Genomic DNA, 144,179 nt, shown 5'->3' with positions numbered 1-144,179 from the left:
TTTATATGGCCATAAAATGATGGGATGCCGCATCATGTGTTTGAAATAAAAAACATTCAAAAATATGAGGTTACATTCTATATAATTGTTATATAAATATATTACATTGAAACTTTTAATGTTGTTTGGTATATTATCACATTTTGAATGGAGGATGCTATCGATTTATATAACATTATAATATTTATCTTGTTTAATTACCTGATAAAAAAATCAGATATGCATGTACTGCATGAATACAGATTTTGCAATAAAGTACCACAATTTAAAGGACAAAAGTTATAGAAGTGTATATTTATTGATCACTAATTTAGGACAGACTTCTTATTGCTGTTTGCCACAAACCCTACCAACCAGTCTCAGGGTGTGGGAAATTTTCATTATTATTAATTTTATATATATATATATATATATATATATATATTAAGGGAAAAAGGGGTCCAATGGTTTTATCTTGTAATCAACTTTTAAATGAGACTATTTCAAGTTTTGTGTAATTTAAATTTGTCAGTAGCAGTTAAACGGATATGTACATGTAATATTAGCAAATCTAGTACAAACTAAGTAATTATTTACAGCTTGTCTTGCAGTCTGCTCCACCGTTCAAAATCTTTAGTATTTAGGTGTCGAAAACAGCTTTAATTTATATATATACTAGTCTAGAATGTATTGTAATCTTCATCCTGGGAGATTCTAGAAGTTGCCCAATTTATGAGTATAGTACGCTGTATGTTTAGGTGCCGTTTGTTATTTTAGGCTGGTGCATTATGAGGAACTTTTCATTTGCATAAATCATTGGCCCTACTGGTTGCTTGGCAACAGTTGATTCCAAATTATGGTTGTTATTTATTATGAAATTATAGTACAGGTTGAATTTCAGTAACAGTTAGCATGAATGCTGGGACTATTTGAAATGTTATGCTTTTAATTATGAGGGTATCTAGATGTTGTTAAGCACTTGTTTGTGTTTTGTTTTTTGTGTAAACAGGTCATCCTTTATAACTTTTGGATGTCCTAACAGGTAACTTTAACCAGGTTTACTTTGATTAATCTAGGCCTTCTTGTGATATATCAAATCACCTTGTCCTTTAATGAAAATAAGGTTTCATTTGGGCAACCTGGTTCAAACCCAAGATGAGAGAGAGAGTGGTTGCTGCTGTTATACTAAATGTTTGTTTCTGCTTACATGGATTTAGACTCTAGTATAGGGTTCTCATAGTCATTCTTTTAATTTGTGTTTGCCTGAGTTTATCCAGTTATTCTTGCTTTGTATTTATGGGCGTTTACATTATAAGAATTTCACTCCTACATAGGAATCTTACACATTCAGGTATTGACCATACAATCTTTTATGGTAATACACTTTACAACGGACAAATGTCAGCTTTTACCTCAAAAACTAACAAACATAAAAGCAAACTTATATAAAGTAGAAATACTGTTGCCTGCATATATACGGCTTATTTTGGCTTCAATATTGATTCACTTGCACATCTATGCATCAGACTAAAACTCCTTTATTTTTAAACCAGTTGCAGGTATGATAAGAGTTATGTTTCTCTAATATATTTTATGGTGATATGATATTAAACCCTAATGACGGGATGGTGCTAGATTTTCGTATATTCAAGACATAGTTTTTCGAACAGTTTGATTGAGGTCTGGAGCTGGCATGTCGGTAACTGTTCGTAGTCCGTTGTCAATTTTTGTTTTGTTTAATTTGTTACTTATTCTGATATTGTACTCTTTATTACTTTAAACTGTGTGATTTTTACTGTACGTTTGCTTCTTCTTCATTTAGTTGAGATTTTGAAAAACTTGTTTAACCCCTCGGCATTTAAGTATCTGATCCAAGTCTGGGGCCTCTGGCCTATGTTAGCTTGAGATGAACTTTTATTTTAGATTAGAGTTTAGTATGTCATTCATTATCCTAATCTGGTAGAAAAAAGAAAAAAAATCATTATGGATGAAGCCAATTCTGGTTTTTAGAGGGATTGGTTCAGATGCTTGGGGTGGCCCCAACTGCAGACGTTTATCCTGCTATTACCCCAAGGGAATTTTTACAGTTATTTCAGACCTTTAGTAACCGTTTATTTGTAAGTTCCACACCACCCGTATATACCATGTATCAAAGAGGACAGTCTTTTTTTTTTTTTAACATGAGTTCGGTCCTCTAGTTGATTTATTGAATACATTTCCTATCTCTTTATGAATTGTTAAGGTATTGCTTACTTGTACATTTTGTATCTCTCTCAACAAAAATTGTGACATTACTAATTTACTAAGATTGGATATTTTTTTTTAATAATTTAATGTGTGTCAAAATTGAGGTTTGAGTTTTTAAGAAGGTATTAAACACTCAAGGCCAGAGTCATGCTGCGTCTAGCAATATTTTCTTATCTTGTGTTGGTATGATTTCAGTGTATTTGTGCTGTCCTTTCATTGATTTTGGAGGATTATTAAATGGGTTGGAGATCCAATACTGATACTTAATACAGGGTTTTACAGAAGAATTATTATTTTTCTTGATTTATTCTGCTTTAAATTGTATTCGTATTACTATGAAGCATATACTTCCATGTAGCTTTTTGCCATACAAAATTGTAGGAGATTTTTAATGTTTGATGTTTGAATAGTAGAATCCTCAATAGTAAGTATGTTTTTGTAGCAGACTGACATCCTCCAGATGGGGTTGACTTAGGTCTAGGCACGGAAATGAATTTTTGTGGTGGCATATTTGTCGCATGTTAAAAGTTAACTCAGAATATATAATGAAACTATAAGGATCCAATATATTTTTAATAAACTTGTAGTGGTAATGACACAGGTAGTTCTAGAGTGGGTCTTTGCCAATGAGATGAAGAACATGATCAGATGGAGTGTGAGATTCATCATTCTTAAGTAAGGATGGTCTCAAATTAGACCAATGCAAACATAGACTGCTGCTGCTATAGAATTTACAACTATTTATTGCCTTTATAATAAGCTGTCGGGTTACTACATAAACTATTATGATTTTCGATCAGACCAGAACTTTTTCAACTGGATGTTTTTCACTTGTCACCCTTAACCTGCTTATGAAATGAATTCTTAAACATCTTTATATTATTTGTTGATATACTATAATATACTATATTTTATGACATACAAATACAATCAACTATCTTATGGTTTGCTGTAGTTTTGGTAAGTATTTTTATCTGTGTAGGTAAATATGTTTTGAACAGTTGTTCACAAAACTTCATCTAGATTATTTAACATATATTATGTACCAAGTTGTACTTTAGATAAAAATATCTATTTATCTATCTAGACATTTATCATATATATGGACCAAGTTGTACGTTAAATAAAATATCTATCTATCTACCTAGTTTATTTAATATATATATATACCAAGTTGTACGTTAAATAATATCTATCTATCTTATCTAGATTATTTAATATATATATATATATGTACCAAGTTGTACGTTAAATAAAAATATCTATCTATCTACCTATCTGTAGTTATCTCATATCTGGTTCACAGCTTTGCAGCGAACCGCCCTTTTTATGGCGGTTGACAGAGTCTCTGTTTTCCTCCGTCAATGTGGCAGAATTCGCTGCATAGAATCTTAATGTTAACTATGAAATTTTAGGTTTTTGGATAATACAGACTACACTTGTGTATCCCACGGTGTTTTCTAAATTTAAAGCACCAGTGTATCCCACGGTGCATCTTTACATTTTCATATATATCTATCTTCATATATATTTATCTATCTATCTACCTGGTTGCCATATTATCTTCGGGTAACCGACCATAGATCTATCTACATATACATGGTCTATGGTCTATCTATCTATATATATATATATTATATATTATATGAATCTATCATATTATGAATAAAAGCTGTGGCCAGATATCGCCAAACCATATATGTATTTTGTTTTAATGGCACCATCTGAGATAATGGAATTTAAGTTAATAGACTTAAATTCAGTTATCGCCGGGGCCACTCACGGATTGTGTTTCATGTTTTAGATTTACCCAACATGAGTGACGTTATATTCTGTGACGTCATTTAGTCCTTTTTAGAATTTCATCGCAGCAAGCAAGCTGTTTAAATTTTGTAAGCGGTAAACTTGAAAACCCGCCCTCCCACTCCTTTTTATTGAACAAGATACTGCTCTTTTGTATTTATTTTTCAGGTTTGTGTCGGTGATAGTGGTGATACAGATTTGACTGATGATGTTAACTCGTTTGCTGTTGAGAAAAGTGACTTGTACTTGAACTTTGAGCATCATAAATATAGTCCCGTAAATGGCAGAATTCGCTGCATAGAATCTTAGTGTTAACTATGAAATTTTAGGTTTTTGGATAATACAGACTACACTTGTGTATCCCACGGTGTTTTCTAAATTTAAAGCACCAGTGTATCCCACGGTGAATCTTTACATTTTCATATATATCTATCTTCATATATATTTATCTATCTATCTACCTGGTTGCCATATTATCTTCGGGTAACCGACCATAGATCTATCTACATATACATGGTCTATGGTCTATCTATCTATATATATATATATATATATATATATATATATATATATATATATATATATATATATATATATATATATATATATTATATATTATATGAATCTATCATATTATGAATAAAAGCTGTGGCCAGATATCGCCAAACCATATATGTATTTTGTTTTAATGGCACCATCTGAGATAATAACCTTTTCTGGTTTTGGTAATATTGTCATGTTTACCCTTTTTTAAAAAAGACAATTTATATAACTTTATTGTATCTTTTGTATATTGTAAATGAAAGGTTTGTTTTGTGTCCATAATTTCGTACGATAGCTTATGATGCATACAAAATACATATAAAGGAAAAAAAACACATAAAAAGATTCACAATTCATGGAATCCCAAAAGTGCATTAATTGTTTTCCATTTAATGTTAGATAAATCTACTGTTGGTTTTGAATGTTTGCTAAGCCATATAAAACTTTTCCTATCTGTTTATCACTAAATGGAATACACTTAATAAAGGTATTGCTTCCTTGTCAATTTATTTTTGAAATATATCTTCTTTGTTAAAAAAAAATCAATTGTCCCAATTACAGACATGATAACAGAATTTTGTTTTTGCAAAAAGGTCATTTCAAGTAAAAGAATAGATAAATCCAAAAATACTTGTTAAACATATTTATACATTAGACTTTTCATCATTTGTGGGTTGATTGTATGGAAGATAATAGGAAACTGTAGGATTAAGTAATGGAAATATTGAATACGTTTTAAAAACAGAATAGACTTCATGTGATGAAAATAATTCTATCGCCAATCTTTTTACACAGATTGCGTAAATTCAACGTCATGATGAGCACTCTAACGGTTATAATCTCCCTTGAGGAAACGAACGTGTTTAAATTCTTAAAAACTAAAATTATTAGATTGTGATTTTATCAAATGTAAAAATATCCTTACTTTATATAATAGTTATTACCGTTGACTATTGAGCATTCAAGACTTGTGAATTATATCAGGAACTGGTTAACAATCAAATGACATAATTTTTCATGCTTGAATATGAAATCATTTTTCCATCAGTTCAGAGTATATTAATATATAATTCAATATGTTATCTCGCAGGAAGGGTGTTTCCAAATTTAAGATCAGAAAGCCTATTTTGTGTAATACTTGGTTCTTATTAGATCTGGGACACATAAAAAATAAACATTATTTTATATTAAGTTAAATATTGCTGTTCAGTATGAACCTAGTCTATGTGATTGACTACACTCTCTTTTCCTTTGACTCATTTAAGCAGTGTGAACGTTTCAATGTATCTATTGTTTGATATTAGCGTCCCGCTATCGTTCAAATGTTCGCAGTCGTGCCTATCCTGTTTATTGATTTTAACTTTCCCAATATACCCTCATATAACAGTGGCAATCAAAATGTCAAGCCCATCATCCAGGTGACCTAGTTATTGTAATTGGTTCTTAATTTCATTTTGTTCTGCATATGCATGAAATATTTACCGCTGAATTTTTAAGTATAAAAAACAACCACTCCTAGTCCTTTACAACCTCACTTTCAGTTATAAAAAAAGTTTTATATGCACGAAAACGATTAATGAATTCATAATATAAAAAAATATATATATATTTACATGTTTGCTTCACGTAACACATTATGTATCTATCGAACACAGTTTACAGGTTATTGTTTTATCTATAAAGTTAATTGTATTTAATCATGTATTTAATTTTGTTGTGGTGTTGGTTTGTTAGTTTGGTCTGTCAAAAATATTTCGTGATTCCTCATAAAACTTAATGCACCATTAGGCTTTACTTCTTCTATTGTAGACCTATACATTATCTAGATTGACCTTTTTATTGCCCTGTGAGCATGGTGAAGAATGTTCTAGTTATATCTTTATATTAACAGATTTTCTAAATCTATTTTCTAATATTAGTTTTCGGTTAATGGTGTGGGCTTGCAATCAATATTATGTAATCGTTAAACGACATATAAGTAATAAAATTATGTTAGAAATTCATATTTATTTGAAAAGTCTAATAATAAGATTTAAGGTACGTCAATAGTTTTATGATGTATTAAGATTGGTATTTCTTTTTTCCCTATTAATTAACCATGTAATGATTTATAAAAAAAAAGGTTATGAAAGGACAAGCAAATATCGTAGTAGTTGGCATGTTGAACCATTTCAATGTGCAATCAAAAAGTGAAAGGAAGCAATATGTTATCTACTCTTTACTGTTTAATTCACTATAAAGTTTTTGACAATTTATATAAAATGTGTTCCTATAACCGGATTTAATTTTGAAAAGCACAAGACAACATGCATAATGTGCGTTATGGGGTTCGAGTTTTAATATAGTATCACAAAATACTTGAGAAATGTATGGAAATTCAGTTGAAATAGGTGGGGATTTATGATATATATAACATTACTGAAATGATAATTAAATAATACTGTTCATTATATGTCCGAATACGTGGCTAGATATAGTTATTCATTTCTTTAACTCTAATCTACAACAACAATTTTTATTTTTCCTGTTCCTTACGTCGTTTCTTAACCTCGATATTTGTTTGAATGCCCCAGTTCTATATTTTCTCGTTAAATATCAACACTACGCCGCTACTTGCATCATCGAGGTATTACAAAGAGACAGAAATCGCATAACAATAACCTGACTGTAGTGTTTATTTGCAAAAAGGGACTTTTCGATGAATCAGTCATAACAATGCATTACCTTTATTGTTCATGTTTGAAATTGAGGGAGCCCTTCAAAGCCTACAAAAGGATACTAAAAGAAACACTATTATGTTATGCTCATTCATGAAAAGACAGCACCGAAAGCGCGTAAATGTGTTGTTTTTCATTGAAACAGCATGAAAGCTGAAAATTTCGGTTACCTATATGTTTGGTTTTTTTTTTAATTCAGGTCTTAATGACAAACAATGTCATGCATGTACTTTAAAAATGAAATCATTGGAAAATTAAGTCAGTAGGTAGTTTTGGCAAAATGTCGATTTGGATTAAGGACAGAAAAATACTTCCACTGGAAAAAAAAGAAGAAAATTTGCTTCATGGAATAGATTTTACATTGCAATAGAAAGTCGTTTTACGCGTAAAGTGAGTGGCATTTTATCTACACGAAACATTTGAATTAACGTCCCTATGCTGAAGGACGTATTTGCAGATTTTAACATCCCCTAACTATAACCCAGTATTGAGAATAATGTTTGCATGTTTTTATGATTGTTTTTTTGTAGAACATTTCGAATTATTTGCAATTACACGATTATCTATGGTTCATTTGGTAATTTTTCAACTCAAGATTACCATTCAATACTACTTTGTAAATTGTACGTAGTTAAATGGTTGTCCTCTCATGTCTGATGGTAAATCTCAAACAATGAATCAACTTCCACTTCAAAATGTTAGTTGAAACATATGATAATGTATAATTCAAACTTGTATATAGCTTACACGAAACTTCTTTTTATCAGCAACCAAATCCGTGCTCCAAAGTTATTGTGAAACTGCCTATTCTAGAGGTGGCATGAATCAAATGTGGATACCAAAACATTCCAAAGATCTTTAAGAGTAAATACAATTTAAGACACTCCCATTGTGCAATAGTATTAAAACATTTGACTTTTCTACACCTTACACAAGTATTCCCTTTTCCAGACTATAAGACAAAGTGAAAGAGTTGGTATTACTTTGTTTCATCAAAAAGAATGGCGAACGTAGAAACAAGTATCTTGTCTTGTGGAGGGATAAATCTTACTTTGTAAAGAATCACTCTGATTCAAACAAACAACTCTCTGAAACTGACATTAACAAGATGCTTGATTTCTTGATTGACAACATAATGGTTACGTTTGGAGGACGTGCTGTTCAACAGACTGTCGGAATTCCAATGAGAACCAATTGTGCCCCTCTTCTTGGCGACTTGTTTATTTATTATTATGAGGCTTCTTCATACAGGAACTTCTTAGGAAGAAAGATAAAAAGTTAGCAATATCCTATTCACGAACGTGACCTACCGGATTTGTAATAACATAGGCAACACGACGGGTGCTACATGTGAAGCAGGATCCGCTTTCCGTTCCGGAGCACCTTAGATCACCCCAATTTTTGTTGTGTCTTCTGTACTATTATTTGTCTTTTTGTCTTTTTATTTTAATCCATGGCGTTGTCAGTTTATTTTCAATCTAAGAGTTTGACTGTCCTTCTGATATCTTTCGTCCCTCTTTCATACGTCTTAAAAAGATTAAAACGTATACATATCACACTATTCCAGTCAGGAATATGAAAGTTATTATACATTCGTTTGATGTGTTTGAGCTTTTGATTTTGCCATTTGAGAGTAATGTTTGATTAAATTATTTTTAAAATTGATATTTTCTTTGTTGTTGATAGTCTCCCGTTTGCCTAATTCTATTTTTAGGTGAAAGGTACATTTAATGGATGGTTAAAGTAAAAACTCAATTGTGTTCCTATTAAGGAATAAAAATTCGGTGAAGATAACGAACAATTAAAACAATAATGTCTGCTTTTACTTTTGCAAAATGAGTAGCGATAACAAAGAAAAAATATACCTGGAAATAACTCTAACTTGAAATCAATCTGCGGTTATACAAGATAAAATGCAAAAGCGCGTTCACTGTTCGATGTCATGTGCAAAAGATATTTTCGATATCTTACGAAACAAAAATCAAAATCAATAGAAGGTTGCGGCAGATACCAAAAAGGTATTCCCAGAGGAAAGTATGAAGCTAATTAACGGTAAGTTGTGGTTAATTAAGAGTCAAGTCAAAATGTAGGCATGACCATAATGCCAATAATATACAATGCAGAACGGGTTGTACTTAAAGAAATACTTTGAGTTCCTCGATACATACTTTAATATCGGACTAATATATGACAATAGAACCTCACCTGTAATACCAAACAAGAAATGTATTTGCAGTACTTCTCAGAGACTAATAATTAGAAACTAATCAAACTAGCTCTACAAACTAAGACCACAGTTACTTCAGATAGACATATAAAATGGAACATCCAAATATGACGGAGTAGAAATAAATTGACAATAGAACTTGTTGGTTGTCATTCAAAACATATGTGTATTATATTCGATATGACAAAATACAAAAGACAGAAATAAAATATTTTTCGCATGACTCCTCCTGTGAGATGTGACAGATCAGTAGTCTTGATAATGACAGAGAAATTAACAATTGTTTGAAGTAGAAACTTGTTCTTCTTATATTATCCTTGACGTATCATTAATTCATTCTTTTCGATTTTGACAAATGCAACAATATTTTAATGTAATATGAAGGAGCCGTTTTTATATCTGTCGAACACATTTAACGCTAGAAATGTAGACTTAAGATACATGTACACATATAATACATTTTTGTTCTTAGATATAAATTGTTTAACACAGGCTTCTGAAACAACAAAAACGATTTCATAAAATTTTGTAAAAATTTATTTTGATTTCGATCGTTTGAATTGTTGCATTTTCTCTACTCTGACAAATGTTTGATGGTCTGTAAATGAATTGCTTTAAGTGTATTTTGACTTATATATATATACGCTTTTAACGACAATTTGAAGGAATTGATTGTAGTTGCAAAAATGCAAATTAAAGATTTTTAACTTTCATATTTGGTAGACCTTTCAACAAATAGAATCAGATGCGTAAAATGTATATATTAAGGAAAATACTAAAGTAATTCACTATGATTTTATCCAGCACTTGGTTTATAGTTATCCATTAAATGTTTTATAAAGTTAACTGTTGGTTTATCAATGTTTACCAAACAATATAAAACTGGAAATCGAGCCGTAACAATTTATTCCCCTAATGGAATGAACTTTATATGTATAGTGTTTGCTTGTCAATGCTATTTCCATAATATTTCATTTTTGTTAAAAGACTATGTGTTGTCCCAGTTCCAGACATAATCAGAGAATTTAAGGTTAAAAAAAAAGGATAATAAAAAAACAAAAAAGATAAATCCATCAGAATTTTATACACATATAACCCATCATATTCATATATTGGAAATAGTTATATGAAACAATTTGTGAGTTAGCATAATATAGAAGCTGTAGAATTAGATGATGGATAGATTGAATAAAATTAACGCTAATGATACTGCTCATAGTCTAGTAGATCGTCTTCAGTTGCTATCCATTCGTTTGATGTGTTTGAGCGTTTCAATTTGTCATATGAATTGAGACTTTCCTTTTTGAATTTTCCTCGGAGTTCAGTTTTTTTGCGTTTTACTTTTTTCAATATACACTTTATTAGTAACATGCACTGGACATAACACAGTGATCCCTCTATCCACAGTCTATTGGACAAAACTATGTGATGATGTAATTATCCCTTTATATAGGTTCATATATTTATTTTCCTGTCTAATGTAGTTTCCTACACCTCGATAGTTGTTTTAATGTCCCAGTGCTATATGTTCTCATTAAAGGGATAAAATACACCACTGGCATTCTCATCATCATGGTTGTACAAGAAGGCAGAAGAAATTAATTATTGTTTTGGAAGAGATTGTGCTTGTATGATGAGCACGTTCGAGTGCGAGATTTTCCGGTGGCCTTCGTTTGTTGTATTTAATTGGGGAGGGGGTCGGGGGTATTTGCTCTTTGATCGGGTTGTTGTCTTTGGTATATTCCCCATTTCCATTCTCAATTTTATTCTATTTACGAAAAGTTAATTTGTAACGGTTCATAAAAATATTTTAATATTTTTCTTTTGGAGTGTTAAGGGCTAACTAGCTATAGTTTAAACACAATGTACGCCACCAATTCTCAGACGTATCAATATTCACTGTTAAAGTTCTGATTATTTTGTTGAAATAAATTATATTATACTATGTGCAGGTTGGAATAGTTAACCAACATTTCACTAATCTTCATTAGGTGGGCAATACTCTAGTATAAAATGTTTTTTGTCACTTCACTATATTCAGAAAAAGTCATTGTCATCAAATCCTATATCACAGCATTTTTTGTCAGACAATCATTTTTGTTGTTAATCAGTACATTTGTATAAATAATTAATTCAAAAGTATTTAGCTAACTACTTTTAGCAGTTTGTATCGACTGAGATCGGGAACACTTTCGAATAATTTTAAAAGAAAAGTATTCACTGATTTTTTTTTTTTGCAGGGAATTGTTTTTAAAAAAATGTATATGGTAGCTCGAGACAAAAATGCACTAACTTAAAACTACCTGGACTCTAAACCAGAAGTAATATATTAAAACCCAAAACAACTCCAAAAAGATTCAGATAAATATTATACGAAAGGCATGCGCATATTCAAATAACGGTCATCAAAAAGACGTGAACGTTGTCAGACGACAAAAAAACTGTTTAATCTCACGGAATTGACGTTACACTTCAAATTATTTGAACTCATTTACTAAGTGATTTCGGTTTAACGTCTATTGATAAACTATTGCATGCATATTGTTAGAACGATAATACATTAACAATTAGCCAATCGTAACGTACTGCGGTGGTCGAATCACGATGAAGGTCAGGAAATTACTGCTATTGGAAAAAGAAAAGAATGCTTTTCAAGGAGATGATATTTGCAATGCAACAGCGAATCTTTAATGCTTTTGGAGTCCTTTGTTGTTTCAATGATTGGATAACATTAAGAATTAACTTATCATAGATACCCGGATTAAATTTTGTTTTTACTCCATTTAGTGCGTTTTTGCACTTTATCTACAGGAATATTAGAATTAACTTTTTTTCAAATAGATATAGTAAGATGTGGTGTGAGTGCCAATGAGGCAACTCTCCATCCAAATAACAATTTTAAAAAAGTAAACCATTAGAGGTCAATGTACGCCCTTCAACACGGAGCTTTGGCTCACACCGAACAACAAGCTATAAAGGGCCCAAAAATTACTAGTGTAAAACCAACAGGTGAAACAGGTATAAATTACATAAACAAACGACAGCTACTGTACATCAGATTAGAATATTTGTTTAAATTTAAACATCCTGCACATATAATCTAGCACAGAGAATAAATAAAGTTTATGCATTCTCTTCATGATAGATTCCTTATACAATATTTCGAATTATTAGCAATTCAATGATTTTCTATGGTTCAGTAGCAAATCCGTTAATGCAATTTTTTTTTCAATACGAAATCAGTCCCAATGTACGAAGTTAAACAGTTTTCCTTTCATGTCTGATGTTAAAATTTAAAATGAGTCTACTTCTTCTTCTGCATGTTAGCTGAATTATAGTATTATTGAAATCAATCTGGTACATATATGGCTTACAATTCCTTAATGAATCAAATCTTATTCGTATTACATAAATGTCAGTTTACACTAAAACAATTACTATTCTACATGTTTCCATGATTATTGTGTAAAAATAATAAAAGAGTATCAAAATATCAGAAAGGGAATGAAGAATCGAGATAACTCAATGCACTTATATTTGAACCCGAATAATATTAGATGATATTTTCTGTTTTATTGAATTTTGAATACGAGATTTATCCTGCATTGGAAATATAATTTATATTAAAAAAAAACGATTGAACAAGAGTACTATAGATTTATTCCTCCATGAATCAGGCAATCTGAAATGAAATACCGCTGATAACTAATTGTGAACGACATTTCATGTTTTGAGTCAAAACTGAGACATATCTGAAATTCCAAATATGTTGATCGTTTATATTTAAAAAGTCATCAGATACACTTGGAGAGCAACAAAAATGTTATCTTAAAAACAGCATAAGAACATAAGAAACCAGATGTGTCTAAATGGTCAAAACCTGCTAAAATCCCCGTAGTCCATTTCAAAAGTATTGCCAAGATACTTAAATCATTCGGTTGTAGTATTTATAAATATGAAACAGGAAGCGCTTTGATAATATTTTCATAACATGACACAGAAAGTACAAGTTTGATCATAGTTGTGATTTGTTTTGCTCAAAATATCTGTTAATTTTTATATCATAGTTTTTTTGTACTTTAATTCGACATACTACAGCACTTTTAAAATCTCAATTATATTTACAGTTTTTGGTCAAACTTAAAACTTTTTATGTTGGAAACATGATTACAAAAACCAAAATATCTTTGAAACACTTGTTTCCTTATATTACATTAGTCTGATGTTTTTAATTTCTTTCAATGCTATAGACGGGAACTACGAAAAAGAAATATATTTTCGTCTTCTATTTTATTTTAAAACAATACAAAGTTAGCGTCTTATCTATCAAACATGGAAAAAGAGTAGTTGCACTTCGCTTTGTTGCAATTTGGACAGATTTATACATGTATTTATGTGAAACAGGTTGAATATATAATATTTGTCATTTAAGAAAACTATGCATGCTACATAAACACAATGAACACCACAAAAAATAAAATATGTGTGAGCTTACAAAATGATTTAAACAAAACAAAATGTTATTTGTCAAAGACTTAACATTGCAATAAAGATCTTTTTCAATCACTTACGTCTGCAAAATAATAGAATTAAAATTTACATTAGTTTAGTAGTTCATCGTAAGGGAAAGATCTATCTTTTTCTGCAATTCAATGAAGATTTGAATTAAATGTCATAATCTTTGTGGTTTAACATTATCTTTTCTTAATAATAAAGTCACGGGGATATATTTGTTGAAACATACGTCTCAGAAGAGACATAAATAATCAAAATTTCACGAGATGCACTCTCTGTGCAAATCATTTCTATTGCAATAATTTCAATAATTTGAAAAGTACATTACCTATCATTCATATCTCTGCATATGCCATTAAACATTGTTTTACTGTCTGGTTCTGTTCAGCACGTAAAAGGAAATAGTACGAAGACGTGACTATTATCATCTTTATTTCATTCAAATTTATGTCCATTAGAACAGATAAGAAATACAACTGATTGCTTTGTGCTTTACAATGGTGATTGCATAAAAAGTTATCAAAGGTATAAGGATTATTATTTAGTACGCCATACGCGCGTTTCGTCTACATAAGACTCATCATTGACGTTCATATCAAAATATTTATAAAGCCAAACAAGTACAAAGTTGGAGAGCATTGAGGATCCAAAATTCCAAAAAGTTGTGCAAATTCGGCTAAAGTAATCTTTGCCTCGGATAAGAAAAAAATGAATTGGATTGGGCAATATGCATAGCCTATGTAAGCCCTCTCCTACGGCTAAGGTAATCTATGCCTGGGATAAGAAAATCCTTAGTGCATAAAGATACACGTCTGTTTAAATGTTTCCATCTAGACAAAAAATAGATGTGAAATATGAAGACATTTATCTTACAATCCACCAGAGTCCAAAGGACTTATTAAAGCAGCTATCAATCACCGAACGGCCATTGAAAATGATCGAAATCCGTAACGTAAAGTTATGTTCATTACAAAGATGTTTAGTTGTCTCTGTTATTAGTTTACTTTGGACTATCTACTTCCTCATTAGATACATACAATTTCATTTTGTTCGAGTTCACTTTAAAGTTCAATGTTTACACCTTTTACCAAAATTGAAAAAAAAATATAGTTAATTATTCTATAGTTTTATGGTTGATGGAATGTAAGTGAGAATACAATATCAATTCCTAGACAATCAAGTTAATTGTGTATTTGATAACCCTTGCTAAAAGCAGACTGTCTATCATATAATTTTTATACCAGAGATTTTTCTTCTTGCTTTGTATTTTTTCAGCATTTTTTTATATATATATATATATAATTGCATCTATACTACTACTTGGTGGAATCTACCAGATAAAATTTACTACTGCCTTTGATAGCTGACTATGCGGTATGGGCTTTGCTCATTGTTGAATCATAACACATCGTCTTTTTTTTTATATATATATTAAAAAGTAAAATCACAAAAGCACAAAAACGAACTCCGATGAAATTTTAAAACGGAAAGTCCCTAATCAAAAGGCAAATTCAAAACCGCAGACACATCAAACTAATAAACTGTTAGTACTCTACCCAATATTGACACCCAAAATAGTTTAATTATGTAGTACATGTATAAGTATAGATTATCCAATTTTCTACACATTAATGTTGTAAAGTATCACATGCGAACCACCAATTACCTTAAAGACGAATAAGCGCAGCGAACGAGTAAAAAAGTTTCACATTGGAGTTAAGTGGTTCATATTTTACGATATCTGTACTCATCGAGATGTCGCTTATAACGTCTCCCCAGTCATTCTGACGTCGCTGATCATGCTTGATCTCGTCTCGATGCCGTGATACGAGAGTTACAGATTTACTGACCAGGGTGATATAGGTGTAGGGAAGTACGATAAAATATATTATTAATTTTTATTTAAGTTTGTTTATCGTCATTTTCCGATGTTTGTTTCTTTGCAGCAATACTCATTGTTATAACAATAACATATTTGTATTTGTCATTAAAATTTTGAAGACATTATTTAAATAGTGTGATTATGTCACAGCAAAATATTAAACATCCTTTAAAGACACGCAGAGAAGCGAATGTTTATGTATAAATGCGAGATGCGACATTAAAACAGATTGTTTGGTCTTGGTGTGCCAGAACATGTTCTGTTGGTTATTTTGAAAAGCTGCAGAACAAATAAAAACGTTATAACTGCGAAATGATATGTTTCTACAATAATTTAAATGACAAATGCTGACGACTAGCACTAACTTCAATTAAAAAAAAATAAAACAGTTGCATGTTAATCAGAGTTATGCATTATGGGTGAATAACACACTGTCATATAGTTGATAAACCTATTACGGTATTCTGTTTGTTTTGTTCACACATCAATGTTTATATTATGTAATTGAGATATTTAGCTAGCTATAAAACCGAATTAAATCCACCAATTTCTTTCTTCATTGTTTTGATTTGGGCGTCGACGGTTGGTCTTGCGTGGTCGAAGCGCCTGAATTGTGTATTAGATTGTAGGACTGGTGCATTTAGTAAAAACTAGGATTTCAAAAATGTTCTATTGTAAAGTTTATTCGTGTATTTCTCTGTTCGTAATGTTCTTGCATTTATTTGAACTGTAGTCCTGTCATGTAATGTTACCATTTTAGTGTTTTATTTATCAATGACATAAAAGTGGGAGGTTGGCTAGCCGCAAAACCAGGTTCAACCTACCATTTTTTTTTTTTTTATTAAAATGTCTTGCTCAAAGTCAGGAAAATGGCAGTTGTTATCTCATAGTTTGTTTCTGTGTGTGTTGCATTGTCTTTTTGTTTTTTGTTGCACTTCAGTGTTTCTGTTGTTTCGTTGTTTTCCTCTTATAGTTGATGTGATTACCTTAGTTTTAGTTTGCAACCCGGATTTGTTTTCTCTCGATCAATTTATGACTTTTGAACAGCGGTATTCTACTGTTGCTCTTATTTTTCATCCATCAACTCTTATACAGGTAAGGAACAGGCGATCTTAAGCAAATGCACACTTTACAGACTTTCAGTGCAGAAAATCACCAGAACATTTGTCAGCCATGGGTAATCTTGGTAATTTATTCTTCCCCAGAAGTAGATATACTGATTAAGGAGAGTTTACTTGTATGATATTTGTTAATTCCTTTTGAATACTAATAGTTTAGAACAAGAATAATCGCTTGTTGTTTATGTCAAAGTAATGTTATTGATGTCTTCAAAGCGTGTGTTTGCAATAAAGTTCATATTTAAAGAAGTATTCCTTTTCGTTGAGGAGTGTCATCCTTGAAATAAAGGCGATTTATCTGCGTCGGTTTTCATGAACTTAAAGGCGAGTTGTTTTATTTGAGAAAACAAATGTAGTTTATGTAACTCAAACGAAAAATTTTTGCAACGACAATTGCTGCAACATAGGCTCCTGAGTCGGACAGACACATATTATAAGTTATATGGTTCGCTACTGAACCCCTACGGATCCATAAGGGGTAAGTAAAATCCATATGGATTTTATTCTCCCTCTATGGTCCGTTCGGGTCAGCAGTTAATCGTATAATTTTTTCTGCTGCGTTTTGTTGAAAAATAAACACAACAAAATTAATAGATGACGTCACCATTACGCGTCATGAACCCCTATGAAATTTGCTAACCCCTACGGTCTCATAAGGGGTCACCACGTGACGGCGGTGAACCAATCACAACGTGATAATTTACCCGCGCTACGATAAAGAATGTCGTAGGTTTAAATTCATAGTATTTAATTTACGTTTTTTGATTGAGTTAAGCCTTCCAATTGATATTTTATCGCGTGTTTTTCTATGTTGTTATGTTATGGTGATGTTGTTGTTTCAGAAAAAGGGAGAAGGTTTGGATCCATTAAAACGTTTAATCCCGCTGCAAATGTTTGCACCTGTCCTAAGTCAGGAATCTGATGTACAGCAGTTGTCGTTTGTTTATGTTGTTTATACGTGTTTCTCGTTTCTTGTTTTTTAAATAGATTAGACCGTTGGTTTTCCCGTTTGTATGGTTTTACACTAATAATTTTGTGACCCTTTATATCTTTTTGTTCGGTGTGAGCCAATGCTCCGTGTTGAAGGCCGTACATTGACCTATAATAGTTTACTTTTATAAATTGTTTTTGGATGGAGAGTTGCCTCATTGGCACTCACACCACATCTTCCTAAATCTATTGTACATTTATATTCTATTGCGAGTTCCCAATCCTTAACCTTATCTTAGACAGTGATCTAACAACACAAAATCAAAAATAATAATATGTTGGAATGACTTGACCTAGTTTAGTTTCTGAAAGTTAATTAAAACCCAATAATAACAAATAGATAAAACATGTTTTCGTAGGTCACTAGTATAAAATCCCATTCTCTACCAGGGCATGCCAATTTGTTTTACTAACACATTATCCTGTAAACTCACATTCCATCTTCATTATAATGTACAGGGGCATCAGAATAAAGTGTTATACAGTGATTACAATTTCACTTCATTAATTTCTGACAAGACAATCAGTAATGTATTAAATGCCACAATTTCTACTGTCACGTTACGACTCTTTTAGACAGTAATAAGGATAAAAGCAGGGGCTTTATCTTAACAATAAATGTTGTTTTTTATCGACTTCAAAATTGCAACCACTGTTATAGTCAGGGTCGAAGAAAATAAACCTTCTTGGAAGTGTTATAATAGTTGGTGCTTTCTAACAAATCAAGTTATGTACAGAGTTGTTTCCCCTTATTCTTCAATTTTCATATGAGCGTCACTGACGAGTCGTATGTAGACAGAACGCGCTTCTGGCGTACTAAATTATACTCCTGGTACCTTTGATAACTATTTCTATATGCTTAGATACACGTTACGCGTATCTCTGTATTTATTTTTCGAAAACAGTTAGGAGCTAAAAGTTTGGCATGCTATATACATTTTAAACAGTGAAGTCATAGTTCCTTTGTTACAAATCCAATATATTCTAAACTCCTTAAAACTTCCATATTGCAGTTATTTTGATTAAAATGAACAACATTTAGCTATTATTTTGAATATAATGCAGGTAAACGAGCTAGGATAGAAATAATTCATCCGCGTATTATAATTTAAGATAAATTAATGATGCATTTAAACTCAATATTCCTCAGCAGGGAAAATCCTTTGCTTTTTAAAGCCAGTTTCATTTACGGCTGTAACACAGAACCTGGTGTATTGTTGTTACATGTAGAATGAACACCCTATCGATCAGCTGTTTTTATGTCTGTCGTAAAAGGTTGACATAATATCCCCCTTAGATTCAATATATCAACTTCACCTGAGTATTGAATATACATTTCACAACTCGTTTAGTATTTAAGAGCCTGTAGCTTAGCACAAAGTTGATGAAACAAGGTGTTATATTGTTTTGCAATTCACACCGATCAAAGTTCTAGACCTGATATACATGACAAGTATGAATATCCAGTCACTGTTGTAGCCAGATTCATATAAATAGACCTACTCGATTAAAAAGCATAAATGAGCTAAGTACCAATTCAAATAGTTGGACTTGGACATCCAGCTGTTTACGTTTGTTTTCCCTATATATTCTTTTCAACCAGTGTAGGATTTTACATACATTTTTTTTAAAGCGATTGAGGTTGTTAAATGCGTAACAAGGTGATGGTTTGTATAGTATTAGTCCACAAGTTGCATATTTTTAAATGGAATGTATTTTAATAGTTATCAAAGGTACCAGGCTTAAAATTGAATACGCTGACGCGCAGTAACAGTTTGTTTGCTTTTTTTTAAACATAAACTATCTGCCTTGAAATATGAATAATTATAAGACATACTAACTATAATAACTATTGATGACAAAACTGAACAATTATTATAAAATGTCATTATAAAAAATTGAAAACAACACGTTTAATAATTACATGCGTCTGCACGCATTTCGTCTACATAAGATTCATCAATAACGCTCAGATCAAAAACGTTATAAAGCCAAACAAGTACAAAGTTAGATGAGATCGAAGAAACTGTTTAAACCAACGAATATCTTGTTTATGAAAATTTTAAAATTAATTTCCTAATACTTTTAGAGTAAGACTTGTTTTCATATGCGTTTGCATCACTCAAACAGAGTATTTAAAGTTGTCTGCATTAAATATTCAATCTATATTGTTTGAACAGACTCATCTTTCAAAGAGTGAGGTATTTTAAATTTTACAAGTTAAGGGTGAATTCTGTGTTTTAAATTGATGGAATATAAACCTGCTTCCAATGCCGTGCAGTTGACCGAAAGGTTGTGATGTGGGATACCCCAGATGAAAGCAGTAAGTTTGGATTGTTATAATTGAAATTCGATCAGCAGTTTCAATATCTACTTTTTAGAAATAGTTAATTTTCGAAATGGGTAATTACATATCTTAAACTATCTAGAAGTTAAACAAAAAGCACGAGTCGAGGAAAAACTAATAAAAGAAACGACAAAATAAAAAGGACAAGAAAATAATCGATAGTCCACAACATACTACATAGACAACAAGATATTTGGCACCATGGACCATAACATAACATGCGATAAACACAGTTGCTTTTAAAATGTATGCAGTTCTTGTTCTGAAAGAAAGTAGACTACTTTAAAGACTTCTTACTTTGAAGTAAGAGCCAAAACAAAGAGTGTGCTGTGATGATAATAGGCAAGTTTTTGATATTAAAATGCATTAGTTTTTATATAAGAGTTATATCTAACTACGTTTATCGCATTTTAATCGCATCAATATAAAAAAGAAGAAGTGGTATGCTTGCCAATGAGACGACTGTCCATAAGAGACCAAAATGACACAGACATTAACAACTATAGGTCACCGTAAGAATGAGCTGAGCCCATACCGCATAGTCAGCTATAAAAGGCTTCGATATGACAATGTAAAACAATTCAAACGAGAAAACGAACGGCCTTATTTGAATAAAAAAATGAACGAAAAACAAATATGTAACACCAAAACAAACGACAACCACGGAATTACAGGCTCCTGACTTGGGACAGGCACATACATAAATAATGTGGCGGGCAAAACATGTTAGCGGGATAGTTTGTTAACCTGTCAAAAGATACGAAAAGTTTCTTATTCATGAAAAGTTCATGAACAGATGTTATGGTTTATAGCTGATTTTAACCTACATAGATATGGGAAGATGTGTATAGATTAAAATGGGTACACGCTGAAGAACGAAAAAAGGGCAATTGTCATTTTAAGGTAAATGTAACATTATCAACAAAAAGGATACCTAAACAATTTTTAGTATTCATTTCAGTCGAGCCTGAAAGGGGTTTTCCGAATATATTTTATATAAAATAAAAGCAACCTGTAAGTTATTGCATAAAGTACCCACTGAACTGCTTAGCCTGGATCTCAAGACTATAATACATGTGGTCTTAAACAACGCTACTCCATTTTGGATCTAATTTGGTTGCTATAAGATAACAACTGTTTTACCATGTAAATGTTCTAAGACACATCAAATAAGAATTGATACAAGTGGCAATATAATCTTTCACTAGTAAATGAATTTTAACTGAACAGTCATTTTGATTTAATCTTATTATTGATCAGATTACATTGTTTCAACCCTGTATATTCTTTCAGGGCAATTCATGTTTGTTTCATGTTTGCAAGTGGCAGCATGGGCATTTCCGTATTAATTAAAATGGAGGAACAACTTCAATGTCATATGATGAACATAAGTACTCTTTGTATTAACGCAACATGCGTTTAACAGAGACATGTTAAGAACGAATGAAATCAAAACTATATATGTTTGATTACAAGTGAAGTATATTCTGCTTACCCAACCGGAGCATTTTATATAGTCCTCCACTTTTATTGGGATTGTTTTGATCAGTTCCGACTTTTATACGTTGAATTATAATAGTGTTGTTTGTATTTTTGTCGTTTTTCTTTATTTGCCTACTGATGCGCTCGAGTTTGCTCTGACTTTTGACTCTCTTTTACGGTCACCGTCTCAAGTTGGGGTACCAATTTAATGTGTCCTATTCCTGATTGTTACATTTCGACTGAGCGTAAATTCACCTGGTGTGTGATGTATTAATAGCATGGTGCCTTCACCATGGAGATGCAACCATGTTTCAATTCTTAATAAGTTCATGTTATTCCCTCAATTGTATGCTTCCTTGTTACCTTCATTTGTATTTCATTAATCTATCGTCGCCTGAACTTTTGGATATGCCAAAGTTGTTAATCATAATTTTTCATGGCAATTTGTGTTAATAATTAGTTAAAAGCTTTTGTTCGCATAAAACATACTGATCTAACCAAAACTAAATAGCTGGAATAATTTGTTGCTCAATATTGTTTTAAATACTAACGATAACCCTATAGTCTGTGTATAATAAACTGCCATAGAGCAGTTTTATGATAGGCGACGGTATTGATTTGATATCACTATGCTGCTTGATATGTTATCTTAATGTTTAAAAACCAGACAATACCATTATTGAAATATTCCAATGGCCGTTTAGATATTGTTTTGTTTTTAAAGTAAAGGTTTCCGTCAATACTTGTCCCTTACTTCCTATGTAAAATGTTAAGAAATACCCAACAAATTAATGAATATTTATATCATATCTTCTTTTTTGGGATTTCACAAGATTAAAACAGTCGACAAAAGCTATCTGTTAGAAGCTCACACGAATTCTTCCGTATGTGAAGTATTGTTATTAGAAAGATCAAATCTACAATTCAGTCACCTGTCGGGGCAGACATCGAGCGGTTAAGTTAAGTAACAAACTGGATTTACAAAATTAAATCCAAATTAAAAACAAATTTGTATGGAGCTATCTGCAATCTCATTTTGACACTTTTTATATAAAAGTATAACTAATAACTCATGAATCAGAAGCGATAGAATTATAACTCTTCAAATGATAAAGTTAAAAACAAACAATGATTTGTTTACAAATACCAATTTAAAATAATGTTTTAGCGGTATTCTGCTGACTTCCTTATTTTGGAAAAGATAAACTGTACAGGAAACATGTATTGTTAAGAAGGTATAAAAAACAGTTTTATAAAACCAAATTGTCATTTGACCCTTCAAGAAGTAATGGATCTTTATAGGCAATGTTTTCACAATTTGTTTATTTAGTTTGCTTCCTTTAAAAACAATTCTTCTTTCAAACGGCTGAATGAAATTCAGAGTAACTAGTATATATTGTGTATTTTATTTCCTTGTACTGCCAGAAATTTAGCCACCATGGCTTACATGGATTATAGTGGTAAAATGCATCTATTTTGCTTTTGAAGAAAAGATGCAAAGACCATTTGAATGTATTTTAAGCCAATCATTAACAGAGATTGAAAAGCACATGTAATAATTGATGAATTTAAGCAAAAACATACAGGTGAGCAATTCAGGCTCTTGAGAGTCTCTTGTTTAATTATCAGACTACCATCGACATTTGGGGACGCTGTTATGCAATTTTATGTATGTGTTACAATGTACTGTTTAAACAAAAGATTATTACAACTTCGCTTTAAGATATCTAATTTTAATCAAACAATATTCCCCTGTCATTTAAAACTGAACTATAATTAAATTTTATGATCCTGATTCACCACAATATAAATAATTTGCTTTAGGACGATGTTTACGTTTGTTTAGTATAACTATAATTATCATTCAGAACATTCATATTTATAAATAAAAGTACATCGAAAACTCTTCAAGAAAGTTGAAAGAGTAATCATGATTTCAAGTGATGATGTGAGATAAAAAAAAAAAAGATTCATTCAAAATAACCCAATTAAAACATATCTGTATTGTCAAGAACACGCCTAAAAGATTAATTAAAATTGTTTTATTATCATTTTTCCTGTTTGTATATTAGTAGGACGCTACTGAAGCAATAACTAATGATGATCTGATCCGGAACAAATAGCAGAAATTATTTGTTGCTGAATATTGTTGTAATGACAGAAATGATATTGATTAACTTTTTGTCCGTCTATACTTAACCTTCATGCAACATGTTTAGAATTGGCAATGTTATTAATCGAGTAAAAATGTGCAGCTAGATATTGTATCTTAGCTTCAAACTCTCAGCCAAAACCATTATTGCAATTTACAGAAATATTTAACTATACTTCATAACTTCTGCAACAAGTGCAAAACGTTGCTCCCTTCGTCCGCCTGACACCAAAAATAAAACTTGACCACAGTAATATTCAGTTCCAATGACACCTTTATCTGGATGTTCTCCCAATTCAAAACAAAACAATTAGCATTCTTTGGTTGTTGGAACATCACAGGACATATTTTATCTATTGCATTACTTAGGTGTTTATTTGCTTTTTATGAAGATCTAAATCTCCATCCAAACCCTATTGAAAACCTATTTTTTCACTCTGTTTTATATGATATCCAGTTCCTCATTTAGTTTCAAAATAAATTATTTTATAAACTAGTATGCCAAAATCCTGTTGCATACTTATTCGTTTATACGTGACGTTAAAGTTTAGCTTAATAGTATCTTTGAAAAAGATTATTTGTTTTTTATGTAGTTTTATGTTAAGAATGGATTTTTCAAATGAATTTAAAACTAAGTAACAATTCAAGCTTTTTTGTTTTCAACACATTAGCTAAATCACCTATTTAATAGTGTTCCCTGCGGTTGCTGTTTGTGAAAGGTAATGAGGGATCAGAAAAATAACGATTTGATAACACATATCTCAGCAATCGCCACAGATATTAAAGAGCTAACGATGCTGGCTACCTTTAACGTTTCTAATTTGTTATCGTTTTCCAGGTATATCAAAGACTTTTAAAAGTTACGTACTTTCACAAGAAAAGATCTTGAGGTCGAGTTAAAAATAACTTGCACTCTACTTTTGAAATATCGGACTTATTATCAGTCAAACATATCATGCGTTTGTAATCAGTAATGGAGTATGCTTCACATTTGAGTCACCTACCATTTAATAGAAATATCAGCAAAACCATCAATCAGATGTAAAATCTGCTCTAAAGACCATTCTAAAGTAAATTCGATATTTGAGAAAGTAAAAGTTGAGTCCCTTCTTTGAAAGCCTCTACTTCTATATAACGTACATCTCATTGGTATGACAAGCTTTGCATTGGTGGTAATTTGCATATTTTTTTTCGATACTTAATCATTATCCTTTTTAGTTTTAATTGAAAAGCTGAATAAAACAAAACCCAGGGCAGATTTTTCCATGAAAGCAACTGCCATTACCTAGTTAAAGCATATCAATAAGACAGCAAGTCCTTTGTCAGTTTGTAAAACAAACTTATGAATTCCATCGTGGTCGTCCTAATGGAACTGTTCCTTAAAATTGTTAGTTCTTTTAATCTCATCAAAATTAATTTTTCCGTCATACCATGTAAATAAGAAATAATAAGATGTAGATTTTACTGCCTTTCTGCCCGATACACAACTGAATTAGGAAACACGACATTGCAACGTTGCGCACCAATGATACATACTTTTGAATTTGACATAAATCCCACTATCATATAACTCATGGTCAATCAGTTTAAATTGTATTATGATCCTTCTGTGGGTGTTATTTCAAACTGCAAACATTTAAGATGCTCGTCATTATTATTTAATATCATATGGTAAAATGAGCTTACACTCTTATCTTGTGTATTGTATGTTAATTATATCTTGTTGTCAAGTTTGAGTATTTATAGACCGACTAATTTGAACATGATTTCTTGTGGGATGGGATTAATAAAATTCTTCAAATAAGTACGTATTACTCGGTCAGGGGTTCACTGTTAAAGAGACAGAGTGATAGAGAAATCGATAAAACAAAAACGTCAAAAAGAGACAGGATATAAAAATCATTAACTGTTTGGTTTCATTCTTTTCGCCTTTTGTTTTTTATAATACCGTCAACTATTACGAAAATCTGTATTGCTGTCAAATAAAGCTTCACATTGTGTTTTCCTTCTACCCTTGTTAATTGTTAATCATTACATGTACATTGCACCAGGTATAAACAAAAACTATTTGAAATGATCAAATATAAATACATGTGCATTTTTATTGCTAAACAATTTTTGTATCTAGTAAAAGAAAAACCTGTACTTTAACTCTTTTATAGTGACGGCGATAACTTGTTATAGACCAGTTGTTGGCATGATACGGGAAATGTTCTTCTCGTATATTTATAATGGTATGATACCAAACCTTTAACTGAAGAGATTGTGCTCGATCAGTTTAATTGAGGTATGGAGCTGGTATATCAGTAACTGTTATGAGTCCTTTGTTTATTTATGTTGATCATTCTCATTTTGCTCAGTTACCTATTTTTACATTGTGCTCAGACTTCTATTCACTGTACGTACAGCTGTGTTTTTGTTAATCCACATTGGCTTGAGGATAGAGCGAGGGTTTAGATCTCACAAAACATGTTTTACCCTCCCGCAAGAATGCGCCTCTCCCAATTCAGGAACATCTAACTTTTAATTTTAGTATTGTGTGATTTAAAATTTTGGTTCATTTACATGTTTCGGTGATAAGTGTGGCGTCAAATTCGATGGACTATTATATACAATAATGGTTATATGCCAGCGGAATCCCGACTCCTGTTGCTGAATTTTCTCGCTGCCAAAAAGGGACGTTTGATCTACTCGCTGCAGTGAAAATGTCTTTTTTAACTGCATGGTTAGGAAACAAAAATTCATTTATAAAAAAATCCACAAACCATTTAAAAGGAGTTCCTTAGCAATGTATTGATAATTTAGTACATCACCATTAATCCTCGTTAACAAAACACCTTTAGTAAGATCACAGGTATCACAATTTATTATCATTTTTTTTTACAATGGGTGTCCATTATAATGTAGTCTTTTTGTTTTTAAGTTGTTTTCGTAGGCGAAGTCATATAAAACTGTGAGAGTAAATAAATCAATCTGGCGGATCAGACATGGTATAAAATTACATAAATATACCCCTTGTAGAGCTTAACTATAACAATCAATGTCAAATTTAATAACATGTAATGTCTTTATTTCATATTGGGTCATTCAAAGATTTTTATACAGATTATTGAGTATAAATGCAAAAAACAGAAACCGGACAGATATGCTCGACGCATTTCCATAATGATTTTCATCAGGAAAGCTCAACTACATGAGATTGGGATGACAAATATATGGAAAAAAGAAAATTAACAATGGAAATCAAAACAAAAAGAGTCCCTTGACTTAGCGGTCGCTAGCTTGATTTGTCGCTAGAATTGGTCACAAGTTTGAGTCTGGTGACGAAGTCATTGATAAGATTTCAAACATTTTAGAATTGGGTTATTTTTCTTTTCTGATTAAAAGAAGACCATACAAAAGAGGTATGGTCATTTTTTTCCTATTCCATGCGCTGCAATTTTGATAAAATGAAGCATGCTTACATGTAACGTGTGTTACATTGAAAGATTACCAATAATCATTAAATGTGTACTAACACGATATACAAAATACAATTCAGGACAGGAAAAGTGCGTACCTCATAAATAACGGTGGAATATATATTTAAACAAAAGTACCAAAAAGGGAAATAAATTACACAATTTTACAAAATATTCGCTGTAAGTGAAAGCAAGGTCAAAATATGGATTAACATGGAATAATCCCTACCTACATTTCAATACCATTGACTGTACCTGACAGTATATTTTCTACAACAAGGCAAAAACAGTACACACAAACAAGCTTATACAAGGATATGAAGGATATTTCTAACTTTTCTAGGCAAAAATATATAAACATTGTGTTGTTCGTCAAAATCCCAAAGTGAAGATAAGTCACATTGGGTGAAAGTAAAATTGAGGAAAGTAACGACAAATGGAAGATACCGGTATTGATGTTGGGTTTTTTTAACGACCAATGAAGTCATGTTTAACTATAAACATATGGTAGTGGTGACTTGAGTCTTACTCTTATTACTATATGCTCGATATTTTTCTTATAAAACCTATTTTGTAGACCGGTCACATCTTTTTCGAGGAAAAAGAAAGTTTTAGCACTACTTCAAGATCCCACAGATATGGAAATCTCAAGACTATTTTTGAGTTGAAAAGTGTTTATTGTATCAACGATTTCTAATCAATCAATATCATCCATAGGTGTAAGTATGTTGGTTTAGTGACAAAAAAGGCGCACAGTTCTTAGGTACAGTGGATTCATTTCTTTTCGAGGGTACCAATTTTTGTGGATTACGAAAAAAAATTCAATGAAATTTTATTTCGTGGTTTCACACAGGTCTGCATACATTTCTATATAAAAAATTATATAACAAAAATATCAAACTGTCAAATGTCAAAATCAAAAGCCCAAAGATCCTCAAACGAATGGATAACAACTGTCATTTTCATGACTTGGTACAGGCGTTATCGTATGTAGAAAATGGTGGATTAAACCAGGTTAAAATGTGTACTTTGCTTAATTTCTTTATTTGTACTTCACCTGTACCCAAGAAATTATCAAAAGTTGATATCCCACATCTAGTGATAAGTCTACAGTATATGTTCTTAGACAAATGTGCTCATCTCAAGTCTGTTTCAATGTATAATGTGTGTCTTTCGGGTGCAATATTTACTTTTCGTTTATAGTTTTGTACATAAATTTATCCGCCGTTTTTCTCGTATAAATCTTATTACGTCATGTCTGGGCTTTTTATAGCTAATTACATAGTATGGAATTTGCTCATAGTGGAATGATGACATATACATTCCCTAAATATACGCCATAAAGTCTCTAGTGGATAGTGTTCATCGCAATTAATAAGATACGTTTATTACTCAACATATGAACTATGCAAATCCTTGTTTATAAATATGTGTCCACAATACATGCATGTGTAGATTATCAGCGATTACACAAGTGTGAAATGATATCAGTAGCTCATTCGTTTATAATAATTAAACTTGCATTGCTAATTATCAGAGGTTTTTTAATTTGATTATCTTGACCTAATTTTGTTCTATAACATTCATTTTAAACCAATAAAAAAGTGAAAATGTAGCTCATATATGTAATTGTCTGAAGTAGACCAATGTTTTGCAGTATGTAATGATGGTTATTAAAACAAAATAAGCATCAAATGTTCAGGTTATGTCAAATTTAAATGGGAAAAATGAAGAAATGTGTTAATTAAAACATGATCGCGTTGATGACAATAGCTATAGAACCCCTTTACTTTTCACCATAACTCTTGTTTGTCATTGCTAATGGAACATTGCTGATGTAATAAGTACTTATATCACCACTAGACATTGATTCGTTTTTTTGTAACTCCTGTTAACATGTTTAACAGCATAACACAATTTCAGATCCAAAATACACTTCATATTAGAAGCATGATTCAGTTAACATATTATTTCTTTTCAAGATAAGAAAGAAGGGGAGAAAATAAAGGCAACAGTAGTATACCGCTTATAAAACAATTTTAAAAATACTATCCAGAATTAACCAGTAACAGAAAAATCTCAAAATAACAAAACAAAAATACAAGGGTATACCTAACAGACAACCATTGTTGTCAGTCGGACAAGAAATCAAAGTTAAAAGTGGAAACGTTTTTCGTAAAATTGTAAGAATGTATAATTTTATGGGCAACAACATTTGTATCAATATGGTGGAATTGTTTTACAATTGTTATTTCGGGGCCATTTATAGCTGACTATGCTGTATGGGATTTGCTCATCATTGAAGGCCGTTAGATGACCTAAAATTATCAATTTCTGTTTCTTGAAGGGAGTTTGTTCGTGCAACATATAACATCTTCTTTTGAATAAATATGAAAAATATGGAATATTTAAATATAAAATTATTCACAGTTTACAGGAAGTTATAAACATTTCTAAAATTATCTTTGGAATCGTTTTACAATAAAATTCTTCCTACGTGCAATGTGGTAGGGTTTTACAAATGGAAATCTGAATAATTGACATAAAGTGTGGGTATGTATGGTCATTAAACATGGCTTAACACAGAACTTTCATTTAAAAAGATTTATATTATGACATTCCTAAGTCGCTCTGGACGCATCAAGTCTATAAACTGCTATTTTTCTTTTTTATTTACTTTAATGGACTCCGGAAGTAAAAGTAATAGTATTTTGTATTAATGTAATTCCCTAAACATCGATATGCGATTCCTTTTATTACTTGTGAGGTAGAACCCGATATTGGAACACAATTTACACCAAGAGTCGAAGTTGATGACAGTATCTGTAAGATAAGATAAATAACATGATAATTATCTTAAAATCCAATTACTTGACTAGAAGAAGAAAAGTACTGTTGAATTCTGACAATGGGCAAGAACTTAGTATCCAGCTAAGTAAGTAATATATTCTTGGCATTACACATTGTGCATGTCATGTTGACCGAGAAATTGCAACAATTGAAGCACGAGCATTGTGCCAAAAAGTCTCCGCTTTATTTCCCTTTGCGATTTCTACCTAAAATATTAATTATAAAAACGTTAGAAAGAAATCTTATCCTTTACGTATCATTAAGTCATTCTTTTCTCTTTTGACACTTGCAACAATATTATAATGTAATAGGAGTATGCGTTATCTCTGTGGAACACATTTAACACTAGAAATGAAGATACATTTACATCATATTATACTTACATAAAAATTGTATAACACATTCTTCTTAAACAACGAAAACGATTTCATAAAATTTATTTGGCAAAATTTTATTTTGACTTCTATTGTTTTGAATTGATGCTTTTTCTCTACTATTGAAATGTGTGATGGTCTGTAAATTAGTTTAAGTGGTTTTTGATTTATATAATTATACGCTTTTAAAGACGATTTGAAGGATTTGATTGTTATTGCAAAATTGCAAATCAAAGCTTTTTAATTTTCATATTTTTTAGATCTTTCAACAAATAGAATCAGACGCGTAAAATATATATATAAAGGAAACAATACATGAAATAATTCCCTTTGATGTTTTTCAGCACTTGGTTATTGTCCATTAAATGTTTTATAAACTTGACTGTTGTTTTTATTAAAGTTTGCTAAGTCATATAAAACTGGAAATCGAGCAATAACAATTTATTCCCCTAATGGAATAAACTTTACATGAATAGTGTTTGCTTGTAAATGCTATTTCCATAATATTTCATTTTTGTTAAAAGAATTGCTATTGTCCAAGTTACAGACATGTTGACAGAATTTAAGATTAATATTAGGTTAATTCAAAAATAAGAAAGATAAATCTATCAACATTTTATACACATATAACCAATAATATTCATCTATTGCAAACAGTTATCTGAAATAATTTGCTGGTTGGTTATATAACAAGGTAAAGATTCTGGAGGATTTAGTAATAGACACATTGAATAGAATTAAAACTAATAATACTTGACATGGTATATTAAATCATCCTGAGTATGCACTTGATTTGCAGCTGGACATAGCAAAGTTATGTTATGATGTAATGATGCCTGTATGTAAGTTTATTTATTTAAGGAATGACTGTAATATTTTTTCTGTCTATGAAAAAATAACATAAAAAATGTGGTGCACATTGAATAACGCGTGTGCACCACATTTTTTATGTTATTTCGAATAGACAGAAAAAATATTACAGTCATTTCTTATAATTTAATTCTAAATTCCATTTTAAACCGTAGAAAACCATGAAAAAACGTTGATGACGTCACGGTCACATGACTTAATTATGTCTATGGGCTCATAACAAAATAACGTCAGCCAATCAGAAGACGCGTTACATCCAAAATTAAATTATATACCTATATGGAGTTATTTTCTTTCAGAACCATTTAGAATCAATCCGGACGATACCATGTTTCAATGAAATATGCTCGGAGGCATAAATAATTACCTGTGTGAGGTAATTATTTTCCTTGATAAAAATGCAATCTATAATTTACTTCAAAATTTTATTCGTCTGATAGTTTTTTGTTGCCGATTTGGGAATTTACGTCTTTGCCCGCATTTTAATTTTAGAAACAAATATAAAGTGAAGTTTTGTTAATGTATTGCTACAATACAGAAACATTATCATATATGTGAGATGAATTCTAATACAGACTTTCATAAAAATAAAGCCAATTTAACATATTCGCGTGTAAGTTTTTGAAAATGTTATTCAGTCACACTGAGTAGGTTGATTGATTGTTGTTTTTTTGCTTAACGTCCAGTGGCAAATATTACATACATGTTCAGGACGATACATACTGAATAGGAAATCATATTGTGACCTACATGTATTTATATTTGTCTTCGTGTCAGTTCTTCGCTTTTTAAATTTATGTATACCTTTTACTCTATCAAATGATCAACTAATAAGATATTCTTATATTCTATTGAATTACATTCACGTAACTCACAATAGGGTTGGTTGGGGAGGGGATATAATTATATCTTGATTATCTGTTTAAAAATGTATTGCTAGTCAAAAGACCATCATTCTGAATGTTTCATCCGATTCAATTAAAATGTAAATGTCATTACAAATAGAAAAATAGCACACCCCCTATTCCACAAACTAAGTCGGTATAATAAATTACTTACAATGTGTCTTGTATTTGTCATACTCCGTTCTCGGATGGTAGCAATTCATTTGTTTCTTTCTTCATGCAGTTACTGTAGTATTTTTTTTTTTTTGTATGGATAATAATTTTGAAAAGGTTTATATCTAGATTAATTAGTTAGTTTTATTTCACATTCTTAATGAGCCGTAAGGCGTTTTAAAACCTTAACGCATTAGAAAGGAATATCCCACTTTGTTATGGTCGGTAAAATAGGATACTAAATTTTGCAAATCTATATAAAAAAAAAAAATTTTTACGTCAGAGGCAGAGGCACCTCGGGGCGTTCTACGACAAGAAAAACCTTCAAATATGCATTATCTATAACACAAGTGCTATATGTTCTCGTTAAATGTAAAGAGTACGCCACTGGCATCATCTTGGTATTACATTTGACAGAAGCTGCATTCAAAGTAACTAATTATTGTTTTTATTTACGAAAAGTTCATTTTCAAAGGATCAAATGAAAAATTGTAATACATTGTGTCTTGGATTTGGAATGTTAAGGACTCGATAGTTAAAATTTACACATTATGTAACGCCAAACATTCTCAAAATTATGGGTCTTCATTATATACTCGTATGTCACTTCACTATATACAGAAAAACTCATTGTTATCAATTTCAATATTCTAGCAGTTTTTGTCAGACAATTTTATTTGTTGGTAATAAGTAAACAGTATAGATTAGGAGTTCAATAGTATTTTGCTTACCAGTATCAACAGCTTGTACCGGCCGAAATCGAATTAATTAAAAAAAAAAAAGAGGGATCAGTCAATTTATTTTGCAGTGAATTGTTTAAAAAAATGTATCCGGTAGCTCGAGACCAAACTTTCTACAATCATTACCTTAAAACAAGCTAGATTCTTAAATATAAGTAGTACCTTAAAACTTATTACAACTCCAAAAAGATACAGATACATATTTATTACCAAAGGTCTGCGCATATCTAAATAACAGTCATTAAACACTGTTTCCTCTCAAGGAATTGACGTTACGCTTCAAATTATTTAAATTCATTTGCTAAGTGATTTTGGTTTCACGTCTGCTGCAAAACTATTGCATGCATTTTGTTTTTACAAAGTTTAGACCGATAACACCTTAACAATTAGCCAACTTGAACGTATTGCGGTGGTCGAACCATGATGAAGGTCAGGAAAGTACTGCTATTGGAAAAAGAAAAGAATGCATTTAAAGGTGATGATTTTCGCCACGAAACAGCGAATCTTTCATGTGTTCGAAGTCCTAAAATGCTTGTTTCAATGATTGGATAACATTAGGAGTTCGTTGTTGCACTTTATCTACACGACATATTGGAATTAACTTTTTTTCAAAGGACGTTTCAGCAAATAGAAACATCCTGCACATATAATCTAGCACGGAGAATAAATAAAGCCTATGCATTCTCTTCATGATAGATCCATTGCCAAATGATTCGAATTACTAGCAATCCAATGAATTTCTATGGTTCAGAAGCAAATCAGTAAATTCATTTTTTTTTTTTTTCAATACGAAATCAGTCCCATTGTACGGAGTTAAACAGTTTACCTTTCAAGTCTGAAGGAAAATATCAAAATGAGTCAACTTCGTCTTCTGCATGTTAGCTGCATAATATAATACAGAAATCAATCTGGTATAAAGCTTTCATTTCCTGAATGGATTAAATCTTGTACATATTATATAAATGTCAGTTTACACTACAATAATAACTATTCTACATTGAATACCATGTTATGTCGTTTTCTATACAAAACCTTAATGGAATGTTTCCATGATTATTTTGTAAAAACAATAAGAGTATCTAAATATCAGAAGGGGAAGGATGAATCGAGATAACTCTATGCACTTATATTTGAACCCATACAATATCAAATGATATGTTCTATACAAAACATTAATGGAATGTTTCCATGATTATTGTGTAAAAAATAATAAGAGTATCTAAATATCAGAAAGGAAAGGAAGAATCGAGATAACTCTATGCACTTATAATTGAACACAAACATTATCAAATAATATGTTTTGTTTTATTGAATATGAGATTTATCCTGAATTGGAAATGTAATGTATATTAAAAAAAAGATTGAACAAGAGAAACAGACATTAATGCCTAAATTAATCAGGTATTTTGAAATGGAAAACTGCGGATAATAAATTTTGAAAGAAATTTCATGTTTTGATTTTAAACTGAGACATATCTGAAATTTCAAATGTAATGATCGTTTATATTTTAATTGTCATCAGATACGCGATGGACAGCAACATAAATTAACACTTAAAAATAGCCTAAATACATAAGAAACCAGATGTGATTTAATAGCCAAAAACTTGCTAAGATCCTCATAGACAATATCATAAGTAATTCCCTGTTACTTAAATCATTTGATAGCAGCCGTTGCTATTGTTATTATACAAACTTTTAAGTATAAAACAGGAAGTGCTTTAATAACATTTTGATAACATAACCAAAAAAGTACAAGTTTGATCAAAGCTGAGATTTGTTTTCCTCGAAATATCTATCAATTTTATACAATAATTTTTGTGCTGTACTTTGACATATTACAGCACTTTTGAACTCTACATAATATTTACAGTGTTTTGTCAAACTTTTTATGTCGGGGAAATGATTACAAAAGCCAAAGTATCTTTGACACACTAGAACTCGTTTCTTTGTATAATATTGGTCTGATGTTTTTAACTTCTTCCAATGCTATTGATGGTAACTACAAAAAAAGAAATATATTTTCTTCTTTTATTTTATTTTAGAACAATATAAATTTAGCGTCTTCTCTATCATACATGCAAAAAGAGTAGTTGCACTTCGCTGTGTTTCACCCTCCTAAATATATACATTTATCTATGTGTAACAGGTTGAAGATATAATATTTGCCATCTAATAAAACTATGCATCGTACATAAAAACAATGAGCACTTCAACAAATAAACGTTGTGTGAGCTTACAAAACAAATTTAACAAAACAAAATGTAATTTTTCAAAGATTGAACATTGCAATAAAGTTTTTTTTTAATCACTTACATATGTAAAAAGTAAAATTTACAATAGTTTAGTAATTCACCGTAAGGGAAAAATCCATTTATCTTTTTCTGCAATTCAATAAAGACTTTTGATTAAATGTCATAAGCTTTGTGGTTATATTATATCATTTCTTTAATAATAAAGTCACGGGGAAACATTCGTTGAAGCAAACGTCTCAGCAGAGACATTAATAATGGAGAGTTGTCTCATTAGCACTCACACCACATCTTCCTATATCTATCATTCATATATTAGTATATGCCATTAAACAAAGTTCAACCGTCTACTTTTGTTCAGTATATAAATGGAAATTTATGTCCATAAGCACATATAAGAAATACATCTGATTGCTTGATATTTTAAATGTTGATTGCATAACTATACACGTTTGTTTGTGAATGTTTTCATCAACGGAAATAAAATAGATGTGAACATGAGAATATGAAGACATTTGAATTACAATCCACAATTTGAGAACCCAATAAAAGCAGACTGTTAATCGAATAATGTTTATTCCAGTGATTTGTCTTCTTATTAGGTAGTTTTCTTAATATTTCTTATATATCTAAATGCATCTATACTAATTAAAGTTATCTCTAAGCCGTGATACAACAATTACAGAGCGGCTGATCAAGGTATTTTAGGCGTAGGAAAGGAAGATATAACACATTATTTATTTTTATTCAAGTTTGTTTATCGTCATTTTCCGATGTTTTGTTCTTTGCAGTAATACTCATTGTTATGACAACAATTTTTTTTTTCATTAAACTTTTAACGGCACTCTTTTAAGACTGTGATTATGTCATATCAAAGAATTAAACATCATGTAGACATGGAGAGAAGCGAATGTTTATGTATTATTACCAGATGTGACATAAAAACAGATTGTTTGGTCTTTGTGTGCCAGAACTTGTTTTGTTGGTAATTTTGAAAAGCTGCAGAATAATAAAAACGAAATACCTGCGAAATGATTTGTTTCTATATTAATTCAAATGACATAAATGCTGACGATTAGCACTTCTTTCAATTAAACAAAAATAAAACAGTTACATGATAATCAGAGTTATGGGTGTATAACGCAATGCCATAGACAAGAAAATCACAAAAAATGTTATGTTTACTTCCAACATTAGTTTCTCGATTTGTAGTCTGACGTTTTTCTAATGTTATGTTTTACACTAAATACTGGTTTTGTACAATATTTCAGGCTTTAAATCATCCCAAGTTCAAAAGAATTTTTAATAAATTGACCAGAATTTGGAAACGAAATACTAAGATATGATATAAGACAATTACTCATATAGTTGATAAACCTATTATTGTGTTTGTTTTGTTCACACATCGTTGGTAATATAATGGAATTTTATGAGAATGTTATACAAGTGAGATATTAAGTCGCTATAAAACCAGATTTAATCCACCATTTTGTACATAAGCAAATGCATGTCCAAGACAGGAATATGACAGTTGTTATCCAATCGTTTAGTGTGTTCCAGCTTTTGATTTTTCTATTTGATCAGGGACTTTGTGTTTAGAGTTTTTCTTGGAGTTCGGTATTATTGTTATTTTACTTTTTAAATTTAATTTCATACATCAACGTCTTTAACAGCTACGGATGAAGAGATCTTAAGCAAAAGCATGAATCACACTTTACAGACTTTCAGTGCAAAAAATCAACAGAAACGTTTGTTTGTCTTGCTTCAGCCATTGGTAATCTTGGTAATTTAGTCTTCACCAGAAATAGATATACTGATTAAGTAGAGTTAATTTGTATAATCTTTTTTAAAGCCTTTTGAATACAGTTTAGAGTGATAATAATTCTTTGATGTTTATGTCAAACTAATTTATTGATGACTTCAAAGCGTGTGTTTGCAACAAAGTTCATATTTAAAGAGGTATTCCTTTTTATTGAGAGTTTCATCCTTGAAATTAAGGCGATTTGTCTGCGTCGGTAAAATGTAATATTGCATGAACTTTAAAGCAAGTTGTTTATTATCTACATTTCTATTATTTCTTTGACTTTTTGAAAAAGTTCTCTTTTTTTCACAAATTTCTACGTTTCACGTTTAAATGATTCTAGCCCTAGCTTTAAAACCAGTTTTAATGATTATAGCTCCCAAGCTTCAAAACAAGGTTCAATCCAACATTTTCTACATAATGAAAATGCCTGTACCAAGTCAGGAATATGACAGTTATTATCCATTCGTTTGATGTGTTTGAGCTTTTCGTATTGGCATCTGATGAGGGACTTTCTTTTTTGAACTTTCCTCAGAGTGAAGTATTTTTGTGATTTTACTGTTTACGACCAGTATGTTATGCTCTTGATTTTGTCTGATTAACATAATTTTATTTGTCTTTATATTTTCAATAATGTCGTCTTTATGCATCTTCGATATTTCCTCGTGTTTAACGTATGTCTTTTCTGATAATTCATATACATCCCTCTAGTCTGCAGCAGATAAACATCCCTAAACAGATAAACATCCGTTACCAAATATATCACTCGATCAAGGGCATTTAACTGAGCCAAACTTATTATCTTTTCTCTCCAATTAACAAACCAATAAAAAAACTGACAATATTTAATATGTTTACTAAGCTAATACATTTTGTGTAATATTATACTGACAGTCCTGTCCATAAAACACCCGAAATGATATATTTTCTACAACTGGTGAAGTTGAAATCATCTCTTCGTAAATTTTACGGACGCTATCATGAGTTGGTTGACTGTTATGAAATATCCGTTCCCTTTTCACGAATTTTACCTTCCGAATTAGACAGGATCTGCTTACCCTTCCAGAGCATATGAGATGGTACCCTGTTTTTGAGGGGGTACGTGTTACTTATACTTAAGTTTTCGATGTTATGGCTTGTGAACAATCATTTCTCTGTTTGTCTTTATCTTTTTTTTTAACCATGGCTTTTTCAGTTTATTTTCTCTGTATGAGTTTGAATGTCCCTCTAATACCTGTTACCTCTCTTTTATTGTCGCGGGAATATTCTATATAATATATATTGTCTTCCGGGTAATATAATCATTTGATAGTGATGTCTTCCATGGTTATTACAAAATTAAGGAAAATTCCTTAACAAAAATTATTATCAGATCAAAGATGGCACTTTTCTGCAACCAGTGACTTTCGAGTTTCGTTTGAAAAAAAAATGGAATATTTGATGGACTCACATTAAAAGGTTTTATAGGAATCAGCTGCATTGAATAGTGACCGAAGTTGAAAATCGTAGTTCTAGCTTGTTTGTTCTTAATGTCTGCCATACCAGAACGTTTTCTCGTCAACTTACAATGAATACTATCTTCGCGGCTAACATGTCATTTATTGAATAGTTTTTTCTTATCATTGTTTGCAGGGGCAGTGATTTTTTTTACACATTTTTAAAAAGACGAGTGTGCCATCAGGGATCTTGTATTTTGAATATACGAAATTTTTCTTTTCTCGTGGTTAGATGTTTATCAATCGAAGCATACGCGTTTTTGTCCTCATAAAGTTTTGCAAACCATTATCGATGGCCATAGTGTATAGAGATTGTTCATTGTATAGAAGATAGTTACTATGATCCAGCAAAATTTACGTCATTTTACCATTCATTTCTGTTTCCATTAGACAAAACAAACACAGTAGATGGGTATAATTTACTTCAGTAAACCAAAACTCAGTTAATGAGATATTTCTTAACATGCGAAAATATCTTAATACAACTAAATCAATTTTCTTATTTTGATTGAACCATGTAATTTATCGATAAAATACAAATATAAGAAAATATTTCATTCCCATGATATCATATGGTAGGATTGCCAATGAGACAACTGATGACCATAGTCCAGGTTACTAAAGTACTTTTACCAATGAGCAAATTCTTACGTTAAAGTCATTTAGAAGAAGAAAAAGCGTAAGCAAGGACAAACGACCTAATCTATAATGGTTTACTTTTTTAAAATTATTTGGATGGAGAGTTGTCTCATTGACACTCACACCACATCTTCCTATATCTATTAACATTAAATTAATAAATCAAACGACCTAATCTAGATTTAACATTAAGTTAATAAAACAAACGTCCTAATCCAGATTTAACATTAAATTACTAAAACAAACGATCTAATCTACATTTAACATTAAATTGATAAAACAAACGACCTGATCTATATAACTTAAACGAAATATGACACAACAACCAACGATAACCACTACGACATAGGCTCTTGACTGGGACAGACACATATTAAATTTCGTAGGTTTAAACTTGTTTATACATTTCTATTTTATTGTGAGTGCCCAATCATCAACCTTATCATGGTAAGCGTGACTATATAAATAGGTTGCAATCATTTATCCACCATTCTGTCTCTGATGAAGGTCCGTTTTGGACCGAAACCGGTCAGGCTATGAAATATCACCAGGCGCTAGTAATTATCTGTTTTAGCATATCTACTATATTTTTATGCTTTTACATTTTTTCCTCGCTGATACACATAATTTAAATGGCTTCTTCTAACGAAAGCTCTATTTGGAGCTACGTTTTTAATGAGTTTAGAGACCTCTTATGTCAGTACACCTTTCATATATTGCTTATCTTGGAGAGTGATCTAACACCACAATATAAAAAGTAATGAAAATAAAATTGAGAATGGAAATGGGGAATGTGCCAAAGAGACAACAACCCGACCATTGAAAAAAACAACAGCAGAAGGTCACCAACAGGTCTTCAATGTAGCGAGAAATTCCCGTACCCGGAGGCGTCCTTCAGCTGGCCCCTAAACAAATATATACTAGTTCAGCGATAATGAACGCCATACTAATTTCCAAATTGTACACAAGAAACTAAAATTAAAATAATACAAGACTAACAAAGGCCAGAGGCTCCTGACTTGGGACAGGCGCAAAAATGCGGCGGGGTTAAACATGTTTGTGAGATCTCAACCCTCCTCCTATACCTCTAGCCAATGTAGAAAAGTAAACGCATAACAAAACGCACATTAAAATTCAGTTCAAGAGAAGTCCGAGTCTGATGTCAGAAGATGTAACCAAAGAAAATAAACAAAATGACAATAATACATAAATAACAACAGACTACTAGCAGTTAACTGACATGCCAGCTTCAGACTTCAATTAAACTGACTGAAAGATTATGATTTCATCATATGAACATCAGGCACAATCCTTCCCGTTAGGGGTTTAGTATCATACCATCATAAGATATATGAGAAGAACATAACCCGTGTCATGCCAACAACTGGTTTTTGAATAAATGTGTTTAGTTCCGATGCAAGACCCTATAAGTGAATCAATATTAACGCCAAAATATGCAATCGTTAATGACCTGACAACAGTATCGTAACTATATCCCTTCTTAATAAGTTTATTCAAAGGTTTTGTTAGTTTTTGAGGTGAATACTGACACCTTTGTGCTTTATAAGGAATATTTCCATAAAAGATTGGATGTGAAATACCTGAAGTCTGCATGTTGAGCTATATTTACGAATGATTTCCTTATACCGATGATAAAATTTAGTAAATGTTTTAACTAGTGTGTGATATCGAAAACCCTGGTGTAATAATTTTTCAGTAATACACAAATTTCTCTCGTTAATATCTAAAACATTGTTACATACACGAGCGAATCGTACAAGTTGAGATATATAAACACCGTAAGATGGTGACAAGGGAACGTCACCATCTAAAAATGGATAATTAACGATAGGAAATGAAAAATCATCTCTTTTATCATAAATTTTAGTATTCAGCTTTCCGTTAGTGATATAGATATCAAGATCGAGGAAAGGACAGTGGTCATTGTTAGTATTCGCTTTATTTAAAATAAGTTCAGCAGGATAAATTTCTTTAATATACATACTGAAGTCGTCATTATTGAGAGCCAAAATATCATCCAAATATCTAAAAGTATTATTAAATTTGTTTATCAGATGTTTGTTTCGATGGGTCTTTGCTTATTTTTGTCATAAATTGTAACTCATAGCAATACAAAAACAGGTCCGCAATAAGTGGTGCACAGTTAGTCCCCATTGGAATTCCGATAATCTGACGATATACGGAATTCCCAAAGCGAACAAAAATGTTATCCAGTAAATATTCAAGGGCATATATAGTATCAAAGCATGTCCAATTGACATAGTTTTTTTGTTTATTGCTACTAAAAAATGACCCAAAAAAGTTTGAACATATATATTCACATTCTGACTTTTTAAATGCCCATTTAATTAGGTGTGTGAATTTTTTCTTAATGAGAATGTGAGGCAATGTGGTATACAGGGTAGAGAAATCAAAACTTTGAACAGATTCAAAATCACCAATATAAGCATGCAATTTATCAAGTACTTCCAACGAGTTCTTGACACTCCAAAAGTAATTAATTACACTATTATAAATATGTCGAAACGGCTTGACCTATCAGATAAACACGATGCATAAAAGACTTATCAGATATCAGACGCATAAATATAAGAACCATAAAGACTCAAGACGCAAAGTGCAGATCTACGAATCGTCTTAGTTTCTGAAAGTTAATAACTCAATAACAACGAATAGATAAAACATGATATCGTAGGGTACTAGTATACAACCCTAGTCTGACCAAGGGCTTGTCAATTTTTTTAACAAATACATTATCATGTAAACTCACAATCCATCTTCATTATATCGTACTGGAGCATCAGAGTAAAGTGTTATACAGTGATAACAATTCCACTTCATTAATTTCTGAAAAGACAATCGGTAATGTATTAAATGCCACCAATTTCTACTTATTTTAACAGTAATAAGGATAAATGCAGGCAATTAATCTTTATAATAAATGCTATTTTTTATCGACTTTGATTTTGTCGTAGTAAGGGTCAAAGAAAAACCCGTATTCGATTGGAAAACACTTGCTGTGATACAATTAAGTGTTTTCTAACAAATCAAGTTAAGAACATTGTTCTTTCACACATATTCTCCAATTTAAGATAAGCATGTTCATACAATGTATCAAAAAAATGTAAAATCACAAAAATACTAAATTCCGAGGAAAATTCAAAGCGGAAAGTCCTTTACCAAATGGTAAAATCAAAAGCTCAAACACATCAAACGAATGGATAACAACTGTCTAATACCTGCTTGGTACATGCATTTTCTTGTGTAGAAAATGGAGAATTGAACCTGGTCAAATTAAAGTATCAAATTTAAGTACTTTCTTCACTATCTGTTTTTTTTAAGTATTACAAAAAATATGCTAAGATACAAGTAACATGTATCTCTGTATGTATTTTCCGAAAATAGTTAGAAGCCAAAAGTTTGGCATGTTGTATACATTTTAAACATTGTTTCTTTCTTATAAATCCAATATAATCTAAAATCTTCTATATTGTTCTTATTTCTATTAAAATAAACAGCATTTAGCATTAATTTGAACATTATGCATGTTAACGAGCATGGATAGAAATAGTTCATCCGCTAATATTATTTCAAGATGTATCAATGATACATTTCAATTCAATGATAACACACAAAAAGGATCGAAAGATACCGGAAGGACATCCAAACACGATTCCAAAATTAACTGACAACGCATATGCTAAAAAAGAAAAAAGACAAACAGATATTGGCTGGAGGTATAGAGGGAGGTTTGAGATCTGACAAAACAAGTTTAACCCCTACGCATTTTTTAGCCTGTCAAAAGCCAAGATCCTCTGATCTTTCTTAGTCTTGCATGTTTTATTTTTGTTGATTTACATGTTGTGGAGTCTAGTGTGACGTCAATTTTCACTGAACTAGTACACAATTTTATTTAGGGGCCAGCATAGGATCACATCCTCCTAGTGCGGGATTTTCTCGCTTCGTTGAAGACCCATTGTTGGTCTTCGGCTGTTGTCTGCTCTTTGGTCGGGTTGTTGTCTCTTCGACATGTTCCTCATTACCATTCTCAATTTTAAACAATAAAACACAAAACACAACATCGAAAAATAAATACTAAGCAACACGAACCCTACCAAAACTGTGAGAGAATCTCAGGTTCCCCGGAAGGGTACGCAGATACTGCGAAACATGTGGCAACCGTCGTGTTGCTCATATTCATGCAAACCCGGTAATACGTCTATTTGGTAGATCAAATTCGGAAAAAGGTAAAATGAATACTAAATAACCGCTGTAGTCAGATTCAAAGAAATAAACCTACTCGATAGGAAATCACATAAAAACCAACTACCTAATATAGAGGACTTGGACTTCCAATTCTTGACGCTATTTACGTTTGCTGTTGAGATTTGTACGTATATACGCGCATTTAATGTACTAAACTAAGCAATCTTTCTCTTACTCTTGTATAATGTTTTACATATTACAAACAAGTTACGTGTATATCTGTATTTATTTTTCGAAAACAGTTAGGAGTCTTAAAGATTGGCATGCTACGTATATTTTAAACATTGGAATCATAGGTTCTTTTATATAAAATCCGATATAATCTATATACATGACCATTTTTTATTGTAGATATTTTGATTACAAAGAACAGCAGTTAATCATAACTTTAAATGACATGCATGTAAATGAGCAAGGATAACAATAATTCATTATTTTATTTTATTTTAAGATAAATTAATCAGACATTTATACTGAATGATCCTCATTCTAATGAGTACTAACACCAAACTTCAAATTTACACTTCTTGACACCGTTACGTGTAGTCATTTGTATTGGCATAAAAATGCGGATTTAGTTTGTGTTATTAAAATTTGCTGTTACAAAATGTTAGAAATAATTATAAATTAAGGAATGTATCTCCATTATGCAAAGGTCTGATTCCTTTCACAGATTTGGCCCTACTTTTTGGTCCTTTTGGATTATAGCTTTTTATCTTTTATATAAGCTTTGGATTTCAAATATTTTGGCCACGAGCATCACTGAAGAAATATGTATTGTCGAAATTCGCATCTGGTGCAGGAAAATTGATACCATTAATGTCATTGCAGCATATCTATATATTTTTTTCACAATTCACACTGACCAACAATCTAATATCTGATATTGATGACAAATTTAAAAACAAATTATAACATATTTGTTTAACACACCATTCACATTTTCAGATTGATGTAACACATACAATTTCATTAGAAAACTGCAAGCGGAAATAATTTTCACAAATAATCTCCAAAAAAGTCATTAATAAGTAAAATTGAGAAAGGAAATGGGGAATGTGTCAAAGCGACAACACCCCGACCATTGAGCAGACAAAGGCCACCAATGGGTCTTCAATGTAGCGAGAAACTCCCGCACCCGTAGGCGTCCTTCAGCTGGCCCCTTAAAAAATATGTATACTAGTACAGTGATAATGGACGTCATACTAAACTCCGAATTATACACAAGAAACTAAAATTAAAAATCATACAAGACTAACAAAGGCCAAAGGCTCCTGACTTGGGACAGGCGCAAAATTGAAGCGGGATTAAACATGTTTATGAGATCTCAACCCTCCCCCTATACCTCTAGCCAATTTTGAAAAGTAAAAGCATAACAATACGCACATTCAAATTCAGTTCTAGAGAAGTCCGAGTCATTGTTCGTTTTCTTATATTTCTCTATCACTGTTTACAAAACTTTTGAATTTTATGAAATACTAAGGCTTTTCGCGCGTCTGGCGTACTAAATTATAATCCTGGTACCTTTAATAACTATTTTCTACCTCAGAAATAGATTATCTTAGCTGTATTTGGCAAAACTTTTAGAAATTGGTCTTCAATGTTCTTCAACTTCGTACTTTATTCTGCCTTTTTAACTTTTTTGAATTCGAGCGTCACTGATGAGTCTTTTGTAGACGAAATGCGGGTCTGGCGTAGATACAAAATATAATCCCGGTATCTCTAATGAGTGTATTCGGTATGTATTACAAAAGCAAAGTATTTAAAAGCAATTTTTAAATAAGCCGTTTGACTTTATTTATTATCAGATATGTAGTTTATCCATATCTTCTGGTTTTTTTTTTAAAGGGATCGAGGTTAAAAAACGCGTTAAGAGGTGACGTTTTGTATAATATTAGCCTACAAGTTGTATATATCATATATGGAATTTATTTCAAATGAGATCGAAGAAACTGTTCAAACCAACGAATATGTTGGTTGTGAAAATTTTGGAATTAATTTCCTAATGCGTTTAGAGTAATACTTTTTGGCATAAACGTTTGCATCAACAGTGTAATTAAATTTGTGTTGTATTAAATATTGTTTGAACAGACTCATCTTTCAGAGAGTGTGGTGTTTTTTTTTCAATTTGACTGATTTAGGGTGAATGCTGTGTTTTAAATTGATGAAATATGAACCTGTTTTCAATGTCGTGCGGTGGATGTGATGTGGGATAGCAGAGATGGAAGCAGCAAGTTTGAATTGTTATAATGGAATTTTGATCAGTAGTTTCAATATCTACCTTTTAGAAATAGTAAATTTTCGAAATGGGTAATAACAAGAGTCGAGGAAAAACCAATAAAAGAATCGACAAACTAAAAAGGACAAGAAGATAATCGATAGTCCACAAGATACTACATAGACAACAAAATATGTAGCACCATGGTCCCTAACAAAAACTGCGATGAACCAAGTTGCTTTTGAAGAATATGCAGTTCTTGTTCTGAAAAAAAGTAAACTACTTTCTGCACGTTAAAGACTATTACAGGGGAAAAAATAATTTGAAAAACCCAAGCAAAGCAAATTTCTATTTTTTTCTTTTCTAGTGACAGCAATTTAGGTTCTTTATCATAACCGTGTCTTTACGTAACTTTATTCTTTGATGTGTTGAACTTTATATCATCCTTAGTAATGGTATACAGGACGTATTTGCGACTGAAAATGAAATTATACCTTAATATGAAATGAGTTATAAAAAAAAACTGCTTTGATGATATTTATTAAATGTTCCTTTCCAACTGTTTGAGAGAAAAAAATTAAAAAATATATATATATATTTTTTTTTTTTTTGTAATTGATCTGAAAGACAAATATGGAAGGCTATTAAAGGGCATCACGAGAACTCAAAACAAAGCTGAACATGCGTCTAAAGTCACTTGTCAATAATTGTTTTCCCTTGCACTGAATTGCCACACATGTATTGATATGTAAAGACTCAATGTCATCATAGCAATGATCAAAGTATAGACATATGACAAACATTTTCAACAAGCACGCATACTAAAACTATATTCAACATCAATGAATTCATAATGTATAAGTAATTGAGATTCTGTTTTCGAACTTGTGAAGTCCTTATTGTTACACATTCCAATATAAGCTATTGTCAAGGTTAACGTTATTTTTTCTTCACCTGAAGAGCAACAGACGATTCTCAAACAAAAACGGTAAATGCAAAGCAAGCATTTGTATTTGAAATAAGTGCCAAAACAAAGAGTATGCTGTGATGATAATAAGCAAATTGTTGATATGAAAATATATTAGTTTTTATATTACAGTTATACTCAAATACGCTTATAAAATTTAATCGCACAGAGAAAGTGCGACCACTTTACTGTGGGGGTGCGTTTGTTAGAGTTCCAGCAAGTCAAATTAATGACTTAATGTGAATTTCCAGCTCCGCATTTAGTATGCAGCATTTAGGAACAGGCAAAACGAGAATGTCGGTACAGAGACATTGTACTTTGTTTGGAGATCTGATATATTTTCCCTGGAGAAGTGGATTGACGTGTTATTATAAAATATTTTTCGTCCAAGATTTTCATCAAAAAGATTTCTCTAAATTCAAAAGTTTAAGTTCAGTTTCATATCAGAATCTTTGGATATAAACGACAATGCAATTGGTGTTTTTTTTTCATAAATAAGTAAATAAAAAGTGATTATCAAGTAGCCAAAGATAAGAAATATTCAGGCTTTTTTTGTGTTATTTTCGTTAAACTAGTCTTATTGGGTTTTTTTATTGCACTCATAACGCCATCTTTTTCCGTTGGTATAATATAATAATTGTTAATAATTGTTATACCGTGCAAATGTCCCAAGACAAATCAGATTAGAATAGATACAAGTGGAAAAAGACTATTTCACTAGTAAATGAATTTAAACTGAACAATAATTTTAATTCAATCTCATCATTAATGAGATGACATTATTCTAATCCTGTATATTATATCAGCGCAATTCATGTTTTTTACATTTAAGCAAGGGGTAGCATAGGCAATTCAGTTTTAAATAAACACAAAAGAACAACTTTAATGTCATATTGCATTGATACGATGGACACAAGTACTCTTTGTTTTAAAGCAACGTCTGTTTAACAAATAAATGATATGATAAAGAATGAATGAAACCAAAACTATATAAGTTTGGTAACAAGTGAAGTATGATCTGCTTACCCATGAGGAGCAACTTATATAGCCCTCGACGTTTGATGGGATTATTTTTATCAGTCTAGACTTTTCTATGTTGAGTTATAATACTGTTGTTTGTATTTTGGTCGTTTTTGTTTACTTGCCGACTAATGAGCTAGAGTTTGCCTAGACTTTTGACTCTCTTTTACGGTCAGCGTCTCAATTTTGGGGACCTATTTATCGTGTCCTATTCCTGATTGTGACATTTCGACTGAGTGGAAATTCAACTGTTGTGTGATGAAATAAAAGCAAAAAGTAAAATTCCAAAAATACTGAACTCCGAGGAAAATTCAAAACGAAAAGTCCCTAATAAAATGGCAAAATCAAATGATAAAACACATCAAACGAATGGACAACAACTGTCATACTCTTGACTTGGTACAGACATTTTCAAATGTAGAAAACGGTGGATTGAACCTTGTTTTATAGCGCTAATCCTCTCACTTGTATGACAGTCGCATCAAATTCCATTATATTTACAACGATACGTGAACAAAACAGACATAAAAGTTAACATTGTCATAGTATGTGTAAAGCAGTCATCACTGTGTCACAATCTCAAAACAAAAAAATATTTAACAAAGAAGCACAAAAAGCATCTATCAAATTTAACAACACATGCATTGCTTACTTAAATATCCCATCACCGTGTAGACGCACCGGTTTCATTTCTTGATGAGTTTATGTTATTCCCTCAGTTTTATGCTTCCGTGTATTTTATTAATCTGTTTACGAGATTTTATTATCGGTAAACTATTGTCGCCCGAACTTTTGAATTACCAAAATTGCTAATTATAATTTTTCATTGCAGTTTGTATTTATAATTAGTTAAAAGCTTTTGGTAATCATAAAACACACTGATCTAACCCAAACTAAATAGATGGAATGATGTGTTGCTCAATATTGTTTTAATGACAGCAAAACTAACGATAACCCTATAGACTGTGTATAATTAACTGCCATAGAACAGTTTTATGATAGGCGAAGTTATTGATTTGATATCACTATGCTTCTTGATATGTTATCTTAATGTTTACAAACCAGACAATACCATTATTGAAATTCGCCTACTGCAGTTAGATATGTTTTTTGTAAAATGAAAGGTTTCCTTCATAACTTGTCCCTTTCTTCCTATGTAAAATGTAAACAAAAACACCCCAAATTAATTAGTATTTATATCACATCTTCTTTTTTGTGCATTTTTTAAGATTAAAACAGTCGACAAATTATAGCTGTTAGAACCTCTCACGCATTCTTCCATATGTGAAGTATTTTTGTCAGAAAGATCAAATCCACAATTCAGTCACCTGTTGGGGCAGACATCGAGCGGTTATGTTAAGCAACAAACTGGATTTACAACATTAAATCCAAATTAAAAACAAAGCACAAGATATGATAAGAGGCGTTTTGGCCCCCTTCCCAAATAAGTATATATATACATCATTGATAGCCTTAGTATAGAAACTATTCAAAACTATGATTTTTTTATGTTCCGGTGAAAGGAAGGTTGCCTAGCAACGGTTTAAATAAATAACCAAACTATCACATATGCATTGCTTTCTCATTACACATTAGCATAATTCAAAATAATATTGTTGATTTAACACTAACTTGAGTTTGCAAATGAAAAGTCACTTCAATTTCAGTTTTAAAAAATGCCTAGAAACAACCTAACAACAAAAAGTTTGCCTAGCAACGGTTCAAAAATTTGTAATTTCGGCATATGAGGTATAAACATAGCAATATTTAAAGATTTAGCTACTGTAAATGATTTTTCTTTCATATATATGATGTCTGAGTCATCTCTATTTTTTTTTCAAGAAAATGAAATTGACCATAGCAACCTAAACGTTGCTTAGCAACAGCCGAAAAAGATAGAAATTTAATTGAACTACAAAAAAAAACTTTTGATTTTTAATTGTTCAAATTAGAGTAAAATCAGGTTAGATTGGTTAATACATGCAAGAATAACTAGCAGTAAGAAATGAAAGCCAGTCAATTGTATATCATGCTAATAAAAAGATTAGCAACCAAAATAGTGCTTAGCAACGGTTAAATAATATTGTTGTTTTTTTTTGTAAACCGAAGAAAGTTTTTGGCATTATTATTATATCTTGATGATGTAAATATTAAATCATATGCTGTTACCAAAAACAGGGTTGAGATCTAAAAAAAAATGTTTAGCCCCGCCGCATTTTTGCGCATGTCCCAAGTCAGGAGCCTCTGACCTTTGTTAGTGTTATATGATTTTTAATTTAAGTTTCTTGTGTATTATTCGGAGTTAAGTATGACGGCAACAACTAGTATACATATTTGTTTGGGGGCCAGCTGAAAGATGCCTCAGGATGCGGAAGTTTCTCGCAGCATTGAAGGCCCATTGGTGGCCTACGGTTGTTGTCTGCTCTATGGTCGGGTTTTTGTCTCTTTGACACATTCCCCATTTCATTCTCAATTTTAGTATTAAATAAAAGATAGCTATCAAGGAAATGGTCGGTTTATTAAAAAAAAGGATAAATACAAATTTTATTGTCACATAATAATTAGTAAGTATAAACATTAACAAGTTAAAAGGTAAAATAAACAAGAATGTGTCCCCAGTATAGTATACCGTGAAAATGGGGCAAAAACATCTCTAATTTGGCATTAAAATTAGAAATATCATATCATAGGGAACATGTGTACTAAATTTCAACTTCATCAAAAACTACCTCGACCAAAAACTTTAACATGAAGCGGGACAGATGGACGAACAGACGGACGGGCGGACGGATTAACGAACAGACGGACGCACAGACCAGAAAACATAATGCCCATAACTGGGGCATCAACAAATTTAAGTTATATAAGAAGTGGCACACTTATAATTCATAAACAATAGTTAAAGTTATGAATATAGAATTTCACATTTACATGATGATTACCGGTACATTAAAAAACGCAAATGAATTAAAACTACTATTGAAGATTCAGTATCAGATTTATGCACTATGCATAGCAAATATGCATAACCTGTACAATGTCATTCTTTGTCACTTAAAGCATCGTACACTGTGAACTTTTTAACACTTAACACAATATTTTAAAGACTGAAATGTTGCTAACAAAGTTCAAAGTTTTCGATGAGGTCAGGGTTTAAGACGTTAAGAACTCATTAAGATATGTAGACGAAAGAGGCATGAACATCTTCAAGCTTCTCTAAAAATTCATCATTTCTACGATATATATCCTGAAATTACCACATTGATCGCCGGTGTATAGTATCATATGCAATCATACCACATCTCCTTATCTTATCCAAAATGTTATGCTTTTTTTTTTATGAAACCCCAAAACATTCGAATTTGATTAGAAACGTAGACATACTTCATTAAAGGGTCTCGGTGGCCGAGTGTATAAGAAGTTACTTCTGTAATCACTAGCCAGTCAACACTGATGTTGTGAGTTCGATCCCCGCTCGTGCGGGTGCACTCGTTTTCAACCTTAATTTCTCCATTAAATATTGATCTATTTATTATTTTCATTCTGAATGTCTTCACTTGCAGGACTGAATGTCCAGCCAAAAGGTTTCAACTTTCAAGATTTACAGCCGATTTCATTGAGTGTGAAGCCAAAGGTAAAATATTTGGTAAGCTTGCTTGTTAGCTGAACCGTGAAGTCATTATTATGTAAGGTTTACTACCCTCCTTTCGAAGTAGCATAGTCCATCAGACAGATAGATTGGTAATCTGCTGGACTAGTATGTTCTTAAAGGAAGGTAGTTAACCTGACCTTACAATGACTTTATGGTTCATCTAACAAGCAAGCTAACTAAAAATATTACCTTTGACTTCACACTCATGCAATGAAATCGGCTGTAGTATTCACCAAGTTCAACATTTCCGGTATTGTATAAATATTTGAAGTTACTAAAAAAATCTTATTTATTGCATTAGAGACATTAAACTGTAGTACTAGTAGTGCAAGTTGTGCCTTCAAGCAAGTGAGAGGGAAACATGTTCAACTATCGTTTTTGGTGAATATTCAACAACTACCCGAATTGTTTTTTAAGTAGCAAGAAATATTAACTAAGTCCAAAGTGACATTTTTAGAATATTTGAAGAATAATAAAAATCCGATGGAAATACATGCTTCAATTATGTGTACAATAAAACCTATTAGGTATTAAAGCTGTATCTCAAAAACTGTAGGAGGATAACCGACTCTTTATATATATAGCTTGTACCAAAAATAACGGACATTTAAAGAAAATTTTATAAAAAAATCAAAACCCTGTAGACATACACACCTCTATTATAAATCAAAAGCTTTTTAGGTCAAAAACTGAAGGAGACAGCTAAACGTATATGTCCGGACAGAAACAGACGAACGGACGGATGGATGGACGGACAGACCTAAAATAACGAACGTGCTCGACATTTTGTCCCGTGAGGGGAGGGGGGAATGTGAAATAGTATTAAGAGGACATAGTTTACATGTACATTAAACAGCTAGGTAAGAAGTACCAATGCACTCCAGGAATCGGTATAGGTTTGGCATGAAATTTTGTCACTTACATAGAACTCCAGACAAAACAAAATACACATTTGAAATGGCAAACAAAAGTTTTTTTCGCGCATACTTCATAAGTTTGTTTGCCATGGGTCTTATCCAATTTGTATTTATGCAAGTAAAATATGCTAAAAATAATTTCGCTATAGCATGTTTTATTTGATAATCCATATAGGATCTGAGTCAATTGAATGCTACATGTGTACTTTTATTTTATGATTACGTCTTGTCAAAAGAGTGCTCTGAAACATATATAAGAAAAATCATTAGTGTGCCGATATATGAATAGGCTGGAAATACATAATTTACAGTATAGTATAAGTGTAGTTTAAAACTTAATTTCAGTATCAACTGCTCTTTACCTGGAATTATGTTTATAATTACATTTCATACTTTGGATTTAATACTGACTGCACATGCATAACGTATTGATTTCGTACTGTACGCAGATTTTGGTCTATCAACAAGTGATTTTAATATTCATAATTCCCTATCATCTAACTACTAAATTCAGGATAATGCACATATAAAGTCCTAAATTTTATTGTCACAAACAACAAATGGAAGTGTTTAACGACCTTGACTGGCTATACAGTCCTCCCACAACCTGTGCACGAAATGGATATAAAACATTAATCTATTTTTCTCTAGTTGGTTAAATAGAAACTTCAAAGTGCAAATTATATACGTTTTGATGTAATGATTTTCTTCAGAACTACAAAAAGATTTTGAATATATTGAGAATTTATTGTAAAATTCATTTTTAAGATTTCGTTGAATATTTGAAAATCATTATGAATAAAAATTAATTCACCATATTTCAAGGGACACAAGTCTGTATTTGGCTGGCACAGTGTTAGACTATTTTGATCATTATGGGTCTAATTTCACGTACACCATATTTCTTTAAGAGAGTGACATGTCTTGATGACTGAATACGACATAAAACACTCCGTATGTGATATTCTGATCAATTATGGATCCCGGAATAATTTCGTATCCGTGCCGTTCACTTTGACGTATTAGAATGACTTGTCAAAATATGTAAACAATCGGATTATTTTTTCAAATTTTTAGACATGAGCGCCATCGTAGACCACCATGATATTTTATTATGTGAAAGATATATAAGAGTTCAGTTGATGGTTGAAAATTTCAAGATGGTCTACGTTGGCGCTGATGTCAAATTTTGTCTCCGAACATGACGAAATTGTAGATTTTTTACACTTTTCGTCGTTTAGGGCTTTTCAAGGTCTCAGTTTGAACATATTTGAGTACACAACACCTAAAAATATGGTTCTACATGGACGATCAGATAATGCAGTTCATTACACAGACGTGATGGGTTTCAACTTTAAAGTTTAAAAATTCTGGAAAAAGGGGGGCCAGAAACGGCCCTTATCATACCTTGTCCTTTGTATGGTACAATCTGCAATCTCATTTTGGCCCCCTTTATAAAAAGTATTGCCAGTAACTCATGATTCGGAAGCGATAGAAATATAAATCTTCATATGATAAATTTAAAATCAAACAATGTAACAAATATCAATTTAAAGTAACGTTCAAGAGGTATTCAGCTGTCTTCCTTATTGTAGAAAAGATAAACAGCAAACAATTTCTGTAAAGTGAGATATACAAATCAGTTTTATAAGACCAAATTGTCAATTGACCCTTTTTAAAAGAAGTAATAGACCTTTATAGGCATTGTTTTCACAATTTGTTTATTTAGTTTGCTTCCTTGAAAAACAATTCTTCTTTCAAAAAGCTGAATGAAGTTCAGAGAAAAACCCAGTATAAATTGTGTATTTTATTTCCTTGTACGGCCAGAAACTTAGCCACCATGGTTTAAATGAATTATAGGGGCAAAATGCATTTTCCTTTTGAAGAAAAGATGCAAAGAACATTTAAATGGCATTTTACGCCACTGATTGATAGAGATTGTAATAATTGATGAAAGTTTTAAGCAAAAAATTACAGGTGAGCAACTCAGGCTCTTGAGAGCCTCTTGTTATAATTATCAGACTACCCTCGACATTTAGGGACGATGTTATGCAATTTTATGTATATTTTACTGTTTATAACAAAAGATTAATAACAACTTCTCTTCAAGATATCAAATTTTAATCAAATAATATGCCCCTGTCATTTTAGACTGACTATAATTAAAATATTTTGATCTTGATTCACCATAATATTAATGTATTGCTTTAAGACGATGTCTACGTTTGTTTAGTATAACCAAAACGATCAGTCAAAACATTCAAATTTATAACTAAAAGTACTTCTTAAACTATCCAACTAAATTGAGTAATTATTATTTCAATTGATGATAGGAGATGAAAAAGATTCGTTCTAAATAATTTTTAAAAACTCTATTTTAACATGTCTGCAGTTATTGAATCCCAATGCGTTAGCTAAATCATCTGCTTTTTTTTGTCTCTACGGATTTTATTTGAAAGGTAATACGAATTCAAATGAATACATCTAGAAAACACGATCTAAACTAAAATCGTGAATGATTGCTGCTGATATGGAAGCACAAGAGATTACAGTTACAAATAGCATTATTTGTTTAATATCCTCTGTCAGTACATCATAGTGTAATAAGTGTATTGTCTTAGTATTGGTAGAACAATTGGAAATCACGGAGCGTGTACTGCTTTCCACATGCCTTCAAAGACGCAACAAAAGTAAACAAAAGCAATGATCTGCGAATGAGGCTTATTACTAGGAATGCGTATTATGCATTTGTGATTGCCAATACAATATGTCATATCATTGAGCTAACCCTAGATCTCAGCTAAAATTACGTCAAATGAAAACCATGTTCCAATGTCAAATATAAAATACACTATAAGTACATGTATGTTCTATTTACATTAGAATATGCCTGTACCAATTCAGGACTATGTCTGTTGTTATCCATTCGTTTGATGTGTTTGAGTTTTTGATTGTGCCATTTGATTAGAGATTTCCGTTTTGAATTTTCTTCGGAGTTCAATATTTTTATGATTTTACTTTCTATTATCAATTAAAACATGCCCACCTTCGAATGTTATTCCTAGCGTGATATCGAATGGCTTGAATGCTGAAAATTAATTCACGAGTCTTAAAAATTTCTACTGTTGTCTTTTGCATAAATGTTTTTCCATATAGTAATATAAATTTACATTTAATCAACGCCGTTTATACATTGTATATGGTTAATCATTATTTTGATTCGATTTTTGTCGTATATAGCTATCGTTCTTTAGCAATATGTATTTCAAGATCAAGAAATGATTGATCAAACACTATATTTTTCATGTTTCGAAGTATAATGTGACGTCCATTTCCCCTGTACTAGTGTACATTATTGTTAAAGGGGCGACTGAAGCCCGCCAAAGGCTGTGGGATTTTCTACTTTTGTTGAAGACCCATTAATGGCCTTGAGCTGTTTTCTGCTGTTTTGTCGTTTTTTGTCTCTTCCCACATTTCATTTTTTGATTTTATTCTCAAGATGAATATTTCATACTTTAAAAACCACGTATGGCATATTTTTCATACTGACTCTCCCAATAGTTTATCAATTAGAAATTTTGCATGTTTTCAGATTCTTCCTTTGTTTAATATCTATAGTTCTTATATACCAGCTCGGACATTGTTGATTCATTTCGAACGTAAATTTTCTACCTAGCACAACGAAACCTAAAGTGTTTACTTACTTTTATATTCCAATAGCAAGAAACATGCTTCAAATTATGACGCTGTAGTTCAACTGCTCCGTGAAATTTGTAAGGCAAATCCAAAACGATATAACAATACGTGGCCTCAGTAATGTTTCGATATTTTGATACATATCACTAGTAGATCTCTTAAAACGACTGTTTTGACCAGAGACAGCATTCATACTTTTCTATGCTTTTATTATTATTGTCCATTATCATGTCGTTCAATTAAGATAAAAGTTACTTATAAAACTTAAGAAAATAAGCAAGAATCGATCTATTTCATTGCATTTTGGGCCATAACTACATATATTTTATTGATAAAGTTCTGTTAATCTAATCAAGATTCATTGTTCCGTCATACCATGTTGATATAAAACCGTCATAATGAGTATGCAGGTTTTACTTCCTTTCTGCCACAGACTCAACTGAATTAGGAAAACACGACGTTGTGAAATTGAACACCAATGATACATACTTTAATTTGACAAGAAACACCCTATCGTATTACTCAAAATTGATCATTATCAATTGTATTGTGATCGTTATGTTGGAGTACTTTCACGTGCTCATCAACTTTGTTTTAATATCAAATAGCAAAATATGCTAACACTCTTAGCTTTTATATTGAGGAGGATAATATTTGGCTGTCAGATTTAAGTATATATAGATCGACTAATTTGAACACGATTTCTTGTGAGAGGTGATTTACAAAATCCTTCATATAAGTAGGTATTGCTCGGTCAGAGGTTCACTGATAAAGATAGAGACAGAGAAATGGATTCAAATGTCAAAAAGAGACAGGATATAAAAATCGTTTATTATTTTGCCTTATTATTTTTTTTTCTATCTCTATTTTGGTCTTATACCGCCAATAACTATGAAAATCTATGTATTGCTAACAAATAAAGCTTAACATTGTGCTGTTCCTTCTGTTTATTGTCAGTTATTACTTTGCACCAGGTACATGTACAAAAACGATTTGAAATGATTAAATTCTAATATATGTGCATTCTTATTCCAAAGTAAATATTGCATCTAGTAAAACAAAAAAACATATAGTACAACTTTATATATAGTGGCGGCGATAACTTGTATTAGCCGTCAAATACAATTTAACGTTGTTGGCATGATACAGGTAATGTTCGTGTCGTATAATTTATGATGGCATGATACTTAACCCTTTGCTTGAGGGATAGTGCTTGATTTTCATATGATGACAAAACAAATTTCGATTAATTAAATTAAGGCTGAAGCAGGTATGTCAGTAACTGGAAGAGTCCTTTGTTAATTTATGTTGATCATTGTCATTTTGCTTACTAATGGGTTTTTTTTACCTATTCTAACATCCGACTCATACGTCTATCAACCTGAGTTTTACTGTGCACATTGCTGTGTTTTTGCTTATTTCACATTTGCTAGAGGATAGAGCGAGGGTTGAGAACTCACAAAACATGTTTTACCCTGCGGATTAATGCGCATGTCCCTAGTAAGGACATTAGCTCATTTATATGTTTTGGAGCTAGTGTGGCGTCAACGTCGCTGGATAGTTTTGTTTACATTGTTCATGTGCCAGCTGAAGCCCGACTCCTGGTACGAAATTTTTCTCACTGCGAAAAAGGGACGTTTGATCTATTGGCGGCAGTGAACATGATCCTTTTTTAATTGCATGTATAGGAAATAAATAAATCCACAACTGCTCAAAACACTTAAGGATGTTCTAAGCAATGTATTGATATTTTAGTACATCACTATCAATCCTCGTAAAAAAAAAACACCTTTTGTATGATCAAAGGTATCAAATTTATTGGGTTTTTTTTTTATTATTATTATTCACTATGGTTATCCATTTTCATGTAGACGGTTTTGTTTTGAAGTATATATTATATATTAAAAAGGTAAATCATACCAAGGAAGTCATAAAAATGTGTCAAAGAATCAAAAACAACATCATGAAAAATGAAAAGATAAACCCTTCACAGGAAACTTTTAGCACTGAAAATCGAAGACTCTGCCCAGGGATTCCCAATTACGGGTCAAAAATATAGTTACACCTGTTGAGTTCCCTTGTTAAATGCCCCTGGCTTTCTTGTCTCTAGAATTGGCCACTAGCTTGAATTTTCGCTAGAATTGACCACTAGTTTGAGACTGGTGTCAGAGTCAGTGATAAGATTTCTAACCTTTGAGAATGTTGATATAAAAAAGAAGATGTGGTATGATTATCAATGAGACAACTCTCCACAAGAGATACTTTATTGCAAAAGAAGACAATAACAAAGAGGTATGTCTAGTCTCCCATATTCAATGCTCCAATTTTGATATGATATTTCATGATTTACGTGTTTTATAAATGTTACATCCTGTCATGCAGTCATCCTGTCATACAGTCCTGTCATGTAATGTTCTCATTTCAATGTTATATTTAACATTGCCATTAAAGCGGGAGGTTTTGCATGCCACAAAACCTGGTTCAACCCACCATTTTTTATCTTAAAATGCCCTGTACCAAGTCGGGGAAATGGCCATTGTTATATTTTAGTTCGTTTCTGTGTGTGTTATATTTTAATGTTGTGTTTCTGTTGTGTCGTAGTTCTCTTATATTTGATGCGTTTCCCTCGGTTTTAGTTTGTGACTCGGATTTTTTTTTTTTTTTTTCTATCGATTTATGAATTCCGAACAGCGGTATACTACTGTTGCCTTTCTTTATGCATCGTAAGACTGCCATATACACAAATATCATTTAATGTGTATTTACACTGTAGACAATATAAAATTCAGGACTAGAAAAGCAGGTACCTCTATTACTAGAATAGATAATTAAAAAACAAAAGTACATAAAAATGAAATAAATCACACAGTTTTACAAATTGTTCCCTCTTAATGTAAGCAAGTTCAAGATATTGATTGACATGAAACCATCCAGTCCTAAATGCCAATATAATTGGCAGTACTTGACAGTGATTATAAACAACAAAGTCATAAATAGTACAGAAAAAAAACGTGCTTATACAATTGGAATGGCAATTTCTTATCATTTTTAACCAAAGGTACACACACATTGTGTTGTTCATCGAAATATGAAGGTATGCATATTCGGTGATAGTAATAACAACGAAAATTCATGGTTAACAATAATTGTACATAAGCCTTACTCTTATTACTCTATGTTCGATAACTTTCTTGTAAAAACATATTTAACATACCATTTATACCCTTAACGTTATACCACTACTTCCAAATCCACAGATATCTACATCTCATGACTATTCATGAGTTCAACAGTGTTTATTTTATCGATGATTTCTAGGTGTAAAACTTTTAGCGTATAATTTAGTGAACAAAAAAAAACATGCATACAGGTCTTATGTACTGTAGATTCATTTATTTTCGAGGGAACCAATTTTTGGGGATGATATTTGATTTCGCGGACAGAAGTCTGCATAAAAGTCTATATAAATGGTAAAATAACAAAAGTACCGAACTCCGAGGAAAGTACCCAATTAAATGACAAAATCAGAAGCTCATACACATCAAACGAATGGATAATAACAAGCATATTCTGACTTGGTACTTTTCTTATGTAGAAAAAGGTGGATTAAACCTGGTTTAACTGTAGACTTCAGTAAATATTTAAATTCGTATGTCCCACATCTAGTAATGCATTTACAGTATATGTCTTGAGACAGCAAATAAAACATAATATAACGACAAATACGCCCATCTCAAGTCAGGAGCCTGTGATATATCAATGGTTAATGGTTGTCCTTTGTGTGTAATATTTGCTTTCGTTTATAGTTTTGTGCATTAATCTATCCGCTGTTTTCCTTGTTTGAATCTTTTTACGTTAAGTCTAGTCTTGGAATTTTATAGCTAATAACATAGTATGGATTTTGCTCCTAGTGGATAGTTGTATGATGACATATTCCTTGCATCTACGCCAAAATAAAGAGTGATTTCACTGATGATATTTAAACTACTTTGCTAATTATCAGTTTTTTTAATTTAATTATTTCGACCTAATTTTGTTCTATAACAATCATTCTAAACCACTCAACAAGTTGAAATGTAGCTTATTTATATTATTACGTAATTTTCTGAAGTAGACCAATGTGTTTAGTATGTAATAATGGTTATTAAAACAAAATGTGCATCAAATGTTCAGGTTATGCCAAGAAAACAAATTTAAATGGGGGAAATGAAGAAAAATGTTAATTAAAAACATGATCGCGTTGATGACATAAGCTATATAACCTCTTTACTTTTCACCATAACTCTTTTTGTCATTGCTAATATAACATTACTGGTGTAATTAGTACTTATGTCACCACTAGACATTGATTCCTGTGTTACTCCTGTTAACATGTTTAACTCTATAGCACAATTTTAGAACCAGAATGCAATTCATATTGGAGGCATAATTCAGTATACATATTCAATCTTCACATGATCAACATTTATAAAGATTGTTTTAAATGTGAAGCTTTGAATCGTTCTGAGTCTAAAATGAAATAAGTGATTGTTAATAGCGTGTTCAACATCAATAAAGAAAATAAAGAAAAACAAAGAAGTAAACAATTTAAAAAAAAAACGCTTTTAAAGTTTACAAGTTACAGATAATTCTCAAAATAACAAAGCAACTATAAGGACATTACAAAAAGACAACCTTGTCGTCCTTCTGACAAGAAAAAATATTGAAAGCTTTTTTCGTACAAAATGTTGTATTATTTGTGGGTTACAACAATTTTACCAATATGTTTGAATTGTTTTACAATTGTCATTTATGGGACTTTTATAGATGACTATGCGGTATGCGTTTTGCTAATTGCTGAAGGGCGAACGGTGACCTAAAGTTGTTAATTATTGTGTCCTTTGGTCTTTTGTGGGTAGTTGTCTCACTGGCAATCATACCTTTTATATATATATATAACAATATGGATCATTGACAGTTTACAGGAAGTCATAAACATTTGTCAAACATATTTGAAATCCTTATACAATATAATTCTTTCTATGAGCATTGTGATAAGTTTTTACAAATGGAAATCTAAATAACTGACATGAAGTGTGGGTACGTATGGTCATTAAACTTGGCTTTACACAGAACTTTCATTTAAAAATATTAATATTATGACATTCGTAAGTCGCCTAAGACGCATTAAATCTATAAACTGCTATTTTTTTTATTTTGATTTGTTCTAATGGACTCCGGAAGTAAAAGTAATAGTATTTTATATTTATGTAATTCCCAAAACACCGATCTTTGATTTCTTTTATCATTTATGAGCTAGAACCCGATATTGGAACACAATTTTTGAATTACGCCAAGAGTCGAAGTTGATGACAGTGTCTTCTATTAGGTAAGATCAATAACATGATAATTATCATAAAATCTGATAATAACTTGACTAGATGAGAAGTACTATCAAATTCTGACAAGGGGCAAGAACTTAGTATCCAGCTAATAAAGTAATATATTATTGGTATTATACATGTCATGTTGACCGAGAGAGGGAAACAATTGAAGTGCGAGCAATGTGCCAATTCGTCTCCGTTTAATCCCCCTTGACAATTTCTAACAGAAAATATTAATTATACAAACGTAAGAAATAGACCTATATGAGGATGTCTCCATCGAAAATTTTAATCAGAAATGTTGGATAATAAATGAAATAACTCTTTATTTTGTAAAATAGCAATATGCGTGTATAGATAATAATGATGTAACAAGCTTATGTCCTTAATCACACTTTCTATTGAATCTTCACAACATTAACTGTCATCTTATTTTTCTTCATGTCTCTTATATATTTCCTGACATCCATCATAAAAATTTTCACGAGATCTAAAAACCTACTATGATTACCTTTACGCACTATCATTTTTCTCTTCTAAAATAATAGTGACAAATATCACTGTGACTGCAATTGAATATATGAATTATTGTTTATAGTACATTCGATTAATATCATAATCGAAAAATAATCAAAACATAAAATTTATTTGGGGATTTTTACGAAACAGGAGACGGGTTATCGAGCCTTACTTTTCTTCCTGTTTTTTAAATTCGTATATATACATAATTTGTGTTTCTACATTGTACATGGAAAAGTGTATGTGGACATACAATAGGTCAAGCTCTAAATTTTATTCTGACGAGACTATTTACATGGATCTAACATCCTAACTATATTCGTTAAAGACAAAATATTCATACAGAAAACTAATTTTGAAGACAATGACGTTAGACAAGCACATTATTATTTAGAAGAATTAATTAATATATGCTTTTTTACTTTTAATTTTCGATAAATGGATTACATTCTCGATTGAATTCTTATCAAGCTCAAAATTCTTAGTCTTTACTTGATACAGAGAGAATTCCTATGTCCAGTCTTTTTCTTTTGTATTTCAGATAATATTTCATATAACAATATCAACAACAGTACCTCCAGAAAGCAACTTAAGCCATGCAATACCTATTGTTTTACAAAATATAAATACATTAAGACTAACTACCTAAAATTGAAAATCAGCGTATTCATATTGATAATAAAAAGATATTATAGAAAAGTATTTCCGAAGAACAGTGAAATTGTAATATTATAAGGACTTTTCAGTAAAACAAAAGGATTTTTTTTAACATTATCACGGATTACAGGTGAAGAGAGAGATGTTACAAAGCCTAATTTCCTGTAGGAATTCATTGTTGTATAGATATAAACAGAGAAAAAATGCATATTATCCGCATATATAAAAGATGAATTTATGAATGACATTCTTCGATTAAAATGCATTCATCTTTTATCAAATTTCCTAATCTGCTTGTATTCCCGATGAAGATATAAGAAAGACAAATTTGAAATCCCCAAATACATAATTTGTCAAGAAATCAAAATCACCGCCTTAAATTTAGAAAAATGACGTTTAGTAGAAATTTAATGATGAAATGTATTATCAAACATCGAATTTTTCAAAAAAAATTAAGGATTTTCTTATCCCAGGAATAGATTACCTTAGCCGTGTTTGGAAAATTTTTTGGAATCTTGGGTTCTCAGTGCTCTTCAACCATGTACTCGTTTGGCTTAATAACTGTTTTGATTTGAGCGTAACTGATGATTATTATGTAGACGAAACGTGCGTATGGCGTATTTAATTATAATCCTGGTACCTTTGATAACTATTTACACCACTGGGTCGATGCCACTGCTGGTGCACGTTTCGTCCCCGAGGGTATCACCATCCCAGTAGTCAACACTTCGGTGTTGACATGAATATCAATTGTATGGTCATTTTATAAATAACCTGTTTCAAAACATCGAATTTTCGAAAAAAAACTAAGGAATTTCTTATCCAAGGAATAGATTACCTTAGCCGTATTCGGCGCAACTTTTTGGAATTTTGGGTCCTCAATGCTCTTCAACTTTGTACTTGTTTGGCTTCATAACTAGTTTGATCTGAACGTCACTGATGATTATCATGTAGACAAAACGTGCGTATGGCGTATTAAATTATAATCCTGGTACCTTTGATAACTATTTACACGAATGTGTCCATGCCACTGCTGGTGGACGTTTCGTCCCCGAGGGTATCACCAGCCCAGTAGTCAACACTTCGGTGTTGACATGAATATCAATTGTATGGTCATTTTATAAATAACCTGTTTCAAAACATTAAAATTTTAAATTATAATCCTAGTACCTTTGATAACTATTATCTCAAAACATGCAAGCAACGTAAAGCTGTTGATTGCCATTAACACAACAGTTTTGGGTAGAAGGTCATTATTGAATCTCTTTTTTACTCAACATTGATATTTCTTGGATATTTTTTATCAACTTAGAATTTCGTATCTAAATGAGAGGAAGAAGATAACAAACAGACATATCGACTCAAATACAAACTGAGCCAAGGCAAATCATGGAAAGTAACGACAAAACGTATACAAAACAACATAGAAAAACAAGACTTAGCAACACACACACACATTTCCTATTTTGTGTCTGTTTGTCTTTTGCTTTTTTAGCCATGGCGTTGTCAGTTTATTTTCGATCTAGGAGTTTGACTGTCATTCTGGTATCTTTCGTCTCTCTTTTGCCATTTCAGATGGGATCAGGGGTCAAAGAATGGTAAGAGGATTCTATTTAAAATTAACATACAAAAAAGATAAATGGTTATAGGATTTAACAATCAGGTCGGTGCTTGAAATCAAACTCGCGTTCGAAAATTATTTTGCTAGAAAATCGAATTTCGGACTATTTTGGAAATACCTTGTACGTCACCTGACAATTATTTCGATAGGACTCAGACTTCTTTCAACGGATTTTGCCGTGTGTTTTGTTCTGTGTTTGTTTAATCCAAATTGACTATAGGTAGAGGGGAGGTTTAAGATCTAACAAACATGTTTCGCCCGCTCCATGTATGCGTAAGCTATGATATTTGGCAATGTTAAAGTTTATTATTTAATTTTTTTCATTTTTCTTTTATCTTTGTATTGTACCCAGTTTCATACTCATTTAAAATTAGTAAAAGACATACAAATAAGGTTTAAAAGCATAATCAATCTAAATTAAAAGGGTAAAGGGTTATGTTCTTGGTAATCCATTTATCTTTTCATTATATTCTGACAAGATAATCGGTAATTGATCTTAGTGCCCATTTTAGCATTACTCGTGCACGACAGTATTAAGAATAAATGCAAGGACATTAACTTCCACATATATAAAGATATTTTAAGATTAAAGTACGAGTGTTGTTGATTGAATAATCGCTGATCGTTAAACCTGCAAATGCAAATATTTCCTATGGAACATATGACGAGAATAAGTTAACAATTAATGCACCTGACAGTTTTTGTCATTAGATTGACAGGGGCCAGATATTTGGAATTTCGGCACTGAAATCAGGAAATGCTTTATAGGAATTGCATGGTACTGTCCCAACTCGAGGCATCGGATTTTTTCGTCGGAACTTTTTGATCTCTGTGTGTGAGCATACACTAGAAGAGTGATCTTTATTATAGCGTAAAAACAGGACTTTGGCATCAGTAAAATTAAGTAATTGTTTTTTCTGTACCCCGGTTTTTGTCTCATATGATAATCTTAGTGTTTAACATGTTTTGAAATTAAAAACGGAAGAGTCTTAAACCTCAACTGAACCATGTGAAAAGTAAAATCACAAAAATGCTGAACTCTGAAGAAAAATCAAAACGGAAAGTCCCTTATCAAATGGCAAAATCAAATGATAAAACACATCAAATGAAATGGTTTTTTTTTTTTTGTAGAAGATGAAATTGAGAATGGAAAAGGAGCAGACAACAGCCGAATACCACGAATGGGTCTTCAATGTAGCGAGAAAGGTGCATGTCAGCACTTCGTTCCAGGATAACTTGTTTTCTGGTGTTGATTGAAATGTTCATTACTTGACAAGACTTAAGTTTTTAAAGCTACACACAACGGTATGTTATACAACGGTATATTGAATAGTAGGTTATTAATGTTCTGTAGTTGATTTCTAATTAACTTATGCTGTGCATCTCCTTTTATACAACCGATGTTCTCTGAATATGCAAGTTATACATGCCTCTGATTGTTGAGCAGACATCAATCATTTTTTTAAGTTTTATTATATCAAATGCATTGATTAGGCATCCTTGACATCTAAATGTGTTTTTCCAGCACATAATGACACATTGTGGTTCGACATCTTATAATACATGTATGTAATTGCGTCCGTTACTTATGAATCCAATTAAACATCCTTTAATAAAAGTTTTATAAACTTTGCATTGTATAGCTAGAACTTCTTTACTTCCAGTCCCCTCTTCATCAGACACAAAATTGATTGGTTCTGCGATCAGATATATTTATTTAGTTTTAGATCAACAAACAAGATAAATACTACAGAACATTTTTCTCCACATTGCTTCCGTTCAAATACCATTAACTATGAAAACTAGCACAGATATGTCGTGATAAATATACTAATGCTTCTTCATGGTGAAATGAAAGCTACATGTTTTAAACAATAACAAACACATCTAAATAAATGTTGCTTACTCAATACACTTCCAGATCAGACATGATGATTTGGCACTCTTAAATTGTTGTATATTGAGGAAATTACGATTACATTCAAATTAAAACGTCGATTGGAAATAACGCACGATTCGATTTGAGACGAAGATTCGAATTGACATTCGAATTTCAACTGCAGTAGTCACACGGTTCGTATTTAGTCGAAAGCACATAAGCAGATAAAAATCTAATGAAAATCAAAAGAAAATAGTACAGTTTGACTACACAAATTTTGCAAAACACTTGTCCTACCTTCATGAAAAATATGTTGCTGTCCCCACAGATAAAGCCCCAAATAAATATCATTACATGCTTGATAAATGAATAAGGTATTGGTAATTCACTTGAAAACTCAATATATACCCTCACAACACTTACCAAAGAGGAAATCCTGGATACTCATCGGTCTGTTCTATGTTCCTTTGGAATTTTAACCAAAGATAAAGAACTGGATCTTCCCTCACTGTATTTAATACCTAAACTACATAAGTGTCTTTATAAACAACGGTATATTGCCAAGTGCTCCACGAAACCTCTGTTTTAAACTATTAACATCTATTTATCAGCAATCCAAAGTTATAGTGAAACTGCCTTTTCTAGAGGTGGCGTGAATCAGATGTGGATACTAAAAAATTCCAAAGATCTTTTAAAGGATATACAATCTAAGACTCTCTCATCTTGCGATAGTATTAAAACATTTGACCTTTTCTACACTGTACATAAATATTCCCCATTCCAAACTAAAAGACAAATTAAAAGAGTTGGTATTACTTTGTTCCATTAAAAAGAATGTCGAACGTAGATACAAGTATCTTGTCTTTTGGAGGGATACATCCTACTTTGTAAAGAATCACTCTGATTCAAACAAAAACTTCTCTGAAACTGACATTATCAAGATGCTTGATTTCTTGATTGACAACATATTTGTTACGTTGAGAACGTGTTTTTCAACAGACTGTCGGAATTCCAATGAGAACCAATTGTACTCCTCTTCTTGCCACTTGTTTCTTTATGATTATGACTTCATGCAAGAACTTTTTATGAAGAAAGATAAGAAGTTAGCAATATCCTTTAACTTTACGATCCGTCATATAAATGATCTATCCCATCGAACTGGAGACAAAGGATACTACAGATACAGCTAAGTATGCCTCATATCTTCACCTACATCTAGATATTGACAGTGAGGGTTGGTTGAAAACAAAACTTTACAACAAAAGAGAGGATTTCAGCTTCCCAATTGTGAACTTTCCATTTCTATGTAGCAACATTCCAGCAGCGCCTGCATACGGGGTATATATTTCCCAATTGATACGATATTCCCGGGCTTGTATTTCCTATCAAGATTTCCTTGATAGGTGTTGCTACTCACAAGGAAGCTATTAAAGCAAATACCAAATGGTGAAGTTGAAATCCTCCCTTCGTAGATTATATGGACGCCATCACGAGTTGGTTGACTGTTATGGAATAACCGTTTCACAGATGATATCGTATATGTTCCTTATGTCGTAACTACACTACCCTTTCCCTTTTCACGAATGTGACCTACCAAATTAAACTATTTAACATATAATAACATAAGCAACACGACGGGTGCCACATGTTGAGCAGGATCCCTTCTGGAGCACCTAAGATCACCCCAAGTTTTTGGTGGGGTTCCATCGCTTTGTCTTTAGTTTTCTATGATGTTTCTTCTGTACTATTATTTTTTTGTTTGTATTTTCATTTTTAGCCATGGCGTTGTTAGTTTATTTTCTATTAATGAGTTTGACTTTCCCTCTTGTATCTTTCGTCCATCATTTTTGAACGTACCTCCAAAGCGGGTAATACAAGAATTACGAAGCGACAGAACAAGTAGATATAGAACTAGATTTGTAATTGCTAGCAATAACGGATTGCACTCTCGTCCCCCCCATTGCCAGGCGAGCGGCAGCCATTTTGGAAATTCCAAAGTCAAAGAGTGCATCTACACCTGCAAGTTATTATTTGCAAAATTTCATTAAGTTTGGGGCATTTTAAAATTTTGGACAATTTTGCTGTTTCCATGGTTACGGCGGCCATTTTGGAAATTCCAACTTCAAAATGCAACTCCGCACATGTCAGTCACTATTCCTGTAAAGTTTCATCCAGTTTGCAGCACTTATTTTTTTTTTTTGGAAATTTTGAACATTTGTGCTGCAACCATGGTTACAGTAGATAATTCCAAAATTCTAAAAGCGTACATCTCATTGCCACATGTCATGTTATATATCAATACAGTTTCATTGACTTTGGTGCACTACTCTCTGAGAAAATGCTGATTTTATGCATTTTTCCATAGGGTCAATGCAAAACTTGACCCCAGTTTCCATGACAACGGCGGCCATTTTGAACTATCCATATATTGTCTTGACATCTTGGCATACTGGAGAACATTTTCATAAAGTTTCATCTAGTTGGATGTTATAACGAAAGAGTTAGAATTTTTGATATTTGAGCTGTTTCCATGGTAACGGCAGCCATTTTGAAAATTCCAAAGTCAAACTGCAAATCAGCACATGCCAGTAAACATTCCTGTGGAGTTTCTTCCAGTTTGGACCACTTTGATTTTTTTCGCATTTGTGCTGTTTCCATGGAAACGGCGGCCATCTTTTACCATTCCATAGCAAGGTGCACAACTTCAAGTGGGGTTCTTCATTATAGTTGAGTTCCATAAACATTGGTCGGTTCAATTCTGAGAACTCGCGCGGACAAAATGTGTGGAAGAAAAATAAAAATAACTAGATTTGCGATTGCAAGCAATAGCGGATGGCACCCTTCCCCTATTGCTAGGTGAGCGGTAGCCATGGTAACGGCGGCCATTTTGGAAATTCCAAACTCAAAAGTCAAGTCTACATTAGCTGAGCAACATTTCTTATAAGTTTCAATAAATTTGAAGCATTTTGAAGTTTTTTGTATTTTTGCTGTTTCCATGGTAACGGCGGCCATTTTGAATATTCTAAAGTCAAACCCCAGCTGCAATTTTTTCCCTCCATAATCATATACAATCATATACCATTTAATGTCTCTAGAATAAATTAAACATTGATGTTCTAGAATGTTCTGTGAAAATTCAAAGTTTTGACCTTTTTGCATTGTCTACATGGTAACAACAGCTATTTTGGAAATTCCAACTCCAAATGCCACATCTTACAATGTTGCTCATCGTTACTGTGAAGTTTCATGAAATTTGGAGCACTTTGAGATTTTTGGAATTTTTTGTGTAGTTTCCATGGCAACAGAGTAGTTCCAATGAGAGCCAAAATCATCCAAAACCTGTATATAGTGGGCACCTACATTCTATTAAAATATAATGATTCTGAGTTACAGCATATCCAAACAGTTCATCAAAACCAAAAACTAGATTTTTTCACATTTGTTCTGTTTCCATGGAAACGGAAGCCATCTTGAACCATTCCATGCTTCCTGCAACTCTGCACGTGGGGGTCCATATTATAGTAGAGTTCCATCGACATTGGTCCATTGGATTTCAAGAAATCCCCTGGACAAAATTTGTTGCAAGAAGAAAAATAATAATAAGAAAAAAAAGAAACGTAGAATAACAATACGTCACCCCAACTCCGTTGAGGGTGCCATAACTAGATTTGTAATTGCTAGCAATAACGGATGGCACCCTCGTCCCCCCATTGCCAGGCGAGCGGCAGCCATTTTTGGAAATTCCAAAGTCAAAGAAGGCATCTACCCTTGCAAATTATCATCTTTGCAAAATTTCATGAAGTTTGAAGCATTTAGAAATTTTGGACAATTTTGCTGTTTCCATGGTTACGGCGGCCATTTTGGAAATTCCAACTTCAAAATGCAACTCCGCACATGTCAGTCACTATTCCTGTAAAGTTTCATCCAGTTTGCAGCACTTTATTGTTTTTGGAAATTTTGAACATTTGTGCTGCAACCATGGTTACAGTAGATAATTCCAAAATTCTAAAAGCGTACATCTCATTGCCACATGTCATGTTATATATCAATACAGTTTCATTGACTTTGGTGCACTACTCTGTGAGAAAATGCTGATTTTATGCATTTTTCCATAGGGTCAATGAAAAACATGGCCCCAGTTTCCATGGCAACGGCGGCCATTTTGAAAATTCCTAAGTCAAAACTCTGATCTTTACTTCCCATTGGTCATTTATAATGAGTTTCATTAAGTTTGGAGCATTTTGAGATTTTTGGACATTTTTGCTGTTTCCATGGTAACGGTGTCCATTTCGAAAATTCCAACAACAGTTTCAATATCGACTTATGCCATGTTATATATTCATAAAGTTTCTTTGAGTTTGATCTTATATTCCTTTAGAAAAGGCTGGTTTGATGTTTTTTTCCATAGGTTCAATGCTAAACTTTTCTCCAGTTTCCATGGCAATGGTACAGATTTTGCAGAAGCTAAGTACTGTTGGTACCTCAGGGCACCACTGCCAACATTTACATAAAGTTTCATTAGGTTGGCTCTTATAATAAAAGATTTAGAATTTGGATTTTTTTTTACATTTTTGCAGTTTCCATGGTAACGGCGGCCATTTTTTACCATTCCAATGTCTCTTGCACAACTTCACATGGAGGTTCATATTATGGTATAGTTCCATCAACATTGGTCTGACCAATTCCAAGAAATAGCGTGGACAAAATGTGTGGAAGAATAAAAATAAGAAAAAAAAGAAACGAACAATAACAATATGTCACCCCAACTCCGTTGAGGGTGCCATAATAAGAAAAAAAAGAAACGTAGAATAACAATATGTCACCCCAACTCCGTTGAGGGTGCCATAATAAGAAAAAAAAAGAAACGTAGAATAACAATATGTCACCCCAACTCCGTTGAGGGTGCCATAATAAGAAAAAAAAGAAACGTAGAATAACAATATGTCACCCCAACTCCGTTGAGGGTGCCATAATAAGAAAAAAAAAGAAACGTACAATAACAATACGTCACCCCAACTCCGTTGAGGGTGCCATAATAAGAAAAACTAGATTTGTAATTGCTAGCAATAACGGATGGCACCCTCGTCCCCCCATTGCCAGGCGAGCGGCAGCCATTTTGAAAGTTTCTTCCAGTTTGGAACACTTTGATTTTTTTCGCATTTTTGCTGTTTCCATGGAAACGGCGGCCATCTTTTACCATTCCATACCAAGGTGCACAACTTTACATGGGGGTCCTCATTATAGTAAAGTTCCATCAACATTGGTCCATAGGATTCCGAGAAACACGACGGACAAAATGTGTGGAAGAAGAATAAGAAAAATAAGAAAAAAAAGAAACGTAAAATAACAATATGTCACTCCAACTCCGTTGAGGGTGCCATAATAAGGGGAAATAGCATATTTGTCTAAATACTTAAAACTTTACTTTTGTATAATTATTCTATGAGTTGATGTTATATGTGTTCCAGCTCTTTGCAATGTCTATTCTCTATTAGGCACGATAGTTTAAAATAAACAGATTTTCTCTAAGATAATTATTTAAAGCTTTAAATTTACACAATTTCCGTGTTCGCTTACATTTTTGTATTGTATAAACAATATTTTGTTAACAATACTATGATGTTTCGTATGTGTGGGTTTTTTTTTCTAGTATCCGGAAAAAACTATTTATAAATGAAGAGGTAGTTCAATCAGGATTTTTGTATATATCCAACTTATAGGTTCTGCCGATACGTCAAATAATGATGGACAAGACCACAATATGTTTTCTATGGTTTCTATTTAGTTTGTACAAAAAGTACATTGACTGTTTTGTATAACTTTAATTTTGTACAGAAATGCATTTGTCCACGAAATTCGGAAGTGATCCTGTAAAGGAGACACTGTAATTCTTTATACTTTATTCCAGATAATATTATGTATATGTAAGATTTGAGACGAATTTTCCTGTGATGCAATATTTGCTGTTTTAAAAACATTGTAAATGTATCTTTATCCTTTCTAGATTTTTAGAATATTGACATAAATAGTAATCTTGAGATCAATTCAAATTCAAAATTGACCAAAGCTTATATGATTCTAAACTATGGAAGTTCACCCAAATTAGATATTCAAAAAAGACACTGCTTCGTATTAATACATCCTTATTGAAACATATCCCGATGCTATGATTAGCACTTCAGCGTTTGTATGTACTTGTTGCATTTTTTTTCTTTTGATCGAAACGGATATAAAGTACATTTAATCAAATATTATCGGACTCAGAATTAGAAATAGAAATGATTTCATTTATAGAATGCACTTCCTGAGATATTTAAATTTGCATGATTTGAACCCCTCGTTACAGTACTATTAACATCTTCTTTTCTATCTTGATTAACTAAGAAAAAAAGAAGTACGAACATTGTACTATTGGAAAAACTTGTGGTTGATGTGAAATCAGAAATAAAACAACAACTCCGCCAATAACATTAGTATAAGACGACAAATGCACCTGCTTAACATTATTGAATAACACCTCTTAAAGAATGTTTACAGTACCTGAATGTTAAGTACTGAATATGCATGCTGATATAGATTTTGTATCTACTTACACTCTATAGTATGTATCATCTTCATAAAACCTTTGTACTATACAAACATTGATTGTGTTTCAAGTGGATAGTTCGTTACATAATTCACTTTTCTGTCTGCAAATATTGATGTTGTAATTGGAACATGTGACTTTATTTGCTAATAATGCAAAAACTGAAAATTGTTTTATTTTATCAGGCCTCATGGTCATAAAAATTTTCTGCATGATTTTTGTACTCAGACTCGAAAATCAACCAATCAAATTTCATGTTTCAAGCACTGAGCAAAATTTTATGCTTTCAAGGCCAGGTATTCTGATAATTACATTTTCTTGGAAATACAGTAAGTTTGGAGCTTATCGTGTTTAATGAATATTGAAGACGGGATAATTTTCTGTTAACTGCGTGTCTATTGATACTTTGTTTCCTAAAGTTTCAAGGAGGTAAGTGAACTGTTTTCCTACTATGAATAAGATTTATGAGATTCAAGAAGAACTAATTTGCAACGTTAGAACCTCTTTTAATGATACCTTGTTTGTATGGTTTTCTTTGTTCTAGACCAAAACATTAATATATTCTGATAGTTTTTATTCAACAACAGTATTGCACTCGCTGTTAATATTTGCGGACATTTTAACGAACTGTTATCCAGTCAATATATGTCATGTATGACTTTTGAACAACGGTATACTACTGTTGCCTATATTTTTTTTCATGTATACATGTATACATGTATGCATGTATATAGTAAATACTTTATCTAGTGGGACAAAATCTCAATTAAAGTTAACATTAAAAATATTGTAACTTACTAGAAAAATAAATTATAATGTATTTCTCGAGGGAACGACAACTTGACATACCATAAATTGTGTCATTCTTGCAAAATCTTTGCCTGATTTGTTCAATGTTAACAGCCTGTTGAAAGACACAATTTTTGCTCATATGTATGTATGTAGTATTAAGTCAATTCAGACGACCGAATTTTAAAAAAGTATCCGACAACTACTATAAAAAAAACAAGATATTTTATTTAAAACCTCAGACAAAATATTTAGCAACTTTTTCTTGGGTAAATAAAATGTATGCTATTTTTTTATGTTATGTATTTCTTATTATGTTAAATATTTTGTTTCATTTCATTTTTATAGCACAAATTTAGTCCATACATTCTTCAAAATAAAGATACATAGAATAAATAAAACTATGTATTTGTGTTTCATTATTTTGATAACGTTTACATTTCATTTGGAAAAAAACATTGATAAAAAAAATGTAATAATTAAACCGAACAATATTGACCGTTGCTGTTATAAAATATTAGTTTCATAGATGACCAAGGATAAGTTTGAATTGACTATACTGTTCCCTTTCTCGCGAATGTGAATAAGACTTATCAACGGTTTATCGGTAAATTGAATTTCTAAACAATGTATGAATTATATAGATATCTAAATAGAAATTGGAATCAAATAAAAAAACTCATATCTTCAAGAATGTATAGGTTTTAAGTGAAAATTATGTTATTAAGTAAACAAAACATATTCATAAATAGATTTGCTTATATCATGCTGCGTTAACCTGTGAAGCAAGGTCGTTAATTTTCATAGTAATTACTTGCACTGTACAAGTGACATGAAGACAACGGATATAGAATTGTATTGTATACCAAATAGATGTTTCAAAGAAAAAGTGTTTAAATTATAGCTGTAATATTAGCGTTAATCCAATAATTCTACCATATCACAATAACACAATGTATAAGTACCGAGCCACTAAAAATGAATATTACCAAAAATAGACTAAACAGTTAAAGTAATAATTCACAAAGACAAATAAAAGAACACTGTAACATGTAATTAAGATGATTAACAACGTTAGTACCTGGAATCTATAATTCAAGACCATTGAGTATGTTTTTATACATTCATTATAATATACGTTATTTTCTCAGACCTCGATATTTTTGTTATTATACTTTTTATAGCAGCTTATATATTAAAATGCTCGCTGCATAATAAAAAGTCTTAAATAAACTCGTCATATATACCAGGATTAAAATTTGGGACACTAGAAGCGCGTTTTGTCTTCGAAAGATTCATGAATACCGCTCGAATTACAATGTAAAATAGGCTAAATAAAGTACGAAAGTCATTCTGTATAATGCAGCTCTTATAAAATAAAATATTGTTTTTTTTAGCACAATCAATTCTGTTATCACTTTCAAACTGACAGTAATAGAGAATATTATGTAAAGGCATAGTCTCAAAACTATATTCTGAATTCTAAATCAGAGTGTTAATTATTCTTTTGGTGGTGTATCTACAATAAGTCGTCACATAAAAGTGTTATTCGCTGTTCATAAATCAACATTCTAATTCATAAAATTTAATTTTCGTCCTAGTAAGACACTAATAAACAAAAGTAAAAAACTGTTCTCTCAGTTGCGTCACTGTATCTGACGGCAATATAGACAAATGGGTTCAATTTAACGGAGAGCTTAACTAATATTGTTTTAATCAAAGAAAACTGTTTTAAAACATTGAGTATAGTATAGTTCTATATATCAGTTGTGTATTTAACATTTCTGCTCGAAAATAAGACATTAACTACAATTACTACAATTATTTTGAAAGTATTTTCAGTAGAGGGTTCCGTATTCTTGCATTAAATCACCCCGGTTTTTAGTAGTATTCTCGTTTCTATATGAACTTCTATAAAATACTTCACCGCATAACTTAATCGTGTTCACTAAAATACTATTATTCTATTATAAAGTAGAAGAACATTTGTAGAAAAAAAAAACAAACAAAACCAATAAATTAAAATAGTAAAAAAAAAGTTTAGTCTGACCAACACATTAGTCATGTATATATTAAAATGTTCGATAAAGTTCTATTTTCGGCGTTCCTGATGAAGATAAATCCAGACAAGATTTTCGGACAAACGAAACTTATAAGATATAGGTGAAAGAAAGCAAATGACATTCAAACTCATAAGTCGAAACAACGCCATGGTAAAAAACAAATACACTTAACACAACATTGATAACTAAAGACTGAGCAACACGAACCCTACCAAAAGCTGGGGGTGATCTCGATTGCTCTGAAAGTGTAAACAAATTCTTCTTCGCATGTCACACCTGTCATATTACTGCTGTAGAAATACGTTGATAAGTTATATCATGTGATTAGATATCTCGTAATAGATGATTGCTACTGATAAAGTGTAATTTTCTTTTTTGCAAAATTAAAACACCTCGTTTTATTAAATATAGCTTCTGATATCACTTGCTTGTTAGTTCAAAGCAGTAAAACAAGAACAAGTTATAGTTTTATATTTCCTTAAACATAGCACCGAGAAATAAGACTGTGACATATATTACATTTTTTTTAAAACAATTCATTATGGTGTTCCGAATCCTTGCATGAAGCCAGTGATGTATACAAGCATAATAACACCCGTGTTTCGATATATTATTATTAAGAACTGCTTCAAACGAAATATAAAACAAATGTAAAAATACAAAATGGAGATGATTTGGTATGATCAGCAATATTAATATCATCGCATACAAGTTTATTGGTGCTTTTAAGTGCAGAATAATATTAAACTGGTGGTGTCGGAATAACATTAGTAAATCAACATTGTATCTAAACTGAAGTGGGATTGATATGTTCGCGGTGAAATTTAAATTCTCACGAATATATAAAGTTACTCTTCGAAGTTCTTCCTATTGCCAAAATGCACTTGAAAAAGCAATATAAAAGTATCGATGTCATGCTATTCGGACACATGCATGACCGGCTTTGACAAGAACGTTATTTACTAATGTGTTTCTTTACACTTTTTCAAGTGTTTGATTTAAGTTTCATTGCTTACGACATCCTTCACGCACCAATTTAACAACTAATTTGCTATTTTTCTCAAATGAAATTTTACATAATCGACTACATTTGCTATATTAACGAATTTGTATTACAATATTTCTCTTCGGAATACTTTTCTCATTTCTTTAAAATGACACAAAGCGACTAACTCATATCATCAGTAAAATAAATGCAGATAAACAATGTTAAAAAAAACATACATGAAACGACAATGCAAAAAAGTCAATTGAATTTAAATATTTAGCAATAGTGTTGACTAGAACGGAGGAAGCGCAGGCGAAAAAAATATCACCCCTACAACTAGTGATGTCACTATCAGTGTTATATTGCTTTTCTTTACCAGCAGATAAGCATGGATATGATTATGCCAACATCAAAATTTAATCTAAAAGCAGAATCAATCAATGTGTTTTTATTCATAAAAGTCATGTGAAAGATTAACTAGTGTATAACCTTATAATAGGTTTCCATATAACAAAATCGGACACCATACGCGCGTGTTCGATCTACAAAAGACTCATCAGAATAAAGAACGTGAAAAAGGCATTATAAACACAAAGTTAATGAACTTTGAAGAACCAAAGTTCAGAGGTTATTTGCGGTATATAGTACATCTACGATAATCTATTCAGGTTGTAGAAAATCCTTATACTAAATGTTTTTATATTTATGATCTACGTTCTCGGTTATTTTGCTGAAAACTGTGTATGATTTGAACTCGTCTAAGGAGTACTAAGCCTCCACTGTTTGTGTTTTGATTACAGAAAAACATAAAGTTACACAACTTGTACTTCAAGACAAAGTATTGACTAAGTCAATGCAGAAACAAACTTGAAGCCCATGATATCAGCATTAGACAAACAATACATAGAATAACGTTGATTAGTGAATGATGAGAGTCCTGTAAAGCACACTCAATAAACCTAAGCATGGTATCTTCTTACACCCTATAGAATGTAAACATTCCAAAATGAGACAACATAACCAAATGCTGTTATTAGCACTTCATCAGTGTATATATATATATATATATATATATATATATATATATATATATATATATATATCACTAATAAAAATACTTGTTTCAATAGTTTTTTATGACATTAACTTGGATAAAACGGATAACATGGTAATTTATCAAATCTAACTTAGAATGTAGTAATAGAACTGATTTCATTTATATTACGCACTTCCTCAGATATTTTGACAAAAGGTTTGCATGATTTGTACTTTTCTCTATAGTACAAAATACATGTATTTTCTTTTCATTTAGATAAGAAAAATTAAAATGTAACTAACATTGTAGTTTTTTTGAAAAAAACATACGGTTACAGTAAATTTAGAATTCATAAAAAAATAAGTCAATAATATTTTATTAAGGCGACTTATGCACCAGTTAAACAATATACATTATCATCTCTTGAAGAATGTTTATAGTATCTGAATGCAAGCTCGAGTAGTGAATCTGCATTCTGAAATAGATTTTGTATCTATTTACACACTAGTGTTTGAATCATCTTCATATAACCTATTTTTGACAAACGTTGATTGTGATTAAAGTGGATAGTAAGATACATAATTTTTGTTTATATTTATTGTTGTTGTAATTTGATCATGTATATTTATTTGATTAAATTGGGTCAATTGAGAATAAACAATTCAATCAGGTGTTCTAATTAGTACAAGTTCATTAGATATAGGTTGTTATGAATCTAAATTTAGTACTGTATTTTCTCTATAGTAAAATAAATAGTTTTATGCGATTCGAGTATAATTGATATGCAATCTTGTTTCATCAATACTCTGTTTGTATTTCTATAATGCAATTTTATCTCACTCAAAAGTAAATAAAATAGTTTGATATTTTAGATAGTAATAATAGTTTGCGTGCAGTTTGTGTCACAATGCATGAGGATATCTAACACGACTTTAAATTAATAGCAAATAATTCTATGAACGTGATTTTAAAGGAGTTTGCTTCATCTATGTTTAACGTCAAACATGTCATTTGTAATTTCCCATTATCCCCGAGGGTACTTAGTGGTAATGAAATCGTCAGGCAACATGGATTTGTGGTAGGTGAGTTGCATGTTATTAGGCAAAAAGTCTGCATTCTTTCTCTTTTTATAAGTGCAGACCTTCAAATCAGTTGACCCACTTTGCAATAACTACATTTTTAATGAATTGGCATGTGAACATGAAGGATATGTTTAAAACTGGACCTTGAATAAAAAGCAACCAGATACAATTAACTTTTGTTTTTAACTATCTGGGAAATTACTACATTACAGCTATTTTCAGAACATACGTTGTCTTAAATATACTGTCCTAAGTCAGGAGCAGTTTTGTCGTATGTTTATGTATTACATTATTGTTTTTCGTTCATTTTTTGTACATAAATGAGGCCGTAAGTTTTCTTGTTTGAATTGTTTTACATTGTCATTTTAGGGCCTTTTTTAGCTGCCTATGCGGTATGGGCTATGCTCAATGTTGAAGGCCGTACGGTGACCTATAGTTGTTAAATTATGTCTCATTTTTGGTCTTTTGTGGAGAGTCGTCTCATTTCCAGTCATACCACATATTCTTTTTTATATCTAAACAAAGTGTTTTCTATTTTTTGTAATTCTTAATAGTTTTACGTCCTGTTAATGCCTTCTAGGTATCTTTTGCCTCTCTTTTAAATATTTATTTTCTTTTCATACTGTTTACATAAAAAAAATCTAGTTTCAGGAATTCTACTGTTTTCCAAATGTTCATATGTAGAAAATGACATGTTTAAGTATTTCCCCTTAAATTTTATCAATTTTACATTCTTATTTTAGAGACTCTTTAATGATAATGTAATTATTTTAACCTATACGAGTGCTTTCCCTTACCTTAATTGTCGCTGATCAGGAACGCTTTTATCTATCATTCGGTTATGTTGATGGTTAATGAAAACGCATGTATCAATAGTATATAAATATGTAAAGATCTTACGGTTACACAAGGCATTATATGTATGACGTCTGATCCCCGAGTAAAATTGAGAAACAAGTTCAACATGGTTGTCACTAGCAGAGCAAGAACTACAGATCATGCAATAATATCTTTGTGTTTTGACTAGACCATCGTCGGTCAGAATTCAGTTTTCCTTTTACTGGACTCATGTTGTATGTGGTATTTTGTAGACTGTTCAGTGTCTGGTCGTCTTTTTTTCTTTTCGTGCATGTGCTTGTCTGAAAACGAAAAAAGAAAGATATCGAGTATTTAAATAATTGCTGTCATTTTGGCGTTCATCCCATTACAACACTTTAAATGTTCGCTGCATAACAACATGTCTAATAGGCATACTCTAATGCATCTACTCTACTTTAGATACAAATCACATCATTACTAATCTGCAGAAATTAAAGAATAATGTGTTTTAATGTAACGTCTAACTATCAAATTGGAGATTTTGAATTATCGTGTTAACCAATTATCAATCATTGTTTTATCTAAAGCAATATGACGGGGTATAGTTGTATGCATTGCTCATCGATCAACTTTTAATGTATTCCCTTACAAGACACTGTACATAGTCTATGAAAGCGCAAAACTGTTCTATCAGTTACAACACTATATTTATGACAAACGCGATGATTTTAATTTTTCTGTAGTCAACTTTCCATTTCTGTCTAGCAACATCCCAGCGGCACCAGCATATGGAGTATATGTGTCTCAATTGATACGTTACTCTAGAGCTAGCTCAAAGTACGTTGATTTTGTTGAACGAGGAATACTGCTTTCTCAAAAGTTGCTAAGACAGGGCTATGAATCAATCAAACTAAGGTCATCGCTCAAGACATTTTACGGTCGCCATCATGGGCTGATTGGCCATTGTGACAAAAGTGTGTCAGAAATCATATCTGATATTCTTTCTCAGTCATAATAACCTTCCATCATTATCGAACTGAACAAAGAAATAACACGACGGGTGCCGTATACGGTGCAGGAAATACTTACCCTTCCAGAGCACCTGATTTCACTCCCGGGTTTTAGTGGAGTTCGTGTTGTTTCTTAATTATTATTTATAACTGTTGATGTAAAAGAGGGGCGAAAGATACCAAAGGGACAGTCAAACTCATAAATCTAAAACAAACTGACAACGCCATGGCTAAAAAGGAAATAAGACAAACAAACAACAGCACACATGACACAACATAGAAAACTAAAGAATAAACAACACGAACCCCACCAAAAAACTAGGGGTGATCTCGGGTGCTCCGGAAGGGTAAGCAGATTCTGCTCCACATGTGGCACCCATCGTGTTGCTAATGTGATAACAAATCCGGTAAATAGTCTAATTCGGTAGGTCACATTCATGAAAGGGAAGGGGATTGTAGTTACGACGTAAGGAACATATCCGATATCATTTGTGAAACGGTTATTCCATCCTTTGGTTTTATGAGTCTTTGTTTACTCCTTGGTTTTGATTGTTATTGTCTATATTTGATTTTTCCAATATACAAAAATGTATTTGTGTCTATACTCAACTTATATTTGATTTGCTTCAACTTGGAGCTTAGTTTTTAATATATCCTCTGATAACAGTTTATTCACTTACAAGACACTAATGAAAAGAAAAAACTGTTTTCGGTGGTACTATAGAAAAATAGATTTAATCTAACATGTAAATAATCTAAAATTGTTTTCAACTCGGTAAAATGTTTACCAAGGTATACAATTACTCTTGCTAGTGCAATTATCAGTTGTGAAATCAATATAGCACTTCAAAATAAAAATATGACATTATTCACAAACGTTTTGAAATTCAGTAATACGTACCGTGAAAAATTACTATGAATCAAATACCCAATTCTCTGAAACTGACATCAATTAAATGATTGGATTATGTATGCCTCCTTATGTGTAGATGACTGTTTTTAACAGAAAATTGGACTTTCGATGTGTTCCTATACTTTGTCGACTTATTCATTATGCGGTGATTATATTCAACTCATCTTTCTCTTTCGAACTTGAAAACAAGAATACCACGGGTATAGTTGAGGCAATCTTGTATCATGACTTACATCTAGACATTCGCAATAAGTAAAAAAATCTTTACTACAAAAGAGATTATTTCAGCTTTCCAATTACAAAAATGAAAAATAAATAAGCCAACCAGAGCGTTTGCCGTATCATGGTTTTTAGATCACAAGAACCACAACTATTATACCTCCTTAGAAAGGACAATTATTTTTCCCGTTTATCTACATGTAAGCTACAATTATACTACGATGATATATAGCTATATATATGGACTCTCTGTATTCTGTCTACTGTTTTCTTTGAAATGACTATTTAAGGGGTCATACCAATTGCAAATATGTTGAAATAAGTAAAACATGTGGGAAAAAGAATATGTCCATAGAACACGGATGCCACATCGGCACTATCATTTTCTATGTTCAGTGGACCGTTACATGGGGTAAAATCTCTAATTTGGCATAAAAGATTAGAAAGATTATATAATAGGGAACATAATTATTTACTAAGTGTCGAACTGATTGGACTTTAACTTCATCAAAAACTATCACAACCAATAAATTTAACTTGAAGCCGGACGGACTAACGAACGAACGAACGAACGAACGAACTAACGGACGCACATACTAGAAAAAAACAATGCCCTTAAATGGAGTAAACATTTATTGTTGAGGGTGAAAGTAGTGATTTGACCAAAATGAAAGTAGGGTAGAGATTTGAGGAAGGCAGAACTTTTTCGGGACGTCGGGATCGTGTGTTTTTAAGCTCGGGATTTTGGGATTGATCCTTACGTGAATATTTTTTTTTTCGAATTTCGGGATGTCGGGATATGAATTTCTTTAAATTCGGCACCTCGGGAGTTCAGGTTTTTAAGCCCGGGATTTCGGGATCAGGACCCCTGCGACCCGTGACCCCTCAAATTAGCCTTCGTTATGTATACAAGATTCAAATCCTACCATTGGCATGTTAATACACGTGATAGGGCTCTCAAAAGAAGAAAAGCACTAATGGATTGTCCTAGAAGCATATTTAATTTTATTAGAATAATAATGGTCTATAAGCAGTTGCATTTATTTCATGTTTGAAGCGGTGCAAATTTTAAATTTGATAATTTGATTTGACTTTTACCCCATAAAAAATGCATTGTAGCAATGGTGAAGAACAATTGTAGTCTGAGGCCGGAAACATGAAAATAATTGAATTTAACAGAAAGAAAACAGATAACAGACTTTGGAAAAAGTGAGAGGGCTTTTGATACCTTTTATTAAATTCTGCAGACATAATATGTTTTACAAAGAATCATTCTACAACAGTTTACAACTGGGTATGCCCGCGATTTCGCGGGTGTAATCTATTGTCATTTGATGTAAATTTAAATGAAATATGGAAAATTATGAAAAAAAGTTGTTAAAGTAAGGTACCCAGTTTGTTTGGGCGGGTTTTTTTTCATATTCAGGTTCCACAAGATTAAATCAATTTTTAGATGTCGTGAGTGTAACTAGTCCATTAAACATTGCCAAACCTCCTTGATTTCCTGTACTTTAACGGCATTTGTTAAACTTTTTGGGGGATTTATCGTCAATTCTATGATATGTAGCTGCACAACTCTGCAAACGACACAAAGCTTTATACTTCTTTGTCATTTGACATAGAAAAAAATGATTAGCGTATTCAATGTGTACATTTTTCTTTGTAAAACCTTCATATAAATGAGATGTATTAAATTAGACGAAACGGCGAGTTCCAAAAATCAAATGTCAAAACATTGCATACTGTATTTGTAATTAAGCGGTTTATTCTTAACATTGTTTTCGAATCAGTTAAGTCTGAATGACTTCGTTCAATGACATAGTTTGGTTCATGTGCGCAGGAATATTGATGATGACAGACAAAATCTAATTACATTAACGTCTGAGCAGTTGAAAATAAACTCATCATAGATACCAGGATTGAAATTTTGTATTTACGCCAGACGCACAATTCGTCTACAAAAGACTCATCAGTGACGCTCGATTAAAAAAAAAGTTTAAAAAGCCAAATAAAGTATGACGTTGAGCATTGGGGCCCAAAAATTACCAAAGGTTTGGCCAAAAACAGCTAAGGTAATCTATTCCTGTGGTAGAAAAGACTTAGCATTTAAAAAATTAAAATTTTGTAAATATTTTTTTTTTTATTATTCTGACCATATCAATGATTATTAGTGTCAAAACAGAAGTGCTGACTACTGGGCTGGTGATACATTCGGTAAATTAAAAGTACACCAGCAGTGGCATCGACCAAGTGGTTGTAAATAAATTCATCATAGAAACCAGGCTTGAAATTTTTTATTTACGCGCGTTTCGTCTACAAAAGATTCATCAGTGACACTCGAATAAAAAAAACAAGCAACAGCAATGACGGCATGTGATAGCAAACATTCAGTGAAACTGCAGTCGAGATAAACATTGGATTTTTTTCTATACTTTTTTTAACTGAAAATTTTCAAAATACTCTCAGATAAAAATGGAAAAAAAAATTTTGCATATCCAATATTATTCTATGTAATCGCTAAAGGATGAGTTTCACTTACGGCCAAATAAACGATAACCACTCAATAACAAGATCCGAACTTGGGTTCGACAAATATTTTGCATTTGTACAAGTTGACTAGAGTGAAAAAAAAAATTGTTTTCTTGTCTCAGGAATAGATTACCTTAGTCGTTTTTGGCACAACTGTTTGGAATTTTGAGTCCTCAATGCTCTTCAACTTTGTACTTGTTTGGCTTTATAAACTATTTTGATCACTGATGAGTCTAATGTAGACAAAACGCACGTCTGGCGTACTAAATTATAATCATGGTACCTTTGTTAACTGTTATCATATAGAAAAAGGTCAAAAGAAAAGGGACTTCTTGGTATCTTTTGTTTATAAATATGATCGGGAATTAGATCGAATCTGGTTCCTCTTTACCTTTATATCGGAATAAAAAATTGACAATATTTCCTGTTTCAATAGCAATCAATAAAACTGCATTCGGCATTAATGTTGTAATTCTGGAAACATCCGCTTATGAATGATTAATTTTGAAGAGAAAATCTAAACAAATACGACATAACAACAATTACTACATGTCATTTTTCTCAAAAGGGATTGTCCATGCACAGTGGACATATTAATAGAATATTAAGTGAGACAGTTGTAATTTTCATAGTCACGTGATCAATTTTCAAATAACTCAAACGGTATAGCATAATATGTTGTTCATTTGAGTTATTAAGTCGTTAATTCTATTTATCCAGAGATCTAAGTTTGTTTTTATATAAAACACATAGTATTGAATGTTTACATTTCATTTCCACTTTTTCACTAAAATAAATAAGCAGCGATACGTTTTGCTATATCAAATTTCGTCTCTTGAGATTGCAATGCTGAATCGGAAATTACGGTAATAAGACTTAACTAAAATGCTGAGATGTTTTCTAGATATTGAGTACCCTTACATTAAATGCTTGAAGTTGTGTTATCAAGTAATCACGATGAAAATGAATCAATATAGGAACGGGTTAGGGTTTTATAAAGTGAAATCGTCTAATTTGTGGTGACTATGCAGGTGTTAAATATTGGTTTAGTAAATACAATCAACTCTCTCAACCACAGTGACAATGCTGCAATCAGCATAAGTTTGGAATATATACCACTCTTTTTCGCCATATAAGTTCAATAAACAATGTTTTCTTCAGAAAAGTTCCCTAAACAATATTTTCTGCACAGAACTATAAAGATTATATATAAAAAAGTAAATATCAGACATTCCAACAACAATCCATAGGAGTCTAAATTACAAAGAGGTAAGCATTTTGAAGTCAATTTATGGCCTTCAAAAGCAAAACACCTATCGTATACTAGTTACCTCGACATGGCAAAATGTGAAACAATTAAAGAGGATGATTTATAGCAAATTAGTTATTCAAAACAAATATAAAAGAAATGACCAAACGATAACCACTGAATTACAGGCTCGTTACCACGGTTAGAAATATAAAGAATGTGTCGATGACATTAATCTGATACTTCGTGCAGGGAGCTTGTCACGTTTTCAACAAGTTAAAATAAAAATAAAAATCTACAACTCTTTTAGTAGTCCATTTGATAAGATTGTTGCGCAGTACTAAATACTACATAATAACTGGCAACATGAATAAACCGATGTTAAAAACTCGTAAATATATTTTGAAATAAATAATCATATGAACCTCAACCTGAATTAAACTAGGCTATTTCAAAAATGTGTTCATCGAATTGACTCCAATTCTCATAATTGATTTAAAACATACTAAAACATATATCCAAATTACAATAAATCGAAAATGAACAGTTATTAATGCATGTACTAGATAATATGTATCAGAGTTTTGTGTGAATTATTGTCGAAACGCCATCTAGTTTACTATCGTGATGACCTCCGAAAACTGCCGAAGGTCATATAACAAGATATGAACATAAACAAAAAAGATATCCACCTCATGCAATTGGATTTTTCTATGTCTGTTTTATTTCATGTTTTCGGTTGAAAAATGAGTTAATCATTGTTTTACCTGTATAAGAATAAGTTTATTTTAGATCGAATCAGTCAATCAAATGATTTACCTTTGTTTCACTTTCAATGTTGATTTCCTTTCCTTATAATATCAGAACATGCATATTTCTACCGTTATCTATCTCTTGCTAAGGGATCACACTGAATGTCACATGACTATGAATTAAAAGAGGGCCAAAGATACCAAAGGGACAGTCAAACTAATAAATTGAAAATAAACTGACAACACCTGGCTAAAAATGAAAAAGACAAACAGACAAACAATAGAACACATGACACAACATAGAAAAATAAAGAATAAGCAACACGAACCCCACCAAAAACTAGGGGTGATCTCAGGTGCTCCGGAGGGGTAAGCAGATCCTGCTCCTCATGTGGCACCCGTCGTCTTGCTTATATTATAATAAAATTGAGGTCGAATTATTCACTTGCAAGTGAATAATTCATCATAAATATTTCTTCGCTTATTTTGACAAAATAAAACCATACTGCCTATTAAAAGCGAATTATCATTTCACTATTTCACGTTTTTAAATGATTGTACAACAAAATATATTTAATTTTTTTTTATATATATCTCGTAGCTAGTGCCCCTTTAACAACTCGAATGCACGATCTAACAATACCAACTGTTGCATATTATAGTTGCATTTTTCTGGAAATGCAATTTCAAATAATGTGTGTTTATTACAACAATTATTGGCAACGAAACAATTAACTTTTCTATAAACATTTAGTAAGTATGTAAATCCTGTAATTATACATTGGTTTATTTTGATGCAAAATTGAAATGCACTAAAACAATAATTTATTCATGGCTGGCTTTTGAAAGATAATAAAACATGGACGCCCTTGTACTTTTGTTACGTACACTTGGGTTTTGTTGTAATTAGATGTAATACAGGTTCCCGTGCATTGTTTAATAATTTATTTTCAAAGCTGTTTGATTCAAGTTTGTTATGCGTATATTATTTCCTATGTAGACTTTTATTGAGCCAGTTTATTTAAAATGTGCACGTTCTTGTAATTAATGAAAAAATCCTTTTAAATTAGATTATTACGGAAGCAATTTAATTGATTATATCAGCAATTTAGTTCTATTTAAGAAATATATTAAAATAAAAATAGCCACAGTTTGATATAAACAGCATTCTCGTAGACTAAAACACGAATTATATGTCTCTTTTTGTTTGAAATATACCAACCAATTAACGGTTTAACAAGTTAAATCCGGATTTAAAGCTCAATTGCTAAATTTAAGTCTACATTTATGGAACCAGTTATCTGATCACGTGTCAGATACTTCATTTCAGGGAAGTTTCCTTTTACAGATAGCCGTATTTGGCACAGCTTTTTGGAATTTTGGATCCTCAATGCTCTTCAACTTTGTACTTGTTTGGCATCATTAATATTTTGATATGAGCGTCACTGATGAGTTTTGTGTAGACGAAACGCGCGTTTGCCGTACTAAATTATAATCCTGGTACCCTTGATAACTATTTACACCACTGGGTCGATGCCACTGCTGGTGGACGTTTCGTTTCCGGGGGTATCACCAGCCCAGTAGTCAACACTTCGGTGTTGACATGAATATCAACAATGTGGTCATGTGTATGAATTTCCTGTTTACAAAACTTTGAATTTTTCGGAAAAAATAAGGAATTTTTTATCCCAGGCATAGATTACCTTAGCCGTATTTGGCACAACTTTTTGGAATTTTGGATTCTCAATGCTCTTCAACTTTGTACCTGTTTGACTTCATAAGTAGTCAACACTCCGGTGTTGACATGAATATCAATTGTATGGTCATTTTATAAATAACCTGTTTCAAAACATCGAATTTTCGAAAAAAAAACTAAGGATTTCTTATCTCAGAAATTGATTACCTTCGTCGTATTTGGCGTAATTTTCTTAAATTTTAGGTCCTCAATGCTCTTCAACTTTGTACTTGTTTGGCTTCATAACTAGTTTGATCTGAGCGTCACTGATGAGTCTTATGTAGACGAAACGCGCGTCGTCTGGCGTACTAAATTTTAATCCTGGTACCTTTGATAACTATTTATATTGTAATAGCAAGAAATAGTCCCATGGACGTGATTATGCTTGTTGTTCGGTGTGAGTCAAGGCTCCGTATTGAAGGCCGTAGACCTATAATGGTTTACTTTTATAATTTTTTTATTTTTGGATTGAGAGTTGTCTCATTGGCACTTACACCACATCTTCCTATATCTATGCCTCTAGAAGATGCCTCGTATCTCACTCAACATATGACAGGAGCTTACTTTTATTACGATTTGATTATTAAATTTGCACACATGGTATCTTAAAATATTTTTACTGTAGAGGTTGTTCTGTCAAATAATTCGGTTAATCATAGTTTTACATACCATAAGGATATTTCTGAATCCCCAAAACACCAGATTATAGAAATTGTATTTTCATAGTATGACTTTGATTACTAATAATCGTTGTATTTATTGAGTAATATATTTCATTGTTATTTTGACTACCAACTTTCGGCTAAATTTTCGGGGAACGAATCAACTAGGAGAAAGGGAATACTGTTGATAATAAGACAGAATCTCATATTATCTGCAAGGTACCTGACCTAAAACAGTTCGATGCAGACGTCACAACATTTCTGGACAATACGACTACGCAACTTTTATTTAACCAATCATCGGTCTATATAGAACATGTTACATAAATTGATTACGATTAGTCATAAGACAATAAGACAAGACACAATATTGAAAATAACTACAGCAGTTGTTTTAAGTAAGTAAGTAAGTAATGACCTTATTTAAAGAGGGTGACTTAATTAGCTTTCGATAATCTACCTTGAGGCCCTCACAAAGAACAAACAGTACAAATATTACAAAGCTTACAGTTTTTAACATATAATGTAAATGCAATGTTCATGCTAACTATAAATTGTCTGTAGAACAAGAGAAAAATAAATTCATATATATATTTATATATGTATACATAAATACAAATCATTAGAATATTTGTTGTTAAGTTGTTAAAAATCATTTATAGTCAAGAAATCAACACATTTTTGTTTAAAAGTGTCCAGGTTTTCACAACATTTTATTTCGTTTGGTAGTTTATTCCAAAGTATTGATGAGCTATATGCAAAAGATTTTTTCATTGAATTTGTGTTCGGTCGTACAACAGCTAAATTATTATTTGCAGATGACCTTAGATTTCTACTATGTAGGTTAACAATTGAACAACAGAGTTCCTTTAAGTAATCAGGTGCTTTATCAGAATTTTATGAACAAAAATAAGTTTATGATATGAAATTCTAGAATTGAAATTCAGCCATTTTAGCTCTTTAAATAAACTGATACAAGGTGTTAGTATTGGTGCATCAAGTATAATCCTTGCAGCTCTTTTCTGCATTTTAAGAATTTTTTTATATCCACCCTCATAGCAATTTTCCCATATTGAGCAACAAAAATTAAATATGGACAGAATATAAGGAACTAATTTGAATTCATGCTTAATCAAACTTATAGATCAGCTGTATTACCAGAGCACACTTTTTTTCTGTTAGACAGGTACTGATATAGGTCTGTAGTTTTCTAGCAGATGTTTTCTTATTGTAAAACATTTATAACAAATCACAGCCACAGTATTGCATAATTTTCATGTTCCCATGTGTATGACATTTATTATGACGAACAATTCGTAAGCAGTGTTTTCCTATGGAAGACAAGGATGTGATTCGGGGTTATACGACGAGTGGGATAGCATTATCCTGTAACATCAATTAAAATAAATCAAAATTTGGTGACTGTTGAAGTCCAGGCGTTATGGTCCTTAAATACTTTAACTATGACGTGACTAAAAATGTAATAAACCCCCAGTTTGCTGTCGCGTTGACAGCTATATTTTATAATTGGAATGGATAGTAGGAATGTTAATTTCGTACTTGATAGAATTTTTAAAAAACTTAGCATTATCCTGTTACAACGACTATGAATAAATAAAATGTTGGTAAATATGTTCATCGCAGTTATACAATTGAGATTGACATATATGATACCACGCATATATTCAGGTTAAGTGTACTTCATATTTTGATTTGTTTACAAATTGCATTGAGGTTCCGTACAGAATTGAATTTCCAACAAAACATATGGTTTCAATTTTCTCATTGTGAAATTTCCATTTTTTATGTAACAACACCCAGTATCATCTGTAAAAGTTGTATATATCTGCGTTTCCCATCAACAATAAACGTCGTTTTGGTTCATATTTAACAGTCGGTGTCACTAGTTTACAAGCGTAACATGTGAAATGTGTTATTTAGTTTTCATAGTGATGATATATTATGATAATGCTTTAACAAAACTACGACATTTTCTATTTAATCATTAGGGATGGCTCTGTAGCACATGTCACATTCGAAGTAATTCTAAAGGAACTAATTTGAATTCATGCTTAATCAAACTTATAGATCAGCCATTGATTTAGTAATTAAAACATGTGAATGTTTTGCCAATATTGTATAAATCGTGATGGTAGTTTTGTGATCATACAATTAGCCTATATGAATTTTACTGACAGTATGGAATTATAATTTGCTATTAGCACATTTCCAATTGTTTACTGAACAAATGACGGGATATAGAACACCTTTTTGATGATTTGTTTGTGGAAACTTTTGATAACAACAGGTATGTAAGAAATTTTTACTATTACACATTTAAAGAATGAAAACATTGCAAAGGGTAAAAAACAGGTAACATACTTTCAATATAGACAAGTGCTCATGTCTGCTAAAAAGTATGATAAATACAATAACCTTCTTTTATTAATTTAATCAAACATGATTACTCTGATGAAAACAGAATAAATTATAGGACACAATATTGGAAGGTAAAATACGTAAGATATGTAGTGAGCAAGTGTTTATTTAGGAATCTAGATTTAAGATTTGCAAATATAGAAGTGGTGATTGACATTATTTGTTCGATACAATACGAGGTAGAATGCTAGATGACACAAAATGTCTACACTCCAAAGTTGCAGCTATACATCAAACATTGAAAGGTTGCATAAGAAGGAAATTTCTCTGTTCAAAAATGCTTTGTTCAAAGTTTTCGTCTTACCAACAACAGATATGGAAAAATGATTATGTATGAAAAAATATAGAAAAAAACAGTATATTACATGCATAGATAATTTATGGGCAATGAAGCGTCTATGCTGACAGATGTTTTGGTAATAAAATACAAGATAGCTTGTTAACACTTGAAAGGTGAGTAAGTGATGGAATATGATGAAAATGTAAACCATCTCCGGAATATAAACAATCTCCAAAACTTGTTATTGTTTTGTAAAGGGGAAACTAAAGCAAATTTACATGCTTGTTATTATTTCTGTGCTTTCATCTTTTAACCCTGTTTAAACTGTGTTCAAAAACTATAACTGTTTGTTATAAAAAAAAACTGATTTACAGGTGGTCTAAGTTAATAAGCTATAAAACCAGGTTTTGTTTTTCATTCGCTACGTTAATTTATCATGTTTGATATTGTCACTTTTAATTTACATCCCCTTTTAAATTTTCCCCGACAGTCGTAGTTTTCCTTATATTTTTAGTTGTAAAATGTTTTAGCAAGAATTTTAGTTCATTTATATGTTTTTGAGTTTAGTACGACGTTCATTTACATTGAATTAGTACACATTTTGTATTTAAGGGCCAGCTGATGCCCACCTCTTTTTTATTTCTATTTGAAGATAATAACTTGTATAACAAAGTTGGTATAAAATGGAAAAAAATCATATATATCTTGATTAGTTCTGAATTATTATGTCATGCTTGATGCCACATTTATCTGTAAGAATGAAAACGCTTATTCTATAGGAACTATTGATATTATTTGAGAATATTATCTGTAAGATCGGGTATTATTTTGATGTTAAATTGATTGGTGTAAGGAAACAACCATTATGTTTCTATGAATGTTAAAATGTTTTTCTCGTTAAGACATTTTCACATGAAGCTTTAATTGATTATGTTGACACTTTTTTTAGATTGACATAAATAACTCTGTCGAGATATTATTATACAATTGTTTAGGATGCACAATAGAAACATTCGGTTTAAATAAAGGCAACATTAGTATACCGGTGAAGTCAGGGCATTAAAAGTTAAGTTTAAAGTCATGCATTTTGCAGAATATGGAAGATGAAAAACAAAATCCTACCTCTTTGTCCAGTAACCATTACTATAAACTACTATCAAACATAACATTGAAAGTGTCAGCGTAATTATAATAAGAGAAGATATATTATGAAAAAAAAGATGTGGTATGATTGCCAATGAGACAACTATCCACAAAAGACCAAAATGACACAGACATTAACAACTATAGGTCACCGTACGGCCTTCAACAATGAGCAAAGCCCATACGACATAGTCAGCTATAAAAGGCCACGATAAGACAATGTAAAACAATTCAAACGAGAATACTAACGGCCTTATTTATGTAAAAAAATGAACGAAAAACAAATATGTAACACATAAACAAACGACAACCACTGAATTACAGGCTCCTTACTTGGGACAGGCACATACATAAATAATGTGGCGGGGTTAAACATGTTAGCGGGATCCCAAACCTGGGACAGTGGTATAACAGTACAACATAAGAAGGAACTATAAAAATGAGTTGAAAAAGGCTTAACTCATCAGATGGACAAAAAATACAAGTATTTAGCCACAAGTTATTAATATATATATTCCTGTAAGTTCGGTTTGGTTTTTTTTTTTTTTTTTTTTTTTTTTTTTTTTTTTTTTTTAGTTCAAATGAAATGACAACTGATATACTAAGTCCTAGATCGATGCACAAGAAAGTGAAAATTTCATATCTTCTCTCAATCATAAAATGGTTAAGTAGTGGTGCTATAAATCTGTCATTTCATACTGATAAGGCGACCGATAATATTACTTAACTAACAGATGTTTAAACACAAAATTGTAAAACTTTGAAAGTTTTAGGAAAATGCACAGGCACATTTGGGGTTGATTTTAGTTCAGTTATTAAACATTTTAGTGAAATAGATCTGACTTTTTAGCGCCAATGTATAGCTCATTAAGAGTAAGCTGTTTTACCCATTTTATCGAAAAGTAAAAATCGTCTATGTCCCTTTCCGAGAGACAGAAATTCATAAATAGTAGAATTATACATTTCAGCAGTATCAAAACAGTACAATATACTAAATGGTATGTCCCTAATCATACAGTTCTAAATTCAAATGTTTAATTTTAAATGTATGTCACAGTGAATATACATAATGGGCTCTTTATATGATATACTCCACGTACAGTATTCTACATAAAACTGTGAAAGGAATGACTTCTTCTCTTTATCTTGTTGATATTAAGTCGATGCTTCATATTTTAATATATGTAACAGTTGTTGTTTGTAATTCAATGATAATGTATACAAACATAAATGGCTTTGTGACGTTAGCCACATTTTGCATTTTTATTTCCTCTGCTTGTTTCAAAAACTTTTATTAACCAAATTGTAAATACAAACAACTTTAACATTATCCCATCATAAATTGCTGATCACGGTTTTAGTACTGTGAGTTCTATTGACAGAGTACGTTTTCGAAAACTAACGACTAACGAAAATACAGATGCACGGATTAGTCTTGCGATAAAATGGACTGTTATGTCTCTGCTTTAATGAGCTATTATGTCCGCGATAAAATGTCTCATAGTGGCTTGAAATATATTTCGCTAAAATGTCTCGCACTTCGAAATTATTGGTTTGTTTTTTTTTTTCCTGTTACGCCACGTGTTCTCGACTTTTGTTTTCTTCCTTGTAAAATACATCATATTTATCAACATTATTCAACAGCGACTATTTATTACTAACTATAACAGACACTTGTTAGTCATGAACATTTCAGTATAACTTACGATCAATTTTAGTCGTAAGAATGTCAAAAGTTTTTAACACGAGCTGTATTCTGTTACAAGGATGTTGTTTTATAATTTACTCAGTCAATAGACTGCATGACGAGTTCACAAACATCTGATTTTTCTGCATTAATGAATAATTTATCAGTTAAGAATAAAAAAAAATGTAATCGCTAAAGCCTTTGAAGTGTAATTTGATCGGAAATTAAATGGAAATTGTTTCTGTGTTTTCAACTTGGATATATATTGTGTAACTTGTTTTATTTCAGCGGAAGTTATTCAAATTAGAAAGAGGAATTATAGGTTACAATGTACCAAATAAAATTACATGGGCGCAGCCTTTTTATGAAGGGAACATGACATAGAGATAAAAATAGATGGCTCTCTGTGATTGGTTGTTATATCTTTTATATATTTTTCTTCTGGAAAGCATTATGAATGAAGTTTCATGCAAGCACAAATTTGACTTAAATGTATAGTATGAAGGGCCGGAAATATTTTTTTTATGTTGCTCAAAATTAGGGAAATTTTTCTGCGAAATCGTCAGGTATCGTGAAAAACCCCAAAATTCACCAAGAAAAGCTATGGGACCATATATATTTGAGTGCGGTAAAATCGCAAATAGATATCGAGCTTCAATTAGACAACAGCAGTTTTTCCATAATTAGTTTATTAAAAGCGCCTTTTAAGGAGATAATTGCTAAAAATAGCATTGCCGGCAATGGGGCCAACATTTAGTACTTTATATCCTATAAAGTGGTATATCAGACAAAGAGGTTGAGACAATTTCCTTTGTTTAATTTTCGCACAGGGTCGAATATCTGAAAGATGTATCTACTGGAATTAATATTGATACTCTGTATTCGTATTATAGAAACATTTTGGAATATGAAGGGCATATATTTAAAAAAAATCGAGAAGATGTTCGGCGCTTAATGGTGCCTTTTGAGGCATTTTTTATGTACAAAAAAAAAATGAAAATCTTAATTGATTTTGTAAAGTCTGAATCGAAAGAACGCCACCAATTAAAATTGATGCATTTTTTTTTCCGGCTATTTCAGGTTTTTATTATTTGATTATAGTGTCGGAAATAATCCATCAATATTGATAGAACCACAGATTACACACGTGAAGCTACAGTCCTTGGATGGTGTAAACTTCCCACTAACACCATACACCATTACACCATACACCATACACCATTACACCATACACCTTGTACCATTACACCATACACGTAACACCTTTGTACCATACACCTTACACATTACACCATGCACCATTCCCTATTCTATCTTCACGATCCGAAATTATCCACAATGCATTTAAATTTCAAATATTAAGATTATTATTATTGTTTATGTTTACAATTCGAAAAAATAAAATAAAAAGAACTTCGTTTTCAACCAATGAAATGTCGTACACCATCATTCACACCATTCCCGATCGCACGTTACATAATCACACCATTCCTCAAACACCATTACACCATTCCCCTTACACCATACACCATAGCACCATACACCTTACACCATACACGTTTTTTTTGGGAAGTTTACACCATCCAAGGGCTGTAATATATACTGTGAATTTCAGTCAATAGTTAACGACTTTGGAAAATAACTCTGGTGAGAAAATTTATGAGAAATTGTACCAACCTCTTTCATCTTCTTCATAGGAGTGACCAATTTTGTGTCTTGGATTGGTACCCTATATCCTTGTTTTTCTATCACATTTACTTGTAGGTCTATTAAATTTTTTTAACCTAATTCTTGTCTTTCGAGTTCGGCGATTTAGCGCTTGGTATAGTATAGATGACAAGCTCTATATACAGCACCAGCCGTATTCTTCTGGTATATAAAATAAATAAGAGGAAACAGTCATTCAAATCTCCTTTTTTTAAATTTTGTATATAAGAACCAAAAGAAAATAAATTTGGGAATTGGATGAATTCTAAAGGTTCATGTGTCACCTTATACGCTAGCATACCTGCAATGCGAAACCGGACTCAGTGAAAATGTCACAATAGCACAGGACACAATCGATTTACAATTTAGATGTAAATTCTGCGATCTTAATCAGAAAATATATCAATGCCATTGAGACAATTTTCCACCAGTGACCTACTGACGATGAAGTACAAAACTATACGTTATCGAACGACCTTCTATAATATGCAAAGCCAATACCGCATAATAAGCAAATGAAGACGAATGAAAAAAAATCGAAACGAGAAAACAAGACACTTATTTAGCCATGGTGTTGTCAGTTTATTTTCGAGCTATGAGTTTGACTGTCCCTCTGGTATCTTTCGCCCCGCTTTAAGATCGTATAATCTGGATCTGGTGAGTTAAATCTCAGCGTATCAGTTTACCAATTCGTGAAAGTGACTACACAACTTATGTGGTGTCACATTATCAGTCTTATCTCATAACCCTCCATAAGCAGAGTATGCGTAATATGCACAACAGCAGTAAGCTGTAATATTTCGTGATTACTTACTTAGCATTTAAATTATAATTTGGAAGTCAGCTTGCAGATCAGATAAATGTACTTTTAGTAGGAATTATTAATATGTGTTTTAAGAAAGATATAAATCGGTGACCAATTAGAGAAATACCCATTTACATATCTTATCAATAATCATTCTTTAATTCTAAACACAACGTTTATATCATACATATTTGATTTCTGTTATTTGATTCCTCATTATGATTTTGCAGCTTAAACAATAATATTGCAAGATGTTGATAATAATGTGATATGCAACATATGGGCATTTCGAAGCAAAATATTGGTTATCAGTAAATCAAAAACAAAACACAAAAGGACACGTATACCACATACAGTGTAAAGTGTATTTGTTCTAGCTAACAACCTTGTAGAATTAAACACGTACGGGTTTTTTTTGTCGACTAAATTTCACACGCACTATACAAAATAAGCCAGATGAGGGAGAAATTTCTTATCTAAAACCACTTATACATTGATCATAAATTATTGATAAATCTGTCAGCATCTAACTAAGTAGCCACACATTGCATGGATTATATTTCATATTATGACCCAAATTTAGGTTTCCCCTCTATGTATTTTTATCTCCAGTAGTTAGATGATATATTTATAGTCACAAAACAAAAGATTTAGAGAGAATGGTTTCCTGAAAATGAACTTAATTAAGGTAAGAATTTATAATTTTATTCAATTAGAAGTACTTTAAACCTTCAGTTTTTACAAAAATATATATTAATGGGTCTTTATAATGTAAAGATATCTGCAAATACATATACAATGTACATACATATCTATAAAAAAAACTAGAATACATGTATAATTTCAACTAGAATAAATTCATATCTTTCTTAACTTATTAATACTGTCCCTAAAAGATAGATTTTTACATCTTAAACAATACGTTCACTTTTTAATAGACTAGGAACTTCACAAACGTGATTTTAAATTCATTTAATTCCTCTAACAAATTATTTAAGAATACTTTTTGGTTATGTTTTGTAGAAATATGTCCAAATTTAAAGATTTGGATACCTTTAAAGAAGAAGGAATTGCAGATAATCTACTATATATTGACCAGTTATATAGCTTCATAAAAGAAAGAGTAACCGAAGATGATAAATACAAAATAAATCGACCAAATTTTGTAAGGGAGTTTAAGGGACACAAAGAAGGCATTAAATCCCTGAGTCATGGTAATGCTATTACTATTTCTTCAGCGGTCAGATACATCTTCAACCACTTCGATGACTACCGGATTTGTCAAGAAATAGGACTGCAAATATCAAGTACATCATTTAATAGCCAGTCAACGGAGCAAACTAAAACACTGTTTTCTTTGTATAAAGCCATATCTGAATTTGACACGAAGCAAATAACTTTAAAACTGAACGAGAGGTTGGAAATAGATGATACAAATTTCTGTATACCATCTATTGAAAATACTTACAGAACCGATTTTTCAGATTTTGAATGGAAAAAAATATGTATTTTCGAAAATTACTACAGTAAATATGTTACATCTTCTGAAGACCATTATGAAACTGCATTAAAACAGAAATGGGAGACATTTGAATATTTAAAGAAAATTACTTCAATGTCAAGGAACTTTGAAAAACTAAATAAAAGTACCATTAAAGCAAGAGCTATAAGACAAAAGGTATACGAACATTCCCAAAACATCTTGATATGGACAAGAAAGAAACATTTTCCTGCTGTCATTGAATCTCAACTGATGAAAAAGTTTGATATCATTAATCCAGACATAACATTTCCACCTGTATGTGTTGACACACCTCAATCTATTGACACAAACTCAGTTATGCTTATTTTTTCGTGTATAGAATCTGAAAAATATGAAGAATACACTAAGATTGCCACAAATTTTCTACAGAATAAGCATCACCTTAATGCTAGTCAAATCATCTTTGTATCACCAGAGACAATTGAAAATTACAGACGTCCAAACAACGGAATTGCAAGATTTCATTTAAGGGACGATTTGCTACAGGGGAAACTTGAAAATGACATCATTCAAGTAATTCAGCCGGCCAGACAATCCTTTAATGGAAATGAGTCCAATGAATGTGATGCCTGCTTTAATCATTGTGATTTAGTTAAACCACTATCTTTACATAACTTTGAATTGTTGCAAGAATGGTTTCTAGATATACCACTTGATATACAGATTATCCTGGACAAGTTTATAAATAGAGACTCCTTTTACAGCAGTGGCAACAAAAAAACATTCTTGCTTTCTAAAATGGAAAGATTGTATGGAGCCTACGACATACTTCTCAACACTTTTAACAAGAACTATATTGGTATACTCCAACAGGCGAACACTGATGAATTAGCAATGCATTTTCAAAGTATAACAACAGTATTTTCTATCGCTAGTAATACAGGTATCTCTACGAGTTTGGTGACAGCAGAAAAGAAGATAAAGGAAAAGGCAACAGACGACCTGTGTTACTACAATACTTACTTAAAGAAATTTCCCTTTCATTATCAAACAACTACAGGTATAGCAGATCAATTAGTAAACCTAAGAGACTGCCACCTAATACTGATGATGGATAACCTAGTTAGGATGACTTTCCGTTCTGATCCTAATCCTGGAGAAAACAGATCAGGACAACTATGCACACTGCCTTTAACATTGCAAGGTTTACCAAAAGACAGTTTAGTTACAGATTCATGGCATACTGCAGACTGTTTAAAAGATCAGAATTGTCAGTGCAAGAAAGACATCAAGCTGCGAAAGGAAGATTTTGATAATGCACTAGTATCCTTAACCAATGAGGAGACAGTTTGTTGGGAAAGATTTCAGAAGCTGTTGACATGGGGAAGTGTACCCTTATGGAAAAAACTAAGAACAAGTAAGTTTGTTAAATAAAAGTACACATATTTTGTAGTTAGTTTTCCAATAATTGACCAAAAAACACACTGAAGTGCTTACTCTATTACAGAGCCGCCACAAGACATCCTAGTGGACAGAAATTAAAGAATAAGAATAAATGGTGTTATTTTCAATTACTTTTTAGAGATGCAGTTAATACAAAAAAGAAGATGTGGTATGATTGCCAATGAGACAACTATCCACAAAATACCAAAATGACACAAACATTAACAACTACAGGTCACCGTACAGCCTTCAACAATGAGCAAAGCCCAAACCGCATAGTCAGCTATAAAAGGACCCGATAAGACAATGTAAAACAATTCAAACGAGAAAACTAACGGCCTTATTTATGTAAAAAAATGAACACTTATTTGCTTTCTAATTTAGGAAAATTGACTATTTTGAAATAGGTATTCCGTGAAGTTCACTCAAATACTGTTCTCTCACTAAATTCTTATCATCATTATAGCACTTTTTTTTTACATTTTTCAGCAAATCTTGTATCTCTTCAACAAAGTACAAATCATAATTGGACAGAAGAGGACAGTTTATCAGATTTGGTAAGTTTCTATTTAACACTTCTAATAATTATATTAACAAGGTGATAATGTAGGTAGTTATTAAGATATATTTGAAGATAGAAAGACCAATATACAAGAACATTTTTAATTGACAATTATGAAATAAAGTTTAATAGTAATGATGGCAATTACTATGAGACATATAGTTTGCACTAAAATTGGTATCGTGCATTATTTCCCCTTTCAACAGGACAAGTTTCAAACATATCAGATTAAACCTAAAAAAAAATAGTTATATTATATATGATATATCAAGTAAGTTACACCTTTTTAAGCATATTTCTTCTTTTTCAGTCTGACCTTCTATTGAATGTAGATGAATTTGAACAAGAATACACTAATGATGACCTTTCAGAAATAGAGGAAGTACATCAGTTTGAAAAGGAAGAGTATGAGGATAACCTGGATTCTTTGGTCCAAACAGCAAATCTTTTGTATCAAACTTCAGAATTACTGTCTAATGACATTAATATGTCTGGAATTTTTGAATTGGATTTGCAACAGAATGATTTGGAAGACTCATTCAGTCATCTGCATATTGAGTCAGATGACACAGAAACATCCATTCCTACATTGGACAGTACAAGTTGTATATCATCACCAAGTCATTCACAAGCTTCAACTGTTTTAAAAACCTTTGGATTTGAGAAGTACAATGTCCCGCCTCTTCTTTGCAGACATCCACCACCAGCAACTGGAAGAGATGATGACATTCTCAAGCTCAGAGAAATTTTGGATGATGTGTTAATAAAGACTGGACGTATTAACATGTCATATGAAGGAAAGGATAGGATTTTGTTTGGACCAGACAACAAAATTGGGGCAAACCTATTACAGCTTCTCTCTCAAGACAACAAATATCGTCACTTTTTACCTGAATTTCCCCTTCTTCATTTACGCAAGTCAAAAATAAATACACTTTTCAGTGCCTATAAAGATGCTGGTTTATTGCAGCTTCTCATGTACATGTGAGATGATGAAAAGAAGGAATGGACAAAACTTATATCAATGGAACATATTGATGTTGCTACCAGATTTGTTAGACGTTTGTCACTTTCCTTTCATGTAGCATTTTTGTGTCGCTTCCTTCAATGCATTGATGATAAAGATGCTGAGTCTGTCTTAGATATGCTGGAAAGTGGTCAAATATCATCAGAGACTTGGCACAAACAACTTAGTGAATTTATGGACGCTGGGAGTTCAAAAAATTCAATATTTAGATTGCACATGGAAATGATGCAGCATTGTGATGAAGTGGTTGCAGTTTATTTGGCAGAACGTTTAGGAGGATTTGATGGATACAATCTACTTTTAGGTGCCGTAGAGTCATCATTGTTATTTTCGTTTTTAAATGGTGCATCTTCATATGGTCCATTTTGTGTACGACTGCTACTTGAGCATTTTAGTGCAGGTCATTTTCACCAGTGTATGAAGAAAACACTTTATTCAACACCAATTGGAAATACTTCAACCAATTTTGCCAGTGATTCAAAGAGGGAAATGGATCATCAAGATGTTATACGCGGATTTAGATCTGGTTCTACACTTCCCGCTGTAACTAGTAGAATGTCTCTGATAGATTCATTAAATGAAACACACCAAAGAAGAACAATTGACAGAGAGAAAAGTTCTGATAATGGACCCAATGAAACCAATCAATCTGATGTTGAATGGAAATTAACAGAAGTTGATCTAAACCACATCATACCAACAGCCTCATTGATATTACGTAGAGGAGGATTAAACTTAGAAGAAAACACAATGCCTGAAAATGTCTACAATACTAAAAAGTTGTTTCTGCCCCCTGCAATTTTAGATGAAATCACATTTGATGTTGGAAAGTATCTTGTAAAAAGATTTCTCGTAAATAATCAGCTATTGGGGATGAAAACAGATGACATGCCTGACATAAGAAATTTCAAGGGGCCACCAACTCTTTTATCAAAAGCCAAAAGGAGCAAAGGCATTACCTTAAAAAGGACATCAGAAAAAACAACAACAATAACAAAATCTGAAAGAGAACTTAAAGAAGAGAAAAGAAGTAAGACTCTTAAGAAGGAAAACCAAATGGCTGACTTGCTGAGTTCAGAGATGAATATGTGTCAGTCACTAGTAAAACCTGACTGCTCAAAGCCAAAAGTGATGAAGTCTAAAGGTATTCAAGAGGCATTAATTTCAATGCTTGCTGATCTAAAGAGCGAAAAGAAAGATTTGATAACACTTGGTACTAATACAATACCAAATACCATATCAACTTCAATTCAAATGGCAACAGTAGAATTTGCAGGTGTAAAGTTTAAGGCTAAAGTGTCTACAGGAATCCAGTACATCAGATATGTCCAAAATGCTGTTTTAAAGAATATAGTACAAAGCTTGCCAAATCTAGAAAGAGTTGTTTTATGCGAAGAAAAATATTCATTCACACCTGACCATTTTAAAGCCGCTACTCATCAACAAAGAAAAGCTAAGGAGAAACTAACAATATCACATCTTAGAGATCCAGATGCTGCCATAAATGCTGCAACTTTCAGGAAAGATGACATTATAACCACAAGAGAAGGGAAAAGTCTGATAAGTAAGTTTTTGGCGGCAAATGCTGTAGACCTGCGAATAGATGCTAATGTTATACTCGACATAGATAGCGAATTGAATCTACAGAGAATACAATGCCATCATGGGGAACATTGTACCTGTGAGTATTACACAACACCAATAAGGTGTATCTTTAAAAAAATCACAGCAACAACCAACTGTTCAGGATTTAATCACTGTCTCCCAAAGAAAGGGAGAGGCAGAAATGGCCCAGATAGATTGGCTTCTTGGTGAACAATCGAAACTATCTCCCTCCATGTCAGCTTGTAGCATACTAACATCAGGTGATATTGATGCAATTCCGATACATCTTTATTCATTATCCAAGAAGTGGCCACAAGTAAATGGAAGATACAGTCACACTGTTTCTGTGATTTTACAAAAGCCACACAAAAAAATGGACATATATAATCTTACAGACATGATGGAAATCTTAGAAAGTAGTTTTAAAAATGAGGATGATATTGTGAAAAAAGTATCCATCGTCCTTTGTATGGGAGGCAATGATTTTATCCCAAAATTCCATAATATTTCACATAAGAAGATGCTAAGTTTATTTATGTCAAATGAACATTTTCGCCTGAACTTGTTTGAGAAATCTGAGAAAAATATCCACCAACTTAATACAACAGTGTACAAAGATTTTGTCAAAACCTTATTTTCTTCTATGTCTAATATTCAAGATTCTTTTGAAGAAGTAAGACACAACTCAATGTTTTGCAAACAGCGGAAAACCAAAAACCAGATGGACACAAACTTACTTCGGAATGCAAAACTGTGGCTGCCCCCTGAATCTTGTTTAGATAGAATGGCAGAGCTGGTTAATTTGCAAATTGAATATTTGGAAACTACTGGAGATTCAATGGCAAAATTGCCAAACTTTTTAGAAAAGGACTGTTTGAAAATGACAGAAACAGGTGAAGTTGAGTACCATTTTGGACCTCTAGCCCGGGAAAACATTGAACATTTGTTAGGAAACCATAAAAGACAAATGAAGGAAACACCACAGAAAGGAAAGAGAAAGAAAAAAATGCTTACATCAACGCCATCTAAGGCTAATACTTCATCTAAATAAATGCATATGATGATGACAATTGTTGACTCTATGAAACTGACATTATTAAAATACTATGCTTATTTGTAATGAAGAATTGTTTTTCCAATTTGAAGGACGTGCAAAAATCTAGTGTACATTTTGGACAAAATCATATTTCACAAAAGTAAATGCAACATTCTTGTGTATATTTTAGACAAAACCATTTTTTATCGAAGTTAATGTTTAATTCGTGTGCAAGTTTTATACAAAATATCAGCAGCAAATTCGAACAGATATTAGAAAATAAATAAATTATTTCATTTTCTTTATCATTTTTCTCTTTTTGTTTTCTGTGTTTCAGTTTTCACTGAAGTTATTATGTATGTTTGTGTTTTTTATACCTGCACTTAAAGATTCATGTCTTTAGTGTAAAGATTTTCAGCAACTTTTTATCACAAATAAATGGTATGTTTGTCAGTAAATATATTTTTGTAAAGCCTTGATGATATTTTCTTGAAAGATATATTTCTATATAATCTTTTTAAAAATGCATATATATAGTTTTCTGTTAAACTGTCTGAAATATACATATTTAATAAAGTTTATTTTTCACATTCACTTTTTAAATCTGATTACAACAGTGTATTTAAAATTAGAGATCTTTTACCCCCCCCCCCTTTTTTTTCTTTTCTTTTCTACGTTAACCTTTGTATTGTAAAGAAAATATCTGATTCAGAGTTAAAATCTATTTTTATCTCTGATCATGTTTCATCGAATGAAGCTGTGTACCTAGCAGCATGGGTTAATATAAATGACATGTTAATTTGAAATTATGCAGTTAACTGATAAAAATACTGATAAGGTGCCTAGTCAAAACGACAAGGTTTCACTGGCTTATTTTAGAGAGTGCACGTATAAATATAAAAGTAAAAGCAAGTTTAACCATAGAACTTACTACGAGGTTGTTAAGCTTTTTGGATCGAATTGCAATCCACAAACCGGTGGTAGTAAAACAATAAGAAAATGTAAAAACAATTTAAAACAAAAATATCCCTTAGACATTTGTCTTTAGAAATGTTTACTTCTTTTTAAGACATTTGTTAGTGAGAGAAACATTTTGATTTTATATACAATTCTCCCCTCTGGTGTTTAATAGATTATCGAAAATTTTACAATGGATGATGTTTTTGTCATTTGTCTGTCAAAAGCTGTTTTCTCAAAGTATTATCAAATCATAATTAATATCAGTTGAAATTGGTTCGACAATTATTTTGTTTTTCTTTTGGCTTTTTTTTCAAATATTGCGACATCGAAAAAGATAATTGGCATATGACAGCATATATGTACTTTGATATACATTTGATATTTAAAATATAGCCTGTTGGCATGCACTCAGATGCTTATGATTAAAACCATTTAATAAGTGGGATTTTCTCCTCTAATTACGTTTTCTTGTTATAGCTTCTACAAAACAATGATGGTGTAGACACATTATTTGATTGTACGCTATATCCTTCAATTTTATAAAATTTTAACCAAAGGGATCTTAACGGTGTTATCAATTTAATAATAAGGAGACGATGATTGCCTATGAAAATACTATTAAATTATAAGCCTGTTACTTTTGATAACTACTATTATTTACAAAAGACCAAAGAACAAGCTAGGACGTGAGCACCCAAAGTGCACAGTTGATCGCATGGCTCACCAACAATGAGCAAAATCTATAACGTGTATACGCTATAAGAGATTTGAGAAAGAAAACAGAAAGAGATACATTTCAAAATACGGCCAAGTTTACGCTAAAAAACAAAACGAAAGAAAGTTTTTTGGCCGACAGCAGCCGATGACATGCATTAAAGCATAATATGCTCTTGTGACAGGATCAAAGAAAATGTGATTTCATTGTAAACATATTTGTTGACATCCTGCGTTTATTTCCTATATTTTACGGAAGTGTTACACCACAAATTACAAGATCTTGAATCTTTAAATTTTAAAAGTCCATGCATTACCTAGAAATCGGGTTAGACTCACCAGAAAAGTGCTAAGCACAGAAGGAATAAAACACGATGTATCGATTTAAAATGACCCATACTTACTAAAAGCCGAATTCAATTCATTTAAAAACATGTTTTCCTAGAATAAAATGCCACATGTTCAGAAGTCACCGACCAGTAAGAAATTTTCCAAACATATTTTATTTTGTAGCTTTTTTTATTTGAACTTTCTAATCAGGTGAAGTAATTATTTATATACAAGGAATTATAATACCATGTGAAACTTTTTATAAACTACCTTCATTTATGTTCTTTTAAACAATTAGTGGTTTCTCTGGCGATTATAATTGTATGAAGTAGCAACAGCTGATCATTTGTTCTACAGTTCATTTCTCGGTACAAAGATTATATGTAATCTATTTAATCCTTAATTTTTGATAGTTGCACAAGAGTACACTAACTTTTAAGTGCTTCAGTTGTCAATTTTATTTACTATGGCATTTGATAGTCTCAGTTCATAAATATTAAACATGTTAAAAACGTTAATTGAAACTTTGTGTTACCTGTATCAATTAAAACTACAGATAGTTATGAAGAACCATTGATTAGGTGTCCTTACTTATTAGGGACTTAAAGAACTAATAATGACAGCAATTGGGTGTAAGCAACAGTAGGTTACCAATGTTCAAATCTCGATTAGTCGATTAGGAAAACAAATAAAGATAATAATAACCAATGGAATCGTTGGAACTCTAAAAACAACGAAATCAAGTACGTTAGGGACAAGCATCACTTCATAATCACTTGCTATAAATGCAGAATCCTCCATGGCAATCCACACACAGTCAAATGGTCACAATTGGGAAAAGAACAGAATCACTAAAATTACAGATTAAACTAATATTCAGAATACACAAACAAGTGGGCCAATGAGGGTGCACAATCATTTCCTTTCACATATCCATCTACCAAATTAAACAAGTAAGCGGTCAAATTTCAACATATGCATTACAGTTTTACACATTGTTCTTACAGAAAACCTAAGATAGAGCAAATTTTTTAAATTTTTTATTCATGTGCGATCCTTAGCAATACATATCTGCAGTCCAAAATATCAAGACAAATGGAAACGTTGTAGTTTAATTGGAGTATATTTATTTCTTATAGAATTGAACATGTTATATATCTATTTTTCTGACCATTTAAGATACCTATTTCAAATCAATTTCTAAACTAATTATTTTTTCCAGATAAATCAGCATAGCTTAATATCTTTATTTCATTGAACATCAACAGAGGTATTAGATAATAATTAACAAACATAATTCCCTTGTCCATGATAGAAATCTACAACAGTCCCAACAGACAATATCGTGACCATATTTGTGATAATGACTGGATTAATAAATAATGAAGTTATTTCGAATCGGTATCAGGTAAAACAATAGATTGTTCAACTGATATGGTATAAACTTGATACACAGTTCTACGAAAGGGAATAAGAAATGGGGATTGCCGTTTTAACAATTGGTATTCAGATTATTAATTTTATTTTGTAACAAACAGCAGTTGATCAATAATTGAAGCTGGTATTACACTAATTTGCTTTCAATAAAAAAAGTATGAATATTAGAAATTCATAATGAAAGGTTAAGATCCTTTTTAGTGCATATCAATAAGCCAAAACATTTGATTTGACACTGATAATGTCAACTAACTGACAAAATTCTTTAGAGATATTTGACTGGGTTTGATAATCAAAAGTAATCAGTCTTTCAGATGTTTATTTGTACATTTAATAATGTGTTGTTTCTTTCACGTAAGCTTTCTGTGTTATATTCTCTACGAAACACATCTGTTTGTAAAGCTCGTTCAAATAAATTTTATATTTTCCTACATTGTACAAATATTGCATATAATTCCTTTATGACCTTCATAGCAGTGTAGAATTCCTTTATGACCTTCATAGCAGTGTAGAAGTCATGTTAGGTTATTGATAGATACAGAAACTTTTTTCGAGACGAGTTTAATATCATTGAACATTGTAATTTGTTTAAATAGTTTGTATTGTCAAGATGATAATTAAGTATGCTTCATGATGTAATCATTTATTATGACGTAAGAAACATTTTAAGTAAATTACCAAATGACTATATCATAATAATCAAAATAACCCTTTTGTACAACCATGCCCACTGAGGAATTCCGCGAGATAAATGCAACATGTTCCTTGAACAGCTTTGAATTTGAATTACTGTAAAGTTCATTCAAATTTTAGGATTGATAGTACGTTTAACTTTGATAGTTTATGCTTCAGGTTAAGTGGACACTTTATGTTAAATATGTCCAGGGCGAGAACAAAATTAAAACCACTAATCAAGTAATGAGGTTCTACAAAGTAGGTCGATTGAAATGAAAGACAGGATTTTTAGGCCAGCTACTGGTAATTGTTTTACTTTTTTTCACAAGAACTATGTACTTCACCAAGCGAGTATATAATTATATGCTTTAATTAGCTATCAAAGGTACCAGGATTATAATTTAGTACGTCAGACGCGCGTTTCGTGTACATAAGACTCATCAGTGACGCTCATATCAAAATATTTATAAAGCCAAACTAGTACAAAGTTGAAGAGCATTGAGGATCCAAAATTCCAAAAGTTGTGCCAAATACGGCTAAGGTAATCTATGCCTGGGACAAGAAAATCCTTAGTTTTTGAAAAATTCAAAGTTTTGTAAACAGAATATTTATAAAAATGACCACATTATTGATATTCATGCCAACACCGAAGTGTTGACAACTGGTCTGGTGATACCCTCGGGGACGAAACGTCCACCAGCAGTGGATATTTATAACGGTGTGTCGTGTAATTAAATTTTCCGTGTACATATGGCTTCTTGGTCTTTTCGGTCCGGCAGTTAGACTATAATCTAACTCCGCTCGGATGTGCTCAGTAAATACATACGCAAACATAATACATATTTTGAAAATATATACATACTTAAAGCTCACCAATAATGTCAAGGCGTCTGGAATTGTCCGCTATTGTACGACACAAAGTTGAATAAAACAATTACTGATAATAGATACCGGCATTAGAACAAGGACATGATTTACCTTAAAGCAAAATTTATTTCTAAGTATTGATATGATTATCTTAATATTCTTCTCTAACTTTATTATACTTCAAATAATTGTTTTGGTTTTTTTTTTATTTGCAATGGATATACTTAACATGTTCACATACACTCATATTTCCAAAGTTGACATGATTATAAGTAGTTTTGATAAAGGATAACAATGGGGAGCGAAAAAAACAAGATCAAAATCAGTCTAAGTGATAACACGGTTTACATATTTTTGTTCTCTAACCTCTTTAATGATACTTTTAAGTGTCCAGTGCTTGTCACTGAGCGACACTGAAGATGAAATGCATATGATTTCAACTCGCATCAATACTGGTACCAGATAATCAACATCATTTGAAATAGCAAGTTACATATTAAGATATTATTAATAAATTATTCTAGGTCAGAAAAGTACTAAGTGATATATATATATATATATATATACACACATATATTTACATTGCAAATAATATTAAATTCTTGTCAAAGCAAAATATGTTAACAAATAAAATATCAAAGCTGAGAAGGCGGATGTTATATCCTATCTTATTAAAATGAATAGTAGAAGCTGTTCATTCTGTTAGAAAGAAAATGCATGATTAGTAAAAAACATTTGAATTATGATACAAAACTAAACTTGCATTGTTTATCCTTCTTTAAAGATATTACATTTAAAAACTAAATAAAAGCTTAAGTAAGTATAAGTAATGATTTTGTTTACATCATTTCTATATCCAATTGATTATGTTAAATAACTTCATAAGATTGCCTTGCCTAAGCGTCAGTCATCTATAAAACGTGAAACATTGATTCTTTAATCGTATACAAATGGTCATATAGCATGAGTAGGAATTTGGTTGATATTAAGTTTAGTATTCTGACATGATTTTATTTCGCAAAAAGGTAAGTGAAAAAATTATTCCAGCAAGCTATACATGATTCAAAATGTGTGAAGTGGTCGTTGGTATAGAAGGCTGCTGCAGCTAGTTTTTAATTATTTCCTGTTTTGGTGTTGTCTTTTGAACATCCCAGTGCTGGAGCAGCATTCTTGATTTGAATAGTTTTGCATTGTAGTCGAATTCCCTAACAAAAGAGATTTCTGTTTATAAAAACCCTAACTTTCAAGTTTCATTATTAACATATACAATTTCAATATATTTAAGCATAGCTATCAATAAAAATGAAAAATACAAAAATACAGTCGATATAATGTTTATGTTATCCTTGACCTCTCAAACGTGTTTTAAATAAAATCTTGATCAAGCAATTCTACGGAATTATTTTTTGGGAGGGAGAGTAATGAGTGTTTATTTAATGATAAGTGTAGTAATTCAGCAACCTTTCATGTAATAGATTATCCTCGTGTCACCTGGATATTTTAAATGACTTGTTATTTTGTTGTTGTTGACAAATGAAAATGGTATTTAAAGATGGAAGCACTTTTTCGTTAAGGTATGATATTTTAATTTTGTTAATCAAATTTATTGTAAATCAGACATACCGAATATGCTCTAAACGAAACGTTTCACACTGAAAACGCTAGATGAAACACAATTTGACAAGGCTAATATGCATAAAATCTTTGGACATAAAATAACAAAAATCGAACAAAAAGTTATCAAAGGTACCAGGATTATAATTTAGTAAGCCAGACGCGCGTTTCGTCTACATAAGACTCATCAGTGACACTCATATCAAAATAGTTATAAACCAAACAAATACAAAGTTGAAGAGCATTGAGGATCCAAAATTCCAAAAAAATGTGCCAAATACGTGTAAGGTAATCTATGCCTGGGATATGAAAATCATTAGTTTTTCAAAAAATTCAAAGTTTTTTAAAACAGGAAATTTATAAAAATGACCACATAATTGATATTCGTGTCAACACCAAAGTGCTGACTACTGGTCTGGTGATACCCTCGGGGACGAAACGTCCAACAGCAGAGGCATCGACGCAGTGTTGTTAATAGTTATCAAAGGTACCAGGATTATAAGTTAGTACGCCAGACGCGCGTTTCGTCTACATAAGACTCATCAGTGATGCTCATATCAAAATAGTTGTAAACCAAACAAATACAAAGTTGAAGAGCATTGAGGATCCAAAATTCCAAAAAGTTGTGCCAAATTCGGCTAAGGTAATCTATGCCTGGGATAAGAAAATCCTTAGTTTTTCAAAAAATTCAAAGTTTTGTAAACAGGAAATTTATAAAAATGACCACATAATTGATATTCATGTCAACACCAAAGTGCTGACTACTGGGCTGTTGATACCCTCGGGGACGAAACGTCCACCAGCAGAGGCATCGACCCAGTGGTGTAAATAGTTATCAAAGGTACCAGGATTATAATTTATTACGCCAGACGCGCGTTTCGTCTACATAAGACTCATCAGTGACGATCATATCAAAAAGTAGACCCCGTATATGAATTGTCATACATCAACAAAGCAAAACAGGTCAACTTAGGATCCATCAAAGAGTCATAATAATTGTGCTAAATGGGGATAAAAAGGGGCGCATGATACCAGACGGACATTTAAGCTCATCAATCGAAAATAGAATGACAGTGCCATGGCTAAAAATGAAAATGACAAACAGAAAATATAACACAATACACACCATACAAAAAATAAAGACTAAGTAACACGAATCCAACCAAATCTGTGTCATAATAAGAAACCCATCATATTTATCTGAAACAACAGCGATATGACAACTGTCCTGTTGGGAATTGTTCTGCTCCAAGAGTGTATATTAATTGAATATCCAATATTGACAGATGACTTATTTATCCCTATTTATTATAGGACAGCCTATATCAATATCATAATATATTCAATATTTATACCGGCGAATAAATGGCTATCACGCGAGTGTTATATGAATATCCATGTCCCTTCTCTAGAGAACGTATATTACCTTAGTTAATACAATGTAAGATGACTTTAACTCTTCGAGATTTGAATTATTGTTTTTCTGAAAGTAAGATCGTGTTTATAAAGAGATGTAATTGGAATTATTTCTGTGACATTTAAGATTTAATTTGATTATTTTACTCAGAAATAATGTTTATTTAACTTGACAAGAGAAGAAAATAGAGTTTTTAGACGCAAAACGGTCATCTAAATAACATACAAACGATTCTGATTACACTTCAAGGCTCATAGGCTGCATAAGAGGTTTTTTAATTGGTGAAACAAAACACATTAAATCATTTTAATTTATTTATCATTGGGGAATCTTTAGACAACACATTTCAACTTCTCTCTGTACATTTAGTTGTAAATTATTCAGGTTTTACACTTTATAGGAGGTAGGATATGAATAAATATCCTTCTATGAAAAAGTATTTATATAGGTTATATTTAACGTTTTCAGTTATTATCAGCTGGTTTTTAGTATTTTTGTTTCGGAGAGTTGCTGCCTCATTGCCGTTTTTAGATATGCTTTTGTTTATTCATTCAGGTAACAGAGCTCAGCATTATCTTTAAATTTTACCATTTGTAAATATATATAACTAAGATTAAGTAGAACTACTTATAAGATAATTGAATCAGTCTGTATTTCCAACTTCCCATGAACATCTAATTTCTGTTTATCTCATATCATTTCCATTTATTTTAATGAAAATTGTCATTGTACACGTTATTTCCACTTGAGTTTTATTCCTAATGATAAGCTACGTTTATTGTGGAAATAATTTCAAATGTTTTAGAAACTGCATGTTACAATGATTTCTGTCTGCTTTGGAATCTTAATTTATGAAAGGAGAGTCGACGATAAGACGCCAGGATTTATTAAATATTTGTGCGAAAAAATACATCTGATAAGTGAAATGAAGTACCATCTCTCGACGCAAGGTTATCTTGGAGGTCCCATTCTTTTTATTTTGCTTTTGCCCATTTGAATTGGGCTTCTCGATATTTATTAAATCATATCTTAATTTACTACGGGTTGTTTGTTGTTGTGTGTTTGTTTTGGTTTGTTTGGTTTTTGTTGTTGTTCTTTTTTTTTTTTTTTTTGTTTGTTTGGGGGGAGGGTATTTGGTTTTGTTTCTGTCTTATAAAGGAAGAACGCATGTGCTGCAGATGAAATGATATTTACTTACATTGCCGACCTTGCGACGCCATTATGGGTTGTGAAACGTTCCACTAATAGTAGTAATACTTACATTGACCAATAGCCCAACAATATTGGATTATAAGTGGACCTAGGTGGATGTATAAATTGTGCAGAAGAAAATCACACAATTCTTCTTCGTCTTTTTGTTGACAATGGCATGCATTTTTCGGCTTCTCATAGTCCTCATATAGATGTTACAATTGTAAAACATTGTTTTCAAATGCATTTGATGATTTAACTCATAACTAATGTGGTCTTTTTTAACAATATATCAATGATATAAATATGTCAGATATTCTTAGTAGTCATGGAATTGTATGGATTTCGGGTCCATCCTATCTGAAAATATCACTTAAATAATTAATTATTTGTGAAAATTCTCAAAAAGCATGTGCTTTCTTCCCAGAGAAAATCGTTGATACTGATTATTGTTTATTCTATTGAACACAAACATTGTCTTTTTGTATTGTTGTAGACTTATGCATGTTTAAAAGAGAATTTTGTATCTTGCATTATGAATTGCATTTCTTACTTAACGCTACAATCCGTTTTGGCAACAAGTGATTACACATCATTTATAATCCGTATTTATTCTTGTTTTATCTCACTTCTTAATGCCAAGCCAAACTGAGCTATCTGTCCTTTTTTATGCTTTGGCTTTGTTGAAAAATCATGATCATCTTTATCCTTTTTACTTAAGTGATCATCGATATTGTAAAAAAAAACTTAATATTTACTCTCTTTTTATATCTCCTTTTATTCATTTAAGATATATCTGTATTATTTGGAAAAAAATATATCGATAAGTATTTATCTTTTTTGTTTATAATAATCATTTTGATGCAGATATATATATAGAATGAAATTCAAAACAGTGTGGCTGTGGCCATTGATTGACACATTAAATTCATCCATTGACTGGGACAATTTAGGTGAACGTTTGTATGTAACGACCACTGCTCACTATGTACTTTTTAAAGACACTTAAACTATGGGATCACCAAAGGTTCTCAACACCTAAATAAAGTAATTCAAAAAATTAATCAGAAATAACACGATGTTTTGATTTATATCAATTATATAAATCAAAACATAAAGGTTATTCCTGATTAATTTTTCGAATTATTTTATAATTAAAGGCGTTAAGAAACCTTTGGTGACCCCACAGTTTAAATGTCTATCGTAGGTACGTCGTGAACAGTGGTCGTTACAGACAAACGTTCACGTAAATTGTCCCAGTCAATGAATGAGTTTAATGTGTCAATCAATGGCCACAGCCACACCGTTTTGAATTTCATTCTATATGTTATCGTTGCCTTATAATGTGTTATAAGATATTTTCCATCCCTTTGTATATATTTCACTGAAATAATTCCTATCGATGAAAAATCAGTAAAAGAAAATGTGTTTTCAAGATACCACCTCTTTGTATCACTGGATGGATTACAATCGACGAAGCAGAAGATTGTTTTCATTCCGAAATGAATAGTTATTTAATAAAAAGAAATCCAGACATGACAAGTTGAATGGATTAAAGTTTTAGGTTAGATTCAAAAATGTAAAACGCATAGGGAATAACATAAATGACCGGCCTAAAATTAAATTAAAACAGCATGCAATGTCAACCTTGCGATAGTTGAAAATAACATAATCCAGATTTTTAAATTCATCTCAATAAAATCTTTGGCTTTGACATAAATGGTAACGTTAATACTTGAGACAGTTGGGAATAGTTTGTCAACTTCCCTGAAAGACTAATAATTGAGTTATTTTGTACTTGTGCCAAAGTTTTGATTCCCAAAGTATGTGACATATCTGTACAATTTGTTTATGTTTGTCCGCAATAATTGATATCGTTCATTATATATAATTACTTTATATAACTCATAATTATAAAATATGAATTATGTCATACCGTCGGTCAATCTAATTAAAAACCTATCTCTCAGAGCTCCCGTTTTCTGATATGTCGCGTGGGAGATCTAACGAAACCGGCTTTTAGTTTATAAGATAAGATAAGATAAGATAAGATAAGATAAGATAAGAATTTTATTAATCTAATCAGGAACCCATAAAGGGCATCATTTTACAACACAATATGATTGGAAAAAGCAAAACAGAAAACAAATACCATACTATAACGTTATGGACAGGATCAGAGCCTAACACAATATGTGTTTTATATAACTATTATATTAAAATGTTATAACAATAAAATATTATATTATTTCATATATTTTGTTTACATTTGGATCTTATTTCTAAACCTTTAATAATGTAATTTCCTAGGCACATGAGAGTAGGTAAATGTTCATTTGTGAACAGCCAGAAATATTTCTTATCATTAGGTAGTTCTTTAAAATTAGTACAAAAAGTGATAACTTTATCAAATAATAATTTCCTCTGTTTATTATATAATGGACAATTTACTGTATATGACATATCTGTATAACATATACTAGAGTAGAAAAACTATCTTATAAATATATCATGTTCTATATCTAAAACTGAATAAATCACTCAAAATTTTAAGGACATCCAATGCCGTTTTCAAGAATTTTACGAACTTCTTATATGTTAATATCTTCAATGATGGATATTGGTTTGGAATGACATAATGAGAGATTGGTAAAATAAAAACAGACTCGAGGGTAAAATTCAGATATGTCCTTGGTGTAAACAATATTTTATTATGAATAATAATACAAGTACATTTTATACATATAAATACATAATTATATAATTCGTCCTAAACATCAGCCAAACAATGTTAGATCTGTACATTTGTTTTCGCAAATTGTTTGTTCTTCCCTCGCCAGGATTCGAACTACTGCTACTGAGATATCTTGACACCAAATATACACATTCACAATTAGGATTCCGAAACAAGTAGAGAAACAAGCAACAAGATATGTCCTTGAAAATATTAAAGAGAAAAACAGTTTTGTATATTATAGTGTCCATTAATTCAAAAAATTTAAACAAGGCGATATAAACTCGAAACTTTTGAAAATTTACAATCCTAACGAGTGGATTGATTGATTGTTGTTTGTTTTACGTTTAGTTACACTGAAATGTGTCATGCATATTCATGTAATTTTTCACCTTGCTTAAGAGTTGTTCAATGATCTTTCATTTGACTTCTGATAAAATGTGTTATAGGTAAACTCTAGGTAAAAAATCAAGTCCCTTTAAAAACAAATACAGTATTTTCAAAATAAGTGTCACAAAGCAAGGGCTTAGGCTCCTGGCGATGGACATAGACATGGTTAATTAATTTATTCTAATAATCGAAACACCTTGTGATCTATGGAGTTTGGATAGATTTGACAACGATTTATTGAAATAACTGTGTAACAATAATCCACAATTTGTCAATTCAATTCGTTGTCTGTTCATCTTGCTCTTAGACTGAGGAAATATTTCAGCAATCGGTTGGAAATATAAATACACCTGGTTTGATTATACGTAGAACAAGATAAACATGAGCAGTAATACTCATGAACACGTAATAATGCCTAGCAAATCGTCATGAAAACTAGTAATGCGTACCATGAAGCGTAATATACCGTACAAAAACCTTATGAAACGTGACAGATACGTACTAAACCGTAATAATACCGAGTGAATCAAATACGTTTTAGTACGTATCAGCTACGTTTCTAATACGTATTTCTACGTTCCGGCTACGTTTTACTGCGCTTTTCTGCGTTCCTACTACGTTTTTTTAGTCACGTTTGTATTCTGCAGACCACTACAAACGGGACCGATCACGTTTCAATCCACGCATAGTTACGTATATAGCCGTTTTAAATACGGATTGATACGATTCCCTACGTATATTGCCGTTTAGAAAACGTAGAAAAACGGGATAGCCGAATTTTGACATGTGACTGGGGCATGCAACACAAATCCCACCAAAACCTGAAGGTAATCTCAGGTGCTCCGGAAGGGTAGGCAGATCCTGCTTCACATGTGGCACCCGTCGTGTTGCTCGTGTTAGTACAAATCTGGTAATACGTATAAGGAACATCGCACCTGCACAAATACTGTGTTTACTTTTTTATCCTAGGCATAGATTACCTTAGCCGTATTTGGCACAACTTTTTGGAATTTTGGATCCTCAATTCTCTTCAACTTTGTAATTGTTTGGCTTTATAAATATTTTGATATGAGCGTCACTGATGAGTTTTATGAAGACGAAACGCGCGTCTGTCGTGCTAAATTATAATCCTGGTACCTTTGATAACTATTTACCACAAGAGTTTATTATTTGTGTCGGTTTCACGTAATTCGTTTGCTATAGAAGTGACTTTAACTTTTTTTATTTGGTGAAAAAAAATACATTAAACCATTTTGATTTATATATTAGTGTGATATGTTTAGACATTCACATTACAACTGCTCTCAATAAGTAAACAGTGTACATTAAGTAAAGTAAATAATTCTGGTTTACAGTTTATAGGAGGTAATACTCCAATCCACTCCACCCAACCTTTTAGTACATGCCACAGAAATCTGCATTTGGAGCATTTTACTAATTTGAATACCGTCAATGACATTGCCAGTTTGTTTTCGGTTTATGCATTTGAATGTCCCTTTTGTATTTCTAAATTCGCATCTCTTTTACTGTTTTTGAATACCAATAGGTTACCGTAGTTGGTTTTTACTTTAGGTTTTTTTAGGGTTGCTGCCTCATTGATGTTTCCCGATATGCTCTTGTTTACTCGTTCGGTAATTGAGCTCAGCATTATCTTTACTTTCCCATTTGTAAATATATGTAACTAAGATTAAGTACAACTACCTATAAAATAATTGTATCAGTCTGTATTTTTCCAATTTAAAATTTCAATGAAAATTTTCATTGTACACGTTATTTGCATTAAGACTACATTTATATTAATAATAAGCTACGTGCATTGTTGAATTCATTTGCACATATATGGTTTTTATAAATAGCATTTTACAATAATTATTGTCTGCTTTCGCATATTTATTTGTAAAATATAGTTTTATTAATAGGAGAGTCAAAAGATACCAAAAGGATATCCAAATGCATTAGTCGAAAATAAACTGAACGAACGACGATAAGACGCTAGGGTTCATAACATACTCGTGTGAAAAAAATATGATATGTTTAATCATATCTAAATTTCCTAGCATGCTTGTTTTGTTTTTGTTTTTTTATTTGGCTTTGTTTCTTCATGATAAAGGAAGTCGGCATGTACCGCAAACTGTACATTTACTAAAATTACCGACCATGCGGTGAAACATTCCTGTAGTAGTAATACTTACATTGACCAATAGACCAACAATGGTGGATTATAGGTGCACCTATGTGGATTTATTAATTGTGCAGAAGAAAATCAACAGTTTGCCTGTAAAGTAATTTGCCTATGAAGTATATTTGTTGAAAATGACGTGTATTAAGCTGCTCTTCATAAATATGTTACCATAGTGAAACATTGTTTTCGGGTGTATTTCATAATTACAAAACTCGTAACTGATAACTAGTGGTCTTTTTACCAATAGTATATTCACGATAAATAATAACCGTCAGATCTTCCAAGTAATCATGGAATTGTATGGATTCCGGATTCATGTTATCTGAAAACCTCACTTAATAAATAATTAATTATATGTTGAAAATTCTGAAGAAGCATGTGCTTTTTTCCCAGAGAAAATCGTTAATACTGATTATTGTTTATTCTATTGAGTACAAACATTCTTTTTCTATTGTTGTAGAGGTATGCATGTTGGAATTCTCTTATTCTTATGTTAAGTTTAATATCTTATGAATTACGTTTCTTACTTAACGCTACAGACCCTTGTGGCAATAAGATATCTTGTCTCCTTTTATAAACTGTATTTATCTTGTTTTTTTGATAAACTAAAAAGTCAGTGAATTCGTGTTAAAGTGACCATGGCTTACTTCTCAAATCAAAGTTTCGTCTTGATTCCTAAACTTCAAATTACAACGCTGAGAAAAATAATAACAATCTGATAAAACTTTTTTGTCATCACATGGCCTTTTATAGTTTACTATACAGTATGAGTTTTGCTCTATGTGTTGGTGGTGTACCTTCCACAGGACAATGTTATGCGTCTAGTGCGGTAGATCTATTTAAGTGGTTCTTATTGCCGCTGGCTAGCATATTTTATGTGAAAAGAAAGCTGAGTGTGTAAGTCTTTCCTGCCAGTATACAGCCTGTACATTACCAAGACTCCAGCAGTATCCTCCTCGTTGGTAACACTAGTAACTGACATCTTTTGAAGTCAGACTGAACTGCTTGGGGATCTCGGAGCAGCAAGGACCCTAGATATGCAGTGTGTAGGCCCATCGATGTGTGGACATGCCCTTGCACTCACCAACCTTGCTCCAGCTATGGGTAAATAGTTGGCTAGATATGAGTCAAAAGCCCAGCAAGGCAACCTATTTAAGAGAGACAACTCGAACAAAACTGGACAGATCATGACTCGTAAGCCTTGGTTTGCAACTGATCTAGAGGACTTGAACCTTAACACGAAATCCACCGGCCCGCCAGGTTGGGGGTTGAGCACAAGACCAACTATCTTGTCTCATAAAAAAATGCAGTTACGGAAACAAGGACAAGAAAAAACTTAACTCATCTCGTATTAAGATCAGAGTACCAGCAAACATCTGCAAGTATGAATGATTTCAGTGAAAGCCTAACGGAAGTTGACAACATGAAAAGTATTTTGAGCACGAGAACAAAACTAAAACAATGTACGAAACAGGAAAACAAGCGCAAGTCATCAGAGAAATGAGAGCATACAAACTCCACCTGCTAGGTATTAGTCAATGTAGATGGACTGGATGTGGTAAAAGAATTACCAGTACAGGTGAAACAATTGTGTATTCAGGTAGAAACGACGAGAAACATCAAGCAGGAGTAGCAATTATAATGAGCAGAAACGTAACAAAGGCCATGATAGAGTATGCCCCTGTAAATGAAGGAATCCTTTCCAAGCAAGGCAAGGAAATCTAACCATCATTCAATGCTATGCTCCAACAAATGAAGCAAGAGGATGAAGTGAAAACAGATTTCTTATCTAGTGCTACAATCTGAGATAGAAAAAGTACCAAAACATGATGTTACAATAGTGATGGGTGATTTGAACGCTAAAGTTGAAAATGATAACACCGGGAATGACAGAGTAATGGGAAAATATGGATGTGGCAAAATCAACGACAATGGAGAACGTTTAGTGGACTTATGTGATGCTAATAACTTAGTAATAGGGGGTACTATCTTCCCTCATAGAGATATACATAAGCTGAGTGACATGGATTTCTCCAAATGAAACAAAACCAAATAGACCATATCATTAATGGAAAGTGGAAAAGATCGCTGTAAGATGTACGCGTTATGAGGGTTGCAGATGTTGCTAGTGACCAACATCTAGTTATTGCAAACATCAAACTAAAACTTAAAAATCTGTCTACTTATGTAAACGTGAAAACGAAATTTGATGTTAGTAAATTGAAAGATCAAAAAATCCAGCAAGAGTTTAAACTGGAAATAAAGAACAGGTTTCAGATATTAGACAACCTCACAACTGACGACACAACCACAATATCAGGCAATGATGAATGGCAGCACATACATGAAATCTACACTCAAGCCAGTAAAAGGGTACTAGGAGTCAAAAGACAAGTACACAAAGAATGGATAACACCTGAAACTTGGAATTTGATAGATGAAAGAAAAGAAGTGAACAACAAAATTTGTCAAACACATTCTGAGAGAATTAAAGAAAAGCTTAGAACAAAGTATACAGAATGCAAAAGGAAGGTAAAAACAGCAAGAAAGAACAAGAGAGATTGTATGGAAGACCTAGCAAGAGAAGCAGAAACTGCACCTTCAAATCAGAGAATGGGACAGATTTATCAAGTAACTAAACAAACGGTAAAAACGCAAAGATTAATATGCCAATTAAAGACAAAAACAACAATATACAAATAACAGAACGAGATCAATATTTGAGATGGAAGGAACATTTCCAAGAAGTTCTTAATCGAAAAGATACAGATAAGCTAGCAATTATTCCCGAGGCACCATTAGACCTTGAAATAGACACATATCCACCTTCAAAACAAGAAATACAGAAAGCCATTAAAAGCTTGAAAAACAAAAAGGCACCTGGCACAGACCAACTAAATGCAGAACTTTTTAAGATAGATCCAGTGCTAGCAGCGGAAACTTTACATCTAGTATTTAAGAAAATATGGGAACAAGCTGTTATAACAGTTGGTTTGAAGACAGCATCATAACAGTTCCAAAATCAGGAGACTTAACTAACTGCAACAACTGGAGAGGAATCACCTAACTATCCATTCCAAGTAAGGTCTTCTGCATAATTTTAATATCAAGAATTATAGAGGCTGTGGATAAGAAACTAAGACAAGAACAAGCTGGTTTCAGAAAAGGTAGAGGCTGCATAGACCACATATTTGTTCTACGTACCATCTTAGAACAGTGTCATGAGAGGCAGAGAAAACATCTAGTAAATTTTGTGGACTTCGAAAAAGCGTTTGACAGCTTACACCGGGAAAGTCTTTGGGAAATTCTGAGAAACTATGGAATACAAAGTAAAATAGTGCAACTCATCAGGCAGTTCTATACAAACAACTCTGAAGCTGACACTAGTTTCCATGTAAAATCAGGAGTAAGACAAGGATGTCTTATGTCATCTGTGCTGTTTATAATTGCTATTGATTGGGTAATGAGAACAACCCTAGCAGAAAGTAACACCAGACTGAGATGGACACTTTGTACCACGCTTGAGGACACAGACTATGCTGATGATTTAGCAACAAACTAAAAGAAACAGATTAAATGATTGGGCTTTAGAGCCATTCTCTGTAAGGACCAAAATTAGTGTTCACACCTATGTCACAGATTTTTACCATTCTTTGTACACATACTACATAACTAATATACTTAACAACTAACACTTTAGAAATTGATTTTGGGCTTTGTTACTATGGAAATGGCGGCCATTTTGATTTCGGGCTTTTTTTTTTAATGAAAATTCTAAAAAATCCTAAACATCAATGCTTATTTCCCCTTAATCCTGACAATAAATGATGCAGACAATTATCGCATCTAAAAGCTGTTACCTTTGCCTTTCTAAAATTATATCACACATTTGGCTGACAATTGTGTACATGTGCTTATTTTCTATTGGAGAGGGGGTGATTCTGACATCTAAATGAAAACCAAATTTCACAAAAATTCATTGAAGCTTTGACAAAATTTCCGAGATAGTTTATAGAAAATATTGCCAAAATCATGAAGATAAACCCCCCATTTAAAAATAAAAAAGAATACAGGTATGTGTTTTTTGATTTAACAAAAAAAATGTGGATTGAAAACTGGAAAAAATCAACTATGTGTCTATGAATTATCTCCCCTTATGGTTCTTCTTCATTGAAAACATAAAGGAACAACAGCAAGAAACAAAAAAAACACACACCCAATTGTTTTCTTGGTAAAAGAGTGAATCATTTTGGAGGCATAACAATAAAATGTGACGCTGGGAAAAAAAATAAAATCATTTTGAAATTTACTAAAAAAAAATGCCTTTTTCAGCAGTTTGAAAAAAAAACGCAAAATCGGCACTTTTCAGATACAAGTTTTAATGTTTTGAATGGATTCAAGACAATGTCTGTTTACTTTAATGTGTTATTCAAGACCTTTATTTGTTCAGTATACCTATGATTTAAGCTAAAAATGTATATTTGTTAAAAATAATGAAAGTTGAAAAATGATGCATTTTGAGATTTTGCTACTCTGTTACTGGGCTTATATATATGGTACCTGTAACCATGGCAACAGAAACCCCAAAAACAAAAATGAAAGTTATTTTTGTTATCAGGGCATCATATGGGCTTAATATTGAAAAGATATTGAAAATCTGTGACATTGGTGTGAACAGTCCCATGAATTTCTTTGGTTTTTACAGAGAATGACTCTTAAGATCAATGCCAAAAAGACAAAGTTAATGTCCCTCAATACAGAGAGACATCCTGTCATCTTTATAGAAGGGAAACAGCTGGAAACAGTAAATTCATTTAATTATCTAGGCAGTTGTATAACAACAGAAGGTGGTGCTGAAAGAGATATTAAGATCAGAATAGGAAAAGCTAGATCCGCATTCATAAGATTATGCAACATCTGGAAAACAACAGCCTTTTCAAAGAAGACCAAATTCAGACTCTATAACAGTTGTGTACTTTCTGTACTCCTATATGGCTCAGAGTGCTGGAGAATGACTGAGAAAGATATCAACAGACTCTCCACCTTCCATAACACATGCCTGAGGAAGATAATGAAAATATTCTGGCCAAACAAAATTTCCTACACAGATCTACATGAAATGACTAGCACCAACGACATGGAGACTTTGCTAATACAAAAAAAGATGGAGGTGGATTGGTCATGTTATACGCAAACCATCGGATGACATGACCAAGGTAGCCCTTAGATGGTCACCAGAGGGGAAAAGAAAAAAAGGCTGACCTCAAACGACATGGAGACGCACCATAGAAAATGAGCTAAAGACAAGAGGATATACCTGGGGCACAGACGAAAGAAAAGCAAACAACCGAGAAGAGTGGAGGAAACTTGTCCTTGCCCTATGTGCCATAAGGCATAGCAAGGACTAAAAAAAATGAGTTTTGCTCATTGTTGAAGGCTTTTGGTGACCTGTAGTTGTTCTGATGGTTGTTTCTGGTCAGCTTTGGAAAACCAATCCACATCTAGTTATTTTCATGATGGTAAAAGACTACTGTTTCTAACAATAATGCATGTTAATACTACAATTACTAGCATTCATCTTTTACTGTCTTATTATTGTAAAAAAAACTTAATATTTATTTTCATCGGTTTTTTTTTTATTCTAAATTCTGATCTTTCCATCATTTACTAAAACGATGATTACATTGCGACGACAACTTGAATGGATTGACATTTTAGAAAAGATTCAGAAATGCAAAACGCATAGGGATAAAGTAAAATGTCCGGCCTGAAATAAAAGTAACATATCGTATAATGTCAAACTTGCTTCAGAGAATTAAAACAACATAATCCAGATTTTGAAATTTATCTCAATAGAATCTTTGACTTTGACTTAAATGTTAACGTTGCCTGAGAGAGTCGGGAACATTTTGTCAACTTCCCTGAAAGACTAATGATAACTAAATATTATAACCTTTAATATGAAAAGAATACAGTTTCGGTTCTTATATTGGACGGTTTGTGGAAGTTGTTTTCTTGTTGTGTTCCTACATTTAAAAAAGGTTTTGCATTTTTTTTTCTTAAAATATCCTGTACCAAGTTAGGAAAATGGCAGTTGTTATCTTATATTTATCTTTTCTGTGTGTGTTGCATTGTCGTTTGGTTTTTTTGTTGCACTTGAGTGTTTCTGTTGTTTCGTTGTTTTCCTCTTATAGTTGCTGTGTTTCCCTCATTTTAGTTTATAACCCGGATTTGTTTTCTCTCAATCGATTTATGACTTTTGAACAGCGGTATACTACTGTTGCCTTTATTTTGCCGTTGGTTTTTTAACATTCCCGATTTCTTTTTTAAAAGAGTTAAAGATAAGTTTCAGAAACGCCAATATTGAAAACTTTCTTTATAAATGTACCCTTTTTTAATCGAAACGTTAAAAATCTTGGACACTAATTGTGTAGAAATTTCAAGGACATGCACTGTCATTTCAAGAATTTCCCAAACGACCAATGTATGAATATCTTTAATGATTGATATTCATTTGGTTTGGAATGATATAATATGAGATTGGTTAAATAAGATATGCTCAAGGGTCAAATTCGCTTGGGCACTGAAACATATTTTCATAAAACAGTTTTATCTGTTATAAAGAAATATATAAGTGTCCATAAATTAAATAAATGAAACAGGGCGATATAAACGTGTATAAAACTTTTTACCATCCTAACGAGTGGATTGATTGATTGTTGTTTGTTTTACGTTTAGTTACACTGACGTGTCATGCATATTCAGGACAAGGAAAAAAAATCACAATAAATCTTATTGTAACTGAAGGTAAGGATTTAGATCTTTTCTGGAAATGATTGTATGCTGTGTATGGGCAGACATTTTGTCTAAAACAAACCTCTTAAAATAAATGAAGTGTTGTAAGGGTTATTTGTCGTGCAGATAGCATAGCTTTCTCCTTGGTGGTGATTTTCCATGAGGTCAGCATAAACATTGAATAGGTCAGTTGATATTAATAATTGTACCACGAAGTATTTTTCACGCATGTGCTTTTTAAATTGGACTGTTGACTAGGTGACAGGTGATTATCAAACAAGTTTGTCATATTTCATTCATATAATGTGATCTGAGTGGCTACCTGTCAAATGAACTATTACAAAAAGTATATTCATGTCATCACATGGGTTACAATCTTGTCCAATCAACAGTTACTTGATCTTCTGTTCAACCTATTCAAGTCATTAATTTTTGTTATCTCTTTCAGACTACATCTTATCAAAATCATCATTGTCAATTTTTCCTGTAAATCACCAATTTCAAAGCATTCAAGGTTAACAAACCTATCCCTTGTATACATAATACTCTGTTGCCAAGCAGAATGATTCCACCACAATCCCAAAAGACAGCATAGCCATCATTCAATAATCTGAATGGAATAGAAATCTAGTGATAAATTTATAAAGTTCACCACAAAGTAATTAATGTGTCAACAGTGACAGAAAACCACACTTTCTTGTAATATAAAAATTGTTTTTTATTTCTTTTCTTTTCGTTGAGACTTTGGGTTTCGCTGCGTTATAGTTACTAGAATACACCCGCGAAAGCTTGTAAACTTGTAAGATGAAATTTGTAAAAGATTTTATGTGAGGAGAATTTCATAAAAGGTATCAAAAGATCTCTCCCTTTATACAAAGTCCGTTATTTGTTTCCTCTCTGTCAAAATCTATTAATTTCGTGTTTCTGGCCTCAGACCACAATTATTCATCACCTTTGCTACAATGAATTTTTCGGTAAAAGTCAAATTTAATTAAAAATTTGCACCGCTTCAAATATAAAACAAACGCAACTGCTTATAGACCATTATTATTCAAATAAAGGTAGTTTTTGATGAAGTTGAAGTCCAATCAACTCGAAACTTAGTAAAGATGTTCCCTATGATATGATATTTCTAATCACAATGCCAAATTACAGATTTTACCCTATTTTCAAGGTCCACTGGGCATAAAAAATGATAGTAGTTTACTATGAACAAATTCTTGTTTCCACATGTTTTACTTTTTTGAATATATTTGCAACTGATACAACCCCTTAAATAGTAAACATGTCAAAGAAAACAGAAGACAAAATACGGAGAGTCTCTATATATTAAAGTAGTATAATCGTAGTTTACATGTAGATAAACGCGAAAAATAATTGTCCTATCTCAGGAGGTATAATAGCTGTGGTCTTTCTTTCTTGTGTATAAGCTTCCTATCTTAGGAACACCCCTTACTGGGTTCTTGCGATCTAAAACCCATGATATGGAGAACGCACTGATTGGCTAATTTATTTTTTCATTTTTGTTATCTATCATATGTTACCTATATACGTTGGCCGAAGTGAGCCGACAAAAATACTATTTAAACTTTGTATAGTACTGTACAGAAAGTTTGTACATAATACTTTCTTGTTGTTTTACTTCCTGATTGAAAGATAGTACTCTGTACAGAAAGTTTGTACAATGTACTATCTTGTTGTTTTTCTTCCGGGTAAGAAGATAGTACTCTGTACAGAAAGTTTGTACAATGTACTATCTTGTTGTTTTACTTCCGGGTTAAAAGATAGTACTCTGTACAGAAAGTGTGTACAATGTACTATCTTGGTTTTTACTTCACGGTAAAAAGATAGTACTCTGTACAGAAAGTTTGTACAATGTACTATCTTGTTTTTTACTTCCGGGTAAAAAGATAGTACTCTGTACAGAAAGTTTGTACAATGTACTATCTTGCTTTTTACTTCCGGGTAAAAGATGGTACTCTGTACAGACAAGTTATGGCAGATCTGCCATCATCAGGGGTCCAACTGTCAATTTGATAATAAAGTCTTTAACTTTGATCTACTAAGCATATCTCCAATACTTTTATGTTTGCTATACGCAACTATTGGTGCTGTATTGAATACTTGTACACGATCTTCGTCAAACTGTACGTATATATGGATTATATTTAGTTATAAAAACTAACAGAATATATTGTTTTCTTCTGATTTAATTTGTTGTAATAAATCAGTACGGTCAATTGATAAAGCATCAGTGATACTATCATCTATCTCCACGTTAGGGGACGACCATTTGATATTCTGGGGAGGGGGGAGGGTAGGAGGATTTTGAAAATAAATAACTCAGCCTTGATAATCACAAAAATAAATGGTTTGTTCTGTGGTAGTCTGAAAATATATTACCTGACTTGCAATGTATTGAAAATAAATAACTCAGCAGGTCTAATTGAAAGTATGAGCTGGCACCAGATTCTTCATAAATTCATCTTTTCCCCCCAAAAAAAAATTAGGAAACACTTCTAAATTTATTTAATAATAAAAATATAAATATTATTCAAATATACTTGAAATGTCTGAAAATTGGTTTCATTTAACTTGAGGTATATTGTTTCAGGAAACCTTACCTCACTTTTATTTTAAAAGGCCCTAACTACATTGAGGCAAATGCCTCATGTAGGAAATTTTAAAACCAAACGCTTGTTTCCATATCAAATTGTGTTCAAGGCGAGAGCCTTTTAAGAAGCAAGTTCTGTTTTCCCTCATGCAGACGTAGCCCTGAATTTTTGGGATCAATGTTTCTTATTTATTTGTCTTTTGTTTATTTACTCCCCTCCTGTATTCTGTGAGTGTTGCATTCATTTTGTAATTTTGTTATGAACTTGATTCCATGTTTGCTTTATCATGCACATTGGTCTTTTGGTGTTGTCTCTAGAAACTTGAATTTATACATCTTGCTTTGAGATCAAAATATTGTCAAAAAATTATTAAAACAAAACTTGCATTTTCAGATTAAGAAAGGGTCTTCGGAACTCCCAGAAAGCATGATTTTGCATCATTTTTATTCTATAGCTTCTTGGGCCTTTGGTGGCTCAAAAAGTCTTTAAAAAAATATATCATAAATATAGTTGTGAAAATAAATAATCAGTCCCTTGCTTTAATGAAAATGAAAAATCTTGCTTCAATAGTGCAGAAAATGAATAATCTGTCCTCTTATAAAAAAGATGTGGTATGATTGCCAATGAGACAACTATGCACAAAAGACCAAAATAACACAGACAATAACAACTATATGTCACCGTACGGCCTTCAACAATGAGCAAAGCCCATACCGCATAGTGAGCTATAAAAGGCCCCGATAAGACAATGTAAAACAATTCAAACGAGAAAACTAACGGCCTTATTTATGTAAAAAAAAAATGAACGTTTACAAAAATGAATAACCGATCAAAAACAAATCCTATTGCAAGGAATATCAAATGGTCGTCCCCTTATCATAACCCCTATCTAATAATTTCACTTTGAAATTAGTTAAGATTTGTTATTAATTTGTTATGGTCACTTGTGTTTATAGTTTGCCGTATTGCTTTACCTTTATAAATCCTCTGAATACATGCTGTGAGTGACAGCTATTTCTGTGCAGAAACAGATAAGAATTTGTGTCTTAAAAATGACTTTGAATTTCAAGGTCAAGAATGCTATATGTTGTAAATCTTTGACCTTTAATTACATCAACATCTAAGAACGACATTTTATCGTTTTTGATTTTTATTAGGGGTTTTAATTATTTGCTATACGAAAAAAATCTATTATTTCATCTGATGTTCCCTGATATGTTCCATTATATATCATAAATCCATCACCTCTATATCTGTCATGATAGAATATTTTTTTCTCTATATTGAAATGCATATTAAATAATTTGATTCATTATTTCGAACATGTCACAGATTTCCGGTGAAGGAACTGCACCAACTAATTGCCGTACCTATTATTTCCTGATCCCATAAAAAGATAGTACACTGTACAAACTTGTCTGTACAGAGTACTATCTTTTAGCCGGAAGTAAAACAAAAAGATAGTACATTGTACAAACTTTCTGTACAGAGTACTATCTTTTTACCCGAAAGTAAAACAACAAGATAGTACATTGTACAAACTTTCTGTACACATGGTACAGTACTATACAAGTTTTAAATAGCATTTTTGTCGGCTATAGGACACAGAGGCATGATGATTAATTTATTGTGGAAGGAAGAGAAGCGACACACAAAATGAGGTCTTCTCGTTTAATAGGCTCAACCCATCCTCTTTTTTTCTTTAAATGCCCTGTACCAAAGAATATGGCAGTTGTTATCTACCGTCCGTTTCTATGTATGTTGGCGTTTGCTTTCGTTGTAGTTTGTTTCTGTTGTTCCGTTGTTATTTACTCTTATAGTTATTGTGTTGGTGTGTTTCCCACGGTTTCAGTTTGTAACCCCGATATGTTTTTGCTTATAATCAGATCAGATTATGACTATATAACAGCTGTATACTACTACTAGTACCATGTCGACGCATGGTTATTGTATCCGCATCTGCTCATGATCGCCTCACTAATTGTTTTTAAACTCTCATAGAATCTTGCTTACTAGATGTTCTGTTTGCCTCTTAGCTTTGGCGTTGTCAGTTTATTTTCGATTCATGAGTGTGAATATCCCTCTGGTATCTTTCGTCGCTCTTTTACTACATTTCTTCATCTGAACGGTCTTTGTGGTTCACTTTGGGATTACATATCTGCACATAATAGCGCGCATTTGTGTCCGCTTCTCCACCTCAACCCCTTTTCATAATTTAATTAACACTTTTTAAGTATCTATATGCCAATGTCCATCTCATTATTTTAGTGATATTTTTGGTTCGAGTTATTTTTTAGGTTTTCTGTAACATAACGAACTTTGCATGGAGCTGGGTATTCACCCGGATATTATTATTAGAGCTTTGACTAGTTGTCTAATTTTTTCAACCCGTGTTTGTCTATCATGTTCTTTGTGTTTTTGATTTTGTTTACATAATATATAACGCAAAACAAAGCAAAGGGACTTTTATGAAAGTATTCATATGTATCAGTGGCGTCGTTTTTAACAATTTGAGTACGTAATATTAAAATCTGTAATACTACAAATACGCATAAAATGTGTTTTTTTTATGATATATAAATTTCTTAAAGCCCGAAATTTTGAAAGTGACAGAGAGAAATTATTGAATCTATATATGCAATTCCTGAAAATGTGGTCTCTTTGAGGTTGTGTGGCTTTTTGATGGTTGTCGACCATTATATATATATTTCATAGGATGTTAATTCAAACATTTTTGGAGTGCGTCAATTTTGACACAAACGCGATAGTAATCAATGAAAATCTCAATTATATAGGACTGTAGAATTTTAAGGGATCTGTAAATATATTTGAATTTCTGTAGGATTTTTTGTCTCTTAGAATGTGAATTTCCGTAAGAATTTGTGTGGTTTTTTTTTTTCTCTCTTGTTCTTCCTTTTCCTTGTCAACTGTGAACAGAAGTCAAAGTAATTGAGTTTATCTTAATGAATGTGGTTTGCTTATTCCCTTCCGCTATTTATTTGATTTTCTTACTTTAAATGTTCAACGAAATACACTTTAACGATATAAGAGATAAATTATAGAAGTAAATTAATTGCGCATATAAATGCTTTAGTAGATTACTTAACGTTACTAAATCACATGCTTTTTTGCGAAACAAAAATTAAATAACTGGCGAAAAATAATGCTTTGTCAGAACCACCAATGTATTCAAATTAACACGAAAGTACGATTTGATAGTACTTGCAGTTACAGAAAGCTAGTTACAAGCCAAATTAAATTAATAAAAACAAGAATGTGTCCAAAGTACACGGATGCCCCACTCGCACTATCCTTTTCCATGTTCCATGGACCGTGAAATTGGGTAATAATCTAATTTGGCATTAAAAGTAAAAAGATTATACTATTAGAGGGAACATATGTACTAAGTTTTCAAGTTGACTGGACTTCAGCTTCATCAAAATCTACCTTGACCAAAAACTTTAACCTGAAACTCCCACTTTCATTTTCTATGTTCAGTGGACCGTGAAATTGGGTTCCAAAGTCTAATTTGGCTTTAAAATTAGAAAGATCATATCATAAGCAACAAGTGTACTAAGTTTCGAGTTGATTGGACTTCAGCTTCATCAAAAACTACCTTGACCAAAAACTTTAACCAGAACGGACGCACAGACGAACGGACGGACGGACGGACGAACGAACGAACCAACGAACGAACCAACGAACGAACGAACGAGTCACAGACCAGAAAACATAATGCCCCTCTACTATCGTAGGTGGGGCATAAAAATCATGCATCAGAGACTAAAATCAACTAAAACACAACCCAGGGAGACTAAATTCAACTAAAACACAACCCAGGGAAACTAAAATCAACTAAAACACAACCCAGTAAGACTAAAATCAACTAAAACACAACCCAGGAATTTAGTATGTTAACGTCATGGACAGTTCCACAATGTATTCAATGTATTTACAGTGTATCAAAAGTATAAATGTAAGCAATAATTTGATTCTTTGTTGGATTCAATAATGTCGTTCGCTATCACGATTTTAAATCTTTATTCTCTTCGTCCGAGTCCTGATTTTCTGCAACAATCTTGGTACTTTTATGAATATCAATTTTAATTTCTGATTGTCACCACAAATCCCAACAGAGACCGTTACTCGGTCATTAGGTAGTATGATTAAATTATTTCTTCATACAATAATTGACAGCTCCGTCACAAACTAGGATATTCCTGCGGTAATGGATTTTAAGAATAAGTAAACAACGGTAATTGGCACATAAATATTGTTCCATTTCGATTTGAGATAATTAGTCCAAGGATATTTAATTTTGAGAATCTGTAAAATTTATGTGTTGTTATTTCCCTAATGTATGGACCAGATCGATGAATAACACGTACATTAAATAGAACGAAATGTCAAAGTTAAGCATATTAACATCATGTTGGTGACCGACAAACATTAGTGGAAAATATGATACTTTTCCCATTCATGTTAACACCTAGCATAAACATGGATTTATAGTATAACGCATATTGATTAAACTGATTGTTCCATGAACAAATAATTCATTAGAACTTTCTATTGCAGGTCATTATTTCCATTCGTATTTTTATATCGGGTGTCATCATCTAAAATCATGGAATAAAACTACGTGGTTGAAGGCTTAGTCAATCTGATAATTATAGTTCAACCTCGGAGCTTGTTCAGTAGCGATGTTTATAACGTGAAGAGATGTACTCTGCTAGAACGATGGATTCATTTAGCTTGCCGAAATTCTGCAATAGAAGCTGTTCGAATGAAACCGTATCAGTGAGTGGTGACCACCAAGGAGCTACCATTATATCTCCCATATTAATGTCTTTAGCGGGTTTGTTGGGAAATATCCTTGCTTTATATGTGTTGCATAAAAACAAAAGTCAAAGTGTATTTTATACGTTAGTTGCAGGACTTGCTTGGACGGATTTGACAGGAATTATTTGTACATCACCCGTACCTGTAGTACAGTATGTTAATAATAGGAAATGGGTTGGAGGAGAAATGCTATGCAAATTCAACGGTTTTTGTATGGTTTGCTTCGGAATAGCAACACCTTTAATTGTATGTGCAATGGCGATAGAAAGATTGTTTGCAGTGAGATTTCCCTTCTTTCATAACCAATATTGCCGTAAGAAGTTTGGAAGAATGGTTTTGATCACAATATGGATCACTGTATTTGTCATTGGAATATTTCCATTGTTGGGTTTTGGACGTTATGTAATTCAATATCCATGTACTTGGTGTTTTTTAGATTTCCATAGTTACGATCCAGTGAGTTCGGCATATGGATATTTCTATTCTTCCGTCAATTTAACCGTCATTATTGTGATGTCATCATGTAATATATACGTCATGTTTATCTTGTTACGCGTCAGATATTTAAAGAAAGTGACGCTTAAAGAGCAAGGCAATCTAGAACCAGTTTTTCACGAAAATGCAAAAGCTAGAAAGAAATTTCGAAAACAAAAAGATATAGAAAAACAAATGATTGTTCTGATGTGCGTGATAACAACAGTATTTGCAATTTGTTGGGCGCCATTAATGGTAAGTAGAAATGCATATGTCTGTCTGAAAAAAAAACTATATATTGATGCATGACTAGAAACAAAGATATATTGTTCATACAACAAGAATATTTATTGAATCAAATTAAAAGGGCCCGTTTCCAAGCATATACAAATATACACATAGTATGAATAATACAGTAAATTTAAAAAATATATTACATTAAAATAATTTATAAAATAACTATACTTTTATACCAGATGTTGTTTAAAAATAAATAAAATGGAATATTGACCCCAGGCCCCTCTCTAATACATGAAAAATAAAATACATAACTACATGTTGAAACTTTTAAAATATTTGAAAGGATTAACCACAATTTGGGGTAGTCAATATTGTGTTATGTGAGCTCTCCAGATTTTAAGAATTCAGAATTTCATTCATATCATAAAAATATAGATAAGTAAATGTATAACACACCATTTGAATAACCCACCAAAAACTTTCACTGTCATTCTATTGATCAATAAAACATGTTCAACATCTTTCAGTATAACTATTTCAATCCAACAAATTGCGAACGTAGATTTTCTCAAAGGTTAACAGATATGGAATTGGTCATTAGGTCTTCTTCAAACATTTTTTACAGCAAAATGCTTCGAGTGTGTAGGTTAGGGTAATATCCTTGGTTATCTTGCTTGGACTAGTCTACTGTTAATGAATGGTAGTATACCTAATAAGACTTCATGGTTCAGCTAGCATAGCAAGCTAACCAAAGATATTACCTTTACCTTCAATCAAGGCATTTTGATGTAAACCTTTATGGATTAACTCCTTATACAGCGGCTTTCAATCCCAATGGAGATTGTAAGGCCAGCGTGCTACAGCGACATATATTTTTTTGCCTGAAAGCACCAGCGATGCTTTGACTTCTAGGGGTTGTTGTGTAAACTAGTCAGATTTACTCAAAAACTTAAACAAAAGTTCGAGTATATATGTGAGTCAGCGGACCAACATTTTAATAACAACTTGAAAAATGAGCTTAATTCTTTTGATCCTTCAGGAAAACATTTGTTAGAGATTTTTCTTAATACAACACAAATATAGTATATGGATTAAAACTGTAAGAAGAGTTCCTCGCACAAAATAATTTCATTCCTTTCCATGGAATCAGCGTGGTGAACGTTCACCAAACTGTATGTTAGATTTGTACTTTGTACAATTTGGACATAAACTGTATTTCACATTCAGCCCTTTTATGTAAAACGGTGGCACGCTTGTGAAACCGAAAATCATCACAAGGAAACGTAAACAAACGATGATAAAATGTGATATAAGCCAATATTTTTATACATATAATACATATGAGTAAAGTATCATTTGAATTCATTCAAAACTATTTAAAAACGTTATTGTTAATGGTTTAAGCAAGTCACTAATTCAGTTTGCTCCGTTGTTTTACTCCAATTTAATTGTGCGTTTATTAATGGGAACGGCATTTGTATGCCTCCACCTAAAGCGCTTCGATCCAAAAGAATTGCCGTATTTGTCTTATTAGAATCGAAATAATTCATGGGGGCTTTAATATATCGTGATTTTACCACGGGTTGTCCCTTTATGCCGATATTTTACCCCTCGCTATCGCTCAGGGTAAAATATTTGTCATAAAGGGCCAACCCGTGGTAAAATCACGATATATATTGAAGCCCCCATGAATGATTTCTTAATTATGTTGCTCTTTTGAAAGACAATGCAAATGAACAGTGTGATTGGACAAAAACACGGTATCTTCTGAACATACTTTTCCCAACTTAGGGATGAATCGAGGGTAGAAAAATATGAAACAATTTTACATATAAGTGAAACTGAGTTTTTGAGAATATTTTTAAATTTTGTATGCATATAAGCAACAGTGGCCTCGCGTTTGTAAAGATATCAAAAAAGTAAACGGTCATGATACATATTGAAAATTTATATCTGAATATAATACTGGTAATGAAAGTCCTTCAATTAACTGTGTATGTAGAATTTTTGGCAGTTTAAGAAAGTGGTGAAAATTCTAAAGTGAATATTATCATATAATTATATATTATCCTTATTGGCCAGGAAAAACTATACCATGCCATCTTAAAGGTCAAAGATTTGAACAATTATAGGCCCAATACCGTATATATAGACTATATATATAGCTATATTACAGGTTTCAATGTGACAGAGCGTGAAACAAAGTCAATTGAGAAACCCCAATGTTAGATCAGCAACCAAAAATTACAGGCTCTTGGATTTGCTCACTATGAACTAGTAATAAAACGGAGCTTTTCAATCTATGAATAGTTACCTCATTGGTCGTCACACATACAACTTTTCTTTACTTTCATACAAATTGAAAATACAAACAAACTGTGAGTATCGTCTGATCAGTACTGTCTAATAATAAATATATGTTCGTGGTAGCGAGAGGCCGTGCATTTGATTTCACGGTTGGTGCGTTCTTAATTCTCGAAAATTTGCCAGTATTTTGCATGCTGCACGCAGCTTTCACGAACAAAAGAAAAGAATGGTGGGCTCAAAGTCAGACTAAAGCACTATCACAAACTCGGTTAAGCTTGCCTGTACAGTTAAAATTAATATGCATATATTCATGTCATATAAACGTGTTACTGGACATTAGACAACCAACCATCCAGTCCAAAATGGTATCACTAGCGTGATAAGTTTAAAAATTGCAGTTAAAAGTTATCAGTATTTATTTTTAATTCCAATGAAAGCTTTGACTTTTGACAGTTCATCAATTATGGTAATTTGTGGTGTTATATCTCAATAAAGATTATTCATCCATTTCAGGAATTCATTTAGAAACACAAATCGGTTAGCAAATGTTGATTACAGTCATGAAACATCATAAATCATTATATTCATCAATATTATATTGTAAATGTCATTGTGATAAGTGGGATGAACAACTTCTGGTGCATGCCTAAATTAATTGTCTAGTCTATTTAGTCATTTTAGGATTCGTTTAAAAAATGACACGCGGCAAGTTTGTAATGAAACATCCCAAATCTGTTTTTGATTCAAAAAATTATTAAGTTATTATAACAGATTGCAAAATGAAAAACTGCACGCGTAGGCTTTTGTGCAGACTTGGTACATGTCCCTTCCTAATTATGTTTTTTCTTTTTTTTTCTTTCAATTTTGCCCCTTTAATAATTTTACTGCTATAACTAGGAGATCCAAGGGCAATCAGTAGGCTGGCACTTATCAGTAAACATATAAATTAGTAAGAGAGAAATAATAGAAAGGGAATTGTAGCAAGTCTAGCTTTTGTGGCGCTTTTATAAAAGTGAAATTTAAACATTGTGTCGTTATATTGTGATTTTTTTTTCTCTGTATTAGTTTTTATTTATTAATTAAGAACCTTTTCACTATCTGACGTGCACAAAACTTACGGTTAAGATGTCACAAAACATGTTTAAGCCCGCCGCATTTTTGCCTCGGGTCTCTTTAGTCTTGTATGTTTTTTTTTTTTTTTTTTTTTTTTTTTTTTTTTTTTTTTTTTTTATTTTAGTTCAGTTATATTGTAAGACATAATAGTGTCCTATGAAAAAGTGTCCATATACACTTTTTCATTGAAATTTTGTATTTAATAATGGAATGGTGTCCCTCAAAAGGACAGATTTTTACTGCTAACAATATTAAACAGTGTCCACTCACAGGACAAATTTTCATAGTAGTTGCTATTAAATTGTTTCCTCCAAGGGAAGTAATACAAAGGTCATTACAAAGTTTTATTATACTTGAATTTTAATTAAAATATGAAGGATTGATGAGAAATTGATCAATATACAAATGTAAACAAATAAAAATGGAAGTGAATATAGAGAAATTTAAATTCTAAGAAAATAAAATGGTAATGACAATGAAAGAATAACAATAAGAAGGAAGTGTAAAATCAAATATGAAGAACTTTATAATATTTATTATGTCAGATAAGAAGGCATTTTACAGCAACAGTTATGAAATATGGTCCATCTGCAGAACAAATTTTCGTAGTGAATGTTATTTAATTGTGTCCTTAAAGGAAAATAATATGGAACAGCATCTAACATTTATATAATTATATTAAAAATATAGATATGAAGATAAGGATGGCATGAGTGCCAATGAGACAATTTTTATGTCAAAGTAACAATTAATTCAAGTTCGTGATTAAAGTTAAAATGCGTCCAGTAATAACAAGGTAATGGATATCATTTAATACTGTAATCATATCAAAAAATGCCCTAGCGGACACAATGTCCTGTGAAAAAAAATGTCCACCTGGACAATATTATGGTAGTGGTAGTGCAGGATTTTCTCGCTGTTTTGAAGACCCATTGTTGGCCTTCTGCTGTTATTTTATTCTGGTCTCTTTGACACATTTTCTATTTACATTCTCAATTTTATTTATATGATACTAAAAGAAAAATCAGAGCACATATTTTCACTGGCAACAAATGAACAAAAACTATGTCAAATCGACATCAATATAACAGTAAGAATATGTGATTGCAGACGAAACAACTATCCACCCGACTAAATGACGCAAAGGTAAACAACTACTGGGCACCGTTCAGCTTTCAACAATGAGCTAAACCCATACAATACGTAAAAGTTATTTCAAATGAGAAAACAACTGTTCAAAGCAATAACAATTAACGAAAATATTGTTAAGAGACATTGCAACCCTTCCCCTAACAGTATAACTTGCGACAATGTGTGACAGCCAAAATAACATGAGAATAAACAGTAGAAATCTTTTGAAAAACTTGACTCAGATTTAACAAAAAAAAACTATTGAAATAACTAAAGAAACATAGTTCCGATTTAAAAGTACATTTGTATTGGCACTTACTAAAATCTATTCAAAGTCATACTGTGACAACTAACAATAATAGTAAATCATGTTTATTAGACTTAAATAACGTAATTTATAATCGGTTTTTTTTTCCATTATTATTGCAGGTTCAGATTATAATCACAATGGTAACAGGGAAATCCAATTTTGTTATAGATTTGACCACGGTTCGCCTAGCGAGTCTAAATCAAACTTTAGACCCATGGTTATATATTCTATTGAGGAAATCTTTCATTAGGAAACTGTGTAGCTACATAAGGAGGTGTTGTTCGATCACGTCTCCAAGGACAAGTAACCATGACGATGACAAAAATAACCATGCAAATCATTTGCGATGTTTTAGAAAACAATGTCATGTTGCTAATCCACAATATCAATATCATGTACAAATCCACATTCCACAAGCAGCCCAATGTGTGGTCCACTATAAGCGGAGCTCAACGAAATCTAAATCAGATGAAAGTAAGAAACAACAGCAATTATCTTTTGACCTACCTGACATTGCTCAAGGTCAATCTCAGAAAGAGGCTCAGCCAGATGTGACTGATGTCAAATCGAGCGATCCATGTAAGCAGTGTGGGACCATTCATAGTAGCTCAAAATCATCTTCCGGTAACAAAGGTGGTTATCTAAGTGTAGCTTTTATACCACACTCTTGCCATAATTCCAATGACACTGCTGAAGAATGTAAACCATTCGATGAATGTTCCTCAGCCGTCGAAATATCAAAGTCACGTGATTCTCTTTCCGATGACAATCATTTGGAATCAGACGTGTTTATCACCAAGTCTACAGATTTATCAGCCGATTTGTTATCACCACAACAAAATGCTAGACAAAAGTTGCTTTCAGACTTAACACCAAGACCGAGTACCAACAGATTTTCTTTGTAAGTAACTTGGCAAGTTTGTGACAAACTTTACAACTACTAGTATAAGAAGCAATGCAAACATTTCATTATTTCTCAATCATTACCCCCTCAACGCATTCAACTATTTCGGGCATTTTCCTATGTTTATATCGAATAACACATCTTTGGTAGTGTTTTACGAACGGAAATCACATCATTTGTGGTACTAGGTTGGTACCGCTGCTGGTACACTATCAGTTTCAGATATAAACAACCAAATCAGTAGCCAGTGATTCAGTAGTCACATGATATAAACGAAACGTTTTGTATGTACAATTTAAATCCATAAAATTATAGGCTAAAACTAACATTGAATTTTACTTAGACGTTTTTGGCTTTTCTCTGTATACCCTTTGTTTTTTCGTGAACATAACCCATGAAGATCAGTCTAGAAATACGTGATATGAGAATTGATATCGTAAATCTACTTCCTTACATTTGCCTAAAAAAAAAAGGTTTTTAGTGGATTTCAATGTCCAGAGCGTATCAGCCAACCACTGGCATTGGTTTGAATACCGTTTGTTAGTAATTTCATTATATATTCTTATAATCACATTAATGTATTGCTAAATTAAAGATACACTCAAAGTTGACCTCTGGAGTTTTCGGTTGTTCTTATGGTTTTTGTGCATTACCCCGGCGATAACCGTTCATCAAGAACTTGCGTTGGGTGCACGATTTTATATCGTTTGTGCGCGTCTCTTTCATATTTTTTTATCATCTTTATATTGTAAGTTTTTTCTACGAATTTGACAATTATTTAAAGAAATTTAAATGTTTTATTATTGCTAAAAAAAAAGAGGGGCGAAAGGTTACCAGAGGGACAGTCAAACTCATAGATCGAAATAAACTGGTCACACCATCGCTAAAAAGATTAAAAAAAACAGATGAATAATAGTAGACAAGACACAACATAGAAAACTAAAGACTAAGCAACACGAACCCCACAAAAAACTGGGGTACATTTCAAGTGCTGATGAAGGATAAGCAGATCCTACTCCACATGTGGCACCATTCGTGTTTCTCTTGTTTTGTTTGTTTAGTACAAAATGTCAAGTATAGTGTTATGGTGATGTCACGTACATGCTTTTATAAAAACAAACATAGACAGTTCACAATATTTGTTTAATGGTATCCGGCCTTGAACATATTTTTTGGACCGCTTTGAGCCTTTGTTTTCTGCTACTTGTTTTGTGCTTGGTGTCAATATGATGAGCCATGTCTCTTTTACTATTTTTTTCAGTGTGTTCTTATTTTGTGCTGTTACACCAGTGTCTGAGGTTAGGGAAGGATTGAGGGCCCACGAACTTGTTAACCTGGCCACATTTTAATAAAATTTCGGTGCCAGTTTTACTATAATAGGTATCGACTTAGTGGTGTTAATCACAGTCACCGTACCAATGTTATAGATGTGCGTTTCGGCATTTAAGACCCCCTTCAGTGTGCTCGAGAACAAAATAGTTGGAAAATGTAAAACCTAGAACAAACGCTGGAGAGCTTACCGAAAGGCCTATACTATTACTTTTTTCTGTTTTTCTCGTTTAGATTGTTTTAACTGTTTTCATACTATACGTTTTGCGGTGTTGAAGGCCGTGTGTTGACATTCAGTTACGTTTATCTACGTCAGTCTCTGGTAGATAGTTGTTTCATTGACAATCGTAAACAAATATTTTATATGTTGCTTTTCTTTTATGTAAAATTGGATTCGAATTACAATTATGAACACACAAATTTACAAAAAGTCGTATTTTAATCACAGCATCTTTTGATGTTGCATCCTGTATGTTGAGTAATGTTTCAACTGTGGCTATATGGCTAAAACCAATTTGTTAATAATAATACTATTCTCAATTTTATTGTATTGTTAATAAGAAGATGTACCGACGTGATGGTTGTAGTTTTTGAATTTGGTCTAATTATATATAAAAAGTTCTAGTGGCAAAAAATTTAAGAAATTTCAACACAACACAAGTCATTGGACTAACCGTGAATAACTATTGATAATCATTAGGTTTCCCACTTAAAACTGCACATGTGTTATCATTTTAATTTTGTATATCTTTTTTTCTTTTCTTTTCAGACGTAAGAAAAGAGCCAAATCGTACACGTAGAGAAAAACAGATGCGACGTGCTTTACTTGTTGTTATTTTTCTGTTTTAATATTTTCAAATAAAAAAATCATAATCAAATACTTTTTGAAAGCAAAAATCAGAGAGAGTCTACAGATGAATGTTAAAGAGAGGCATAAGATACTAGAGGGACATTCAAACTCATAAGTCGGAAATAAACTGACAATACAAAAAAAAAGATGTGGTATGATTGCCAATGAGACATCCCTTCACACGATACCAAATGAAACAGATTTTACAAACTAAAGGGCACCGTAGGCGGCTTTGAAAGGCCCTGAAATGACAAATGTAAAACAATTCAAACGAGAAAACTACCAGCCTAATGTATGTACAAAAAATGAACGAAAAACGCATGTAACACAGCAACAAATGACAATCACTGAATAACAGGCACATACATACAGAATGGGGAGAGTCAGTGGTGTAACAACAAAAGAACGCCATGCTAAAAAGGGGAAAAAACAAACAAACAAAAATCAGTATAAAAACACAACAGAAAACTAAAGAAGAGAATACATCACCCAGCCCAAACCAGAGAAAAACAACAATTCAAAGAAAAATGCATAGATCTTAAGATTCAGCATTACAAACAACACAAAAGCAGATGATTTCACCAGACATTCGTCTTACTTCTTAAAAATGGACAAACAAGCAAAGAAGTCAGGGATCGCCTCCAGAATTATAGTCCGCTGGATTGTTATTACAAATTTTCGACAACAGAGGCAATGGGATATTAATACATTTGGTTCCTGTATAAAACTGTTTAAGTACTATATATATATAGGGTCGAATATGTCCTTGTATATGTATTTGTCCCCGATAACTACAAGAAATTCAAATGCAACTTTAACCTTGTCGTATATAATATAATTATGAAAAAGAAAGAAAAAATCCTCGACAGAAAATTGAATAAAACCATTCTTTTCGGGATCATTTATTAATATTAACGTAAAATGCGGGGATCCCGTGTCAACTCTTAGCTTAATGAAGCGTAAGTATTTCTACATATCTATGGCTGACGGTTGACGTCAAGTAGATAAATGAATACCAGATATACGAAGATGTGGTATGAATGCCAATGAGACAACTCTCAATCCAAGTCGCAATTTGTAAAAGTAAACCATTATAGGTCAAAGTACGGTCTTCAACACGGAACTTTGGCTCACTACGAACAGCAAGCTATAAAGGGCCCCAAAAATATCTAGTGTAAAATCATTCAAACGGGAAAAGTAACGGTCTAATCTATATTAAAAACGAGAAACGAGAAAAACTTATGAACTACATCACCAAACAACAACAACTGAACATCAGATTCCTGACTTAAGACAGGTGCCAACAAATGCAGCGGGTTTAAACGTTTTAATAGGTACCAACCTTCACCCTTATCTGAAACAATAGTGTAACATCACAACATAGAGAGACATCTTATAAAACATCAACTGAAATGACTTAACTTAATCAAAAGACATATTAACACAAGAGAACATACACTGAAAGAATAAATTTGATCTATGATACAATGTAAATACATAATCAATAAATCAAGGGATTAAAACATAAATGTAACAGTAATATACCTCTGTGAGATATAAGACAATTTCAAAAAACAACAATACCTTGAACAAAAACCCGCCAATGTAACAATTTACACAGGTAAATGAAAAATAATTCATTGTAAGGTATACCGTTAAAATTGAAAACAGAAAGGTTTTTTTTTCAAAATAAATAATTTTGTTGTTCATAGTACAAAAAATTTTTAAAAAAATACAGTCATACCAAACTCTTAATAAAGTTGGTATAAAGACGAGATATAACCCTGAATAAATTAATATTAAATGACAGAAAAGCAATACAAATAGTACCAACAGTTGAAATTAGCAAGAAAGTACGATTTGAGAGTACTCTCAGTTACTGACTGCTAAATAAAGCTAAATACAATTGATAATTAAAAAAACATGTATCAATGAACTAAGACACATCCAAGGGATTTAGTATTTTAACGTCATGAACAGTCAAAGAAGACATGACTTGTGTGCAATACAAAAAATAAATGTATCATCAGGCAGTAGAATAGTTTGGAGTTTTTATAGAAAGAAATGAACGTGAATCTAATAGAATTAAAAACCAATTGTTCAGAGAACAATTGTAGGTCTTTCCACTAGAAAAGATCTTTTTTGATATTGAAATATTAAAAATCAGTTTAAAATGTTAGTTCCTATGGCTGTATGATGTATTTATATGAATTTAAAGCAAAGGTCAAAATCTAGAACGTCATATTAACCTATGACCTTGACCTCAATTTCAAGTTCACAAACCAAGGACCTTAAATCAAAAGACCCAAGGTCTTTAATATGTTTGGTTTATTAGTAATATCACTTTACGCGTAATTCTAAATGTAAGATTGGCAAAAACTCCTATTTATTGTCTGCGCACCCTTTCAATCAAAATATACAAGTAAGGACATGTCGCAACTAACAATTTATGAAAAATTATTTGTCGATATGTCATAAGGTATTTGAAAATAAATGAAAATAAGCCAAAATCAAAATTTAGAATATGACCTTGACCTTTGACCTTGACCTCATTTTTATTATTTTCGACCAAGGACCCCAAATCTAAAGACCCTATGTCTTTATCACTTATGGTTTACCATTTAGAAATGCATATCACTTAATTTAAGGGAAAAGGGGGAATAACTCTCATATGGAGTCTCCGTAAAGCTTTGGTCCAAATGAATATCCTAATCCTGAAGATGTAACGAGCAATTTGGTAAAATAAATTTGTCGTAATCTTTAACGGTTGC

General features: G+C 31.9%; 1 protein-coding gene and 1 long non-coding RNA gene across 4 annotated transcripts in view; both read left to right on the top strand.

Annotated features, from left to right (window-relative positions):
- Positions 1-3,924, top strand: part of LOC143054595 (uncharacterized) — a 5,209-nt gene extending 1,285 nt beyond the window's left edge. Inside the window, exon 2 of the long non-coding RNA XR_012971748.1 lies at positions 1-3,924. This exon is cut by the window's left edge and continues 484 nt beyond it. This is a non-coding gene — a long non-coding RNA (uncharacterized LOC143054595).
- A 69,264-nt stretch (positions 3,925-73,188) lies between these two features.
- Positions 73,189-141,436, top strand: LOC143054569 (prostaglandin E2 receptor EP3 subtype-like). 3 transcript variants are annotated; one of them, XM_076227593.1, is made up of 4 exons: positions 73,189-73,353; positions 132,487-133,479; positions 138,445-139,226; positions 141,328-141,436. In XM_076227593.1, exons 2-4 carry the CDS (start codon positions 132,631-132,633, stop codon positions 141,356-141,358), a joined length of 1,662 nt encoding a protein of 553 aa, XP_076083708.1. In that variant the 5' UTR covers positions 73,189-73,353; positions 132,487-132,630; the 3' UTR covers positions 141,359-141,436. The 3 variants fall into 3 exon arrangements, with proteins under 3 accessions (XP_076083708.1, XP_076083714.1, XP_076083717.1); XM_076227599.1 differs by lacking the exon at positions 73,189-73,353 and adding an exon at positions 90,942-91,078; XM_076227602.1 differs by lacking the exon at positions 73,189-73,353 and adding an exon at positions 109,928-109,995.
- Positions 141,437-144,179: the final 2,743 nt, after the last annotated feature.

Source organism: Mytilus galloprovincialis, chromosome 1, assembly GCF_965363235.1.
Source record: "Mytilus galloprovincialis chromosome 1, xbMytGall1.hap1.1, whole genome shotgun sequence".
In the NCBI taxonomy this organism is placed as follows: Eukaryota; Metazoa; Mollusca; class Bivalvia; order Mytilida; family Mytilidae; genus Mytilus; species Mytilus galloprovincialis.
This window is presented reverse-complemented; position numbering and strand designations above follow the sequence as displayed.

Coding starts and splice junctions, on each gene's coding strand:
- LOC143054569 (XM_076227593.1), top strand. CDS start 132,631: ATGTACTCTGCTAGAACGATGGATTCATTTAGCTTGCCGAAATTCTGC. Junction 133,480..138,444: donor TTTGTTGGGCGCCATTAATG/GTAAGTAGAAAT, acceptor TTATTATTGCAG/GTTCAGATTATAATCACAAT. Junction 139,227..141,327: donor AGTACCAACAGATTTTCTTT/GTAAGTAACTTG, acceptor TTTTCTTTTCAG/ACGTAAGAAAAGAGCCAAAT.